Below are 144,179 nucleotides of genomic sequence, written 5' to 3'. Positions count from 1 at the left end.
ATGTTTTCAATTGATCCCTATGCATGGCTACTTTCTGTGGCACAATGGTAGTGTCATTTACTAAGGTCCCCAAGTAGGAGTAAGGAGTAGTAGTCTGAATTTTGTCAGAAGCTATAATTAAGGCAGCATGAGAAATCAAATTTTGCAAGTGATCATAACATTGGAGTAATATTTCTCGAGTGGGGGCAGCACAAAGTATATCATCCATATAATGGGTAATGTAACACTGTGAAAATTTTTTACGAGTAAGTTCAATTGCTTGCCCTACATAAGTCTGGCAGATTGTTGGACTATTTAACATGCCTTTTGGCAACACTTTTCAATGAAAACGCTTAGCAGGCTGCAGGTTGTTTACCGCAGGAATTGTAAATGCAAACCATTCATAGTTTTGCAGCATAAATCCATTGCGGCACTACCAGCTGTGGTGGGGAACAGACATTGTACAGGGGTGAGGGAATGGCCTGAGCCAGAAATGCCCTGGTTTGGAATGGGGCCCCGGGATGGGTCCCTCATGGTATTTCCGGAAATCGGGTTCCCTTCTTTATCAAACTTAGAGTGACACTGATTAGCCCAGTGTTTTCCTTTTTTTACATTTTAGACATATTTCAGGCTCAGCAGTTTTCTTTTTTCCCCTATCTGGCAGTGTGACTCACTGATTTTTTTCTACATTCTTTTTTAGTACGACCATGCTTCCCACAGTTAAAATAAGCTCCAGGAAATGGAGTATTTCTTTTACCCACTCTCAGTCCTGCCATTGCCTAGGCTAGCAGAGTAGCCTTATGCAGATTACCTCTGATACCGTCATAGGCCATGATATAATCAACTAAATGTGCTTTCCCTCTAATAGGTCACAGAGCAGCCTGGCAATCGGGATTAGCATCGTGAAAAGCTAATAACCGCAACACTATATCCTGAGCAGCCAAATCTGCAATCACCTTTTCAAAAGACTCCTGTAACTGAGCTATAAAATCTGCATACAGTTCTGTTGGTCCCTGTTTTACAGCACCAAAGGAAGGATATTCTTCTCCACGTGAAGTGATTTTTTCCCAAGCTCTAATGCACACTCCTCTAAGCTGCTCTAGGCATCATCCTGCATGACCACTTGTGCATCTAAACCAGCCCAGCCACCAATCCCCAAAAGTCGGTCTGCAGTTATATTTATTTGAGGTTGGGCCTGGGCATTGCGAGCAGCCTGAATGGAAGCTTCATCTGCCCACCAAGTTTTAAATTGTAAGAAATGAGCAGCAGTTAGACAAACTCGAGTAAGAGAATCCCAGTCAGTAGGAATCATCTGACTGGAGACAGCAACCTTCTTTAATAGTCCCATTACAAAAGGAGAACTTGGTCCATATTGATTAATAGCTTGTTTAAATTATTTGAGTAATTTAAAAGCAAAAGGCTCAAATGTAGCTATAATATTTCCCTGTTGATCTCGGGGTAGGGGGGGTGTGTATTTCAACAGGGAACTGCCAAGCCTCTAAATCACCCCTCTTCTAGCTTGCTGAATTCCTGCCTGAATAGAACTGAGAGCGGTTGCTCAAGGCGCTGCTTGAACAGTCACTGGGGCAACCATTTTTCACCCAGTGTCCTCCAGAAAAGAAAGATCTGGAGAGTCAGGCCACTCATTTTCTTCAAAATAAGGATGGGATGCAGAAGGGTAGGGATGAACCTCTTCCTCCTTTGCTGCTTTAGCTTTAGCTGGCAAACAAACGTGCTCTGTTACCTCTTCTGTTACTTCATTATACTCTCCTTCCTCCTCCTTATCAGTGTGAAAAGGTTCCAAGGTGGAACGAACCAGAGCCCACACTTGTCCCACTGTTACTCTGATGTTTCCTAGCTCCCCTTCTTACTCACCACAGGGATTTCTTGAGAGTACTCGGGTGCCCTCCAGCTTAGTTCCACGTTCTCTAACCGTCACTCTGGCAACCCTCTGACCTGGGTTTGAGCCTCCACGTTGGGCGCCTCTTGCCGAGACCAGCTCAGTCGTGGAGACCCTAACCCAGTGGCACTAGAGGAGTTAAAGACACACACACACACACAGAAATATAGAGTGTGGAGTGGGAAATCAGGGGTATCACGGCCTTCGGAGCTGAGAGCCCCGAGCAGAGATTTTCCTAGGTATTTATTGACAGCAAGCCAGTGATAAGCATTGTTTCTATAGATTATAGATTAACTAAAAGTATTCCTTATGAGAAATAAAGGGATGGGCTGAAATAAAGGGATGGGTCTGGCTAGTTATCTGCAGCAGGAACGTGTCCTTAAGGCACAGATCTCTCATGCTATTGTTTGTGGTTCAGGAATGCCTGTAGCGGTTTTCTGCCCTGGGTGGGCCAGGTGTTGCTTGCCCTCATTCCGGTAAACCCACAACCCGCAGCGTGGGCACCATGGCCATCACAAACATGTCACTGTGCTGCAGAGATTTTGTTTATGGCCAGTTTTGGGGCCAGTTTATGGCCAGGTTTGGGGGCCTATCCCCAGCAGAGGAGAATTGAGTCCCAGCTGCCCACAGTGATCACCTGCTCATTAATGAATGGAACTTGTGTTGGCTTCTTTCCTTATCTGTCTCAATCCCCAGCTCTACTAGTGGTGCTTGCAGGGATCACCTCCCAAATAGATTAAATGCCCTCAAATCTTTATCCCCAACTCAGGAGGAATTCTGTCCAAGACAAATCACAAATTTAATATATGAGATGTTTCTTTTTTTTTTTTTTCAGTGTAGCAAACAAGATACACACAAATTGGAAATATTACCACTTCTAATATTGGTACTCAAACATAGGCTTATTACTGTTACACGGTTTTTATTTCTTTCTGGTAAATAACTTTACCTGCCTACACTCAGGAGTCAGATTGAAATGTCAGACTTATTACAGGTTAGGTGAAGATGGGATGATGGTTGACAACTGAGGACTGGGGACATGGGACCTGGACAAACTTTCAAAAGCCTCTTCCCAGTTGGACAGCCCCCTTTTAGTGTTACATCATTTGGCTCTTCACAGGAAGAGCTGTCTGAATGATCAGCTCCAACCAAATCAAATAAATGTTGATGATTTTATAATCCAGTACAAAAGACAGCACACACCAACCAAGTGCTGTTTAGATTATTTCACTGATATAAATATATGGATAAGTAAGTGCATGTTTATATATGTGACATATATCATATATAATATGTAAGAATATTTATTATGTATTCTGTTTATATATGTTATATATTATATATAGTTTTTTTCTCTTGCTAGGATGTTTTATATATTTAATCTATATTTATTAATTTTTAAAAAATTTTTTTGTTGAGACAAAGTCTTGCTTTGTCATCCAGGTTGGAGTGCAGTGCCATGATCTTGGCTCACCGCAGACTTGACCTCCCTGGACTCAGGTGATCCTCCCACCTCAGCCTCCCGAGTAGCTGGGATCACAGGCATGTGCCACCACGCCTGGATAGCTTTTGTATTTTTAGTAGAGACAGGGTTTTGCCATGTCGCCCAGGCTGATCTTGAACTCCTGAGCTCAAGCAATCACCCACCTTAGCATCTCAAAGTGCTGGGATTACAGGTGTGAGCCATGGTGCCCAGCCCATTGTATATTTATAACATTCCCCACAATCATCTTGGGTAGGCCCCAAGACCTTTAAAAACATAGAAATTAAAAATGAAAGGAAGGCTAGAAAACTATAAAAAACTCAACACCCTTAAAAAAATATTTTTAACTGTCATAGAAAGCAAATAATATAAAGTTTACCATCTTAACCATTTTAAGCATACAGTGCAGTGGTGTTAAGTATATTCACATTGTTGTGCAGCTGATCTTCAGAATATTTGTATCTGGCCAGGTGTGGTGGCTCACACCTGTAATCCCAGCACATTGGGAGGCTGAGGCAGGTGAATTACCTGAGGTCAGGAGTTCGAGACTAGCCTGGACAACATGGTGAAACCCTGTCTCTACTAAAAATACAAAAATTAGCTGAGCATTGTGGCAGGCACCTGTAGTCCTAGCTATTCAGGAGGCTGAGGCAGGAAAATCACTCGAAACCAGGAGGTGGAGGTTGCAGTGAGCCAAGATCATACCACTGCAATCCAGCCTGGGTGACAGAGTAAGACTCCATCTCAAAAGAAGAAAAAAAAAAAGAATATTTTCATCTTGCAAAACTGAAACTCTATACCTGTTAATCAATGGCCACCACCATTCCACTTTCTGTCTCTATGACTTTTGACTATTTTAGATACCTCATATGAATCATACAGTATTTGTCCTTTTGTGATTGGCTTATTTCCCTCAGCATAATATTCTCAAGGTTCATCTGTGTTGTAGCATGTGTCAGAAATTCCTTCCTGGCCAGGTGCAGTGGCTCACGCCTGTAATCCCAGCACTTTGGGAGGTCAAGGCAGGCGGATCACTTGAGGTCAGGAGCTCGAGACCAGCCTGGCCAATGTGGTGAAACCCCATCTCTACTAACAATAAAAAAATTATCTAGGTGTGGTGGTGGGTGCCTGTAGTCCCAGCCACTTGGGAGGCTGATGCAGGAGAATTGCTAGAACCTGGGAGGTGGAGGTTGCAATGAGTGGAGATTGCACCACTGCCTGGGTGACACAGCAAGACTCTATCTCAAAAAAAAAAAAAAAAAGAGAGAGAGAGAGAAATTCCTTCCTTTTTAACACTGAATCATATTACTTTTTTTTTTTTTTTTTAAAAAGCCTCTTAAAATGTTTATTCTTGTCAGAATAGCTGATGATTTTCTGATAAGTATTTTGGTTTATTATTATAGTAAGCCTTCCCTCCCTTGAAAAATCCATTCAAAATATCTCAATCCTTGAGATAAAGAAGTTTAACCAAAAAACCATCCTGATTTTTTTTTTTTTTTTTTTTGCAAGACGGAGTCTTGCTCTGTCTCCCAGGCTGGAGTGCGATGGTGCAATCTTGGCTCACTGCAACCTCTACCTCCTGGGTTCAAGTGATTCTCCTGCTTCTGCCTCCCAATAGGGATTACAGGTGTGCATCACCACATTCGGCTAATTTTTGTATTTTCTAGTAGAGATGGGGTTTCACCATGTTGGTCAGGCTGGTCTCGAACTCCTGCCCTCATGATCTGCCTGCCTCGGCCTCCCAAAGTGCTGAGATTACAGGCATGAGCCACTGCGCCCGGCCCTGATTTTTTAAAGAAAAAAATTATAAAATTCTTTTAGTTTGATAAATAGAAATCATCTCTTCTTGTTCTACTCTGGTGAACAATACATTTTATACAGTAAAGAATCCAGTCATTCATTGGCAAACCAAAGGTGAGAACTCTTCATTTACCTGTTCTACTCAAACACAGTGCAACACTGCCATGTTCATACATATTTAAAAAAATAATTACCAACCCTCTTCTGGCAGACAAAGTTTTGGAATAGCAAGAGCATTGCTTAATGTTCGAATCCAGTCACTTATTGGCAAACCAAAGGTGAGAACCCTTCCTTTTTTTTTTATTATACTTTAAGTTCTAGGGTACATGTGCACAACGTGCAGGTTTGTCACATATGTAAACATGTGCCATGTTGGTGTGCTGCACCCATTAACTCATCATTTACATTAGGTATATCTCCTAATGCTATCCCTTCCCCTTCCCCCCACCCCACAACAGGCCCCAGTGTGCGATGTTCCCCTTCCTGTGGGTGTGAGAATCCTTCCTTTACCTGCTCTACTCAAACACAGTGCAACACTGCCATGTTCATATATACTTTAAAAAAGTGATTACCAACCCTCTTCTGGCAGACAAAGTTTTGGAATAGCAAGAGCATTGCTTAGTGTTCGAACTGCATCTGTCTCCTGTTTCTTTTTCAGGAGAGACGCATGGGTATTGGTAGCCATGCCCAAAGCCAGCTTCTTCTCATTGTTTCTTCAGTCTGTTCTGGCACCTTTTGCCAGAAGCAACTGGACAATGTCTGCATAACCCTTCCAGGCAGCAGCATGCAAAGCTGTGTCTCCCAACTTGTTCTGTTGGCTCAGTTAAATACTCCGTTGAGTAAACAGCATTTCCACTAGATCTCTGAGATCCCCATGACAAGCCTAGTCTAAGGCAGTGCTTCCAGCCTTGTCTAAGCCATTAACACCCACTCGGTTGTCTAAACACTCTCGCAACCGGCTCAAGTTGCCTCTTTTTGCTACTTCATGCAATAGATTGTCAATGGATTCTGCCTGCTCAGCCACATAGTTGCTTGGAGTTAGTCCAGTCCTGCCTTTGGAGGTGCCTTTCCACCAATTTGCATCATTCTTGTCAGTAACGTAGATGATATCACCTTCCTCAGAGCATAGTTCATCTGGAGTTCTGGGTTCAAATGTATAGAGGACTCTGAAGACTTTATCTTACCCTGGTTTGACTGGTTTGGGTGGCAGCTTCGACATCTCACTTCCTTGAGCTGCAAATTCTAAAGACGACGCTGAAAAGCCCACCGCTTGCCTGCTACCTGGCACTCCAAGCACCTCAAGGTTACTTTCTGTCTGGTTTACAGTTGTGTGCCTTCAAGGACTGGTGCCCACCCTTGGCGCTCGATGTTATTTCATTGTATGGATATACTACATCTTGTTTATCCACTTACCCACTGGGGAACACATGGCCTCCTTCCACTTTTGGCTATTGTGAATAATGCTGCTATGCATATAAATGTATAAATACCTTTTCAAGTCCTGCTTTCAGTTCTTTTGGGCATATACCTAGAGTGGAACTACTGGATTCAACATCCTTCATTTTTAATTTTTACAAGCCTCTTCCCTCTGAGACCACCAGCTGGAGTTTGCCACAGAGAAAACGAGCAAGAATGAGCTGACCTTTGTTCTGGGGTTTCTGTTAAGGCCAGGTCTAAATGAACTTTGAGACCCTCTTGCAGGACTACCCAGGAACACTTTTTGCCATAACTTGTTCTCAGATTACAGAGTCTTCTCTTCCTCAACTGCTCCCAATTTACCACCATAGTTCCTCTGTTCTCAAAGTCAGCCACTAAGGCTGCTAGTCCTTCATTGGATCTTCATGGACATCTGGATAAAGTTCAAACTCTTTAGCAAGGCAAACAGGAGTACTCTATTTGTAATCCGGTTCTTGCCTACCTCTTTAGACTTATGCCTGAGTGTTCCTACAGATGCATAGCATTCTGAGATGGAATGGGGTGTCAGGAATGAGTGATGAGGCTCAGGAATGGGAAGACAGCAATGCATGTATACGTACATGTATACAATTATAAAACATTTGTGTGCGTGTGTCTGTGTGTGTATGTGTATGAGTGTATAGATAGATAAACTAATTTTTTTGCCACCATGGCAGGCTAATTTTTAAATTATTTTTATTTTTAGTAAAGATGGGGTCTCATTATGTTGCCCAGGCTTGTCTCTGACTCCTGGGCTCAAGTGATCCTCCTGCCTCAGCCTCCTAAAGGGCTGAGATTATGGGTGTGAGCTGCCATGGATAGCAGATAAATAGACTAATTTTATACAAATGGAGTCATTCTCTATATGTATATATATTTAAATTTATCTTTATTATTTATTTATTTATTTATTTATTTATTTATTTATTTTGAGACAGGATCTCACTCTGTGGCCCAGGCTGGAGTGCAGTGGCATGATCTTGGCTCACTGCAACCTTTGCCTCCTAGGTTCAAGCAGCTTTCCTGCCTCAGCCTCCTGAGTAGCTGGGATTACAGGCATGCACCACCATGCCTGGCTAAGTTTTCGTCTTTTTAGTAGAGAGGGAGTTTCACCATATTGGCCAGTCTGGTCTCAAACTCCTGAGCTCAATTAATTCACCTGCCTCTGCCTCCCAAATTGTTAGGATTGTAGGCATGAGCCATTGCACCTGGCCTCATTCTCCGCATAATTTTAAAACTTGTTACTATAAAATATTTCAAGCATAAGCAAAGATAAAGAAAATAGCTAAATAAATCCCCATTTATTCATCATCCACCTTACCAACTCATGGCCATCTTGTTTCATTGATACTTCCAGCCTCTCCTCCTTCAATTACTTTGAAGCAAATCCCACATGTCATATTATTTTTATGCTTAATATCTTAGTATATATCTCTAAAAGATAATAACTCATTTTTAAAATAAAGGCTTTAAGATCACTCTTGGTGTTGTACATTCTGTGGGGTTTGGACAAATGTGTAACAACATGTATTCACCTTATAGTATCATAATCAGAAGTTTTGCTGCCTTAAAAATCCTCTAGAACAGGGGTCCCCGGTCCCTGGGCCATGAACTGGTTCCCGTCCATGGCCTGTTAGAAAATGGGCCACACAGCAGAAGGTGAGCAGAGGGTGAGCAAACGAAGCTTCATCTGTATTTTCAGCTGCTCGCCATCACTCGCCTTACCGCCTGACTCTGCCTCTTGTCAGGTCAGTGGCTGCATTATATATATATATTTTTTGAGACGGAGTCTTGCTCTGTCACCCAGGCTGGAGTGCAGTGGTGCGATCTCGGCTCACTGCAATCTCCAACTCCCAGGTTCAAGCAATTCTCCTACCTTAGCCCCTTGAGTAGCTGGGATTACAGGTGTGCGCCACCATGCCCAGCTAATTTTTTGTGTTTAGTGGAGACAGGGTTTCACCATGTTGGCCAGGCTGGTCTCAAACTCCTGACCTCAGGTGATCTGCCCATCTCAGCCTCCCAAAGTGTTGGGATTATGGGCGTGAGCCACTGTGCCCAGCCTGCATTAGATTCTCATAGGAGCACAAATCATAGACAAGAGTCTATGTGAACTGTGCATGCAAAGGATATAGTTTGCGTGCTCCTTATGAGAATCTAATGCCTGATGATCTGTCACCGTCTCCCATCACCCATAGATGGAACCATCTAGTTGCTGGAAAACAAGCTCAGGGCTCTCATTGATTCTACATTATGGTGAGTTGTATAATTATTTCATTATATATTACAACATAATAATAATTGAAATAAAGTGCACAAGAAATGTAATGCGCTTGAATCATCCTGAAACCATATCCACCACCCCCACCACCCTGCCCTGTCCATTGAAAAATTGTCTTCTACAAAACCAGTTCCTGGTGCCAAAAGGTTGGGGACTGCTGCTCTAGAACTCATTTATTTATTTATTTTCTTCAATTAACCCAAAAGCTAGATAGAACTCTTAAAACATAACCACAGTGTCATTACCATAATAATTCCTTAACAACATCAAGTATCTAACCATTCTTAAATTTTCTTAAATGCAGCTGGGCACCGGGCTCACACCTGTAATCCCAGCCCTTTGGGAGGCTGAGGTGAGAGGATTGCTTGAGCCCGGGAGGCCGAAGCTGCATTGAGCTATGATTGTGCCACTGCACTCCAGGCTGGGCAGCAGAGCAACACCCTGTCTCAAGAAAAAAAAATTCTAAATGCTTTTTTATTTTTTAACAACCTGTTTGAATCAAGATCCAAATAAAAGTCAGATGTTGTTTTTGGTTAATATATCTCTCAAGACACTTTTGATCTATAGACTCTTGCTGTCTGTTTCTATAGCTCTGTATTTATCTATAGCTAGATACAGAGATGTAGACCTAAATAGAGATCTGATTGCATTTATTTGTATTTATTGTGTTATTTTCTTTTTGTCCTATAGAGTTTTCCCCAGTCTGGGCTTTCCTGACTGAAACTCTGTGCTATCATTTTGCCCCCACGTGTTTTATAAAACGATAGTTAAGTCTAGGGGCTTGATCAGATTCAGGTCCAATTTTTGTTTTTGTTTGCAAAACTACTTCACAGGTGGTGTCTGTTCTTCCATTAGAAGGTACATTACACCTGCTTGTGTATCTTTTATGATGTTAGTGGACACTGACGATCAGTGCCAAAACTCATTAGTTCATAGGGAGCAAAATGGTGATATTCTAATTGTACTATTGCATCTTCATTAATTGTGTAGAATACTTCTGTGAAGAGAAACTTCTGTTCATGTACTTTTTTTTTTTTTTTTTGAAAGAGAGAGCGTCTCGCTTGGTCACTGAGGCTGGATTGCAGTGGTGCCATCATGGCTTACTGCAGCCTCGAATTCCTAGGCTCAAGCAATCTCCTACCCCAGCCTCCCAAGTAGCTGGAACTCCAGGCATGTGCCACCACACCTCGCTAATTTTTGTATTTTTTGTACAGACAGTGATTTCACTGTGTAGCTCTGGCTTGTCATGAACATACACTGTTTTATCACCCTAAGATGTCGCTCTTACAGGAAAAGCAGGGTAAATGTTCAATTATTTTCCTTTATTTTCCAATTTTCAAAATAATGAGTTGGTTTCCTAGCATCCCCTAAAAGTAATTAGTGAATTCTTGAGTATCATTACGAACTATTGAATTCAAACATATTTGATGTATTTCAATGTGTTACCTTTATTTATGCTCAAATTCTTTCATTTTTAGCCAGTGAGAGCCTATCCTATCAGCTTCTGAGTCCTTTGTCCAGACCTCAGGAGTTTTTAACAGCTTCCCAGCCTTTTGGTATAAAAATATACCCCTTGCCCATCCATTTCCTTCCCCCGACTGGTAATCAGTCATTTAGCCAAGAAGCCTTGGTTCCTTTCAGTGTAAATTAGTATTTGGAGACCACAATCTGAGCATGATGGGCAATTTTTCAATATAAAACATAAAATATGTTTTATTTAATTAATTAAAGAAAAAGAATTAATTCCTTAGGAGAAAAAGAAAGAAAAGGGAAGAAATTTAGTACAACTTTCTTTACCACAAAAGATAGTCTTTTCTTTAAAAAATCTACATAAAGACAATAAGGTCATGAAAAATATTGAGTTCTTAGAGTCATGTTTAAAACAAACTTCAGGTTGGGTATAGTAGCCCACACCTGTAATCTCAGCACTGTGGGAGACCAAGGTGGGAGGATTACTTGAGGCTGGGGGTTTGAAACAAGGCTAGGCAACATAGAGACCCCCATCTCTATAAAAATAAAAATAAAAATAAAAAAAATTAGCCAGGGGTGGTGGCACATGCCTATAGTCCTAGCTCCTCAGGGGGCTGGGGCCAAAGGATGGCTTGAGCCAGGTGGTTGAGGCTGCAGTGAGCCATGTTTGCACCACTGCACTCCAGCCTGGGCAACAGATCAAGACCCTGTCTCTAAAATATAAATAAACAAGTAAATAAATAGGACGAATTGCAATATTTGACAGTTTGAATCCCCAAAAATATTAAGAAGTAAGTATTCTTTATTACTTCTCACTTTCCCTCCCTCCATCCTGACTTCTTAGTTATATTGTTTTATTTTGTCAATGTTCATAACATGAATATTTCTATTTTTGTAATCATGATTTTCATAGCTCTTCTTAAAGTTTTAATCAATACATACAAATTATATCTCTTTATGATGTGCAACATGATATTTTAAAATATGTATATATTGTGGATCAGGTTAATTATTAACATATGTGTTACCTCACATACTTATCATTTATTTGAGGTGAGAGCACTTATTATCTACTCTTAGCACAATTCTTTAATCTTAATTTTGTCTTTAAATGCGCGCAGCACTGAGGGTCAGTCCTTTTCTTTACACCTGAGTTCTTTGTTTTGACATGTTTGTCAAGATTTAGCCATCAATTTTTCATGGCATATATTCATTAATTTAATTATTCAAAGTTTTCCTATACAAACTATGCTGCAGTGAACCTTGACAGTGTGTGTGTATTTTTTGGTGGATATCTATGATCTAGATGTTGAATCTAAAGTGCAAAGTTGCTAGGTGAAACAAATGTATACATTTTTTGTAAATTCTCCCAAATTGCCCTCCAAATTTTCTTCTCTTTTTTTTTTGGAGACTGGGTCTCACTCTGTTGTCCAGGGTGGAGGGCAGTAGCAGGAGCTTAGCTCACTGCAGCCTCGACCTCCCAGGCTCAAGTGATCCTCCCTCCTCAGCCTCCTGTGTAGCTGTGACTGCAGGAACACACCACCATGCCTGGCTAATTTTTTTTTTTTTTGGTACTGTTTGTAGAGTTGGACCTTTACCATGTTGCCCAGGCTGGTCTTAAACTTCTGAGCTTGAAAGATCCACCCCCTGCTCAGCCTCCCAAAGTGCTGGTATTATAGGCATGAGCTACTGCCCCTGTCCTGCCCTGCACAAATTTCTATCACTTTGTACTCTCATCTGCATTTATGAAGGCCTGCCTCTCCATACCCCCATCAACCCTAGTTATCATCACTATTTTAAGTTTGCCAATCTGAGAGGTAGTCTAATCCTAGTTGACAGCATGGTGTCTGGAGGCAGATTCCCTGGGTTCAAATCCCAGCTCTGTCATGTATTGGATGTATCACCTTGTCCTCAGTTTTCTCACCAGTAAGTCAGGTATAATAGTAAAAGTCATATCATAGAGTTGCCGTATGGATTAAGTAAGTCCTTTTGTTCAGTGGAGAGTGCAGAGAACATACTCAATATAGTAATATAAAGAATTTAAGTGTTTGCTGTTAATATTGCAGGGCCCCAAATAGTATCACATCATTTTAATGGATGTTTTGTCATTGTTAGTGGGGATGAGTGTAATGTTTAATAATCTGAAACAAGGCCGGGCGCGGTGGCTCACGCTTGTAATCCCAGCACTTTGGGAGGCCGAGGCGGGCGGATCACGAGGTCAGGAGATCGAGACCACGGTGAAACCCCGTCTCTACTAAAAAATACAAAAAATTAGCCGGGCGCGGTGGCGGGCGCCTGTAGTCCCAGCTACTCGGAGGCTGAGGCAGGAGAATGGCGTGAACCCGGGAGGCGGAGCTTGCAGTGAGCCGAGATTGCGCCACTGCACTCCAGCCCGGGCGACAGAGCGAGACTCTGTCTCAAAAAAAAAAAAATAAATAAATAAAAAAATAATCTGAAACAGAGATGCTATCTTTGTGAAAGAATATCCAATCTTGAAAGAAAAAAATATAATGACTTATGAAAATATGCATTGCAAAATTAAAAAGAAAATATAGAAACCTAGAAGTGGTAGCATTCTAACGGTTGATATCTTTGGGTGGTGATACGGTTTGACTCTGTGTCCCCACCCAAATCTCATCTCAAATTGTAATCCCCATAATCCGCAAGTGTTAAGGGTGGGACCTAGTGGGAGGTGTTTGGATTATGGAGGTCGTTTCCCCCATGCTGTTCTCCTGATAGTGAGTGAGTTCTCAAGAGATCCGATGGCTTTATAAGGAGTTCTTCCCCACTTTGCTTGTTTGCTTTCTCCTTCCTGCCACCTTGTGAAGAAGGTGCCTGCTTCCCTTTCGCCTTCTGCCATGATCGTAAATTTCCTGGGGCCTCTCTAGCCATGCTGAACTGTGAGTCAATTAAGTCTCTTTCCTTTATAAATTACCCAGTTTCAGGCAGTTCCTTTTTTTTTTTGAGACAGTGCTGGTGTCTCAGCCTCCTGAGTAACTGGGATTACAGCCACCGTGCCTGGCTAATTTTTGTATTTTTAGCAGAGATAGAGTTTTGCCATGTTGGCCAGGCTGTTCTGGAACTCCTGGCCTCATGTGATCTGCCTACCTCGGCCTCCCAAAGTGCTGGGATTACAAGTGTGAGCTACCGGGCTCAGCCTCAGGCAGTTCTTTACAGCAGTGTGAAAACGGACTAACACAAGTGATGAGGGAAATGGTCTTTCTTCCTAATGCTAGAAGGGTGTATCTTAGCTTCAGACACCTAAAAGAAAGTTCAGAGTCAGCTAGTCTCCTTCCTTGCTTGGGGGTGAGAGCTGGGGAAAGAGGGGGTGACTGGTCAGCCTTGGGCATAGGAAGCTGTTTCAGCCTGTGGGTGATTCCCCACAACTAAAGAGCCAGTTGTTTCTAGGTTATAATTTTCCAGGTGCAAGAATTGGGGGTCAGGGCAGGAGAATTAGCTTGTGTGTCTCTGCCTGTTTTAGTGCCTGCATTGGGCAATTCTTCCTCCCTTAACGACCGCCCAAAGTCCGGGGTCTGTACTTGCACTTGGGGGGGCACCCCCACTTGTGTCGAAAAGTATGCCTCTGAAAATATGCTCTATAAAAGTGAGCTAATTGAAACTCACACGTCTCTCCACTAGCCCAGAGAGTTGTTCTTATCTGTCCATAGAGAGCAGGTGGGTGGCAGAGGCCACAAGACACTCCCTTCCTAGAATGTTCCAGAAGCTCTCTCATGCAGCTATGGAAATATGTCAAGACATCCCTCATGCTTATTTTCATTTAGGTGCTGTCTTTAACTTTTTAAAAATTTTAGTCACAAATCACTGAAAGTTCCAACAGGTGAGTGTGAGATCATGTTGCATTCACCTAACAGAGCACCTGGCAATGAATCTGGGCATGATAAATATTTGCCAAGTGTCACTGAATTGGAACTGGGATTTAAAGAGACAACCAAACAGCAATTTCTGTTAACCCTCCAGGTTATCCAAATCCAAATCTTCCTTTATGATTCAAATTCTAGTTTTAGTTGTTGGTTTTTTTTTTTTTTTTTTTTTGCCGTATGACTTCCAGTAGGTGGCTTAACTTTTCTGAATGCAGTTTATTGTTTATTTTTTTGAGAGACAGGGTCTTGCTCTATCGCCCAGGCTGGAATGCACTGGTATGATCATGGCTCACTGCAGCCTCGACTTCCTGGGCTCAAGTGATCCTTCCACCTCAGCCTCCCAATTTTTAATTTTGTTTTTGTAGAGATGGGGGTCTCACTTTGTTGCTGAGGCTGGTCTTAAATGCCTGGGTTCAAGCAATCCTCCCACCTTGGCCTCCCACAGTGCTGAGATTATAGGTATAAGCCACTGCACCCAGCCTGAATGCAGTTTCTTCTTGCAGAATGGATATAAGTGTGTTCACCTCACAGAGTTGCTGCGAGAATTAATTGAAAAAATATATGTAAAGTTCCTGGCAGGGTTCTTGGCACACATCAGACACTGGAAAAATGATATTAACCATGAATGTGCCATGTAATTTACACACATTATTTTAATTAATTCTTCCAACAGCCCTTTTTGGTAGCTATTTTACTTTTTAGCTCCATTATGAAAAGGAGAAAATAAAGACTCAAATAGGGGAAACAACTTGTTCAGATCACACAGTGAGCCAGGGAAAGCCAGGATGAGAAAATAAACCTTTATGCATCTTAAAGTTTTAGCAAACAGTGCGCCACTTCCTTTCCCATTCTCCACCCCAGGTACCTTCTTTGCCCAACATCTGTTCTTTGACCTCAGTAGGATAGTTGCTGGTCAATTAGAAACCAACCTCTTACTGAAACTTGCTTTTAAAAGCCCAACCGCCCTGCCCTGTCAGCAAGTGGTCCTCCTAAGTAGCAAGTGCTGTACAATGAACTCACACAGAAGTTGCTATATGATTTTTTTTAACAAGGTGTGGAGTATACTGCTAGCCAAACTCTACAATTGGCTAGGGGTTGGTTACTGCCACATAAAACCAAGTTGTGACACTCTTACAGCTACTGGTATTTCCTTTCTTGAAGTTTTGCAGTGGGAACTCACCAGTTGAGCAGAGAGGGAGGTTTGAGAGAGGAAGGCAGGGCAGTGACCAGTCCAGGGGACACTGAGCCAAATGGTCACAGCAAATCAGGACACCCGGTTTTCCTGAGTTTTAAGACACTTCGCTCCCTGTTTATAGACTTATCTATCAATTCCTCCCAATAAATAATCTGATTAGGTTGAACCATATGAAATGTTTGACATCTGAATGCTTTTAAGCTACAAAAGCGGCAAGTTTATGTATAGCTCAATCTAATACACACTAGGTTTGCTGATAGAAAAAAAAAGAGAGGGCTTCTTTCTCCAATCTACTTCTAATACCAGTTATCAGGAGCTTATAAGTATGGCTGGTGCTGTGCTAAGTGTGCCACTTGCATCAGCTTGTGTAGTGGGTGACATGATCATCTCAGTGGTCCATAGGGGTTATGCATTATTAATAAGTCCACTTTTCTGAGGTTCAGAGAGGTTGAGCTTCTCACCTAAAGTAAGAGAGCTGTCCGACCTTAAAGACATCGTTTACAAACATCAAGCTACATTCGCTTTCCGCTCCATGTTGATCCTGTCTTTGTAGCAAATTTGACTTTGAATCTGTCAGGTTCACTACTTGTCTGTAAGCTATTTGGGAGCACAGGTCATTCCTTACTTATCTATGAATTTCCATGAAGCACCTAACACTTTAGTGGATGTTCCGTTGGTATCTGCGTGATAGTTCAGTGAGGGTGTACTGAGAGTATACAGGGTTCTCCAGAGAAACAGAACTAATATGATATAGATAGATATATAACAGGGGATTTACCATGTGATTATGGAGGCCGAGAAATCACACAACTTGCTGTCTGCAAGCTGGAGAACCAGGAAAGCTGGTGGTGAAATTCAGTCCAAGTCCCAAGGCTGGGGAGCTGATGGCATAACCCCCCACTCTAACGCTGAAGACCTGAGAACAAGGTGGAGGGCAGAGGGCTTTGCTGGTGTAAGTCCCAGAGTCTGAAGGCCCAAGAACCAAGAGTTCCCATGTCTGAGGGCAGGAGAAGATAGATGTCCCAGCTCAAACAGAGAAAGAAAATTCGCCCTTCCTCCACCTTTCTGTTCTATTCACGCCCTCAACAAATTGGAGGGTGCATGATTGATGGGTGAATCTTTTTTACTCAGTTCAACAATTCAAATACCGGTCTTTTTCAGAAACACCCTCACCACACACATCCAGGCATAATGTTTGAGCAGGTGTCTGGGCTCAATATATATTCTGCCTGTATACACACACACACACACACACACACACACACACACATCTACAACAATTCCTGCCCTTGGGAGCCAATGGTGAAACCCGTCCAAATTTAGGCAAATTGCAAACTCTTAACAGTTGTAGTGAGCCAAGATCGCACCACTGTATTCCAGCCTGGGCAATAGGCAAGACTCCGTCTCAAAAAAATAAAAAATAAAAATAAAAGGGAGGCAGGCATCTCTAAGCTCTTGAATACTTATTAATTTCTTTCAAGTGTGCCTTTCAGGGCATTTGGAGGAAGGAAAAACAGGGAGGTGAAGGACCAAGAGGAAAGTCCAGACAGAGCTGGCACATGCAGGGGAAGAGGGTGATAACTCAGAGGTACCAAAAGAAAGAAATTAGAGCAGAAATCTTATCTTGGGGAAAAAATGATCTGTCTTCCTCACAACACTACGCTTAAACCATAATTTATGTTCTAACCGGCAGTCATAATGGCTGTAAGAAATGTGTAGGCATGAGGTGTTATGAAGTGCATATTAATTGTGTTGACCTCTGAGACACCATTCCTTTTCTATCTGAGTCCTGGTGTTTGCACAATCAAATGCTGAATCCTCATTCATAGACTTTGGAGAGCTTAAATGCTTGGGAGAGGAACTTGAGAAGAACCAAGGCACATAAACACTTAATAGTTTTCTTTTTCTTGCTTATAATTTGCTCTGCAGTCATCTCAAGTGATTAAGAAGAAGCCCGGGCTTCATTTCCATGAGAGGAATATGTCTTTATATTTCCCTATCCAAAATAAACAGCAGGCTTTTCTCTTACTGGAAAGTCAAGACATGAAATGTATTCCTGGCTTTTACAATTCACCATTTTGAGGCTGGGTGCAGTGGCGCACTCCTGTAATTTCGGCACTTTGGGAGGCTGAAGCAGGAGGATGGCTTGAGCCCAGGAGTTTGAGACCAGCCTGAGCAACTTTGCAAAATCCTGTTGCTACAGAAAAATACAAAAATTAACCAGGCATGGTGGTGCATGCCTGTAGTCTCAGCTACTCGAGAAGCTGAGGTGGGAGGATCGCTTGCACCCTGGGGTCGAGGGTATAGTGAGCCATGACTGTGCCGCTGCACTCCAGCCTGGGCGACAGAGTAAGACTCTGTCTCAAAAAAAAAACTGATAAAAAATATTTTACGTGACTTTTTTTTTGAGGAACAGCATTTGGGGAATTGAGGGAAAATACAGACAATAAAATGAAAAGAGAAGGAAAACTGAAGATAAGTTATCCTAACAGAGATAACTAAATATGTTTTTTTCTCCTAAGTTCAAAAGACTGGGAACTCTTTAATTCTCCCCCAGGAATAAATTCTCTCTCTCTCAATCTTGTTCTCTCTTGTTTCTGTCCAAGTTTAGATAAAATTATGCCTTTGAGGGTCAGGGGATTTACTTCACTGTTAAATGGAAACAGCTATATAAATTTTAATGTAGAGATTATATTTATCTATATCATAACCAGGGTCTTAGAATTTTGCAATCTAATTGTTATATTCAATGGTTCTCAAACAATTCTTTGGAGCCAAGGAAGCCTTTCTTTAAATGAAATCTCTCAAGCAAGACCAATATATGTAGCAGTTAAAATAAGAGCTGCTGGAATACTACTCAGCAATAAAAAGGAAAAATAAAGCACTGATACACAAGACAATTTGCAAGAATTTCAAGGGAACTTAACTGAGTGGAAAAACAAATCTCAAAAGGTCATGTACTGCATGATCCCATTTATATAATCTTGAAATGACAAAATTCTAGAGATGGAGAACAGAATAGGGGTTGTCAGGGATTAGGGAGGCGAGGACACTGGGAAATAGGTGTGGCTTTACTAGGGTAGCACAAAGGTATATTTGTAATGATTGTTCTATATCTTTACTGTGATGGTCCCACGTATCTGCATGTGATAAAATTGCATAGAACTGAACATACACATGCATACAAATGAGCACACAGGAAATTGGTGAAATCTGAAGGTCAGTGGATTGCATCAATGTCAATTTCTTGGTCGTGATGTTGTACAAGATATGCAAAACTGGGTGAGGGGTATATATGGGATCTCTCTGTATTATTTTATACAACTGCATGTGAATCAATGCTGTTCTCAAAGTTGAAAGTTTTTTAAAAAATCAGAATTGTCTTAGAAGTTGTTTGGGACTCACTCCCTCCTTGTTTTCTTCTCTTTGAAGTGAGTACCTTAGAGCACCATGAAGAAACCTCAGGTCAACTCCAAGACCTGCATTTGGCAATGAGGAGCTCCCACCCAGAGATAGAGGGTGGCCTGTGCTCACTATCCAGTGAAGGGGTAACAGGGCTGGAGACTCAGCCTCATCTCGACACCTCCAGATTTTCAGCTGGAGCCTCTTTCTTCTAAATCTAAATTATTGTTTTTGAGACAGGCTCTCACTCTGTCACCCAGGCTAGAGTGCAGTGATGTGATCTCAGATCACTGCAACCTCTGCCTACGAGCCTCAAGAGATCCTCCCACCTCAGTCTCCCAAGTAGCTGGGACTACAGGCAGGTGCCACCACACCCAGCTAATTTTGTAGTTTTTGTAGAGGCAGGGTCTCACTATGTTGTTCAGGCTGATCTCCAACTGCTGGACTCAAGTGATCCACTTGCCTCCGCCTCCCAAAGTGCTGAGATGACAGGTGTGAGCCACCATGTCCAGTAAGTCCCAATTATTTTGTCCTTGCTGAATATTTGCTGTAATGACCAAATTAACTAAATGTATGAAGCAACTTAAAATCATTAATACTGGAAGCTAATGAGGCCTTGTAAAACCCTGTGGAGAGGGTACTAATCTTAACCCTGTTTTACAAGTGAGGAAATTAGAGCACAGAGAGTTTAAGTAATTTGCCCAGGGGTAAACCCTAGCAGGTGGCTCTGCTGGGATTAGAACCCACATGGTCTGGCTCATGAGAATTCCTTAGTGCTGGGCTGAGCATATACTAATCACACAAGATGACGTGTGTGTGTGTGTGTGTGTGTGCGTATACACAGATGTGTGTCTTTCAAAAGTCAAGTCTGCATGTCTGCTAAGGCCATCATAGAAATGAGATTTGGGTTTAAAACTCAGCAACTTTCCTCTAATGCTGTGTTTGCCCTACCCTCCTCCACTGGAGAAATTTAATTTGCTCAGGAATCTCCCATTTTGCCACCAGGGAACCAAAAAGTGACAGAACTTTGGCAGCTCCAACTGAAAGCTACAGTGCCTGCAGCCCAACTCAGCTTGACACTGCAAAGGGAGGGGATGTCCCTCCCAAATGTCAGGTAGCACAGACATCCAGAGTTGACCTTAAGCCAAACCCCTATGACAATGCACAGGCCTTGTCATTTACTCCTGTTTCTGCTTACATCATCCAAAGATGCTTCATTAGCTCCTCATTCCATCTTTGTTTAGCTATCCATCGATGTCTCTGTCACTTTTATTTTTTGTTTATTTATATATTTTTTGAGATGGAGTCTCGCTGTCTTGCCCAGGCTGGAGTGCAATGGTAGTGAGTGAGATCTCAGCTCACTGCAACCTCCACCTCCTGGGTTCAAGGGATTCTCTTGCCTCGGCCTCCCAATTAGCTGGGATTACAGGCATGCGTCATGATTCCCAGCTAATTTTTGTATTTTTACTAGAAACGAGGTTTCGTCATGTTGGCCAGGCTGGTCTCAAACTCCGGACCTCAGGTGATCCACTTGCCTTGGCCTCTCAGAATGCTGGGATTACAGGCATGAGCCACCATGTGTGGCCTGTCTGTGTCACTTTTATTGCCTCTTCTTGATTTTAAAATTTTTACTTTGCTGTCTATTCTGAATATATCCACGACTTCCCCATCAGAATCAATTATTTCATAGTATATAATTCATTTGTATTAAAGGACTTCCTATAGTTTTATTGGGGGGTGGTTGAAACAGAGTTGTGCTCTCGTTACCTAGGCTGGAGTGCAATGGCAGGATCTCGGCTCACTGCAAACCTCCGCCTCTGAGGGTCAAGTGATTCTCCCGCCTCAGCCTCCAGAGAAGCTGCGATTATAGTCACCCACCACCACATCCAGCTAATTTTTTGTATTTTTAGTAGAGACAGGGATTCAGCATGTTGGCCTATAGTTTTTAATGTGGTTGCTTTCTTGGGACTATCAGAAGACGCTGAATTTTCTATTGTCTCATGAAGGATGTCATTGAGTTCGGATGATAAGGATCAGGGATTGGGAGAACACAGCGACTAAGATGCTGCTCACACAAGCAACTTTTTTCTTTCTACACAAATAAAATGATATCATGTTGTAGTGCGCTTTTTTCACTTAATAAATTGTGGACTTTTTTTGCAACATCATTTTGATGATTACTGTACTGGGTTAAATGGTGTCTCCTCCAAATTTGTGTCCACCCAGAACCTGTGACTGTGACCTTATTTGCACATGGAGTCTTTACAGATGTAATCACGCTAAGATGGGGTCTCCCTGGATTAGAGTGAACCCTACATCCAGTGACTGGCGTTCCTATGAGAAGAAAATTTGGGCACAGAGACATAGGAGAAAGAAGACCCCGTGAGGACAGAGGTGGAAGTTGGAGCGATACAGCTACAAGCCAAGTGTCTCGGTCCATTTGTGTTGCTATAAGGGAACACCTGAGGCTGGGTAATTTATAAAGGAAACAAGTTTATTCGGCTCACAATTCTGCAGGCTGTGTAGGAGGCATGGCACCAACACTTGCTTCTGATGAGGGCCTCAGGAAGCTTCCACTCATGGTGGAAGGTGAAGGGGAACTGAACTGTGTGAAGATCACATGGCAAAAGAGGAAGAAAGAGACAGAGGAGGGAGGTCCCAGGCTCTTTTGAACAACCAGCTCTGGATCAAGCAAGAACCCAGTCATTACTGCAAGGACAGTACCAAAGCATTCGTGAGGGGATCCGTCCCCATGACGGACGGTCATGGGTGTTTAGAAATCAGGGTTGTTTTAGAAACCTCCCATTCTGTCCTACCTCTAACACTGGGGATCAGATTTTCACGTGAGATTCAGAGGAGATGCACAAACCAAACTACAGCATGAAGGAATGCCAAGGATTGCCAGTGACCACCTAAAGCTGTGAGAGAGGCATGGAACAAGTCCTACCTCAAGGCTTTCAGAAGGAACTTGGCCATGCCAACATCTGCATTTCAGACTCTGGCCTCCAGAACTGGGAGAGAAGAAATCTTCATTGTTTTGAGTGATCCAGTTTGTGGTCATTTGTTATGGAAGCCCTCAGAGAATAATATAGCTACTTAGTACTGCATCACATGGATCTATTAAACATATTTAACCAATTCCCTAATGAATACTGGTTTGTTTCTCTCTTTTTTGAAATGTAGTCTCGCTCTGTCACCCAGGCTGGAGTGCAGAGGTGCGATCTCGGCTCACTGCAACCTCCGCCTCCTCGTTTGAAGCAATTCTCGTGCCTCAGCCTCAGAGTAGCAGGGATTACAGGCACGTGCCACCATGCCCGGCTAATTTTTGTATTTTTAGTAGAGTCGGAGTTTCACCATGTTGTCCAGGCTGGTCTTGGACTCCTGAGCTCAGGCAATCTGCCCACCTCGGCCTCCCAAAGTGCTGGGATTATAGGCGTGAGTCGCCACACCTGGCCAACACTGGTTTGTTTCTGTCAAGAATATTTTTTGAACTCTTTGATTGTTCATTTCTGTACCCTTATGCCATTTTCTGATAAGTTGTCTCCAAGTGGTCAGTGGTATAGTGCTGAGCATAGCTGACTTTCTAGTAATTGATTTCCAAAAGCAATTTTGTTAAAGCAAAAAGTTCACTCTTCTAAGGATTTTTATTTATACCACAAAGTTAATTTGCCCATCCACCTGCAATTTCGTCAGAGGACCAGTTATTCTATCCCCTATCATGAGATGGCATCATTTAATATTATGAAATCCTTGCTTCTAGAATGCTTCTAGAATATCCTTCTTATTTTTCACCACCTACCCTGTGACCTTCTGTTAGGCAGATACCACACTGTCTTATCAACCATGGTATTCCCAGAGCCTGACACATGGTAGGTGCTCAATAAATATTTGCTAAATGACTAAATAAACGGATGCCCATTAAAATCGTAGCAGTAATATCCTTCCCTCCCCCAAACTAATTGTTCCATATGCAATTTGGCAGCAAGGGTTAACTTATTAGGTATCATTTTGGTCCAGATCATTGCTAAATACTTACAATCGTGTAAGTCCCTGTGTACTCAGCAATGTGCTAGGTACTAGGCAGATAGATAACAGGCTAGACAGGTACATATAAAGCATTTTTTACAATTGCCTTGCTTTTGCAGAATTTACATTGGATTGGGAATTTATTTTTAGAAAGCTGTTCTTGGGATTATTCTTTTCCTATATCCAGCTAATTTTCCTTTTTTAATAACAACTTTACTAAGATATAACTTACATACTGCAATATTGACTCTTTTAAAGTTTATAATTTAGGCCGGGTGTGGTGGCTCACACCTGTATCCCAGCACTTTTGGAGGCTGAGGCAGGTGGATCGCTTGAGGCCAGGAGTTCGAGACAAGGTTGGCCAACATGGTGAAACCCCTCTCTACTAAAAATACAAAAATTAGGCTGGTGTGGGGGCACACGCCTATAATCCGAGCTACTCAGAGGCTGGGGCATGAGAATCACTTGAACCCGGGAGGCAGAGGTTGTAGTGAGCCAAAATCGCGCCACTGCACTCCAGCCTTGGCGACAAAGTGAGACCCTGTCTGAAAAAAAAAAAAAGTGAAAATAAATAACGTATATAATTCAATCATTTCTAATGCATTTAAGAGTTGTGCAGCTGTCACCACTGTCTAATTTAGATCCTCTCTTCCAAAAATTCCATATTTGTTAATGGCCACTCTCCATTCCTTTCTCCTCCTAGGCACTGGCCACTACTAATCTTCTTTCTATCTCTATAAATTTGCCTATTCACATTCAGGCAACCTTGTACCACTGCTGGACAAGGTTTATGCCTGTGTTTCATAATTCCATAATGCTTTGCATCTTTAGGAATTTGACAGATGCCTAAATGGCTAATAGCAAACACCCAGAAGCTCTGCAGAATTCTAAAACATCATTCAGGTTTAGTAAATGAAAGCAGAAAAGTCCATCATATTTTAAGAAAATCTTCAGTCCGTGGGGTCAAAAAAGATTTCCGTTTAATTAAACCCTCAGTTTTGTTGTACATGTTCACTTTTTGTGCATTTTTGCTGGTATTTCTTGCTCAAGGAAACAGTTCTGTCAATATACTTGCTGCCTAGTGAACTTCATCAATTCACTGCAATGCTGGGTCTTCTCATTTGTGATGACACTTCATCTGTCTTATGTTATCAGGAAGTGAAGGCTTCCATAGAAGTACATTTTCCAGATAACTAAAGTTAGCTCTTTCAAAGGCCACTCCAAAATTTCAATTATGTTTTCTAATGAACATCATTCTAAAATGCATACATATGCTGGCTGTGTGGACAGAATTCTAAGACGATTCCCTAAGACACCCCTGCCCAGGTGTACACGTCCTATTTAGTCATCAGACCTTTGAACATAATAGATCTCACTCCTATGATTAGGTCACGTCACATGGCACAGTTGCCTAAACAAAGAGAGCTTAGCCAATGAGCGTGCTATAAGTCCTTTAAATCTGGGAGTAGAGGTCAGAGACATCAGGGATTAGGAGCTTAAGAAAGATTCAGACTGGGAATAGTGGGACTTACCTGTAGTCCCAGCACTTTGGGAAGCAGGCAGATTGCTTGAGCCCAGGAGTTTGAGACCCATCTGGACAATATGGTGAAACCCCATCTCTACAAAATATGCAAAATTTAGCTGGATGTGGTGTCATGTGTCAGTGGTCCCAGATATTGAGCTCGACAGGTTGAGGCTGCAGTGAGCTGTGATAGCACCACTACACTGCAGCCTGGGTAGCAGAGTGAGACACTGTCTCACAAAAGAAAAAGAAGGTTTCAGGGCACCATGTTGGGTTGAGCATGGAGGGGGCATCTGGCAAGAATGGGGACATCCTCTAGGAACTGACGGCAGCCCCAGCCGATGGCCAGCAAGGAAACAAACACCTCAGATCTACAGCCACAAGAAGCTGAATGCCACTACCATAGCAACGAATGTGGAAGAAGATTTTCCTCCCAGATCCTCTAGGCAAGAACATAGCTCAACTGACACAAGAAGCTGAATGCCACCACCCATAGCAATGAATGTGAAAGAAGACTTTTCCCCCAGATACTCTAGGCAAGAACATAGCTCAACTGACACTTTGATTTCAGCCTCATGATACCCTAAGTACAGAACCCAGTCATTTTGTATTAGACTTCTAACCTACAAAACTCTGAGTTCATAAATGGATGGCATTGGAAGCCACTCACTAAGTGTGTGGTAATTTGCTAGGCAGAAATAGCAACAACAGGAAACTAACAGAAACACCTGTCTTTTAAATAACTGTTTATTTTACTATAAAACAACTTAAAAAAAATCTCTCTCCTTTTCTCTTAAAGAAAGTCTCTATTTCTTGATGCCTTGACTAGCCCAGAGAAGAAGGTAAGAAAAGTGGTCTTGGTGCAAGGGTGGAAGTATGGGTTGCCACTTCAAGTCATGTCATTAGATGGGGGGTTAGCAGAGGCAAATCAAGACAGTCATGATTGCCTTGCAAATGTTTGAACTGATTCAGACAAATGTTAAAATCTGCCACATCTATTCCAGTAAAAATGATAGAAAAAAAAAACCTGCCACAGCATCCAATAAGCGTGGGAAAAGATGCTGAACATCATTAGCATTAGGGAAATGCAAATCAAAACCACAGTGAGATACTGCTGCACACCCACTGCGATGACCGTAGTCCAAAAGTCAGATAATAACAAGTGTTGACAAAAATGTGGAGAAATGGAAACCCTCATACAGTTGTCCCCTCCTATCCTTGGGGCTTGGTTACAGGACCCCCTGAGGATACCAGAATCTGCAGATGCTCAAGTCCTGTATATAAAATGGCACATCATTCGCATACAACTTATACACTTCATCCTGTAAACCTTTAATCATCTCTAGATTACTTACAATATCTAATACAATGTAAATGCTATGTAAATAATTGTCATACTTTCCTTTTTATCTTTTTTTAGTGTGTTGTTATTTTTATTGGTTTTATTGGTTTATGTTTCAATCTGCATTTGGCTGAATCCTTGGATCCAGAACTCAATGATATGGAGGCTAATCGTACACTGTTGGTGGAATGTAAAATGGTGCAGCTGCTTTGGAAGAGACTGAACGTCCCTCTGATGGTTAAAAATGGAGTAACCATGTGACCCAGAAATTCCACCCTTAGGTATTTACCTAAGTGACATGAAACACAAGTCCACACCAAAATTTGGAGTAGAATGTTCATAGCAGCATTATTCATAACAGCCAAAAAGTAGCAACAACCCAAATGCCTATCAACTGACTAATGGATATATAATATGTGCTATATCCATACAATGGAATATCATTTGGCAATAAATAGAGAAGAAGAAAATGGATTGCTTGAGCCCAGGAGTTTGAGACAAGCCTGGAAACAAAGTGAGCACCCATCTCTACAAGAAATTAAAAAAATTAGCCAGGTAAGGTGGCATGCACCTGTAGTCTCTGCTATTTGGGAGGCTGAGGTGGGAGGATCACTTGAGCCCAGGAGGTTGAGGCTATGGTGAGCCAAGGTCATGCCACTGCGCTCTAGCCTGGGCAACAGGGAGAGATCCTATCTCAAATAAATAGGAAGAAAAGCAGGTGTTAAATGAATAACTACATAAGCAGAATATTGGTGTGGAATAAAATTGGGATTGGGGTGAGCAGAGAAGTCAGGGAAATGGTATTTCAGCCATCACTTGAAGGATAGGAACCATAGGTGCACACCATGTTGACCTCTTTACGTAGTTTGGCATAATAATTATGTATCTATATCTATATCTATATAGTCTCTGCCCCTACTTCCTGACGGAGTGCCTAAAACTCTTGTAATGTCCTGAGTGATGGGGGGTGCTAGGTGCATCATTTGTTCTAGTATTTGATCTTTGACCCAAGTTCTTGACACAGAGTTCCTAATTTCTTGGAAATTTCTGGGTGGTACGCATATCTTTATTCTAGTATTTGGTCTTTGACCCCAGTTCCTGACATAGAGCTCCTAATCCCTTGGAATTTCCTGGGTGATAAGCACATCTTTTTTCCTAGTGTTTGGTCTTTGACCCCAGTTCCTGACGCAGAGCTCCTAAATCCCTTGGAATTTCCTGGGTGATGGGAGCATCTTTTATTCTAATGAGGTGACTCTTCTGAATGGGGGCTGGTCACCAGAAAGACCAAGCCATGACTAGAAGCTTGAACCTTTCAGCCCCACCTCCCGTCCTTTAGGAAAGGAAAGGGGCTGGAGATTGAGTTAATAATCCATCATGCATATGTGATGAAGCCTCCATAAAAGTCCCTGTACTGGGGGGGTGCAGAGAGCTCCCTGGTTGGTAAATACATCTGTGTGCTGAGAGGATGGTATACCCCAGCTCCCTGGGAACAGAAACTCTTCCACTTGGGACCTTTCCAGACCTCACCCTGTGTATCTTTTTATCCAGCTGATCTTCTGTACCCTTTTTCATATCCTTTATTATGAAATAAACCAGTAAACATAAGTAAATGTTATCCCGAGTTCTGTGAGTCATCCTTGAAAATTACTGGACCAGAGGAGGAGGGAACTCTGATTTATAGCCAGTCGGTCAAAAGCACAGATGACAACCTCCTGGAACTTGCAATTGGCATCTAAGGTATGGGACTAGGGGTCAGGTGCAGTGGCTCATGCCTGTAATCCCACACGTTGGGAGGTCAGGGCGGGAGGATCACTTGAGACCAAGAGTTCGAGTCTGCAGTGAGCTATGATCATGCCACTGCACTCAGCCTGGGTGACAGAGTGAGACTGCACCTCAAAAAATAAAATAAAATAGAAATAAATGAAAATGAATAAGTAAAGTGGGGGAACTAAGCCCTTAACCTATAGGGTCTGCACTAACTCCAGTTAGTGTCAGAAGTGAGTTGAATTATAGGACATCCACCTGGGGTTGGAGAAGTGCTTGGTATGGGAAAACCTCACACATTTTAGTGACCAGAAGTATTGTGGGAGTACAGAAGAGGAGAAACAGTTTGTTTTTTCTATATGCACACAAGACTTCATTCAAGTATCACAACGAGACTTTTCAGAGAGTTACATATATTATCCCCATTTTACAGATGTGGAAAGCTGGGAGTAAGGAGGAATAAGTACATTTCTTAAGATCACAGAGCCAGAAAAGGGACAGATGTGAAGTTTGAAAGTGAGTAAACTTACTCCAGAACCTGCAAAAAAAAATATATATATATACATGTATATATATATACATATGTATACATGTATATATATACACACATATACATGTATATATATACACACATATATACATGTATATATATACACACATATATACATGTATATATATACACACATATATACATGTGTATATATACACATATATATACATGTGTATATATACACATATATACACATGTGTATATATACACATATATACACATGTATATATATACACATATATACATGTATATATACACATATATATATAACAGTTTTTAATTGTGCCTTATTCAAGTTAGTTCATTAAAAATGTATAATACTTGTTTTAAAGGTCTTACAAATGAAGTGATCACCCATGAATGTGGGATGTAGGTCACTATATTTCACCTCAGAATGTTATTTTTTTTAAAGCAGTATTTCTTATAGGAATCTTACTTATCACACAGTAGTTACAATAATGTATATATATACACAATGTGTATATATAAAATGTATATATATAAAATGTGTATATATACAATGTATATATATAAAATGTGTATATCTAAAATGTGTATATATACAATGTATATATATACACACACATACATAATACACACACACACATATTAAAAGTTAGCCAAGTGGATTGATGTATGCAGCAGCTGCACTCCTGCCTGGGTAACAGTGAGACTCCATCTAAATATATATATATATATAGTGTATATATATAATGTGTTTGTATATAATGTATATATACACACACACATACATAATACATACACACACACACATATGAAAACTTAGCCAAGTGGACTGATGTATGCAGCAGGGAGAGCAGGTGACAGGAGCTCCTTTAATGCTCAGCAGAGGACCCAGAGGCAAGGAATCTGGTTTTCGCCTCCATTACAGTAAACAGCTTTCACTAATATATACAGGTATTCCACACACATCTAAACACACAAGGGTAAGTTGTGACCTGCTACACATAGTCTAAAGTGGTGCAACCGTGGTCTTCCTGTGATTCTCCCAAGAAAATGGGAAATAGTCAACCCCATGCAGGTGGTGGGTAGCACTGGTCTTTTATCATAGGTTGAACTGGAAGATGTTGAACTCTTGACATGAGTATCTGTAAAGAGTATATGTCTGCTTTTGCTATGCTTCCTCTGTAATTGACATGCCCTTAGAGTGGGAGTATTCTCATGGCTGTTTGACCTAACAGTGATATCTGTTAAAAATGTGGGGCTGGGCACAGTGGCTCACGCCTGTAATCCCAGCACTTTGGGAGGCCAAGGCAGGTGGATCACAAGGTCAGGAGATCGAAACCATCCTGGCTAACATGGTGAAACCCCGTCTCTACTAAAAATACAAAAATTTAGCTGGGTGTGGTGGCGGGTGCCTGTAGTCCCAGCTACTCAGGAGGCTAAGACGGGAGAATCGCTTGAACTCGGGAGGTGGAGGTTGAAGTGAGCTGAGGTCACGCCACTGCAGTCCAGACTGGGAGACAGAGCAAGACTTCATCTCAAAAAAAAAAAAAAAAAATGTGGAAATCTTTCAATAACACCTAGTTATACATTTAACATTAAAATAAAAAAGCATGGATCATCCATAGCTTTAAGCCAAAAGGTAGAAGGGAGTGTGTCTGAATTTTTTTTTTTTTTTTTTTTTTGAGACGGAGTCTCGCTCTGTTGCCCAGGCTGGAGTGCAGTGGCGCGATCTCGGCTCACTGCAAGCTCCGCCTCCTGGGTTCACACCATTCTCCTGCCTCAGCCTCTCCGAGTAGCTGGGACTACAGGTGCCCACCACCATGCCCGGCTAATTTTTTTGTATTTTTAGTAGAGACGGGGTTTCACCGTGGTCTCGATCTCCTGACCTCGTGATCCGCCCGCCTCGGCCTCCCAAAGTGCTGGAATTACAAGCGTGAGCCACAGTGCCCGGCCTGTGTCTGAATTTTAATGCTTTTAGTTATACTATTCTGTGGTTTCTTCCACTGTCCTGAAGAATGACACTGGTACACTGCTTGTTTCTGTACCAACGCAGGCACGACTTTGAACTCTTAGATCAAACAACACCTGAAACAAGGAATGCCATTCTTTCTCTGTGGTCTTTTAAGAAGCTAAGCCAAAATTATAAATTATTCAAGTTTCCTATTGAATGGTGTTTTTTGTTTGTTTGTTTGTTTGTTTGTTTGTTTTTGGACAGGAGTCTCTGTCTATCGGCCAGGCTGGAGTGCAGTGGCACTATCTCTGCTCACAGCAACCCCTGCCTCCCGGGCTCAAGCAATTCTCCTGCCTCAGCCTCCCAGGTAGCTGGGCTTACAGGCACCCACCATCATGCCTGGCTAATTTTTTTTTTGTATTTTTAGTAAAGACAGGGTTTTACCATGTTGGCCAGGCTGGTCTCAAACTCCAGACTCAAGTGATCCACCCACCTTGGCCTCCCAAAGTGCCAGGATTACAGGCGTGAGCCACCGTGCCTGGCCTGGCCTGAATGGTGTTTTTATGTGTGTGACTATCTAGAGAACAAACCAAATAAGTGTCTACCACTGCAAGAGTGTGGACTTTGGGCATAGTTCTGTTAGGAATCAGAAACCTTGAGCACCAGTTGACAGTCAGGGTAGTTTTCCTACACACCCCCATTTACCCTGCATTTGTGCCAACTATTATGGCAAGTGTGTTTTGGGGGGTGGTTATGCTTCACAACTTAGGCTTATGCCTCTGGGTTCAAGTGATTCCCCTGCTTCAGCATCCCAGGTAGCTGGGATTATAGGTGTGCACCCCCATACCCAGCTAATTTTATTTTATTTTTCTTTAGTAGAGATGGGGCTTCTCCATGTTGGCCAGGCTGGTCTCAAACTCCTGACCTCAGGTGATCCACCCACCTCCGTCTTCCAAAGTGCTGGGATTACAAGCGTGAGCCACTGTGCCCGGACTATTTGTTCACTTTTTGTAGAGAAGGGATCTCACTGTGATGCTGAGTCTAGTCTCTAACTCCTGGGCTCAAGTGATCCTCCCACCTTGGGCTCAGAATGTGCTGAGATTACAGGTGTGAGCCACCTCGCTCTACCCCTGCCTTTATCTTTTACAGGTATTACCCCCAATAACTCCCTCCTGCGCTCCTAACTCTGTCTCTGTCTGCCTCTCAGGGGAACCAAACTGACCCCAAATGCCAGCTAACTAGAACAAAAATAAAATAAAATAAAATAATTAGTGTGACGAATTGCAATCCTTCTTTACATGTGGATGGCAACTTTCTTTCAGCTTTAACCTTTTTTAATCTGTGAGATTACTATGCATAGATTAAACCAGTAAATTTGAAAACATAGATGAAAATAATAATTTTCTAGAAAAATATAAATGACCCAAATGGATTTGTTTGTTTGTTTTACATAGAGGCCCTCCCCACCTTAACGATTTGTCAAGGATATTTTTCATGTCAGATCTTAAATGTGTACTTCCTTCTCTTATTTATTTTGTATTTATTTATTTTTTTTTTCCCCAGACAGAATCTCGCTCTCTCACTCAGCCTGGAATGCAGTGGTGTGATCAGGGTTCATTACAGCCTCTACCTCCTGGACTTAATTAATCCTCCCACCGAAGCCTCTCGAGTAGCAGGGACTATAGGCATGAACCACTATGCCTGGCTAATTTACTTTTTATTTTTTGTAGAGGTGGAGCCTCATTATGTTGTCTAGGCTTGTTTTTAACTCTGAAGCTCAAGCAATCCACCTGCCTGGGCCTGCCAAAGCGCTGAGATTACTGGCATGAGCCACCACGCCCGGACTTTGGGTCTTATGTTTGTTACCTTTAAATTCGAAATGAGACTGGTTCCTACCTGCCTACCTGTGGGGCTGCTATGAGAATTAGATGCACAAGGTAAGTGCTTCGCACATAGTGAGGGCTCCAGAAGTGATTCTTCTTTACCTGCTTCTCTACCTTCTTCACTTTCAAAGGGCTAAATGTTTTGGCAGATGACCAAGGTGTATTTGGATATTGATACGGTTTGGCTGTGTCCCCGCCTAAATATCATCGTAAATTGTAGTTCCCATAATCCCCACATGTCAGGACAGACTGGGTGGGAGGTGATTGAATCATGGGGGCGGTTGCCTCCATGCTGTTCTTAAGATAGGAGTTCTCACAAGATCTGATGGTTTTATAAGTGGCTTGCCCCTTTGCTCGATTCTCACTGCTGCCATGTGAAGAAGGATGTGTGGGCTTCCCTTTCCTCCATAACTGTAAGTTTCCTGAGGCCTCCTCAGTCATGCTAAACTGAGAGTCAATAAAACCTCTTTCTTTTATAAATTACCCAGTCTCGGGTATGTCTTTATTAGCAGTGTGAGAACGGACTAATACAGATATCTTTTATCCAATAGATTTTATTATTTTTCAAAATATGTAATCAAAATAAATGCATTCAGATACAAGTTCGAATCATATGAAATTGCCTGTCTTCAACCATTTTGCACCTATGAAAATGGCAGTTTCATATGGTTCAATTTAATAGTTTAAAAAATAATATAGCACCCAAAAATCTCAAAATAAAACACAGCTCTCTCCTCCCCTATCTGTCTCCATATGGCCCCTTCTCAGAGGCAGCCACATTAAATACCTTTAGCTGATCCACTAGGCAGCGACTTCTACATGTCTAAATGAGATGCTTCCACTCCTATTGCACAATTTACCAACATTAACTGTTATGTATTGATTTCTGGTTGGGATAGAGGCAGATTTAGCTCCCTTTATACTCCACCTCCTCTTTTCTCATTTTCTCATCATTGTTACACTTTTAGTCAAACCATTAATCAGTCTTGACATCACTCTGACTACAGAAATGGCCCGATGAGATTTTAACCAAGGTGAACCTTGTCAGTAAAGCCCTGAATGGGGATTTCTGAGCAGCTGCCGCTGCAAGAATTCTACTCCTCAGCTCTTGGCTTTGCTGCTCCCTGGTTACCTTTTACATCATGTATGCAGATAGTGCCAAGTTTCCCTGAGAAGATGCTGAAGGGCCTGGCCAGCTCGTGGGCCCCTCTCTGTACACACCAGGTGGTTTTTGAGTGGCCCTGTAATATACTGTGCATATTTTTTAAAAAAATCAGTTATATTGAGATATACTTCGTAGGCTGTACAATTCATCTATTTAAAGTGTACAACTCAATTACTTTTGGTATAGTCACAGTGTTGTGCATCCATCAATATGATCAATTTTAGAACATTTTCACAGCCCCTAAAAGAAATCCTACCCCTCATAGCCCTCATTCCTAAATCTCCACTGCTTCCCCTAGCCCCAGGCACCGCTAATCTTCTTTCTCTTTCTATAGCTTTGCCTATTCTGGACATTTCTTATAAACAAAATCTTACACTGGGTCCTCCTGGCTTGTTTCACCTAGCATAATGTTTTCAAGGTTCATAAATACTGTAGTATATATCAGTACTTAATCTCTATTTATTGCCAAATGATATTCCATTGTGTGGATATAGCACACATATTATATATCCATTAGTCAGTTGATAGGCATTTGGGTTGTTGCTACTTTTTGGCCGTTATGAATAATGCTGCTATGAACATTCTAGTCCAAATTTTGGTGTGGACTTGTGTTTCATGTCACTTAGGTAAATACCTAAGAGTGGAATTTCTGGGTCACGTGGTTACTCCATTTTTAACCATCAGAGGGACGTTCAGTCTCTTCCAAAGCAGCTGCACCATTTTACATTCCACCAACAGTGTACGGTTAGCCTCCATATCACTAGGTTCTGCATCCAAGGATTCAGCCAAATGCAGATTGAAACATAAACCAATAAAACCAATAAGAATAACAATACACTAAAAGTGATAAAAAGGAAAGTATGACAATTATTTACATAGCATTTACATTGTATTAGACGTTGTAAGTAATCTAGAGATGATTTAACATATACAGGATGAAGTATGTAAGTTATATGCGAATGTTGTGCCACTTTATATAGGGGACTTGAGCATCTGCAGATTCCGGTATCCTCAGGGGGTCCTGGAATCAATCCCCTAAGGATAGGGAGGGAAAACTGTATAAGGGTTTCCATTTCTCCACATTTTTGTCAACACTTGTTATTATCTGACTTTTGGACTACAGTCATCGCAGTGGGTGTGAAGCAGTATCTCATTGTGGTTTTGATTTGCATTTCCCTGATGCTAATGATGTTCAGCATCTTTTCCCACGCTGATTGGATGCTGTGGCAGGTTTTTTTTTTTCCACCGTTTTTACTGGAATAGATGTGGTAGATTTTAACATTTGTCTGAATCAGTTCAAACATTTGCAAGGTAATCATGACTGTCTTGATTTGCCTCTGCTAACTCCCCATCTAATGACATGACTTGAAGTGGCAACCCATACTTCCACCCTTGCACCAAGACCACTTTTCTTACCTTCTTCTCTGGGCTAGTCAAGGCATCATGAAATAGAGACTTCTTTAAAAAAAAGAGAGAGAGATTTTTTTTAAGTTGTTTTATAGTAAAATAAACAGTTATTTAAAAGACAGGTGTTTGTGTTAGTTTCCTGCTGTTGCTATTTCTGTCTAGCAAATTACCACACACTTAGTGAGTGGCTTCCAATGCCATCCATTTATGAACTCAGAGTTTTGTAGGTTAGAAGTCTGATACAAAATGACTGGGTTCTGTACTTAGGGTATCATAAAGCTGAAATCAAAGTGTCAGTTGGGCTATGTTCTTGCCTAGAGGATCTGGGGGGAAAATCTTCTTCCACATTCATTGCTATGGTAGTGGCATTCAGCTTCTTGTGGCTATAGATCTGAGGTGTTTGTTTCCTTGCTGGCCATCAGCTGGGGCTGCCGTCAGTTCCTAGAGGATGTCCCCATTCCTTGCCAGATGCCTCCTCCATGCTCAACCCAACATGGTGCCCTGAAACCTTCTTTTTCTTTTGTGAGACAGTGTCTCACTCTGCTACCCAGGCTGCTGTGCAGTAGTGCTATCACAACTCACTGCAGCCTCAGCCTCCCAAGCTCAAAAGATCCTCCCACCTTAGCCTCCTCAGTAGCCGGGACCACTGATGCATGCCACCACATCCAGCTAATTTTTGTACTTTTTGCAGAGATGTCATTTCATCATATTGTCCAGGCTGGTCTCAAACTCCTGGGGTCAAGCAATTTGCCTGCCTCCGCCTCCCAAAGTGCTGGGACTTCAGGTACATGCCACCGTGCCCGGTCTGAATCTTTCTTAAGCTCCTAATCCCTGATGTCTCTGTCTCTGACCTCTGGACCCAGCTTTAAAGGACTTACCGCATGCCCATTGGCTAAGCTCTCTTTGTTAAAGTCAATTGTGCCATGTGACGTGACCTACTCATAGGAGTGAGATCTATTATGTTCAAAGGTCTGATGACTAAATAGGATGTGTACACCTGGGCAGGGGTGTCTTGGGGAATCATCTTAGAATTCTGTCCACACAGCCAGCATATGTATGCATTTTAGAATGATGTTCATTAGAAAATATAACTGAAATTTTGGAGTGGCCTTTGAAAGAGCTAACTTTAGTTATCTGGAAAATGTACTTCTATGGAAGCCTTCACTTCCTGGTAACATAAGACAGATGAAGTGTCATCACAAATGAGAAGACCCAGCATTGCAGTGAATTGATGAAGTTCATTAGGCAGCAAGTATATTGACAGAGCTGCTTCCTTTAGCAAGAAATACCAGCAAAAATGCACAAAAAGTGAACATGTACAACAAAACTGAGGGTTTAATTAAACAAATTTTTTTTTGACCCCATGGACAGGATTTTTCTAAAATATGATGGACTTTTCTGCTTTCATTTACTAAGCCTGAATGATATTTTAGAATTTTGCAGAGCTTCTGGGTGTTTGCCATTGGCAATTTAGGCATCTGTAAAATTCCTAAAGATGCAAAGCATTATGGAATTACAAAACACAGACGTAAACCCTGTCCAGCAGGGGTGCAAGGTTGCCTGGATGTGAATAGGCAAATTTATAGAGATAGAAAGAAGATTAGTAGTGGCCAGTGCCTAGGAAGAGAAAGGAACGGGAGTGGCTGTTAATAAATACGGATTTTTTTCAGAGAGAGGATCTAAATTAGACAGTGCTGATGGCTGCACAACTTTTTTTTTTTTTTTTTTGAGACGGAGTCTCACTCTGTTGGCCAGGCTAGAGTGCAGTGACGCGATCTCGGCTCACTGCAACCTCTGTCTCCTGGGTTCAAGCAATTCCTGTGCCCCAGCCTCCCTAGAAGTTCTGATTACAGGTGGGTGCCCCCAAGCCCTGCTAATTTTTGTTTGTTTTTTAGTAGAGAGGTGTTTCACCATGTTAGCCTGGCTGATCTCGAACTCCTGGCCCCATCAATCCAACTGCCTTGGCCTCCCAAGCTGCTGGGATTACAGGGGTGAGCCACCATACCCGTCCTGAATTATAACTTTAAAAGGGTGAATATAATACTATATAGGTTATATTTTAGTAAAGTTGTTATTAAAAAAGAAAAATTAGCTGCATATAGGAAAAGAATAAACCCAAGAACAGCTTTTAAAAAATAAATTCCTGGCCGGGCGCTGCGGCTCACTCCTGTAATCCCAGCACTTCAGGAGGCCGAGGCAGGCGGATCACGAGGTCAGGAGATCGAGACCATCCTGGCTAACACAGTGAAATCCCATCTCTACTAAAAATACAAAAAAAAAAAAAAAAATTAGCTGGGTGTGGTGGTGGGTGCCTGTAGTCCCAGCTACTCGGAAGGCTGAGGCAGGAGAATGGCGTGAACCCGGGAGGCCGAGCTGGCAGTGAGCCGAGATCGAGCCATTGCACTCCAGCTTGGGCGACAGAGCGAGACTCTGTCTCAAAAAAAAAATAATGTAAATTCCACAAAGGCAAGGCAATTTTTAAAAATGCTTTATATCTACCTGTCTAGCCTGTTATCTATCTGTCTAGTGACTAGCACATTGCTGAGTACAGAGGGACTTACTTGATTATAAATATTTATCAATGATCTGGACTAAAATGATACCGAATAAGTTAACCCTTGTTGCCAAATTGCATATGGAACAATTCGTTTGGGGGAAGGAAGGATATCACTGCTATGATTTTAATGGGCATCCATTTATTTATTTAGTCACTTATCAAATATTTATTGAGCACCTACTATATGTCAGGCTCTGGGGATACTATGGTTGATAAGACAGTATGGTATCTGCCTAGCAGGAGGTCGCAGTGTAGGTGGTGAAAAATAAGAAGGATATTCTAGAAGCGTTCTAGAAGCAAGTATTTCATAATATTTTATGATGCCATCTCATGATGGGAGATAGAATAACTGGTCCTCTGATGAACTGCAGGCAGATGGACAAATGAACTGTGTGGTATAAATAAAAATTGTTAAAAAGAGTGCATCCCTTTGCTTTAACAAAATTACTTTTGAAAATAAATTACTAGAAAGGCACCTATGCTCAGCACTATACCACCGGCCACTTGGAAACAAGTTATTAGAAAATGGCATAAGGGTACAGAAACTAACAATCTGGGTTCAAAAAATGTTCTTTATAGAAACAAACCAGTGTTGGCCAGGCACAGTGGCTCACGCATATAATCCCAGCACTTTGAAAGTCCGAGAAGGGAGGATTGCCTGAGCTCAGGAGTTCGCGACCAGCCTGGGCAACATGGTAACACCCCGTCTCTACTAAAAATACAAAAATTGGCAGGGTGTGGTGGCACACACCTTAATCCCAGCTACTCAGGAGGCTGAGGCACAAGAATTGCTTGAACCCGGGAAGCAGATGTAGCAGTGAGCCAAGATCGCACCAGTGCACTCCAGCCTGGGTGACAGAGTGAGACTCCATCTCAAAAAAAAAAAAAGAGAAAGAAAAGAAAACCAAACCAGTGTTTGTTAGGGAATTGGTTAAATATGTCCATGCGATGCAGTACTAAGTAGCTATATTATTCTCTGAGGGCTTCCATAACAAATGACCACAAACTGGATCACTCAAAACAATGAAGATTTCTTCTCTCCCAGTTCTGGAGGCCAGAGTCTGAAATGCAGATGTTGGCATGGCCAAGTTCCTTCTGAAAGCCTTGAGGTAGGACTTGTTCCATGCCTCTCTCACAGCTTTAGGTGGTCACTGGCAATCCTTGGCATTCCTTCATGCTGTAGTTTGGTTTGTGTGTCTCCTCTGAATCTCACGTGAAAATCTGATCCCCAGTGTTGGAGGTAGGACAGAATGGGAGGTTTCTAAAGCAACCCTGATTTCTAAACACCCATGACCATCGGTCATGGGGATGGATCCCCTCACGAATGCCTTGGTGCTGTCCTTGCAGTAATGACTGGCTTCTTGCTTGATCAGTTCCAAAGAGAGCTGGTTGTTCAAAAAAGCCTGGAACCTCCTTCCTCTGTCTCTTTCTTCCTCTCTTGCCATGCGATCTTCACACATTTCAGCTCCCCTTCACCTTCCACCATGAGTGGAAGCTTCCTGAGGCCCTCATCAGAAGCAGGTGTTGGTGTCATGCCTCCTCCACAGCCTGCAGAATTGTGAGCCGAATAAACTTGTTTCCTTTATAAATTACCCAGCCTCAGGTGTTCCCTTATAGCAACACAAATGGACCGAGACACTTGACTTGTAGCTGTATCACTCCAACTTCTGCCTCTGTCCTCACGGGGTCTTCTTTCTCCTATGTCTCTGTGCCCAAATTTTCTTCTCGTAGGAACGCCAGTCACTGGATGTGGGGTCCACTCTAATCCAGGGAGACCCCATCTTAGCGTGATTACATCTGCAAAGACTCCATGTGCAAATAAGGTCACAGTCACAGGTTCTGGGTGGACATAAATTTTTGAGAGACACCATTCAACCCAGCACAGTAACCATCAAATTAATTTTGAAAAAAGTCCACAATTTATCAAGTGAAAAAAAAGCATACTACAACATAATATAATTTTATTTTTGTAAAAACAATAAAAGTTGCTTGTGTGAACAGCATGTTACTTGCTGTGTTCTCCCAATCCCTGATCCTCATCATCCGAGCTCCAGGACACCCTTCATGAGATAATAGAAAACTCAAGGTCTTCTGATAGTCCTGAAAAAGTGACCACATTAAAAACTATAGGCAAACACGATGAAAACTCATCTCTACTAAAAATACAAAAAATTAGCTCGGTGTGGTGGCAGGCGCCTGTAATCCCAGCTTCTCTGGAGGCTGAGGTAGGAGAATCACTAGAACCCCAGAAGTAGAGGTTTGCAGTGAGCCAAGATCATGCCATCGCACTCCAGCTTGGGCAACAAGAGGGCAACTCCGTTTCAGAAAAAAAAAAAAGCAACAACAAAAATAACTATAGGAATTTATTTGATACAAACGAATTATGTAATTATGAAATAATTGATTCTGATGAGGAAGGCATGGGTAAATTCAGAATAGACAGCTAAGTTCAAATTTTAATATCAAGAAGAGGCAATAAAAGTGACAGAGACATTGATGGACAACTAAATAAAGATGGAATGAGGAGCTAATGAAGCATCTTTGGATGGTGTAAGCAGAAACAGCAGTAAATGACAAGGACTGGGCATTGTTGTAGAGGTCTGGGCATGAGGCCAGCTCTGCATGTCTATGCCACGTAATGTTTGGGAGGAACTTCCCCTCCCTTTGCAATGTCAAGTTGAGCTGGGCCACAAGTACTGGAGCCCTCAGTTAAAGCTGCCAAAGTTCTGTCACTTTGTGGTTCCCTGGTGGCAAAACGGGAGATTCCTGAGCAAATTAAATTTCTCCAGTGGAGGAGGGTAGGAGAAACACAGCATTAGGAAAGTTGCTGAGTTTTAAACCCAAATCTCCTTTCTATGATGGCCTTGGCAGACATGCAGACTTGACTTTTGAAAGACACACACCTGTGCATATGCGTGTACACATACGCACACATGTCATCTTGTGTGATTAGTATGTGCTCAGCCCAGCACTAGGGAACCCTCATGGGCCAGACCATGTGGGTTCTAATCCCAGCAGAGCCACCTGCCAGGGTTTACCCCTGGGCAAATTACTTAACCTCTCTGTGCTCTAATTTCCTCACTTGTAAAACAGGGTTAAGATTATTACCCTCTCCACAGGGTTTTACAAGACCTCATTAGCTCCCAGTATTAATGATTTTAAGTTGCTTCATACATTTAGTTAATTTGGTCTTTATAGCAAATATTCAGCAAGGACAAAATAATTGGGACTTACTGTACTTGGTGGCTCACGCCTGTCATTTCAGCACTTTGGGAGGAGGAGGCAAGTGGATCACTTGAGTCCAGCAGTTGGAGATCAGCCTGAACAACATAGTGAGACCCTGCCTCTACAAAAACTACAAAATTAGCTGGGTGTGGTGGCACCTGCTTGTAGTCCCAGCTACTCGGGAGGCTGAAATGGGAGTATCTCTTGAAGCTGGGAGGCAGAGGTTGCAGTGATCTGAGATCACATCACTGCACTCTAGCCTGGGTGAGAGTGACAACCTGTCTCAAAAACAACAACAATAATTTAGATTTAGAAGAAAGAGTCTTAGGCTGAAAATCTCGAGGTGTTGAGATGAGGTTGAATCTTCAGCCCTGTTACCCCCTCACTGGGTAATGAGCACAGGTCACCCTCCATCTCTGGGTGGGAGCTCCTCTTTGCCAAATGCAGGTCTTGGAGTTGACCTGAGGTTTCTTCGGTTTCTTCATGGTGCTCTAAGTTACTCACTTCAGGGAGAAGAAAGTGAGGAGGAAGTGAGTCCCACGCAAATTCCAAAGCAACTCTGATTTTTTTTTTAAAAATTCAACTTTGAGATCAGCATTGATTCATATGCAGTTGTATGAAATAATACAGAGAGATCCCATATATACCCCTCACCCAGTTTTGCATATCTTGTACAACATCACAACCAAGAAATTGACATTGATGCAATCCACTGACCTTCAGATTTCACCAGTTTTCCATGTGCTCATTTGTATGCACGTGTGTGTTCAGTTCCACGCAATTTTATCACATGTAGATACGCGGGACCATCACAGTGAAGACACAGAACAGTCATTAGAAGTATACCTTTGTGCTACCCTAGTAAAGCCACACCTGTTTCCCTGTGTCCTCGCCTCCCTAATCCCTGACAATCCCTATTCTGTTCTCCATCTCTCTAATTTTGTCATTTCAAGATTATATAAATGGGATCGTGCAGTACATGATCTTTTGAGATTGATTTTTCCACTCAGTTAAGTTCCCTTGAAATTCCTGCAAACTGTGTTATTCATCAGTGCTTTATTTTTCCTGTTCTTTTTTTTTTTTTTTTTTTTTTTTTTTTTTTTTTTTTTTTTTTTTTTGGAGATGGAGTTTCGCTCTTGTTGCCCAGGCTGGAGTGTGCAATGGTACAATCTTGGCTCACTGCAACCTCTGCCTCGCCGGTTCAAGTGATTCTCCTGCCTCAGCCTCCTGAGTAGCTGGGATTACAGGTGCCCGCCACCACGCCTGGCTAATTTTGTATTTTTAGTAGAGATGGGGTTTCTCCATGTTGGTCAGGCTGGTCTCAAATTCCTGACCTCAGGTGATCCACCCACCTCGGCCTCCCAAAGTGCTGGGATTACAGGCATGAGCCACCATGCCTGGCCCTATTTTTCCTTTTTATTGCTGAGTAGTATTCCAGCAGCTCTTATTTTAACTGCTACACATATTGGTCTTGCCTGAGAGATTTCATTTAAAGAAAGGCTTCCTTGGCTCCAAAAGAATAGTTTGAGAACTATTGAATATAACAACTAGATTGCAAAATTCTAAGACCCTGGTTATGACAAAGACAAATATAATCTCTACATTAAAATTTATATAGCTGTTTCCATTTAACAGTGAAATAAATCCCCTGACCCTCATAGGTATAATTTTATCTAACCTTGGACAGAAACAAGAGAGAACAGGATTGAGAGACAGAAAATTTATTCCTGGCGGAGAATTTAAGAGTTCCCAGTCTTTTAAACTTAGGAGAAAAAAAATCTTTGGTTATCTCTGTTAGTATAACTTCTCTTTGCTTTTCCTTCTCTTTTCATTCCATTGCCTGGTGGTATTTTCCCTCAATTCCCCAAATGCTATTCCAAAAAAAAAAAAAAAAAGTGACTTTAAAAAAACTTTTGTTAAAAAAAAAAAGGGTTGTTTTTGTTTTTAGACAGTCTCACTCTTTCACCCGGGCTGGAGTGCAGTGGTGCAATCATGGCTCAGTACACCCTCGACCCCCAGGTGCCAGTGATCCTCCCACCTCAGCTTCCTGAGTAGCTGGGACTACAGGCATGTACTACCATGCCTGGTTAATTTTTGTATTTTTCTGTAGAGGCAGAGTTTTGACATATTGCTCAGGCTGGTCTCAAACTCCTGGGCTCAAGCCTTCCTCCCACTTCAGCCTTCCAAAATGCTGAGATTACAGGCGTGAGCCACTGCACCTGGCCTCAAAAAGGTGAAATTTAAAAGCCAGTAGAATCTAGGGTGGCACCCAAGCCTGTGTATTTGGAGGAGCCACTTGAGTGGCATCGTTGACTAAGGTGAACCATGTTCAGGTTTCAGAGACACGAGTGAGGACGATCTGAACGGCCTGCATCTGTTCACATTCCAGCGCCCTTCCTGCAACCATGCCTGAAGGGGTCACAAGTCCTTCTTTATGCATCATTTTCATCTATCATATCATATCATTTAAGACACTCTGCCTCGATGTCTGGGCCCTCTTTGATCAAGGGGCCACCCGGAGGGAAAGATTTGGGATTTGGCCAACATTTGATGATGTGAGGGTGAATGAAGATAATGGGATTAGTTAGGCGTGGTGTTACACACCTGTAGTCCCAGCTACTCAGGAGGCTGAGGCAAGAGAATCACTTGAACCCGGGAGGCAGAGGTTGCAGTGAGCTGACGTCATGCCACTACACTTCAGCCTGGGTGACAGAGTGAGACTCCATCTCAAAAAAAGGGGGGGGGACGGGATTTAGTGAACCTGAGTTTATGTCTAGGGGACCATCAGAAGAAAAAAACCGATGTCTGTAAACAAAGGTATTGGCATAAAGGTGTAGAAGAATAGGATAAGAGCTTGAGTGCAGTAGCTCACACCTACAATCCCAGCACTTTGGGAAGCCGAGGTGGGAGGAATACTTGTGGGCAGGAGTTTGAGACCAGCCTGGGCAACATAGTGTGATTCCCACCTCTATTTTTTTAATTATTAAAAAAGAGTAGGATAAAAGTACTTTTATTTGTCCAGAAAAATAATATAAATTCAACCGGGCATGAACTTAGTTTCTCTCCACTTTCCCCAAGAGGTGAAGGGAGATTTTCAATCTCTCTGGAGTATGAAAGTGCTATCAAAATCCCATAAAATCAGTGATGTTCATCATAAAACATGTCATCTGTATTAGTTATTGATTGCTGCACAAAACATTACCCCAAAACTTAGCAGCTCAAAATAACACACATTTATTACCACACTGTTTCTGTGGGTCAGGCATTTGGACACAGCTTCACTGGGTCCTTTTCTCTGGGATATTTTCCTGGAGGCACTCAGGGTGCTGGCCAGAGCCTGAGTTTCATTTGAAGGCTGAGCTGGGAAAGGACCCACTTCCCAACTCACTCCGTGGCTGTTGGCAGGCAGGATTTGGATTCTCGCTGACTGTTGGCCAGAAGCCACCCTCATTGTCTTCCTTTTTTTTTTTTTTTTTTTGAGACAGTTTTCACTGTTGCCCAGACTAGAGTGCAGTGACAAATTCGTGGCTCAGCTGCAGCCTCAAACTCCTGGGCTCAAGCAATCCTCCTGCCTCAGGCTCTCAAGTAGCTGGGATTATAGGCACGCACCACCATGACCAGCTAATTTTTTATTTTTATTTTTATTTTTTGTAGAGACGGTGTCTCACTATCTTACCCAGGCTGGTCTTGAACTCCTGAGCTCAAGCAATTCTCCCGCCTCAGCCTCCCAAAGTGCTGAGATTACAGGTGTGAGCCACTGCACCTGGCCTCCACCCTCATTTTTTTGTCATGTGGGCTTCTCCAACACAGATTCTTGCTTCATCAAATCATGCCAGCTCAGAAGGCAATAGAGAGATTCTGCTAGCAAGGCAGAAGTCACAGTCCCTTATAACCTAGTTACAGAAGAGACACCCCATAACTTGTGCCATCTTCTATCATTTTGAAACAGGTAATAAGTGCAGCCCATATTCAAGAGGTGGGGGTTAAACAAAGGTGTGAATACCAGCAGGAAGGGATCATTGAAAGGTGGACCACCTTCATACCACCCTTGTGTTTGTTTATAAAAGAGAAAAATGGCAACTCTTTCACCGTGATAGAAAATAAAATCGTGGGCAAACTAAGAGACCTTAGTTTAATCACCTAGCCGATGGTATGCTAATCTTGCCATCTCATGAACCATCTCATCCAGCCCTGGGGCCTGTTTGTTCAAGCTGCCTCTTGCACTGACTTCCTTCATTGGGTAAACATCTTTAACTTTCTTTCAGTCCTTCAGAATTTTGACAATGATCAACTAAATTTTATTTCTTTCCCATTACGATCATCTGAAATCACGTCAAAACAAAAATGTCTCATTTTCCCACCCACTGGGAAACTATTCAAAAGCCCATGCTTTTGAATAGTTCTGATAATCTTTGTCCAATTGTACACCTCCCTCTGCCTATTTCCTTTTCTCCTGATTCAGAATTTGGAGAAGTAATAAACACAGAAGAAGAAAATCAGCCTCACTAACATTTGTGGACATGCAAATTCTAGCCACAAAAAGTTTGCGATTCATATACCAAATTGGCAAAGAGGAAGCATGTGAGTTACACTTATTGTTGTTAAGGATGTGAGGAATGCAAAACTGGAGAGCAATTTGGCAGATCTGATAAATGCAAAAGACTCATAGTTTATGACACTCATAGCAATTTCCAGGAATTTCTCTTACAGCAGTTCTCATAGAAATGTGTAAAGATGCAATTATTAGGATGTTCACTACAGCATTGTTTGTGTAATACAAAGTATGGGAGAAGCTGAACAGGTGTCACTATTGTCCCATGGGTAGGAGAAAGAATGATACCCTATTGAACTCTATTTAAAGAGATGACGATGGACAAATGACACACATCTGCCCCTTCCCTCCCCTCTATTACACTCCCTGGATATTTTCACTGTCTTAAGCCTAAGGGTAGCATTGCCAATTCTTCAAACAACGGCAACTTGTTTTACTTTTAGGGGATTTGAATGCAATTTCTCCTTTTTAAAAACTGGTTTTTTAAAATTTATTTTTGAGACAGGGTCTTGCTGTGTCACCCAGGCTAGAGTGCAGTGGCAATCATGGTTCACTGCAGCCTCAACCTCCTGTGCTCAATCAGTCCTCCCAGATCAGCCTCCCGAGTAGCTGAGAGTACAGATGCTCATCACCATGCCTAGATAATTTTTAAATTTTTTATTAAGATGGGATCTCACTCTGTTGCCCAGGCTGATCTCCAAAATATTGCATGATCTCATTTATATGTGGAATCTAAATAAGTCAAATACATAGAAACAGAGAATGGAACAGTGGTTACCAGCTCAAGCTCCTCCCACCTTCACCTCCCAAAGTGCTGGGATTATGGGCGTGAGCAACTGTGCTTGACCTGGATGCAATTTCTCCATATGCATTCGTTCCTTCATTCGGAGTGGATCTAGTTGTATCCCCAGGAACCTTTCTGAGCCATAGGGTGTCTCAGCTTGAATTTTTTTTTTTACAGAAGCAGACTCAATAAAAGGTTGTCAGTGAAAGTAATTCGGAAGGTGGATGACAATGAGACAGGGCAAGATAACAACAAATAGGGTGTTTGAAAGCATGTTGTTGGTGTGGGCAGCTGGCATTTGACACCACTGCAGACCTCGGAAAGATTGCATAAAACATTTCTCAGAAAAATGTCTCAGAGTCAGCCCAGCTGAGAGGCAAGAAAAGCTGAAATATTTATTCACTAGCTTCCACCTCTCATGAATCAAGGAGTACTCCCAGGGGATGACTGTCTGACCTACCAGCCTGTCCAGTACGTGAACCTGGCACTCCTGCAGGCAACAAAATCCCCCAGGGCAGAGTCATGATGCTTGCAGTAAGAAGCCACTGGCATGTATGGAAATAGTGAATGCTAAGGGAATCTAGGTGGGGCCCACACACTGTCTGCCACAGAGAAGTAGGACAGGGGATAAGACAGGCTTGGCCCTTACCCTCATGGGTTTACATTTTCCTGGGGCACCGATAATAAGCAAACAAAATAAAATAAATGGTGCATTGAAGAAAATAAAAGTGTTACATAACAGAGAATGAAGGAGGCAGAGGCTCCCACTCCAAATAGAGAAATTCTAGAAAAACCTGTAACCAAAAGTGTTTAACATACAGCGAAGCTCAAATGTAAGAAGGGGAACTCTTCGGGTGGCAAAAATATAAAAGGGTTTGCAAGTGATAACAGGAAATGGGAGTTAAAATCAATGAGCAAATTGGGAACTCTCGTACCCTATTGGTGGGAAGGTACATTGGTACAGCCTTTACAGAAAACAATATAGAGGTTCCTCAAAAAATTAAAACTTGAACTACAATATGACCCAGCAATCCCTCTGCTGGGTATATACCCAAAGGAAATGAAATTAGTACCCTGAAGAGATATCTGCAGTCCCATATTCACGTAGCATTATCCACAATAACCAAGACATGAAGACAACCTAAGTTGATGACTGGATAAAGAAAATGTTATACACATACACACACACACACACACACACGCACACACACCATGGAATATGATGGAGCCTTAAAGAAGATGACTTTGCCATTTGCAACAATATGGATGAATGTGTAGGATATTATGCTAAGTGAAAGAAGTCAGACACAGAAGAAAAAAATATTGCATGATCTCATTTATATGTGGAATCTAAGTAAGTCAAATACATAGAAACAGAGAATGGAACAGTGGTTACCAGGAGTTGAGGGCTGGGAAAAAATGGGGAGATATTGATCAAAGGACACAAACTTGCAGTTACAAGATGAATAAATTTTGCAGACCAATGTACAGCATGGTGTCTATAGTTAATAACATATTGCATACCTAAAATTTGCTAAGAGTAGATTTTAGGGGTTCTTACCACACACGTACAAAGGTTAAGTATACGAGGAGATGGAAATGTTAATTTGCTTATGTTTGTACTAATCATTTCACTATGTATATCAAAATATCATGTTGGACAACTTAAATTTATGCATTTTTCATTTTAAAAATAAAGCAAATTGAGTGAAGATATAAGTAAAGGAAGGGAGGGAGGGAAAGAGGGAAGGAAGGAGAGAAGGGAAGGGAAGGGAAGGGAAGGGAAAGACAATAATCAATTGGCATAAAGGGGCTAGGCTTAATGCCCAATAAGAAATGAGACTCAAGGTCAAGGTCATGGACATTGATAACAGGAAGCTGGAAGTGAGCTCTCTAAATAAATCTAGGAGTCAGGAAGGGGCTATGCTGTCCATGACTGTGTATCAGAAAGACTAAACCCACTGGCCAGAGTACACAACCCATACCAGGATGTTTCTCTTAAGCTGTGGTATGAAACAGAATTCGTTGTGAAAAATTAGAATCTCAAGTCTTTGCCATGTGTGTAATGTCGGAACTTGCACAACCTGCTCTTGTGGAAACACTCAACCAAAAAGCCAACAACAACAATGACAATACAGCTGTGTGGAGCCTGAGAAGAATTCACACCCAAAGAATTAGAGCTAAGACAGGAATTTGAATCTGGAAAAGACTTTTAAATAAATATGTTTAAAATGCCTAAAAAGTAAGGAAATGAATCAAATGCATGAAAAGAAGATAGCCCCTTGAAAAACAAACATAATAGATAGATCTTAGGATGAACCCAGGGAAAAATCTTACAAATGGATGTAAATGTGGATGTGGTCAGCAGATAGATGGCATCTGAAGACATAAGATTGAATGACAACTCCAAGGGAGTGAGTGTAGACAGAGTGTAGACAGAGACAGAGTGAGGGTAGACAGAGAAGATGACCGAGGGCAGAGTTGGGGATCCAACATAAAGAGGGAGGGGACTGGAGGAGGAATCAGTGAAGGAGGCTGAAAAGGAGCACACAGTGAGGTAGAAAGAGAACCACAAAGTGTGTTTGGTATCTGCTAAGCCAAGTGATAAGAATTTTCCATAGAAGAGAAAGTGATAATGTGTTATAACTGCTGCTGCTGATTAAGTAAGAGGATGAGAAATAGAACACTGGACTTAGCAATGTGGGAAAAAAATGGTAACCTTGACAAAAGAAGTTTGGTCAAGTGGTCAGGGCAAAAGGTGGGTCTAGGAAAGAATGGAAGGAGAAGAATTGGATAAAGTGGGTACAGATGATATTTCAAGGTGTTTCATTTCAAAAATAAGTAAAGAAATAGGAATGTAGATGGTGAGGGATGTGAGGTCAAAGGAAGGCTTTTTTTTCCTAAAATTGAAGACTTAGTGGGAAGTTTGCATACTCATGGAAATGACCCAAGTGGGAGGGAAAAATGATGTCATGGCAGGGAAGAGGCAGAACTGTTGGACTGCTGTTCTTCAATAGTTGAGAAGGAATGGTGTCTAGGTACCCAAGTGAGCAGGCACTTAGGAGTTGAACCTGAGATGTTTCTCTGTAAAATCAGGAGAGAGCAAAGAGTAGGTAGATAGACCCTATGTGGGAGTCCAGAGAAGTTCTCCTCTGACTGCTTCTATTTTCCCAAAACAGTAAAAAGCAAGGTTGTCAACTGGGAGTGAAGGAGGAGAAGGAGGCATCAGGGGTTTCAGGTGTAAAGATGAGATGTACAATAGTCTTCTAGGACTGAGAACATCAATGTCGTAGGGGAATAGAAAATTATTGCTTGGCAGCTTTAAGGGGTTTGTAGCTTAGGGTTTGTAGTTATGATTATTGCAGTTGTATGATTTTTCCCTCAGTTATATTCAACTGCATGGGTATGAGGCAAAAAAAAAAAGGTAGAGTTGAATAAACAAGTTTTTGATTTTGCCAAGTGACTTCTACGAAGTGAATGAAGGAAGGAAGTTGTCATTATAACGATTAATCCTGAAAATTAAGCTGAGTAAGGAGGAGAGAGAAACATCAGGGAATACAGAAAAAGCAATGAAAAAACATTGAAATGTATAAAAGAGGAAACCAGTAAAATAATGAGATGGCGGTGTTAATTTATAAACAATGGATACAGAAAGCCTCTATGAGGAGACAACATTTCAAAAAAGATCTGAAGTTTAAGAATGAACTATCCAGGCAAAGAGACAGGGAAAAAAGGGACTTGATTATTCTAGGAAATGTAAAAAGTCTACAAAGACAGGGAGGTTGGCTTGAGAAGGCTTGGAAAAGTAGGCAGAGGCTAGGTCATGCAGAGTTCTGTTGACCAAGGTAGAGAGTTGGGATTTTATTCCAAGTGCTATGGGAAGTAACTGAAGAGTTTTAAAAAGGGGTGTAACAAGGTCTATGTTTTTAAAAGTTCATTCAGCACTTACAAAATAATACTGGTAGACATTTGATAAGTGTGGTGGAGTAATTTAAAAAATACAAAGATAGTTAAACAAATAGAAAAAAAGAGGCAATTGTCAACTCCAGGAAAAAATGAAAAGTTAACTAAGACAGTAACATGATTAGAAGGTATTATTTAGCTCAGCTTTTAAGAAAATTAGTACAGTCATAACAATGTAAACACTGAATATTTAACCAAAAATTTACAGGACAGGGAGAAAATAAAGAGGAGAGGTAGTTATAAGGGAGCTAAATCCTTATCTACCATAAGAGGAGTTAACAGACTAAAATTGATAAATAAAAATGACAGTATGTGTATATTATTTAGTTTTATGCAGATAAATCCTAGAAGCAATTAGTTGCCCATGGGTAGTGGGATTGAAGTTAGGATGGAGAGGAACAGAATTGACCAATTTTACATATAAAGTTTTTAGTACTTTTTGAGTTTTAAAATATCATGCACATTGTTCACACTGTCACTGTCTGAGATTTTCTCAATGAATGTTTTTAAGGGGTGGATATGTGATTTTCTGGATGGTTCAATTTACTCTTTTGTCTTGTTTTGATTAGAAAGTGGCTACCTCCAAGCACTAAGGGGTTTTTATCGGCATTTCGCATTTTTGCTTGTGAGCAAATAACCGAAGAACAGAAATACTCTCCTGGTTGCCTTTCAGAGACAGAATTCTTTTTAGTTTACAAAACCATTTATAAATTCTCAATATTAACTCAAAAAATTTACGCACATGCCTTTTTTGATTAAAAAAAATTTCTGAAAAGTAACATTCTGGCTTCTGTGTGGAGTGTGCAGTTAGAAGGTATGCAGGAAGGCAATTAGGTTCCCACTGTCTTCCTCCAGGCTAAGGGTGATGGTGGTGTGATAGGTACTGTGGTAGTGTAACAAAGATGGACAAAATTAAAGACATTTAAGATATTTGAAAGTAGAGCTTATGTGATTTGAATTGATTCAGTCATTGTTTTCTGTACCATTCTGGGCTCAATGATTTATTTTCTCGTCTTTATTAGAGTTTATTCACAGTAGCCACACATCCAAAGGAACAACCCCGACAGAAGCTGAATCTGTGTTGGTTTTATTGTTTCGCTTTCAAGCTTAATGGTTGGATGTTTCTACCACTGTGTAATATTGGGGTGGGATTGAAGTTGAGAGGTTCTGATTCCTCTCCTATAACATGGTGGTATGGTTTGGCTGTGTCCCTACCCAAATCTCATCTTGAATTGCAGTTCCCATAATCCCCACACGTCGTGGGAGGAACCCGGTGAGAGGTAATTGAATCATGGAGGCGGTTACCTCCATGCTGTTCTCGTGATGGTGAGTGAGTTCTGACAAGATCTGATGGTTTTATAAGGGACTTTCCACCAGCTTCGCTCTGCACTTCTTGCTGCTGCCATGTGAAGAAGGATGTGTTTGCTTCCCCTTCCACCATGATTGTAAGTTTCCTGAGGCCTCCCCAGCCCAGTGGAACTGTGAATCAATTAAACCTCTTTCTCTTATAAATTACTCAGTATTGGGTATGTCTTTATTAGAAGCGTGAGAACAGACTAATAAAAGTGGGCTCTTGATAATTCATCAGAGGGTTAACTGCTTTATGAATTAATTATTGGAATTCATATGAGCAAGAAGCAGCCTCTGTTGCATAAAACCACTGAATTGGTGGCTTTATATTTACATGTGATATGGATTCATAGCTACATGTAACCAGAACTATTCACATTTTGCTTTGAACAATTCTTTGTTGTGGGAACTGCCCTGTGTGTTTTAAGATGTTGAGCAGCATCCCTGGCCACTACCCACTAGACCCCAGAACCACTTCTGTTTCCCTTCAATTGTGACAACCAAAAATATTTCTAGATATTGCTGAATATACCATGGGGAGCAAAATCACTCTTGTTTGAGACCTGTTACTCTACAGCATTTATCACAACGGAAATTATATACATAGATATTATAATGTAATATAATATATAACAACAATGTAATACACACACACACACACACACACACATATATATGTCTTTTTGTTTAATGTCCATTTCTCTTACCAGAATATAAACTCTCTGATAGTCAGAACTAATTTTTTTCTGAAGGGCAACGTGGGTGGAATCACCAGTAAATGATTCAGTATTGCTAAGCTTAACCTCAACTAGAAGCCTCTAATGTCTTTTTTCTCTCTCATGTACCCTGTGACATTCTTCCCATCCAGTCTTTATTCAGTTAGTTTGTAGGATGGAAGAGTACTTGATATTCAGTCTCATCATTTTATCTCATCAATGTCCACGCAGTCCAGATCATTCTCTATCTTGTCTGCAATCTTCACACATTTTTTTCTAAAACATACCACAAACTGCCAGTTATGGTTATTTTAGGGAGTGGATTGGGGAAGACAGGAGATTTTAAGACAGTCATGATTTCCTCTACATGATATATTTCCATATGTGTTTAACTTTTTCCATTAAGTACATAACAATTTTTAATCAGGAAATAATCATAGGTATATGTTTTTAAAATAAAAATAACCTCATTTTGATATAGATCTAAACACTTAACGAGGAATGTTAAATGAATAAACCATGGAGCTAGGAAAGTAAAACATTTTTATAAGCAGATTACACTTAAGGCAAATGTTGACAGCACCATTTGTGTGCACATGTGCATGAGCATGAATGTTTATTACTCATGAGGTTCTAACCTCCATCTTCGGCTTCCCATCCAAGACATTCCCACCAAGTGTCCTTTCAGCTTCCCAGACAGACTAAACAAGATGTGTAAAGAATGATCAGCAGCAATTTCAGACTACGCAGGCAAAAGCTGGAATGAAATAAAATTAAATGTTTCACTTTAAGGAATTTTTTTTTAAAAACTTTTATTTTGGCTGGGCGTGGTGGCTCACGCCTGTAATCCCAGCACTTTGGGAGACCGAGGCAGGCAGATCACGAGGTCAGGAGTTCAAGATCAGCCTAACCAACATAGTGAAACCCCATCTCTACTAAAAATACAAAAAAATTAGCCGGGCGTGGTGGCGGGCGCCTGTAATCCCAGCTCCGCGGGAGGCTGTGGCAGGAGAATGGCTTGAACCTGGGAGGCAGAGATTGCAGTGAGCTGAGATTGTGCCATTGCACTCCAGTCTGGGCAACAGAGGGAGACTCTCCCTCAAAAAAAAAAAAAATTTAACTTCAGAGAGTACAAATGCAGGTTTGTTATATAGGTAAACATGTGTCATGGGGGTTCATAGTACAGATTATTTCATCACCCAGGTATTAAGCATAGTACTCTTTGGTTTTTTTTCCTGATCCTCTCCCTTCTCCCACCCTCCACCCTCCAAAAGGCCCCAGAGTATATTGTTCCTCTCTAAGTGCCCATGTGTTCTCACCATTTAGCTCCCACTTATAAGTGAGAACATGTGGTATTTGGCTTTCTGCTCCTGTGTTAGTTTGCTAAGGAGAATGGCCTCCACCTTCTTCATCCATGTCCCTGCCAAAGACAGGATCTTATTCTTCTTTATGGCTGCATAGTATTCCTTGGTATGTATGTACCACATTATCTTTATCTAGTCTACCACTGATGGGCATTTAGGTTGATTTCATGTCTTTGCTATTGTGAGTGGTGCTGTAATGAACATAAGGGTGCATGTGTCTTTATAATTTCTGAAACAAACTACTGTAGCAATTTGTTAACTGAAATAAGTATCTATGTGCCTAGAAGCTGAGAGATATAAATTGTCATCATCATCATCTTTGTTTGATGACTTACCACGTAACAGACACTGTGCTAAGTGGCTTCAATTTCCATCTCCCACTCTTTTTTTTTTTTTTTGAGACAGAGTCTCACTCTGTCGCCCAGCCTGGAGTGCAGTGGTGTGATCTTGGCTCACTGCAACCTCCACCTCCTGGGTTCAAGTGAGTCTCCTGCCTCAGCCTCCTCAGTAGCTGGGATTACAAGCATGTGCCATCATGCCCGGCTAATTTTGGTATTTTTAGTAGAGATGGGGTTTCACCATGTTAGCCAGGCTGGTCTTGAACTCCTGACCTCAGGTGATCGCCTGCCTCAGCCTCCCAAAGTGCTGGGATTATAGGTGTGAGCCGCCTCAGCCTCCCAAAGTGCTGGGATTGTAGGTGTGAGCCACTGTGCCTGGCCCATCCTCCACTCTTTAAATACTGGTAACACCTTTAAAGGTAGGTACCAGTATCCTCCCATTTTTCAGATTCAGAGAGGTTGATAAGGCCATACAGCAAAAAGTTGACATTCAAAGTCAGGTCTGGGACTTGGGGAATAGCCTTAAAGGTTTTGCTCTACTAATCTACTCCCTTGGTGTTGTAAGGGTGGGCTTGGAAATCTGATAGAGGTGTATTCCCATTACTGTGTGAGCTTGTGCAAGTTACTCAACCTCTCTGAGCCTTATTTTTTCACCTGTATAATGGGAATCAAAATGTCCACTCGAAATAATGCCTTCAAATCTACCTTGATAATTGCCTCACTGGGTTCAATAAAAGGATTAAATGAGGTGATATATGCAATTTGCCAAGCACAGTGCCTGATGCAGAGTAAACACTTAATGAATAAATCTTGTGATAATAATGATAGCAATACGATTACTACTATTAATAATAATTACTATGTTTTGGGCAGTTACTATCTATTAGACATTTTGTAAGTGCTTTACTTCCATTAACTCAATCTTCACAATAACTCTGAGAGGTGAGTATTATTAATATCTCCATTCAACAGATAAGGGAAAATGTTCAGACAAGTTAAGACACTTTCTCAAGATCATACTGCCAGGAAGAGGCAGCAGTTATATAAAGTGCTTGGCTCAATGTCTGGCACAGGGGTGCTCAGCTGATGACCTCTTCCCTCCCCTTTAATGATGAAAGCTTGGAGGTGACCTTGGTGTTTACTGGGGAATGAGAAAGCAAAGAGAACTGCAAGAAGGATGGGTGAGTTAGACCTTACATAGTTTGCTGTGAAGCAATAGTGGTTTCTTCAGCCAGTAAAATGTTGCTACCAGCAGATGAGGTCTTGTTTTCTTGGTTTTTGTTTGTTTGTTTGTCTGTTTTTGAGTTGTATTTTTGCTTTTGTTGCCCAAGCTGGAGTGCAATGGTGCAATCTTGGCTCACTGCAACCTCTGCCTCCTGGCTATCAGCAGATGAGTTCTAAGGGAAACAGGTGACAATACTTGGTTACTGCAGAATTCCAGACACCTTGCAATATAGAATAAGGAACATGAATCCATAGATCAGTTCCATCTAGGGTACTGAAAGTTCTTTAAAATACAGCTAATGTGATCTCAGGTTCCCCGGGTATGCTGTATTGATTGAGCAGGTGCACAGTGCTGGTACCTGCAGCTCTCAATCCCAGAGTCACTTCCTTTTCTGCTGGACAGGCTCTGCCAAGACAGAGTTGGGGAAGGTTTTTGATCCCCAACCTCCAAGAAATTAAAGAGTAGAGCTGCAGTATCTATATGTGCAGCTTCAAGCAATTAGAATTGTGGGGATTTATCCAATGCTATTGCAGGGTAAGCGTGCAAGACTCCTACTCTTTGAATCATCTCTTAAAATTATTATTTATTTTAAATTTACACTGAATAAAATTCAATTGCTTTGGTATATAGGTCTATGTGTCTTGACAAATGATTACTATACTCAAGAAACTGAGCAGTTCTATCATCCTCCAAATTTTCCTAGGGCTGCATCTTTATTGTCAACCATATTCTCCGACCATCAGGCTCTTCAACTACTAATCTGTTTCCATCCCTATAGAATGTCATATAAATGGAGCCATAGAGTATGTAGCCTCTGAGTCTGGCTTCATTTTTTAAGCAAAATACTCTTGAGATTCATTCATGTTGTTGTGTCAAAGCTTTTTTTTGTGACAGCAGAACACTTGGCAACATCCATCAGAAATGAAAAATATGTACATATGCTGTCAAAATTGTCTTCCAGAGTTCCTTATTTTTTGCAACAAGCATTTTTTTGCTTTTAAAATTAAAAAGGTGTCCATTTCTAAAAGGAAACAAATTCATGAGTCACTCTTCTGACCAATGTAATCCATACAAATATATTTATTTGTGTATTTTTATACTTTTATACAGTTAATATCCATATCCATTTTTGGGAAAAATACACAAATTACAGACTGTAATGATAAATACATTACCCATGATTTCGCATCACCAAGGATCTTGTTAACATTTTGTGAAATATTCTAATGCACATTTAAATATTATATCCTTTCATAATTAAAAATGGGTCACATGAGAAATTTCCTCCCTCAACAATATCTAGTAAAAATATTTGTATTTCTTGGCTGGGTGCAGTAGCTTACACCTGTAATCCCAGCACTTTGGAAGGCTGAGGTGGGTGGATCACTTGAGGTCAGGCGTTTGAGACCAGCCTGGCCAACATAGTGAAACCTCTTCTCTACTGAAAATACAAAAATTAGCCAGGTGTAGTGGCACCTGCCTGTAGTCCCATCTACTGGGAAGGCTGAGGCAGGAGAATGAGAATCACTTGAACCTGGGAAGCGGAGGTTGTAATGAGCTGAGATTGTGCCACTGCACTCCAGCCAGGTGACAGAGTGAGACTCTGTCTCAAAAAAGAAAAAAAGTGTATTTCCATATAACTCTGCTGTAAGGCATTTACTGGAAGTGAAATCCCTGGGTGTGTTATTAGAAATTATTTTTATAAGTAAGGTTGAAATGAACAGGTGTGTGTACAGATCTTGGCATACTTGACTGATAAATTCCCTAAGACCAACTTCCAGAAGGAAATTCCTGGATCAATCCACATGCATTTTTATGAGACATTAAATTCACTTTGCCAAACTGCTCTCCAGAAATGATGTATCAATTCATCCTACCAGGAATTCTATGAAAGGATGAATTGGGAGAATGGTATGAGAATGCCTGTTTCTCCACATCTTTGCTAACATTGGGTTTTATATTTTTTTCATATAAAGTTTTAAAATTCCTCTTGACGGAGTGAAGCCCCTGGAAGTGAGGGTCTATGTGATGGTATCTAGAAATACTCCTTGCTTTAACTCTTTTCTTTTGGCCCAGCCCTTGGTATTCTTTCTGGGGAGAGGATGGAAAGAAATTTTGTACAAATACCTGGAACGGGGATCATCAGGTTTAAATATGGTTAGGATTAAGTGAGGAAGGGTTTCAAGAGGCACATGGAAAAACAAGCCCTTGATCTTGTTCTTTGGGAGGCGTTGCTGGCACGCACTTGGAATATAGAACTTCTGGAAATGCCCATGAGTTCTGACTGTGCTCAGCGTAGTCTTCTCTTCTGAGAGATGCTGAAGGACCCTCCAACGGCATATGGGAAAGATCAAGAGGGCAGGGACTCTGCTTCCCCAGAGTATCCTCTATCTCTGTTTCATAAATAGGGCATCAACAATATTTTATTTATGAGGACGTCAGCTCCATTATTAATTTAAACAACACTGTCTTAGACCAACCACCTATTTTACCCACTACAAAATCAAAGCCCAGAGAGGGAAGCCAACTTGCCCAAAGTGACACAGCCTATCCATTGCAGAGCTGACTTCCGCCTGACACTCAGGTCAAGGCTTTCTCCTTGCTACAGTGACAAGTGCAGTGACATTACAAGTTAAGTCATTCACATGCGGCCCTGGCAACATCTGCTAAAATTAAAAAGACAGAAAATACACTTTGCTTTTATCCACTCAGAAATCTCACTCTGGGACTCTAACCTGAAGAAATAAAAACATCAGAATATGTACAAGGATGCTAAAAAGATGAAATAGGGCATTATCGAATAACTTAAAACATTAACTCATGTTTTAAGGAAGAAAAGTAAGATGCCAGAAAAAAAAGCAAACATATTATGATCCAACTTTTTTTTTTGTAAATAGTAGCAACCTTGCCCATGGCTGTTATGCATGTATATGTGTATATGTATAACTATACAGATATGCAAATATATGCATAGGGCTATAAAATATGGAGAAAAATACAGAGGTATACATACTAGATGAAAGGCAGGGAGGAGAAAAGGAGGAAGAATAAGTAAAAAAGGAAAAGAAAACAAAAGACTGCACACACATGTAAGGCATGTAGGTGATCCCACCATGGATTCATATAAAATTGTGTATGTGGTAAGTGTATACTTTTGGAAACTGCATATTTAAAATATGTTTTAAAACGGTCATTCAGGTCTGTGGGTCTAAAGAAGATTAAAAAAGCTTTTATACCTTTAGAAGTGCTTTAACACATTGGTTCATTGAATCCTATAAATTCAGTGTGGGATAGAAGTTTCTGCATTTTACAGACCCAGCGAGGCTGAGTGACTTAGCCAAGCTCCTGAAACCAGTCAGCCGCAGGGCTGGGGTGGTCTCCACCTGTTTTACTCTGAACCTTGTGTTCTTTCCATTCCCTGGTGGACGAAGGGTAACACCCTAGGGTGAAAGGTTTGGGAAGGACAAAGAGAAGCCACGTAGCTTATAAAATCAGTTTCTTTCACACAGCTGGGAGCAGGCTTGGCATGTGGCTTCTTTTTCTTTCTTTTCCTTTTTTAAAATTTTATATTGGCAATAATTATATGTATTTGTTGGGTACACTGTGATTATTTTGATATTTGTATACATGGTGGAATGGTTAATTGAGATAATTAACTTATCCATCATCTCGAATGCTTACCATTTTTTTCTGATGAGAACATCTGAATTTTACTTTCTTAGCAATTTTTTATTTTTTTGAGACGGATTCTCACTCTGTTGGCCAGGCTAGAGTGCAGTGGCGTGAACTTGGCTCACTGCCAGCCTGCCTCCCAGGTTCACGCCATTCTCCCACCTCAGCCTCCCGAGTAGCTGGGACTACAGGCGCCAGCCACCACTCCTGGCTAATTTTTTGTATTTTTAGTAGAGAGGGGTTTCACCGTGTTAGCCAGGTTGGTCTCGATCTGCTGACCTCATGATCCGCCCGCCTCAGCCTCCCAAAGTGCTGGGATTACAGGTGTGAGCCAACGCACCCAGCCGAGCAATTTTGAAATATACAATACGGTATTATTAACATTTGTCACCATGCTGTGCAATAGATCTCAAAAATTTATTTCTTCTATCTGACACTTTGTACCCTTTTTAATTTTTTTATATTTTATAATTTTAAATATATATTTTATACTCATTTTTCACTTATATTTCAAACACCAACTCGAACCAGAGGTTTGTTTTCTTTGGCCCACATTTCCCCATTCTCTCCCCACCCCCAGACTCTGGTACCTACTATTCTAATCTCTACTTCTGAGTTCAACTTCTGCAGATTCCACATGTAAGTGAGATCATATAGTATTTGTCTTCCTGTGTCTGGCTTATTTCACTTAGCACAATGTTCTCCAGATTCATCCATGTTGTCAAAAATGGCAAGATTTCCTTTCATTTAAGGTCAGAATAATATTCCATTGTGTATATATGCCGCATTTTCTTTATCCATCCATCTGTCAATGAACATTTAGGTTGATTCTATCTATATCTTGGCTATTGTGAATCATATTGCAATGAGTATGGGAATGCCGACGTCTCTCTGACATACTGATTTCATTTCCTTTGGACACATATCAGGAGTGGAATTGCTGGATCTTATGATATTTCCATTTTCAGTTTTTTGAGGAACCTCCATTCTGTTTTCCATAATGGCTGCACTAATTTGCATTCCCACCAACAGTGTACAAAGGTTCCCTTTTCTCCACATACTTGCCAACACTTTTTATCTTTCCTTTTTAAATTTTAGGATATTTTTAGATTTACGTGAAAGTTGTAAAGATAATACAGAGAGTTCCTATGTAACTCACTCCCTATCTTCGCTGCTGTTAACATCTTACACTACTCTGGTACATTTGTCATAGCTAACGAACCAATATTGATATATCATCACTAAATAAAGTCCCTACTTTTTCCAGATTCCCTTAACTTTTGCCTAATCTCCTTTTTCTGTCCCAGGATCCCATCTAAGATCCCACATCACATTTAGTCCTCAATTCTCCTCAGGATTCTATTGGCTGTGAGTTTCTCAGACTCTTCTTGGCTTCGATGACCTTGACAGCTTTGAGAAATGCTGGTCAATTATGGTGCAGAATGTGCCCCAGTTGGAATTTTTCTGATATTTTTCGCATGATTAGGATTTGGGAGGAACACTGCAGAGTTAAAGTGCCACTTTCCTCATATTCTATCAAGGGTACATGTATGACGTCATCATGGATAATTTCCTTTGATGGGGTTCAGGACACGATAACCCAAAATGTGGCAACTTGGCATCACAGAAAACAGCAGCAGAAGATCATAAAACTTAAGAAGTCACTCTCTGACCATCTATCCACCTGCCCTTCTCCCCTGAAGCAGGTCATTTGAGAGATATCCTCGCTAGATAAAAGAACATCCTTAACCTTGAAGCCACAGAGATGCCAAGAATCTAATCAAACAGGCCTTGTGAAGTTCTCCCAGTTTATTACTATTAGATTATACCCTTTGTCCTTCAGTCATACTTCCCTGCAACCGTTCACTCATCATCAAACCTAAGCATACAAGTTTTTCTGTGTCCCTGGCTCTTCATTTCTGCAGGCTTTCACGTCCCATAAAATTTGTATTATATAATTGTGTGGGCCGGGCAAGGGGGCTCATGCCTGTAATCCCAGCACTTTAGGAGGCTGAGGCAGGCGGATCATGAGGTCAGGAGTTCAAGACCAGCCTGGCCAACATAGTGAAACCCCATCTCTACTAAAAATACAAAAAGTAGCCAGGCGTGGTGGTGCATGCCTGTAGTCCCAGCTACTCGGGACGCTGAGGCAGGAGAACTGCTTGGACTTGGGAGGCAGAGGTTGCAGTGAGCTGAGATCATGCCACTGCACTCCAGCCTGGGCAACAGAGTGAGACTCCATCTCGGAAAATAAAATAAATAAAATAAAATAAAAATAAAATTGTGTGTGCCTTTCTCTTGTTCACCTGTCTTTTGTAACAGGTGCCTTAGCCATGAACTTAGTGATGAGTGAGAAAACGAAATCATTTCTCCCCTACCACTTGATCACCTGGGGTACTGTTCGCCAGGGCTCTCCCTTGTAAAGTTATTCTTTGTTCCCCCTTTCTATATTGTAGTGGTTTGAAGGAAGTCACTACACTCAGATCACCCCAGAGGTGTTGGAGTTAGGCTCCCCTGCCATGACTGCAGAGAATCTACATCAATTATTTGGGATTCTTCTGTATAGGAGACTTGTCTCTTCTTCCTGGAAGGAATGTGACCTTTCTTTTGTGTTCCCTGGCATCATGCACAGAGATCTGTTACACAGCTTGACACTTCCCATCCTGGTTAGAATATCCACTGGGGAGCGTCTCCCCAGAGCTTGAGAAACAGTCTCAGCCTCACATCGGAGCAGGCAGAAAGAACTCTGGCTGAGGGTTAGGTAAGCTGTATTCTAAGCCCTGGTCTTGCCACCTCCCAGGGAGGTCTTGGGGCAATCGCTTCCCATCTTTGAGTGTGTTCTAGTTACTACTGGTGAGTAACAAATTAACCCACCAGTTGGTGGCCTGAAACAGTCATTTTATTTTGCTCACAATTTTGTGTGTCAGGAATTCTGGAAGGGCTTGGCTGGGGAGCTCTTGCCCAGGGTCTCTCACAATAGTGCAGCCAAATGTTGGCAGATGCTAAAGGCATTTGACGGTGCAATTGGTCTGGGGATCTACAGCGGCTTACTTATAGTTGCCAGGTGACACCGGCTGTCAGCTGCTCAGCTGGGCGGTTGACCACAACATCCACAAGTGGCCTGACCATAGGGCAGTCTCAGGGAAGTTGGGAAGCTAGGCTTCTTATATGATGGCCCAGGGTACAAGCAAGAATGTTCTGGCAGATAAGGTGGGAGCTGGTTCACCTCCTAGGACTCAGCCTCAAAAACACCCAGCATTATTTCCACTATACCCCATTGATTTTAAGAGGGTCACTAAAGTCAGCCCAGATTCAAGAAGAAGTGACATAGAATTCATCACTTGAAGGGAGAGGTGTCAAAGAATTGACAGCCGTTAAACACACACATGCACACACACACACACAATTAATATATTTTATATATTTTGTACATATTTTACATAATATATATATAGGCGTGGAGTCTTGCTCCATCACACAGGCTGGAGTGCAATGGCATGACCATAGCTCACTGCAACCTCAAACTTCTGGGCTCAAGCGATCCTCCTGCCTCAGCCTCCCAAGTAGCTAGTACTACAGGTATGTATCACCACACCTAGCTAATTTTTAATTTTTCTTGTAGAGATGAAGTCTCACTATGTTGTCCAGGCTGGTCTCAAACTCCTGAGCTCAAACAATCCTCTCACCTCAGCCTCCCAAGTAGCTGGGACCACAGGAGCGTGCCACCACACCTGGCTAATTTTTTGTATTTTTGATAGAGATGGGATTTCACCATGTTGCCCAGGCTGGTCTCAAAGTCCTGAGCTCAAGCCATACACCCTCCTCAGCCTCCCAAAGTGCTGGGATTACAGGTGTGAGCCACCATGCCCGGCCTAAAAATATTAGCTTTTATCAAAGGGTTTGAGCCCCACTGGTTCTGTCTCCCTTTTATGAAGGGGGAAGTAGGCACTGTGGTGAACAAGTGCAAACCTGAGATCACACAGCAAGCTAAGAGTCAGAGCCAGGACTCAAAAGCAGGTCTCCAGGCACCAGGGCCTGTGTCTCTTCCTTAAAGTCTCATGATCCTGCAGAAGGAAGTAGAGAAGGTGGCCAGACAAACCCCCAAATGACCCGGCTCTCCTTTGACACTGCATCAGGGCTTTCTGCATCCCATTCATTAACTCAAGAATGCAATTATTCAGCAATATGCTTCCTGGTGACAATGCTTGGACATGAAGATCTTTAGTTTAAGAGGTGGTCAAATTGGAGCTCTTGCCCTCTGAACTCATGTGGGTGAAGGTCTCAAGAGCACCATCTGCTGAGAGAAACCGACAAATGATATGGAAATGGCAATTTCTCAAGCATCTTGGCTCCTCTTCAGGTTGGGAAGCCACATCCTAAAGGTAGAAACCTACACACCCAGCTTGCTGCAAAGACTGGGAGTCTCCATTCAAGGCTCTCTGGTTGGCCAGGCTCAACGTATTCACTGGGAATTAATATTATATTAATATGTTTGAGCATTTAATCTAGCGATGTGCTTTTTTTTTTTTTTTTTTTTTGAGATAGAATCTCACAGTCGCCCAGGCTGGAGTGCAGTGGCACGATCTCGGCTCACTGCAACCTTCACCTTCACCTCCCGGGTTCAAGTGATTCTTGCGCCTCAGCCTCCCGAGTAGCTGGGATTACAGGCACGCACCACCATGCTCAGTTAATTTTTGTATTTTTCATAGAGAATTTGCCATATTTCCCAGGCTGGTCTCAAACTCCTGAGCTCAGGCAATCCGCCCGCTTCAGCCTCCCAAAGTGCTGGGACTACAGGAGTGAGCCACCACGCTTGGCCTGCAATGTGCATTTTCTTATGCATATTCTGGCAGTGTGCATTTTCTTTCTTTTTTAATTTAAAAAAAATTAATTTTTTTATTATTTTAAAAAAGGTTTTGTGGGTACATAGTAGGTGTATATATTTATGGGGTACATGAGATAGTTTGATACAGGCATACAATACATAATAATCACCTCAGGATAAATGGGATATAAATCATCTCAAGCATTTATCCTTTCCTTGTGTTACAAACAGTCCAATTATGCTCTTTTAGTTGTTGTTGTTGTTTTGCCAGTCAGATGGTTTAAATGTGTTCTTTATTTTTCTTCATCTTTTAAGTTCCGGGGTACAGGTGCAGGATATGCAGGTTTGTTACATAGGTAAACGTGTGCCGTGGTGGTTTTCTGCACAGATCAACCCATCACCTAGGTATTAAGTCCGGAAGCCATTAGCTATTTCTCTTGATGCTTTTCCTCCCCTGGCCCCATCTTTTAGTTATTTTGAAATGTACAATAAATTATTGCTGACTGTGGTCACCGTGTTGTGCTGTCAGATACTAGACCTTATTCATTCTATCTAACTCTATGTTCACATCCATTAACCATCCCCACTGTCCATCCACTCCCCCACTGCCTTTCCCACCCTCTGGCAACCATCATTCTACTCACTATCTTCACGACTACAGTTGTTTTCATCTTAAAATCACACTAATAAGTGAGAACACACAAAGTTTGTCTTTCTGTGCCTGGCTCATTTCACTTAATATAATGATCTCCAGTTCCATCCATGTTGGTGTAAATGACAGGATCTTATTCTTTTTTGTGGCTGAGTAGTACTCCATCATGTATGTGTACATTTTCTTTATCCATTTGTCTGTTAGCGGATGCTTAAGTTGCTTCAAATTTTGGCTGTTGTGAGTAGTGCTGCAATAAACATGGAAGTACAATGTGCATTTTCTTATACATATTCTAACAATGTGCATTCAATATTTACAATAGTAAGTGTCAATATTATTCTCATTTTGTAGATAGAGAAATCGAGCCATAGAGATTTAAGATCACATGTTCATACAGATTTATATCCAAATTAGTCTGACACAATATCTCCTTACTATAAACTATGCATCTTGACACTTGATTTTATTCCTTAGAGCATTATAATGCTTATACTGTACACTGAATTCACTTGCCTTATGTTGCTCTCTATTTTTTTTTTTTCAAGGATGTCAAACTTCCTCCCAGCCATACTGGGGTACCTTGAGGTCTGGGACTAAGCTGCTTTTCTCTCTTGTCTCTGGTGGAGAGAAACAAATGAATACTTATTAAATGTAACTCAGAATTAACTATTTATCTCTTTGCTTCTGACATGGAAATGTAGAGAAGTTATAAACTACCTCATACATTTAGACAAATTGTTTTTCTACAAATATTCTATAGGGTTTAAAAATAACAGCAAAAGATACGACCATTCCTCACAACTGTAATGGCAATAAGGAAATATGCATTCATGAAATTTATTAGTAATTTCCTATCTCCAGAGAGTCAAGAATTTTAACTGTATTGTTTTTCCAGATCTGCTGACAAGTTGCAAACTTCAGTTGAGTGGGGCTTCACATTCTCTTCCACTTCACCACTGACAAGGCCATTTGCAAACAAATCCAGTCCACCAATGGGATGTTCTATATGCAAAATTTTTTTATTATACTTTAAGTTCTGGGATACATGTACAGAACGTGCAGGTTTGTTACTTAGGTATACACGTGCCATGGTGGTTTACTGCACCCATCAACTCGTCGTCTACATTAGGTATTTCTTAAATGCAATTATAAAATCTAGTTCCCAGAGACCATAATTCCATCTTTTCTCTTTTGTACATTCGTTTCTCCAAGGAGTAGACTAGTGTGGGAAACAGAGTGCTAAATTAAGGATTAGAATACCTGATTTCTTTGATTTTTTTAAAAAAAATCTTCTTTTAAACTATAAAAAATATTCTTTAAAAATTATAAATACGTATATTCAGAAAACGTGTAGCTCAATGACCTACTGCAAAATCAACACCCACATAACCACCACTGAGGTTTTGTGTGAGACACTGGGAAAGTCACTTGAGTGACCAGTGTCCCCAGCTGTTTGAAAAGGATCTTCTCAACCACAGTATGTTTTATTTATTTATCTAATTTTATTTTTTAAGTTCTGGGGTACATGTTCAGGATGTGCGGGTTTGTTACATAGGCAAATGTGTGCCACGGTGGTTTGCTGCACCTGTCAACCCATCACTTAGGTATTAAGCCCTGCATGCATTAGCTCTTTTTCCTAATGCTCTCACCCCACCCCATCCTCCTCCAGCAGTCCCCAGCATGTATTGTTCCCTTCCCTGTGTCCATGTGTTCTCATTGTTCAGCTCCCACTTATAAGTGAGAATGTGGTGTTTGATTTTCTGTTCCTGTGTTAGTTTGCTGAGGATAATGGCTTTCAGCTTCATCTATGTCCCTGCAAAGGACATGATCTCATTCCCCTTTATGGCTGTATAGTATTCCGTGGTATATATGTACCACATTTCTTTCTCCAGTCTATCATTGATGGCCATTTGGGGTGCTTCTGTGTCTTTGCTATCGTGAATAGTGCTGCAATGAACACGCGTGTGCATGTGTATTTATAAGAGAATGATTTATATTCCTTTGGATAGATACCCAGTAATGGGATTGCTGGGTCAAATGGTATTTCCGGTTCTAATCATAATATGTTGTTTTTAGTTACTACCTCCTACTCCATGAGTTGGATGAACTATAATTTATCAATGTCTGTATTGTTGGCCCGTTAGGTGGTTTGTTTTCTTCTTTATTATGAATAACCTTTTAAGAAGTAGCTTGTTCCTCAATCTTGTTCATATTCATAATGATTCCTTAGGAAAAACTCCTAGAAAAGGAATTTCTAGGTCAAAACGGAATGATTTTAGAGCCTTCGCAAGGCACACAATTAGTATGAAGAAGAAAACAATTTTCTATTACCCGAGTCTATTTTACCAAATAAATTTGAGTAATAGAAAACATTTACTCATTGAATGAAGATGCTGTTTTCGGGAATAGACAATCAAGACGGAAGCATGCAGGCAAAGAATGGTCTACATTGGAGGCAAAAATATTTCAAGTTGCCATTTTCATAAATTGTAGTTTAGTTCAAACTCTCTTGCTTCCACAAGAGGCTTTGAAACAGTTTAACATGAAAGCACCAGCATCATGAAGTCTAAAGCCATTACAAGCAGAGCACAGTGGCCACAGCCAAGTTGCAAAATTGCTTTTTAAAAGGACTCAACACCCAGCTCATGGTGAAAAATCTCTTTTAACGTCCCGCCAAGACTCGGCCGCTAGAGGGCACTAACAATACATATTTCCAGCCAGTACCAACACCGCAGAACCGAGGTTGGTTTTCTGTCCTTTTCCATCCCATTAGCCAGAAACACAAAAGGACAATGGCCCTGCAGGCTGCCCCAAACCAGTGCAAATCTTCTAGCAAATAGGCCAGAACCTTTGCTGCCATGGGTCTTCTGTCTTCCAAAGTCTGATAACTTTAATGTTCTGTGAAAAAACTTGTAGCTTTAACCATGAGAGGAAATCTATCAGCATATGGGGGGAAACAGACTTTGCTCAAAATAACCTGTGGCTTTTGGAACAAAGTTTTTGATGACTTTTTTCACTTCTGATGAATCAGATTCCCTACTGAGTGACATAACCCTCATCAATTTCCTCTCTCTGCACCATTTGGCTTCCAAGGAGGTACTCTTGGCTTTTATTTCCTGCATGTTAAAGGAAATTTAGTAAGATTGATGGCTTAATGTGTAGCCAAATATCATACAGCTTATAACCAGAGTGTTTTGTAACTATTAATAATTAATATGAAATGGGTACCCTAGTGGGTGATGTGCTTATTCTTGGCATCCCTAAAAGCAACTCCAAATCTCCAGGCTCTTTGAGCTGAGAGATGGGTGATAAACGGCAATGAATTACAAGAATTGAATGCTTTCTAAGTCCCACAGTGCTGGGGTTGCTAACATTGTGTTTGTACAATGTTAGCATCTGTATCTGTTTGCTGTTTCTCTCAACAAAACACACACCTGGCTTCACTGAGGAGGACAGAAATGCTCTTAGACATTTATCCTATACCTCAAACCAAAGTAGGCTCTCTCTGAGCAGTCTAAGCTTTCTTATTGACCAGGCTTCAGATTCCAATCCTGGCTTCAAAGAGAATTCGGCTCCTCCGTGAGCAGAGGGGAGAGGAAGAAATCAGTCATTGACTTTAAATTGCCCTGTAGCCTTTATTCTTAATTGAAAAGGTGCCTGGAATGCTAATGTTCCCCCCCACCAACATTAGGCCTAAAGAAGAGGTACAAGTAAAGGAATTTGAGTCCAGTTTTGAAAATGGAGGTGCATAATCATTCATGAGCCCCCATTTTAGCAAATGAAGTTGCCCCACATTCAGAAAATATCTTCTTGGTTGCCTCCTTGGCTACAAAGACGTATGTCTTCTTTTTAATGTTCTCTTCATTTATCCTCAATGAGTTTCTGCACCTCTGAGCCTGAGTCTTTTTGGTTATCAGCAAACCACAGGAGCCTGATAATTTTGGAAGGGGCACATTCTGATGAGAAAGAACCTATCTCCATAACTTTCCACCGCAGAAGAAGAAGAAAATGCCTTGGCAAAGATAAATGACTCTGGTTTTCATTCAGATCCAACATCCATCTTGGCAAAAACTAAAACCAGTTTGCAGGGATTAAAAACGTGGCACGGAGGTTAGACAGTCATTCCAGCAGACGAAGGTCTGTGAAAAGATAAGCCTAATTCTTTGGAAAATGTGACACTTTGACTGCTAATATCTTGACTTTCTTCACATCCTTTTTTTTTTCTTAAGAGAAATTTCTCCTCTATGCTTTCCTTTTCTTGCTTGAATGTTTATCCATGGAAATGCATGGGTATTTAAACCAATAACAAATCTCTAATATTGCTCTTGGCCAAAAACTTCTGAGAGAGGATGTGACAGAGACTTTCTTCAGAAAACAAGCACGTGAACTTCCAAGTTGCCAGGCAGTACCTTAGACCCCATTAGAGCACAAAGAGAAAGAAACACATTTAATCAAAGAGCCTTTTCCCACACCCTCTCCTTTCCCCTGCTCAGTGTTTTGAATCCGCTGAGTGTTGTGTCAATGTTGGTTCCTAAGTTTGTGGTTTGTCAGAAGGGTTCAAAGGCAGCGTCTGATATTTGGATGTAGTATAACTCAATGGAATGTCTTGATCCTGTCTCAGAAATGCACTCTGCCATGAGGCAACAGGTCAATGATGGAGGCCAGAAAAATAAAAGACTGCCCAGATTATTTGGGGGAAGTTTACTCTCAACACGGGGCGTCACAACCACCAGGCTGAGGAAGTCCTCTCTGTATTGCTGGCTTTTCTCCTGCTCTTTCTTGGATGCATTTGTGTGTTTAAATCTTCTAAGGTCTCTGGTCTTACAGATCCAGAACTTGACAGTAAAAACTTACTTTGGATCAGAGAAGTTCCCAATATACGGACTACAGAGAATTTTAACATAAATTTAAAATGTAGTGCATTCTCACCTAGTGTGGACACTTAAAACTGAATGCCAGTACGTCTCCTGGGATCTGGGTAAAAATGATAGAAGAAAGGGCTATTGAAACTTTGTGTAGGGTCAGGTAGATGTTTAGCACTGAATTAAAAATGGGTAAACAAAAGCCTGAGATGCACACATAGAATCTAGAGAGAGCAAGTGGCTTGCCCAGGGGCACTTTATAACTGGTAGTGATGATGGTGGTGATGGTGATGGTGGTGGTGATTATGGTGGTAATTATGGTGCTGATGATGATAGTGGTGCTGATGACAGTAATAATGATAGTAGTGATGGCTGGTATTAGTGCTGATGATGGTGGTGATGGTGATGATTGTGTTGGTGAGGTGGTGGTGAGGTTATGGTGAAGGTAGGGATGATGGAAGTAGTGTTGGCGATGATAATTGTGTTGTGGTGGTAGTGGTAGTGGATAGGATGATGGTCTGGGGGAGATAGTTATGGTGGCAGTGGTGGTTGTGATGACAGAGGTGGAGGTGATGATAAAGACTGGATTTCCAAATCTGAAGGTTCCTACTATCTAACTCTCTTAAACCTTTAACCTGTTATGTTTAATCAAAGGATGCTGGAGCCAACCTCTGCTACCCCATTGATCACCAGAGTTGATTTGGCTGATCTGGCTGGCTATGTGGGTGTCCCCTTCCTCCCTCACCACTCAATGTGCATTCCTCCCAAAGCTGCCCACACAGTCAAAGAAGACAACTTTTACCGCTAGTAGACTTGTAGGCGAGCACACAGAATGTTGTAAGGGTGTTGTCAAGTTTTAATGTTTAATGTGTCAAGTTTATTGTATTTTTTCATGATAAAAATAATAAAACTCACTGAAGTATATGTGAAAAATATATAAAAGTTAAAGGATAAATAGCAGGTATATCTGAGAGGCACAATTTCAGGGCATGTTTGCTTCTGGTTTTCAATATGTATGTTTTGAAGGACAATTTTTTTTTTTTTTTTTTACCACATATTGGTTTTGCTTTTGTAATCCGGAAAAAGAAAGAATTTAGAGTGTCAGTAAGAGCCCTTATTGTAATGCTTCCTTGACACAATAGTGTCTATATAATTACTCCGATATTGTAAATGAGAAAACTGAGAGTCTAATTTGCCCCGGTATCCTACCAAGAAGAAATGACAGGGCCAGAATTTAAACCCAGGTCTCCCCAACTCCAAAGTCATGCTCAGATCCAATGTATGTCACTGTCTCCTAAGGGTGACATTTAGGTGGCCCTTTAGGTCATCACAGAAACACTGTCCCCAAGGATGACAACTCAAGGATGTGAGGGCGACTTGGCTGCAACATCTGCCACCCCATTGATCACCAGGGTTGATTTGGCTGATCTGGCTGGCTAGGTGGGTGTCCCCTTCCTCCCTCACCACTCAATGTGCATTCTTCCCAAAGCTGCCCACACAGTCAAAGAAGATGACTTTTACCGATAGAAGAGGGCTGTTCTTCAGCCAAGGGTGTAGGAGTAGCAGCTCTCCCCTCCTAGAACTTCCGGACGAGCCCTCCAGAAGCCTTATAACGTGGTCTTCTGATAGTTTTTACAATTCAAGCTTCCCAGACCAACTTATCCTGAGTTTTGTTCCAAAGCAAATGTTGCTTTAGCAAGGTTCTAGTGAACTTGGGGTCTAGTCTTCCTGGAATCATAGTCTTTTAAGAATTGGACATGTACTTGGCAGGCTGCTATTCCAAACTCTATCCTTAGTGCAGAAATGCTTTCTTAACATTCCAGGTAGACTGTCCTCACTTTGTTCATGAATGCTGCCTTGACAGGGAAATCTTTCTTCCCAACAAAGACACACACACATGACACACAGACACGAAGAACTCTCCCTTTTAAAATCTCAACCACATGTTGAGCTGAAATTGACTTCCTAAGTAAACTTCGTCAATTACTCAGAATAAGGCTGTTTTCTCTTCAACAGCACAATTCTCTACATATTTGTGGGCAGCAGCTTCTGTCCCCAGGATTCGCAGTCACAGACCGCTTCATCTGTTTGTCTAAACTTCTGGGATCCCTTCCTCTTGGTATTTCCTGTCGTTCACAAACACTGGAACCCCAGACCTGAATCCTAGTGCTGTTCCCATCAAACAGAACCTTGGTTCAGATGCTATTCTGTGACTGCAGCCCAACATGCCTGTGAGTCATTATTTTATTTATTTATTGAGATGGAGTCTCACTCTGTCACCCAGGCTGGAGTGCAGTGGCGTGATCTTGGCTCACAGCAACCTCCGCCTCCTGGGTTCAAGTGATTCTCCCGCCTCAGCCTCCTGAATAGCTGGAATAACAGGTGCACACCACCATGCCTGGCTAATTTTTGTATTTTTGTCTAGTAGAGATGGGATTTCACCATGTTGGCCAGGCTGGTCTCAAACTCCTGACCCGAAGTGATCCACCTGCCTTGGCCTCCCAAAGTGCTGGGATTACAGGCATGAGCGACCATGCCTGGCCAACTCTGAGTTATTTCTTTAAACAAACTTATTGAGATCTAAATCACAAACATCATACAATTCACTCCTTGAAAGTATACAACTTAATGATTTTCAGTATTTTTACAGATACAGACAACTATCACCACGGTCCATTTTTGAACATTCAAAAAGAAACACTGTGCCCTTTAGCTGATTCCCCTAACCCCTGTCCCCCCCGGCCCTGGCAATTAGGGATCTGCTTTCTCTCTATATAAATTTTCCTGTTCTAGACATTTTATATGAATGAATCGTGCAATATGTGGTCTTTTATAACTGGCTTCTGTATTAGTTCGTTCTCACTCTGCTATAAAGATACTGCCAGAGACCAGGTGATTTATAAAGAAAGGAGGTTTAATTTACTCAAGTTTCACATGGCTGGGGAGGCCTTAGGGAACTTACGATCATGGCAGAAGGCGAAGGGGAAGCAAAGCACATCTTACATGGTGGCAGGAGAGAGAGAGCCAGAGGGGAAAGTGCCAGACGCTTAACAAACAACCAGATCTCCTGAGAGAACTCGCTCATTCTCACAAGAACAGCAAGGCGGGAATTCACCCCCATGATCCAATCACCTCCTACCAGGTCCCTCCCTCAAAAAGTGGGGATTACAATTCAAGATGAGATTTGGGTGGGGACACAGAGCCAAACCGTATCAGCTTCTTTCACTCAGCATCATGTTTTCAAGTTTCATTCAAGTGTGGCACATGTAGGTACTTCCTTCTTCTTATGGCTGAATAATATACCATTGTATGGATAAACCATTTCGCTTATTCATTCATCAATCAATGGACATTTAGGTTGTATTCCTTGCGTTACTTTGACCTTATTATTGGTGAGTTTCAGTAACCCAAATCTTCAAGTTCCAGTCACAGCAGCTGGGATGAAGCCACTTCTTCATCCTATGTTTTAGCATCACATTAAAAAATAAACATGAGCTTAAATTCGTTACTTAGCATGTTACCTAGCAATATTCCAAATTTTAAGTCCTTTTAAAATCATGCAAATCTGAGATATTCTTTTTATCATCTCTAAACAGGGCCACCTTCAGGGTCATTATTGGTGATAACAGGTGTGTTCAACGCCAAGTTTGACACTGAAAGAGTGTTTTCCCAAAGCAAGTTCTCTAATTCCATGAGATAGGAATAGATGTCATGAAAAAGGGAGCCATCACCAAGAGGGCATGGACCACTTCAGTCCCTTAGTCTGTTTCTATCCAGAGACCAAAGAAGTGTCATTTTTCTGAGGCAATGGGATCCTGTGGGTCCTGGGAGATGGGGGCACAGGGACCCAGTGGGTATCTTGCACTAGACCAAGTTTGAAGACTGATCACTAGTCTCCCTCTGCCACTGCAGTGAAGGTCTTGAGTAGACAGTAGCTTTCTGGAAAGAAGTTCCTCATTGTTCCTTTCTGGTTCTTGGCACACATCTTCCATCATCCCATAGGAATCAGTGCCAAGGCTTAAGATGACTTTGGCTCAATGAGAAGCTGCAATTGTTTTCCACCCAAATTCCATGTCACAAGAATTCTTGGCTAGCAGATGAAAGGTGGGTAAGCATGTATATGAGACTGGAATCTTCTGCTCCCCTGTAACACATTCACCCACCCCACTATTCTTTGCTCTGACAGGAAGAAAATTTACCCAGATATCAGAGAGGCCAACTTGGCCATGGTATTCTCCAGGAGGTTTATGTTTTAGTTAAAGTTTAAATCAGAAAGGATCACACAAACTCTAAGACCCCCTTACTGTGTTTAAAACATTTTTTTAAGAGAAAGATCAAAGATTCAGGACCTCAGGGGGAAAGGGTTGGAGGGAAGAATAATGGCAAGGCATGGATAGCAATGTTTGTGTGGCTTAAAAGACAGACCGGCTTAATACCTTCCTTCATTGTTACTGTTTTTCCTCAGGTAGACCCCAAATGTCTCCTCATAGTTATGTAATAATTGCAACATTTGGAAAGTGCTTTGCAGCAGTTTATAAATCGCTTGCACATATATTCTTCCTCTTCCTCCTCCTCCTCCTCCTTTCTCCTTTTTCTTTTCTCCTTTCTCCTTTTCCTGCTTCCCCTCCTCCACCTCCCCCTCCTCCTCCTTCCTATCTCTTTTTGTCTTTCTGTCTCTCTATCTCTTCCTCTGCATTTAGATCCTCACAATGACCCTTCAAAGGATATGAAGGACTTGTTACCGACGAGAAAACTGAGCCTTGGGCAAAGAAAGAGACTAGCCTTCCAGCTAGTAAGACGGCGGAGCTGGGCTTTGCTGACTCCCATGCTAACGTTTTCTCTCCACTCTACCAAGTTAACTCTCAGGAACAGAATTCTAGGACCCCCTGAGCAGTGGGTTGGGGATTGAGGGTCTGCTAGTTACTGAAACAAAGGCACTCACGGAAGCCTGGACGTCTCTCTGCCCTAGTAAATTCTTAATCAAGTGCATCGCCTCCTCCTCATCCAAAATCAGCTGCCTAGAGACGATTATATGATTTTATTTTGTTTTCCTTGTCTGTTTGTCTGACCTGCTTATCTCGCCTGCTTTAAAGTCAGCTTCTAAAGTGCACATTAAAGGTGATTAGAAGACTCAGGGCTGTCCTCAGTCATTAGTGAGTGCTTTGGAGAGAGTGCTGCTTCCAGCGCGCGCGTCCCGGTTCCTTCCATCATGCATCACTGACCGCCAGCAGGCCTGCCACGTCTCTCTGGCTTCCCTCACCAGTGTCTGCCCCTGATGGAGCTACAGATCGGAGGGGCCGGAGACGAGTTTAATTTAAAGACGAGCCCCCCTTGTGCTGCTAAAGGAAATGGCGTGTCAGCTACGTCAAAAATAGATACTGTTGCGCAGATATATGGACAGGGAGGTGGACGCCGCCCCTGCCATTCATTACCTGGATTGCCTTTAAATGTCAAAACAAATCCTTCTCCGGTCCTTCTCCAAAACTTAAATCATCAAGAGAGACAGGGTCAGCCTCTGCAGTTTGGAATGCTGGAGGAGAGGGGAATGGGGTGGACGATGGGGGTGGGGGGAGTGGAGAGGGCTGCCTGTGCATCTAGGGATCTGTGTGTGTCTTGAGCAAGGATTTTTCCCTGCTCCCTTCTGAAAGGTTGTTCAGATTGGAGCCTGCCCCTGCTGTCCTGAGATTGATTTCGCAATTCCAGGCAAGTGCCTCTAGATGTATAATATAAATATAGATGTGGATGTGTATAAAAGTAGTAATACATATTGTGTATGCATATTAACAGCTGATGTGAGCATGAGTAATAGCATGACACAAACGTGACAAAAGTTACACAGGTTTACGCTAGTCAATGCTTTCTATGTGCGAGGCATCTGATGTTCATCTTATTTAATGCTAGAGCAACTCTACGAGGTTTATAATTCCCATTTTTCAGGTGAGAGAACGGAGGCTTGTAGAGATTGAAGTACCTGTTTAGGGTTGCACAATGATACTAAGTGGCAGCACTTCAAAGCCTGTATAGTCTTAGGCTCAGCACTGGATACGTCATCAAAAAGTTCAGACTAGAATTCTAGCATGAGGAGAGAAATGTAATGACTAGCTTATACTGGCATGGATGTTTTAAAGCCAAAGAATAACCAGATTGTAATAAGTAAAGTAATTTATATTGATTGAAAAAAATCAGTGCATGCATAGGAGGCTGGGAGTGTGAGCCAGACTCCCTGGCTTCAAATCCTGCTATTTCCTAACCATGTGCCCTTGAACACATCATTAATCTTTTTGCTCCACAATTTCCTCATCTGTAAAATAAGGATAATAACAATACCTGCCTCTTAGAGTGGTCAAGGCAATAAAATGAATTGATACATGTCAAGCACTGCAATAGTTTCCAAGCATAAGATAAACTTTTAATAAATATTAGCTACAATTAAGCACACATGTATTTAGTTTATTCTGTTTTTTAAATCCTCTCTACTAAATAACCATATGGCTTCCAAGTTAAAGAATTCTAAACCATTGAGATTTTCCTGAAAATGTGGACAGGTCAGATAGATAGATAGGGAATCTGTTTTGCAGCATTTACATATTTGAAGAAATCATTATATTCTGGGTCACACATGCATATATAAAAATACTAGTGTTTTTCAAATATAATTAAAATTGCATAATTATAAATATATTTTTAAAAACAATCCAAATGTCCATCAGCTGGTCAATGGATTCATAAAGTGTGGTTGGTTTAGTATATCCAACCATGGAATACTGCTCAGCAAAAAAAAAAAACAAAAAAAAGATGCATACTACAACATGGATGAATCTCTAAAACCCTATGCTGAGTGAAAGAAGCTAATAGAAAATGACTTCATATTGTATGTTACCATTTATATGCAGTGCTCGGAAAAAGCAAATTCATGGAGACAGAAAGCAGATTAGTATTTGCTTGGGTCTGGAGGTCTAATTTTATCCTATGAGTAATCTTGGTATAGCACAGATGCTCCCATGCTGTGAACCGACCACATGCTCTGTCTTGGCCACCAGCCCTATCTGGAGCCAAGGACTCGACTCTGTAACATCTCAGAGTTTGTCCTACCTCTCTAACCCCATACTTGCTCAATCTTCTGTCCCAAAGTTCAGAGTGACCGTGCTCTGCAAGTTACTCGCATTGGACAAGCTCTGGATTAATGTTCAGTGCCCCAAGCTGGGTTCCTGTGAAGTGTGCTCATCTGTGCCTCTCCAGCCTGTCCCAAATTTGGGACGAGAGAAGGTGTCACAGACAGCCTCTGAAGGAGTGTTTCTCAGCTTCATCACTATTTACATTTGGGGCTGGATGATTCTTTACTGGGGGAGGTGGGGGTGTCCTATTCATTGTAGGATGCTTAGTAGTATCCTTGTCTTCTACCCACTAGATACTAATAGCATCCACTGCCTCCCCTAACCCCCAGTGGTGACAATCAAAGACATCACCAGCTATTGTCCAATGATCTTGGAGAGACAGGTCACTGCCGGTTGAGATCCACTGCTCTGGAGAAATCATCTGTTTGTTTTTTCCCACCCCTCATCTTGGTGCTCTCAAGGACTTTGGTCATGTCCTAAAGCTAGTGAAATATGGTTGGCTGAGGAAAAATCCTCCTAAGGAAATATTTGCATTTTTATTTAGGACAAAGTCACTTCTTGTTGACAGATCTATTAGCACCAGAACTTATTAAGTTTTGTAAAGAAAAACCAATCTATATTGTGTGATTAAAAGTCATTATTTTTTTTTTTGTTTAAACAATCAAACATTACAATTATATGTAATTTATACAGTGCAAGTTTCCTGGAAATTCCATACATTTAGAAAACCCCCATTAACATTTGACCTAAGGGCTTCCATACAAATGCACACATATACAAAATATATATTTAAATAAGAACTTACTATGCACACTCTTTAGCATCTTTTCTCTGCCATGGAAACAGGATGTTTTGCTATATTAGCTCTTGCCACAACAATGCTGCATAACAAAATTACTCCAAAGCTCAGTGGCTTAAAACTGTTATCCATTGTCATGCTCACAGGTCTGTGGGGCAGCTGCAGCTCAGCTCAGCTATGCAGGACTTCGGCCTCCACTTTGAGTCCAGGTCTGACTTCCCAGACCAGTGACCATCCAGGTCATGTGATCTGCTCCATGTGTCTCATCCTGGAGTCCAGGCTGAAGGAGCAGTGACAACCTAGGACTTATTTTTCTTTCACGATAGATAATCAGAGTGCCAGAGATCAAAACCAACCGCACAAGCACATTTTAAGCTTCTGCTCACATCATATCTACTAACATCCCTTTGGTCAAAACAAGTCATGTGGCCAAGCCCAGAGTCGAGTTGCAGGAAAACGTGCTTTCAGCCACAGTAAAGCTGTGGACATGTGATATGACCTCAGAGGAGTGGGTCATTGGGACCAATCATTTAACCTATCACATTTAGAAGAGAACTGGACATGAAATGGTATCCATGTCTTATAATCACTGGTTTCAGACCTTGCCTGACACAGTGCTCACATCATCCTTCCCTCTTCCCAACTCTCTATTTTATGTAGCTTAGTGGCCAACATTTGTACCGACAGCCATAGAATCTCTGAAGAAGCAAGTAATCTGACAGTGGGAAAGTTACTTAACATTGCTTTTCCTCAGTTTCCTTATTAAAAATGGTGACAAAGCCACCTAACCTGAGTTTCCACACATGTCCAGCAGCCACAATGGGACTATTGAGGAGAAGCTTGAGAGGGAAGAGGGTGGGAGGAAAAGGGGTCCACCCCTGCCTCTGTGTAACTACAGCCTCCATGAGTCCAGCTCCAAGTACCTGGTGGAGAGACTGGGTCTGCTCTTGGTCAGCAGGATCAACAGAGCTGCAGAGAACAGAGGAAAGTGAGGGCATGCTGAGACCTGCTGACACCTCTGCACTTGTCACCTCATCTAACCAGGGTGGCCCTCCAGGACTACTGGCTGCTGCTTCATCTACCCTTCCACCCTTGCAGAAATTCAGTTTTTGGCCAAGTCTAATTCGGATCTGAAGACCAAAAGAACTCTTGGAAACATATTTCCAGCTTAACCAAGTTGACACTCTACAAACCACCCCATAGCCCAGAAATAAATGTGTTGAGTCTGGAGCCCTACTGTGTTGAGTCACAGAGCCCTACTGTTGAGGAATAATGCTACTGTTGAGGAATAATGCTACTGTTGAGAAATAAATGTGTTGAGTCACAGAGCCCTACTGTGTGATGCTGAGCCTATTAAGAAGACATAAAGTACTGTTTGTGGTTGGGCACAGTGGCTTACACTTATAATCCCAGCACTTTGGGAGGCCAAGGCAGGAAGAGCACTTGAGCCCTGGAGTTCAAGACCAGCCTGGGCAACATAGTGAGACTCCTGTCTCTACAAAAATTTAAAAATTAACCAGGCATGATGGTTTGCACTTGTAATCCCAGGTACTCAGGAGGCTGAGGTGGGAGGATCACTTAAGCCCAGGAGTTCGAGACTACATTGAGCCATGATGGCACCACTGCACTCCAGCCAAGGTAACAGAGTGAGACTCTGTGTCTCTAAAACAAGCAAAAGTACTACTGTGTCTTTTGTCTGCAATTTTGCAGTAGAGACAAGACAAAGGCACATGAACCATTAAGAGACCTCATGGATATGCAGGACATGACCAAATACATATGGCTAAGGCCCTGTAATCTGAATGGAGGAACCTTTGATGTCTCTGAAGTGTTGTGATCTTTGACAAAGACAAGGAAAAGTGAAAGTTAGCCGTGGACAGATACTGGGTTTCCCACATGTGATAGATGGAGTCGTTATTGGCAGTATAAATTCCCTACACTTGATATACACATCCACACTCTTTGACATGTGACTTTGCAAGATTTCCCACTAGAATGGGTGGACTGTGCTCCACTTTCATTAGTTTTGGCATGTGACCTGCTACGGCCAATGAAATGTTAGGGAATGTGACACAAATAGAGGCTATAAATGCTTGGTTCTTATGCTTCTTCCATTCTTCATGTTAAGAACATGTCCTGAGTGGCCACTGGTCCAAGAAGGAATGAGAGAGATGATAGATCAGACCTTATCCCAGTCTGGAAATGGAGCCCTCCCAGCTGAGCCCAGCCATAAGCAGCTAAACTATAGTCAGCTCCTGGATTCTTGAGCAAGAAATAAATGCTTGATACTTTAAACCATTGAATTTGGTGGTGAGGGAGGGAATTGTTGAATGCTGAAAGCATTCTTGCAGCACCAGCTGGCTAATATACCATGTAACCCACTTAGTGATTGATTTGGAAAAAGTTGAGATCTACTAAAATGTCATGATCCCCATGTAAGGAAATTCAGGTGCAAAAAGTGATAGCTCAGTATAGCAGAAGGAAATACATGTGGGTAGGTCACCAACATCCACTTTTTATTAGGATGACTGACTGAGTAGTGGAGTGGGAGATTGAACCTTTAAAACAAACCACTCTGCTTTAAGGGACCTCTAGTTCTATACAGAGCTTGCATGTAAATATACCCTTCTCTCAAAATATTATAGCTCCTCACTCTAAGATGTCTTCATGATATTTATTGTTCAGTTGAGTTATGCTTCCCGTAGAAAACTGGGAAATAAAATAAAACAATGAAAAAAATTTAAAGAACCTAATTCTACCACCCAGAGATGGCTTCTGTAAGCTTATTAGCACACAGTCTTCTGTATGCATATTTTTTCTGATAAAAGTGGGATCATACAGTGTGTAGGGTTTTATAATCCACCAGTCTCCATTTACAAAGAGACTATGCATGTTTACTTTTTGTAGTAGTTTCCTAAAATATTAAACACATTGACATAATCTAATTGACCAGTTTCCGATTGCTGCACACCTACATTCTTTCTGGTTTCCGTCTATTGTAAATAACACTGCAACGAACATCTTATACCTAAATATTGGTGCAGAGTTCTGATTACTTCCTTAGGATAAATTCCTAGCAGTAGAATTACTAGGCATCAAGGCTTTTAAAAATATGTTTTAAATTTTCCCTCCGGAAAGGTTTATTGATGTGTACCCCTCTCCTTGGTGTTTAAGAATGGGTACTGAGGCTTAATGAAATCAGGGAATTTCAGAGTTAGTCGATATTTTCAGTTAGCAGTGCAGTTCATCAGAACCTTTCAGCCTGGGCTCCAGCAATGGTTCATGTATTCAATAAATATTTTTAGAGTGTATACTATGTGTCAGGCACTGGGGATATAGCAGTGAACACAGCAAATAGAAATTTTTACCTTGGATATTTAAGGTCCAAAGAAAAAGCCAACATTGAAAGATTGGCTACTTTTTGAGCTTGACATATACTCGCAGGGACCCATTTCTCCAAAATCATGGAGCAGTCACTTTGCTTTCTGAGCAGATCCACTTTCCTGCTATTTTCAAGATTCCATTGTTCTCATCCCAGACACCCCAGAAGAAAGTCAAGGAGGTAGGTAAATTCTCCTCAAGTGAAAAGGAGAAGTCCTGACAAACCCCTCCCCTAGAAAGTGAAAGGGAAAAAACTAAATGAATTAGGTCAAATAAATTTAGAGCTGCCCACCCCGTCCGCCCAGGAGACGCCGCCTGGTGTTGTGATTTCATAAACCATGGAGCACTGTGCGGGGAGTTTGGGATGATGTCACCTGAACACCGAGCTGTATTTATGGCTTCGTGCCTACAGCTACCTTTCACTTCTTCTCTTTGGGTAAATACATCATGGGCCCATCACGGTGAAGCCAGCGAGTGCTGGCTGAGTGGTTTATGGTTGTGCCTGTGCTGGGAGGTGTGTTTGCAGGACTGCTTGGCAGATCCCTAGGTGTGAGTTTCTAAGATGCTGGGCTCTGGATCCAAAAACCAGGATATCATGGAGGCTGTTTTTGTCTCTTTCAAGATGTTTCCCTCTCCCTTGCTTCCAGCCCCTGTCCTCAATGTCAGCAAAGCCCACTCCCCTTTCTCCCATCTTTTCTTTCTTGGGTGATAGCCAAAGAAAGAAGCAAACCTCCTCATCGACCTCCCTGAACCAAATTCAAAAGCACTTCAGCTGACACCTCTGCTATGTTGACCTTTTGGCTTTTGATTTGGGTGAAATTGAAGGTAAAAGAGACATGAATCCAGCAACTGAATTTGACCTCTTAGGCAGTTTGAGGAACAGGGGTGTCCCCAGGAGACAGGAGGGGACATGGTGGGGAGAGGATGAACAGAGGACTTGGGGGGTACCAGCTCCTCCGGGAAGACTTTGCTGCCTCCATTCCCAGGTGAGTTAGTTTTACGTTTTCTGGGCTCACCTCTGACATAGAATCTATCACACCTCAAAATAACACAGGATAGGCGTGCTCAAAGGTGGAGTCCATGGACCTTGCACACAGTCAGTATGCAACAAATGCTTATTTAAAAAGTGAGTGCCTGAATAAATGAATGAACGGATAAATAGAAGGTTCTCCGTCAGCATCTGGGCTTCTTCCACTTGCCATTTAACTTGGTGTTTTGCCCACCCATTCAACAAAATGTGGGAACCTCTGATCATTCATCAAGCTCTAGATTACATTGGTATCAGTTATTTACACAATAAAAATTTCCTGAGTGCCTACTGCGCATCAGGTCGTGGGTTTGATTCCAGTGCTAAAATGAGATTAGTAGTTACCAATTTCATGATGTTCAATTGAGACTGGAGAAAAAATTATCAGGCAATTTCAATTTCAATTGTTTCATGGATGGGGAAATTACACTATGACAGAAAGGGGAGTTCTGAATCAGACTGGGGGGATGTCATTAAAGTCTTTTGAAAAAGAAAAGATGGGGGTTCTTGCAGACTTGTTTTTGGAAAAGACTTCATATTAGCTGTCTGGCTCAGTTGTCAACACACAGAAGTCCTTGACCACCAAAGAGACCACATGGTATACCTAATAATAATGCCTCCCATTTAAAAACATTGCTGCCATTTGAAAAAAAACTGAGTTGTCAAGGATGTGAATGAATGAGACTTCCAGGCCACTGTTTAGAAAATGGGAGGATAAAATGGTGTAACTATGTTGGAGAGCAAACGAACAATAGCCAATAACTTCTATAAGATGCATGTACATTTCAACCAAGCAGTTTAACACCTGCTTTGGCTCCTAGAGAAACTCTTATATATATGCAAAGAGAGCTATATACAAGAATATCCACTGCAATATTGTTTGCGATGCTAAAATCCTGGAAACTACCAACATGGTCATTAACTGGAGAATGAATGAGTAAATTAAGGTGCGTATGTTCAGTGGAATGCGCCATAGTGGTTAAAAATAACCAACCAGAAGTGTATGTGTCAACATAGGTCAGTCTCAGAATTACAGTGTTAAGCAAAATTTCCACAAGAATATGGACAGAAGATTTTTAATGTATGAAACAACATCATATGTTACATAATATATGTTATTTAAGGATAAATATATGCATCCAGGGTAAGAATGTAAAGATATGCATATGAATGATAAACCTCAAAATCAGGGTGGTGGTTACCCTTGGAGAGGGGGGAGAAGATAGGCAATTACAAAGAGTTACGTAAGAGGATCCACCTGCATCCGTAAGTTTTTATTTTTTAAGCTTGATATTGAATATATGAGAGTTTATTATATTTATTCTCTACACTTTTATGTGCTTGCACTATTTCAAGATGCAAATTTTAAAATGCTGCTATATACATACTATTATGTTCTTTGCTTCTCATGGAACCTTGTGAAATAGAAAAGCAGGAAATGTTATTTTCCTGGCTGGGCTTTTTAAACCCATTGTGTGGATTATATAAGAATCATCACAGCAGCACCATGAGGCAGTTGTGATGATTGTCCCTATTTCACAGACGCAGCCATTGAGGCTCACAGAGGGAGCAGCTTGCCCAACTCATGCAGTTATGGCAATTTGGGGCAACAGGGTTTGAACTCATGACCCATAGCCTCTTTGCTCAGGAGGCATAGAGTGTAGGAGTTAAAAGGGTCACCTCTACCACGTTCCTAGGCTAAACTCCCAGTTCTACCTCTTCCTACCTGTATGACCTTAGGCAAACTTATCTCTGTGTCTCAGTTTCTTTACCTGTAAAATGGGGCTAATTATAGTAACTTCCTCATGAGGTTGTGTCATGAGGATTAAAAACATTCAGAAGAACTTATAACAGTGTCTGGCAAGTAGTAAATGCTACAAAAGTGTTTCTTGTTGTTGTTTCTAATTATGCCTGAACTCTACACACAGGTGACCTTCAAGCCATGCTACCATCAGGCACTGCTTGGAGCTGGGTGGTGGTCAAGTGCAGGCTTCCAGCTTAGGGAATGAGGGGACTTTCAAAGATACAGGGGCCCATAATTTGGCCAGCAGATGAAAAGAATCGGTGATAGATTCATGAACCAGGCACTTCTCCTCCCTCCATTTGTTTTTCAGCCTTTCCCCCTCACCATCACTCACTGGTTCTATAAACAGACTTCCCAGTAATCGTTTTCCTTCCCTTTGAAGTCTCCCATCCATTCTCTCCTCACTCTTAGCCCACTCCCCTTCCTCTCCAAGGAGGACCTCGTGTTGGCAACAGTTTCCAACTGGACTGGGCGGAGATGCCGTTCATAACACCATCTAGAAGGTTAGTTCAGTTCAATCCAGCACATTTCTCTGAACACCTACTGGGTGCCTTTGAAAAAACTTAGCTGAGGAGAGAGAGTCACAGGGAATGAAAGAGAAAGGCCCAATCAACGAGGTTGGAAACGAGGTTTTGTCAGAACATCTCCTGGAAAGCTTCCTCATCTTTCTGAGCCTCAGTTTTCCTATCTGTACAGTGGGGATAATAATACCAGCAACTTCACAGTTATGTGGGAGGTAAATTACACACTAAATGTGAAGCATTTGTTACCATGCCAGGAATGAAGCAACTCAGCTAATGACAGTTTTCTTATTTCTGTTGTTACAGGTGTGATGAAGAAGGAAGAAATTTGAATAATGTCCAGCTTCTGGTCTAGAAGATTCGGTAAGGCGAACAGCCATCTGCTTAAATCCAGAGCCCAAGAGAAATCCAGGTCTTGAGGGAAGAAGACCAGTTCCATTTGGAACATGTTGAGTTTGAGATAGCTGAGTATGGGCCACATGGAGATATCAAGGGTGCATCTGGCAATTCAGGTCTGGAGTTTGGGGGCTCAAGTCATGAAACAGTCATAATTCCTGGGATCCTGACTCCCACTTTTTGCAGTGACCACACAAACCCACTTCTGGAAGCTTGCATATGGTAGAAAAGGCTTTTTGCAGTCCCCTATCCCCCTATGCACACAAACATCTCTGAGCCAAGTCCCAGAGGTATGTCACTCAAAGGAAATAACCCAGTTTAGACAATGACCAACCATAATGCCCTCTTCAATGGAAAACAAAATCCAGGCTTCTCCTCCAACTAGAGAAGGAGACCCAGAAGAAGGGGCAGTGATGATGTTTCAGGGAGATTTTCATTTCCAAGAGCTCATAGCACACCTGAGATATAGATCCCACACATGTTCCACACGAACAGCCCAGTGTATGCACCTACACACTATTGAGTAGGTGCCAGCTACATGGCCCAGAAGAGGAGGGTGGTCTCTGAGAAGGCTGGTCCATTGGCCCAAGAGTCTCCTTGATCAATAGGAAGGATGCAGCTGGAAGTGAGATAGAGTGGGACCCGTGAAGACTGGCATTCAGGGAAGGCTCTTCTGGCCCAAGACTAGGACTAAAACTGGATATGTAATAAGCCTCCATCAGCTAAAAGGCATCATGTAGCTTGTACAGAGTTTCAAGAAACACTAAATTTATTTGAATTAAAAGAAGTCAAAACCTGCCCCCAATAAAAGTATTATCCATATAAAAATCAAAGAAATGTAAACTAAAACTCTAATCTCTCTTCCTCCCACCCCACTCTCTGCCCACTCCCCAGTCCCTAGAAGGGTCCCTAGTCATCAATTTGTGTCATTACTTCCTGGCACTTTCTCTAGGTGCACTATATAAGAAAGCTTCAATGCACGTATGCAATCAATACAAATGGTTTATCTTTATTTTCAAAAAAAATTATTAAAAACTTTTTTGAACCAGGCGCGGTGGCTCACACCTGTAATCCCAGCACTTTGGGAGGCTGAGGCAGGTGGATCACGAGGTCAGGAGTTTGAGACAGGCCTGGCCAACATAGCGAAACACTGTCTCTATTAAAAATAAAAAAAATTTAGCCGGGTGTGGTAGGCACCTGTAATCCCAGCTACCTGGGAGGCTGAGCTAGGATAATCGCATGAAACCGGGAGGAGGTTGCAGTGAGCTGAGATTGTGCCACTGCACTCCAGCCTGGGCAACTGAGTGAGACTGTCTCAAAAAACAAACAAACAAACAAAAAACACACAAAAAAACCATTTTTTAAAAGACAGGGTCTTGCTCTTTTGCCCAGGCTGGAGTCCAGTGGCACAATCATAGGTCACTGCAGCCTCCAACTCCTGGGCTAAAGCAATCCTCCAGCCTCAGCTTCCTGAGTAGCTGGGACCACAGATGCACACCACCAGGCCTGGCTAAGTTTTTCTGTTTTGTAGCGATGGGGGCCTATCTATATTAGCCAGGCTGGTCTTGAACTCCTGGCCTCAAGCAATCCTCCTGCCTTGGCCTCCTAAAGTGCTGGGATTACAGGCATGAAGTACTGTGCCTGGCCTAATATAAAAGATTTTTTAAAAGCTCTTGTTGGACCCATATTTGTGAGAGGAGAGAAATGATTGCCCATAAACATGTGTATTTGGAAAATTCGCAAATGAATATTGGTACTTTGATGCATTGCATAGGAATTCACTGAGCATCTGCTCCACACGAGGCAACATGTGTATTTATTTGTGTGCAAAGCAGCAAAGGGGGCTGATTTGGACTGCATTCCCTGTTGGCATCTGCACTCTTATGTGCACACGGCATATGTAATGTGGACATCCATTTTTTATCTCAATTGATTCCTTACCCCGGGTCTGCTGGTAGCTGCTTGGCTCATTGCAGAAAGTGCAACAGTGCACCCAAGCCGCCCCCACCCCCCAGCCTTTGTGGGACTCCTCGCTCTTTTTCCCTCCTTCTTTGGAGATTTTATTTATTATCTGTGGGGAAGTGTATTGTTTGGAGATTCTGGTTTCTATTTCTCCACTGGCTTTGACAGATACTCAAGGAAAGGGGGTACAGGGGGAGAAGAGAGCATTTGGTTTTGTTTTATGATACGCCGTGGAGGCTCTGTTAAATTCTCAGAGGCCTTTGGGCCCGGAGGACCATGTAAATGAAAAGGCAGTGGTGATGGTTTACGAGGGCTTGTGGAGAGAACCATAACGACACAGAATGAGTGTGGTCATTCTTTGTAATGTAAGCAGTGGAAATAGCAAAACTGGGTTTAATGTGGGCAGTAATTTTTACAGTGCTAATAATACAGCAGTCATCGTGGTATCAATTTATTTTATGCAAACATGAAGGGGGTGCTAAGATGCATTATGCCACAGAGACTCCTTGATCCCCTTCTGAGATCAGACTGCCTGGGTTTGCCTCTGGCCTCTGACACTGTATTCCTTTTCTGTGTAAACTTGGGTGAGTTACTTGGTCTTTCTGAGTTTCAGTTTCCTCCTCTGCAAAATGGACATCACAAGAACTATGCCTATCTTCTGAGGTTGCCGTGGGGATGGATATAATGCCTGAAGCACTGTGCCTGGATGGTGAAGACGGAATAAATCTTTTCTGTGGCTTTCAAGCACAATGCATCCTCTTTGTAACACTGCTATGAAGAAGTGATTTCATCTCTTTTTATGGATCAACTAACTTTTATTAAACTATGTTGTCTCCCAGAGAAAGGTTCAAATCCTTGTTATCATGAGCCCAACATGTCCAAAATCAAAATCACTTATCTCTTTCCTTGTTCTGCCCACATCAGCATTTTCTAAGGTCTCTGTGGAGTCTTTTGAAATGCATCATTTATCCCAGCAGTCTCCAACCTCAGTTGTGCATGAGAATCTGCAGGAGAGCTTTTTAAAAAATACCCATGCCTGGTGTCCAACCCAGAGATTTTGGTTTAGCTGCCTTGGGATGAGGCTCAAGCATTTCCAGATGATTTGAGTTCACAGCCAGAGCTGAGACCAACAAGGTACACAGCTGCCCAGGGGAGGAGCATTCGCCTTCCCCTGAATTCCTCCTCACTCTTGAAGAACCCTGTTGAACTCACTGCTGAGACACTTTCAACTCTTCCTCATTCTCTCTAACCTTGGTGTCAATTGCATGCTTGTCGCTTCTCCATTGGACTGCTGAATAAACCTCCCTCTTGGCTTCTAGACTTTCAGCGTATCCCTCGTCAGTGGTCAACCTGCGCACCATTCTAGCTCCCCAAGTGTTCTTTTCACAGCATGCATCTGATCACAGTGCTTAATCTCTCAATGGTTTGCCATTGCCTATGTGATTTAGTCCAACTCCCCAGCCTCTATTCAGAAGCCCTTCTAAATAGGCTCAGCCTGCCTTTTCAGCCTCATCTGCAACCTCCTCTTCTGCCTGAACAATCACTATTTGATCATGCTCTTCTTTCCACTACATCTGTCCTCGCCCAATGGTAAACCCTTACATATTCCCCAGCCCAAGCCCCTCATCCACCTCCTAGGCAATATGGATTGCTTCCTGGGGACTTTGTAGCCTAATATGATACATGCTGTAGAAGTATGTACAGTATGGTTTTTATTTACATATCCGTCTCCCCCATTTGCCTTGGGAATTCCTCAAGTTCAAGGACTGGGTCTTATTCATCCACATGCTTATTCATCACCCCTCAGAAGCATTTGTTGAGCAGAACAAGCTGTATCACTTTCAGGTTTTACTCTGTGGCAGATTCTATTTTCCAGAGTGCCACAGCGATATCTTCCATTCTACATCTTCTTCTTCAGCATGACCCTGTGTGTCATGTGGAAAGTCTAGCTTCCCTCTGCTTGGGCAGGTTTGTGAATGTTTCTACCAGTGGAATGGGGCATAAATGATGTTTTATGACTTCCAAGTTTGGGCCATAAAAGTCAATGCAGCATCAGCTTTGTACCCTAGAGCACCTCTGCTTGCATCCTTAAGCCTTCATGGAGAAAGTCTGACACCCCTGGGGCCACCATGTTGTGAAAAAGCCAAGCTGCATGGGAAGGCCAAATGTACATGCTCTGTAGACAGTCCCAGCTGAGCCCAGCCTCCAAGTGGTTCCAACACAGGCAATAGATACATGAGAAAAGAAACTTTCAGAAGATTCCAGCACTAGCCACCTAGTCACCTCCAGGCATTTGAATCTTTCCAGCTCAAATCTCAGACACTGTAGAGCAGCAGTAATCCACCTTTATGGTGCCCAGTCTAAGTTACTGACTCTTAGAACCCGTGAGCATAAAAGATTTGTTATTGGAAACTGCAAAGTCTTGGGGTAGATTCTTATGCAACAATAGCACCTAAAGGGCTCTGTTTTCTCCTTTGTTTGATATGCAGCCCTGCACTGGCTCTGCCTACCACCCCCTCCCATATCATCCTCCCTCACCAAGATGCACCTTTACTGGACTTTCTGCTCCTCTATCATCCCTACCCGGCTCCACCTCAGGGCCTTCACCATTGCTGTTCCCTCTACCTGGAACAGTGTTCCCTCTGCCTGAAACAGTCTTCCCTGCCTCTTCCTATCATGGTGCCTTCTTATCATTATTGAATTTTAATTAAAATATGTTTTATATGACATACATGTTGTAAAGTATAAACATGTAAATAATTTATAATTATATGTTGTAAACATAGCATGAAAGTTATATTTTATGTAATAGCCAATACGTTCACAAAAACATGCTCAATATCATCAGTCATCAGGGAAATGCACTATGTATATACTAAAATGGCTAAAATAAAAAAGGTTGACAATACTAATTATTGATAAGGAGGTGGACCTGGTGGGAATGCAAAATGGCAGAACCACTTTGGAAAATAGTTTGGCAGTTTCTAATAAAACTAAACATAGAGTCATGCACACATATAAGCCAGCAATTCCACTCCTACGTATTTACCCAAGAAAACAGCAAACCCATATCTACCTAAAGACACGTGCATAAGTGTCTACAGCAGCTTCATACATAAGAGCTAAAAACTGGAAACAGCTCAAGTGTCCATCAACTGAGGGATGGGCTAAGGAACTGTGGTTCATCATCCATACCACCCATACTATTCAGCCACAGAAAGGAATAGGCCAGTGATAATTGCGAGAACATGGATGGACCTCAGCCACAGTTGGCTAAGTGAAAAAAGCCTGGCACGGGAGGCTGCATACTGTATGATTCCCTTTCAACCACATTCCAGAAAAAGCGAAACTAAAGGACAGGAAACAGATCGGTGGTTTCAGGAGGCTGTGGGGGCTTGGTGGTGGGGGGCAAATGGACAGGCTGTAAAAAGATTCTAAGGGACTTCGGGGGCAGGAAAATGTTCTGTACTTTGATTCAGTGGTAGTTATACAATAAGACGCATTCATCAGAACTCCTTGAACTATATCATTATCAAGGGAGAATTTTAATGTATGTAAATTACCCCGATAAACCTGTCTTATGAAAAATCACTTCTTTAGGGAGGCTAAAGACTTCTCTGGCTTTGTTTTATTTAAAAGATATCCTCATCCATCATAATCCTCTCCCACATGACTTTTTCTTTGCATAGTACTTAATGATTTCTAAAATTATATATAAACCCACATACATTTAATTTATACTATATATTTATATAAATATATATAAATAAATAAATATATTTATATGTATATATAAATAAATATATTTATATGTATATATAAATAAATATATTTATATGTATATATAAATAAATATATTTATATGTATATATAAATAAATATATTTATGTATATACATATAAACATTTTTATATAAATATATATATTTATATAAATAAATATATATATTTCTATAAATAAGAAATATAAAATATATGTATATGAACAAGAAATATAGAATATATTTTCTATAAATTAATAAGAAATAGAATATTTTTATATAAATAAGACATATATAATATATTTATATAAATAAATAAGAAATATATAATATATATTTTATATAAATAAATAAGAAATATATTTTTATATAAATAAAATATATATTTATATATAAATAAGAAATGTATATTTTATATAAGTAAATAAGACATATATAATATATTTGCATAATATATATATTTTAACTTGCTTACTGTCTGTTTCTCTTCTAGAATGGCTAACTTCCGAGGCAGGGATTATATTCATCATGCTTACTTCTCTATCTCTAGTTCCAGCCCACCGAGTGGCAGACAATGAATGTTCAAAATAAATATTTATTGAGTTAATGGAAAACAAAGTGGCTTAGGCAAATACATGCAGTGACCTAAGCTGCTAAAAAAAATTTTTTTTAATCCTGAACTGAGTTACTTTCAAACTAGGCAACTTCTCAGCCAGAGCCCACTCTCTGCCAGAACCTCCAGCCTCTTCAGAAGGGGCAAACGTGGATGATGAGGATTCCCGAGTGGCCTGGGATTAGGGCACAAGACGAGCGCTTTCCCTGGACAGCTCAGGTCAGAAAAGAAATCTCCGTCTCCCAGGCATGGTTCACTTCCCCCATGCATGGCTGTGGCACGTTCCGTCAGATCAGGTAATAAAAGTACGGTCAGGAGGTCTGCAAACTTTGGGTTTTGTTTTGTTTTATTATTAAAAACTAAACATTCGGAACACAGATAATTCGGTTCCGCATGAGGCTTCCTTTGGCTCCTGCATCTGAGGAATTTAACAAGGGACAAAACAGGGAAATATATACATAGCTATTTGGTATAGAGATTGAAAGCAAAGTTTTAACTCCTGCATCTGAGGAATTTAACAAGGGACAAAACAGGGAAATATATACATAGCTATTTGGTATAGAGATTGAAAGCAAAGTTTTAACTCAAAGGATTATTAAAGTAACCTCTCTGGGCAAGTTGTGATCAGTAATGCTGCCCAGATCATCATATTGTGGGCTTTTTAAAGAATCTGGAGGCAGTGGGGGACTGTAAGACTTTTTGTTGTTTGGTTGTGTTTTGTTTTTTTTTTTTTTTTAATTAGCTTTAAAAGGAAGAGTAGAGTGATGGTAGAGCCAACTTTTAAATATCCTTCTTGGAATGGTTGGAATTGAGTTTCAAACCTTAATGTGCTCCCAGGGACAATAATACAGGCTGGAAAATAATTATTTTCCAAGTTCCAGAGCTGCTTTACCCCTCCATCTGTACTGTCCCTGGCCAAGTTAAGTTCCCACCCAGGGCACATTGCCCCATTAAATTCTTTTTTTTTTTTCTGCTCCTTCCTTCTTTAGCATTATAAAGGGGGCAGGTCCTTCATTATAAACTCTTGGGGATCATGCCAAGACCACCGCTAACGAAATAGTTTAGAGTTGAGCCCTCAGAAGCTTCAAAAGATGACACATAGTACAGTTCGAGTTGAAAAAATTCCTCAGGTGTAAAATCAGGCAGCAATATGAAGCTACTCTTGTATCGCACTTCTTTCACTCAATGTTATGCTTGTGGGATTCATCCACTTGTTTGCAAGAGATTGTAGTTCATTCATTTTTCACTGCAGTGTAGTACTCTTCTCAGTGAATTTGCCACAATGTATTTATCTATTTCACTGTGGATGATGGTTGCTTAGATTGCTTCAGTTGTAGGGCTATTAGCAACAGTGTTGCCATTAAGGTTCTTCTACATACCCTGGTGAATATGGGTACCATTTGTCCTCCAATATCCTTAACCTCCTGGCCCGGAAGTTCAGAACCCCTTTGGACTCATGGAGCTCTTGGATAACCTGATGGAAGCTGGGCCCCGTATCCAAAATACAGACACATACACACAGACAGACAGAGACAGAGAGACAGAGACAAAGAGACAGAGATAGACATACACAGATATAGAGAGGCAAAGGTGTAGACATATACAATATTGCACATCATTTTAGGGAGGTCGCAAGGAGCCTCAAGTGTATGCAAGGATCACCTCAACAACACCAGCTGTACTCTGGTCTGGGAAGGGAATCAGGGAGACCTTTTCTGGGGTGCCTGACAAGTCGTATCTTTGGGGGAAACCAGAGAACAATGAGGTGAGTTTCCCTCCAAATCTGCTTCTGAATACTTTTGTTTTTCCTCCTTGGTGCTGGGAGGTTTCCAGCCCCAGAGAGGGAGAAACAAGTGGTCAGTTTCCCCAGCATAACTCCAAACTCCATGGCACTCCTGCAAAGCCTGGTCTGCTCTGTGTGGATGTCTGTGTTTGCACCAAGGGTGAGGGCAAGGCTGGAGCCAAGAATAACCCATAATTCTGCACACAGCAGATTGAGTTTCTTGCAGAATTTGCTCCCAGAGGAAAAGGTAATGGCAGGAGCTGAGCATGGCCAAGGCCTCAGAGAGTGGATACACTATGTGTGTTGGAAAGCACCCACGGCAAAATTTGCAGACAGTGACGGGCTCTGGGGGGCATGCACATGGGTCCAGCCATGTTGGGCGGTGCCACTCTTAGTCCTGGTTAACAGGGTCCCTATGGTCTAAAGGGTTCTGCCTGACTCTCTTCTGACTGTGTCCCTCCCTTTAAGGTAGAAGAGTTGGCAGGAGCCACTTCGCCCCATCATTGGTACTCTCATGTTCAGGGCACACAGAAACTGAGATTTCTGTCACCTTACTGCAGCTTGGCCACCCGGGATCACCGGGCTGTGAGTGATGCACCCTCTAGTCCCAGGATGCTGCAATTCCCACCTGTGTCTCTCTCTGCATTGCTCTGTGTGTCTCTTGTCTATTGCTCTCCCGCTGCTTCTATCCGTGTCTGTTTCAATGTCTCACTGTGCTTTGTTTTCCTGTATGCATCTCTTCCTCAAGCTGTCTCTTTCCTTGATGCTCCTCTCTCTCTGTTTATCTCTCTGTACATCTCTCTCTAATGTTCCCTCCATCTTTCCTTAGCCCACAAGCCTCTCAGTGCCTTCCCCCCAGTAACTGGCCATTGGGGACAGCTGCCGGCAGTGACCTCAGAGCTCTTTTGTGCCCACTTTGCCTTCCTCCCTCTGCAGCGCCAGCCCTGAACCACTGCTGGAAAGGGAGCTGCAGAATGAGCTCAGCTGTCTTCGGAGAGACCTGCACCCACTTTCTCGCTCCAAGCCCCAGGGCTCCTTGCCCTCAGAGGGGCTTCAAAACAGCCTCTTAATAATTAGAACTAGATTTCCCATGAATCCTAAAAAATGTATTTCCATCCTCTTAGCACCAGGGCAGGAAAAAGACTGGAAGCTCCCTGAAATCAATCGAATCTGCATCTCCCGGGCTTCCTGAACAGGCAGCTCCCCGCACCAGTCGGGAATCTTCCCAGGTTGATGTCTTATCTCAAAGGGAAGGAGAGGGAGATAGTTTTGAACTCATCCCCCTTCCCCAGCTCTCCGCTGCAGGAGCCTCAGGTTCTGGAGTCTAGAAGGAAGAGGACTGGGGGACAGCGCCCCGAGTGTGAGGAGGTGCTCTCGCTGGAACCTGGCGCAGGCGGAGCTTCAGGAGCACCCAGGATTTCCTGCTCTGAGTCAGGGGTCGCATCGGAGACCCCCGGCTAATCAGCCTCGCCTGCCGGATCTTGCCTTCTCCAGAAGGTGAAGAAGGCATAAATTTTAAAATTCCTCTCCCCTCCCCGCCCAAATGGGTTGAGATTACTCCAGGCAAAACTGTCTCTTCAAAAATTAAAATTGGGAACGGTTCCATTCCAACTCAAATGGCTGAGCAGAGAATATTGCAAAAACTTTACCAAGTTGCGCAAAAAACGGTTCCCCTCCCGGCTCCCGCCAAGCATGTCCCTAAAGGGCATTTTTCCAGGCAGACGGTCCATAGCTCTCATCAGATTTTCAAAGAGCTACGAGGAGCCCACCACCGCCACCACCAAAAGGGTGAAAAGGTTAAGGACCCTTACAAAGGTACGCAGCGCCGCGATTACACTTGGAAAGAAAACCTCTGCCTGCCCACTCGCCTTATTTTTTTTTAATCTCCCTCCCCTTCCTCCTCCTCCTCCTCCTCACCCCACCCCCTTTTTTCTTTTGCAGCTTTTCGTTGACATTTCAAAGCCTCTCTCCTGGTTTCGATTTGAAGCTCCCGGATAAAATCGATCAATTAAAAAAAAAAAAAAATAGGCAAGGATTCCGGTTCTGGAATTCGAAGTCCTCCCCCTTCCGCGAGGGCGGAGCTGGAGCCAGAGGCAGGCCGGCATAAAAACTTCGCTTGCGCAGGCACCTCATTGCCCCCCTACTTCCCTCTTCCCCAGACATTTTTCCCCCCAAAAAAGAGCGGGATCAAAGAAAAAGGTTTAACGTTTTCGGCAAGCGAGCACCAGGCGCCCTGCGCACTTAAGGTCGGGGAAGCGGGATGTTGAACTTGCTCCGCCCATTTGGCAGCGAGAAGCCCCCACATCTGTTTACTACCTGAATCTGCGACCTCAGGTATTCCAGGAAGCCGGTCTGGCGACCTTAAAAGACTGTGAGGTGGCCAAAGTCATAAACTGGAAGACAGCGACTCTTAGATCTGAGACCTAATTCCTGTTTTATTGATTAAGGAGGGCAGGCTAGATGGAGTTAGAAACAAGATGAAACTTGAAAGATCCCGCACAAATCCTCTCTTCCGCTGGCCTTCGCCTTCCCAACAGCTGCTGTGCGTCTCACCCCAGCTCACCTCTGTGGGGAAGGGGACGCCCAGGTAGGGGAGGTGGAAATTTGCGAATGTGGCCGTTACAGGAAATTCAAAAGGAATAAGGCTAAGGGAGCAGAATTAAATCTCATTTCATTTAGTAACATTGTGGGCTGCAGGTAAGAGGGCGCTATCCTGGTTATTGATTTTTTCTTGATGTAAAATTTTCACATTTTGTTCATCGTGGGATTCTTTTTGTATTCATTTTTGGCGTTTTAAATATACTTCATTAAAATATTATTTGTCTTGATTACCGAGATATTTTCACCATCTTATTGGCCCATGCAAAGCCTCATTCTGGTCCCTGCCCTCTTAGCCAGGGCAGCTGAAAGGGGCCCTCAAAGTCCGAGTCTTGGCTGGGAAACATTTGGGGGTTTGGGTATCACTGAGAGGAACAGGCATTTAGGAAATGAAGAGAAGGAGACAGAGGAGATTTTAAGGGTGCTGAGCTTGTTTCCTGATTGGAATCCCCGGGTCAGATCAAGGCAAGAGAGAAATCTCATTTTCCTCCCCTAAAATGTGACTCCGTTCACTGTGACATTTCTGGCTGTGATTGAGAGCAGGGAGGCTCGGCCATCTGACGTGAGGTCAGGGGCCTGGATTTTGTTCCTGGGAGCCCAAATCAAACTTACTGTGTGGCCTGGGACAAGCTGTGCTGTGCTGAGACTGTAGCCTCCTTAGGTGATTTTTTTTTTTTTTTTTAATGGAAAAGACCAGCCAGAGACATCCAGAATATGTTAAATAAATCAGTTTTCCAAAATTCTTCTTGGTTTAAGAGTAGGTTTCCCCTACAAAGCCTCTATTTGATTAAAAGGCTTGTAATAATGGCTAAGCTTTAATGAGTGTTCACCCCAAGTCAAGACACTTTGCCGGTTGTTTTTAAAGCATTATCTCTTTTAATCTTCACAACAGACCTAGGAGGTAGAAAGTATCTTTCATTCCTATTTTACAAATGAAGAAACTGAGGCCAAGAGAGGGGAAGTAATTTGTATACAGCGGCTGAATGGTGGACTTCAGAGATCAGGCAAGTTTCCTCCAAAGATCCCCTTCTTACACAATACATGTCTGTGAAAAATTCACTGCATTTGCATTTAAGAACATTTGAGGACAGTGGAAGTGTGAATGGATTTGGAGAGGGAAGGCCACCTGCTCTAGAAGAAGCCGCCTCGGGATCTGCATATCTGTACCGTCTGCATTCGAATTGCCCTTCAGAGCAGCTTCTTCCTTGCCCGGCTCATATCCCCCAAAATGAACTACCCTGCCATCCAAAAACAGCTGTTTGCTAGCCAGTAACAACCCAGGCATGTACTCTGTGTACCAGAGCATTTTCAATAAGCCACAGATCCTCAGGCTGAGAAAGAAGCCACTGGAGGTTCAGAGCCAGGCACGGGGGATGAGGCAGACAGAAAACATAAGACGAGAAACTGGGAAACAGGGAATGTCCTGATGCTGCCTAAAATTCCAGGAAAAAAAAAGGCACACAGTGGTTAGAGGAATGGGTGCTGCAGCCTGAGAACCGTGGAGAGGAAACGATGCTGGTTGGTTCCCCATTCACAGCCTTTGGTGTCTCTAGGGTATTTGTTTTTGGAGAAGAAACATCTGTGAGGGTAAAACACTTCCTGAGTGAAGCAACTGTGTCCCACAGAAGTTGGGATACATCTGATTTTCTGTGATGCCTTCAATGCAGAAGTAAACATGATTAGACTTTAAGTTTTTCATACAAATACTTTTTTTTTTTTTTTTTTTTTTTTTTGAGACAGAATCTCGCTCTGTCGCTCAGGCTGGAGTGCAGTGGTGTGATCTCAGCTCACTGCAACCTTTGCCTCCTGAGATCAAGTGATTCTCCTGTCTCAGCCTGTTGAGTAGCTAGGATTACAGGCATGAATCACCATGCCCTGCTAATTTTTGTATTTTTTAGTAAAGACGGAGTTTCACCATGTTGGCTAGAATGGTCTCAAACTCCTGACCTCAAGTGATCCAACCTGCCTCAGCTTCCCAAAGTGCTGCGGTTACAGGCATGAACCACTGTGCCCGTCTACAAATACATTTTTAAATGTATTTATAAAGGTCTTTCAGATTTGGGGTTCAAACAAAAAGGTCATCAGAGATCAGACTGGCAGCTGGAAATGGATGACCTACTAAAAAATCTGAATTATCTTTCCCTGCTGTCAATGATTATAACTTTAATTCAGAGAGTGCTTTAAACACATTTCTCATTTTGTCTTCAGGCCATAGCTCTATGTGATAGATAGATTAACAAGTCATTCCTTTTCACCTGTGAAGAAACTAAAGCCCAGCAAGGTTAAGTTGCTCACCCAATGTCACACAGCAGTAAACAGAAAAAATAGGATTCAAACCAAGTTTTTGTGGAACCCTAGACCCATGTCCTTATCCCACTCCATGGCCAGGGGCTAAGCTCATGGAACATAGTCAACATTTTGCAAGGCTGTCTAGGGAGTGTCAGAGATTCAGCGTGTCAAAGAAATGCCAGATGTGATTTCTGAAGGCAGCCCCAGAACGTTCTCTCAATCCTTTCTCCTGGCCAGGAGGCAAGAAAGGAGCTGAGAATTGCTGTCCAGGATAGCCACAGTGCTCAAAAACATGGGGCAAGGGACATACGTGTTGAGAAATAGACTGCCACTGACTGAGCAACACGATCCCCAAGTGAGATTTCTCAGTGACTGTCACTTGGCTCAAAGAAACAGCATCATCCAATCCTTTTGAGCCAGAGCTTGACAGAGTAGTCAGCATTTGCTGAGAACCTGTGTGCCATTTTTTTTTTTTTTTACCAAGTGCTAAATCATTTCTCTTTCTAATACTCCAGTGAGGAATTCTCTTTCTAATATTCCAGTGAGGAATTGTCTGGGCAACCATGCACAGTTGTGCAGGTCATGCACTGCACAAAAGGGATGTCATTCACATCCTTCTGTCCTTGCCTTTGCACATTTATATATATAGCTGCCCCTCAGTATCCATGGTGTACTGGTTCCAGGACTCCTTGCAGATAACAAAATCTGAGGATTCTCAAGTCCCTGATATAAAATGGCATTGTATTTTCATATAGCCTACACATCGTTTTTAATGCTTTAAATCACCTCTAGAATACTTATAATACCTAATACAATGTAAATGCTATGTAAATAGTTGATATACCATATTGTTTAGGAAGTAATGACAGGAAGAAGAGCCTGTATGTGTTCAGTACAGACACTTTTTTTGTTGTTGTTTTGAGTATTTTCCATCTGCAGTTGGTTGAATCCCTGGATTCGGAACCCACAGACAGGGGGCTGACTGTATTTATTACAACCGTTTTCCAGAAGATGGCAGTAAGGTGTCTTGTTTTAATGACAGTACAGTATGACAAAATTCCAACGTGGAAGTAAGGTGACTTGAGGGAAGGGTGCCTTCTTCTAATTGCATAAAGACACAGTATGGGTAGTGACCCTGGCTATGATCATTTTTCGCATTCACAGCTGGGCACATTGAAAAGTGGAGTGCCTGACTTAGGTTCACAGAACTGGTTAGAAGGTAAGTCAGCCCTCAAACAAGCCCATAGTCTGGGCTTCCACCCACTATACTGGGGCTGCTAGGAGGTTGAGAAACAATTTGGAATCACCCAGATCTGGGTTTAACCTCTACCTCTCCTGTTTAAAGCTGTTGTAAAAAGTGATTCATACCCTCTGAGCCTTGGTCTCTGCATCTGTAAAATGGGTACAATAATAGTTCCTCCCACAAGCCTAAAATTTATATGGAACCACAAAGACCTTGAATAGGCAAAGCAATCCTAAGTAAAAGGAGCAAAACTGGAGGCATCATACTACCTGACTTTAAAATATACTACGAAGCTATAGTAACCAAATCAGCATGGTAGTGACATAAAAACAGACACATAGACTAATGGAACAAGATAGAGAACCCAGATATGAATCCAGACATTTATACCCAACTCATTGTCAACAAAGCTGCCAATTACATATAATGGGGCAAGGATAGCCTCTTCAATAAATGGTGCTGGAAAACCTGGATAAACATATGTAGAAAGAAGAAACTGGAGCCCTATCTCTCACCATATACAAACATCAAATCAAAATGGATTAACAACTTAAACATAAGACCTGAGACTTTTAAACTACTAGGAGAAAACATTGGGGAAATGCTCCAGGACGTTGGTCTGGGCAAACATTTCTTTGTTTAAGACCTCAAAAGCACAGGCAACCAAGGCAAAAATAGACAAATGGGATTACATCAAGCTGAAAGGCATCTGCACAGCAAGGTAAAGAATAAACAAACTGAAGAGACACTCCACAGAATGGGAGAAAATATTTGCAAGCTATATTTGACAAGGAATTAACAACCAGAGTATCCTGCAGGAGCTGGATTTAAAATAAAAATAACCAGAATACAAAGAAGTTCAAACAACTCAATAGAAAAGGGGAAAGGAAGGAAGGAAGGGAGGGAGGGAGGAAGGAAGGGAGGGAGGAAGGAAGGAAGGGAGGGAGGGAGGGAGGAAGGAAGGAAGGAGAGAGAAAGGAGAGAAAAAGAAAAAAACAGGTATATGAAAAACTATTCAATAACTCTAATCATCAGAGAAATGCCAGTCAAAACCACAATGAGATATCATCTCACCCCAGATAAAATGGCTTTTATCAAAAAGACAAGGAAGAACAGATGTTAAGGAGAAAAGTGAACCTTTATGCCCTGTTGGTGGGAATGTAAATTAGTACAGCCACTATGGAAAGCAGTATAGAGGCTATTCAGAAAACTAAAAATAGGCCAGGCATGGCAGTTCATGCCTGTAATTCCAGCACTTTGGGAGGCCGAGGTGGGTGGATCACCTGAGGTCAGGAGTTCAAGACCAGCCTGGCCAACATAGTGAATCCCCATCTCTATTGAAAATACAAAAATTAACTGGATATGGGCTGGGCACAGTGGCTCATGCCTGTAATCCCAGCACTTTGGGAGGCTGAGGCGGGTGAATCATGAGGTCAGGAGATCGAGACCATCCTGGCTAACACAGTGAAACCCCGTCTCTACTAAAAATATAAAAAATTAGTCGGGCATGGTGGCAGGCACCTGTAGTCCCAGCTACTTAGGAAGCTGAGGCGGGAGAATGGCATGAACCTGGGAGGCGGAGGTTGCAGTGAGCCAAGATCGCGCCACTGCACTCCAGCCTGGGTGACAGAGTGAGACTCTGTCTCGAAAAAAAAAAAAAAAAATTAGCCGGATATGGTGGCAGTTGCCTGTAATCCCAGCTACTCGGGAGGCTGAAGCAGGAGAATCACTTGAACCTAAGAGGCGGAGGTTGCAGTGAGCTGAGATCATGCTGCTGCACTCCAGCCTGGGCGACAGAGTGAGACTCTGTCTCAAAACAAACAAACAAACAAAAACAAACAAACGAAACCCATAAAAAAAGAATTACCATATGATCCAGCAATTCTACCTCTAGGTATATCTCCAAAAGAAAGGAAATCAATATATTGAAGAGGCATGTGCGCTCCCATGTTTATTGCAGCACTGTTCACAATAGCCAAAATATGGAAGCAACCCAAGTGTCCATCAGTGAATAAATGGATAAAGAAAATGTGAGCTGTAGGTATAGATATAGATCTCACATTGGAATACACACACACACACACACACACACACACACACACACACACACACAATGGAATATTATTCAGACATAAAAAAGAATGAAATTCTGTCATCTGCAGCAACGTGGATAGACTGGAGGTCAATATGTGTAGTGAAATAAGCCAAGCACAGAAGGACACTTATGCCACATGTTCTCACTCACATGTGGGAGCTAAAAAAGTGGATCTCATGAAGATAGAAGGTAGATTTGTGGTTACCAGAGGCTGGGAAGGGTGATGGGAAGAAGAGATAAAGAGAGGTTGATTAATGGTAAAAATATACAATTTGATAGGAGAAATAAGATGTAGCATTTGATAGATCAGTAAGATGACTACAGAGCACAATAATTTACTGTATATTTCAAAATATCTAGAGGAGAATATTTGAATGTTCATAGTATAAAGAAAAGATGAATGTTTAAGGTGATGGATAGCCCAGTTACACTGATTTGAGCTTTATAAGTTATACGAATGCATTAAATTATCACATGTAACCTGAAGTTATGTACATCATCTATTATGTATCAATTTATAAAACTTTAAAAATAGTCCTGACTGCAGGAAAAAAGAGATAATATAAGCAAAGTGTTTTGTTCAACACCTGGCATGTAAACACTGGCTAGCATTATTATGAATTGTGTCTGATTTGTACATGGTTGAATCTTTTTCTTTCATGTGTCTTGAATGGAAGGATTCCAGACCAAACCCTACCTCCCAGCACACAGGATTGGGAATGTTAACAGGCTTTCCAGTTATCATGGTTCCTGGAAGCGTCTCTTGTTTGGGGACATTCTGTCGTGTCTATTTTCAGTCCTATTTTTCTTCAGTTTGCAGCTGGATATGGAGGAATTATTGGGAGGGGGGAACTAGATGATTTGTCCAGCTGTGGCTGCCCTGAGTTCTCTGAGAGACAGAGAGAGAAAGGGGGAATGAAAGACAAAGAGAAGGTGGTAGAGGGAGATTGTCAACCCAGCAATATTCATGAAGCCCTAAATTTATTTTGCAAATGATGACTTTAATAATTCAAACCCAGCAAATGGCTGGGAAGGCCAAAGTACCACCTCATTCAGCACCTTAGTGACATTCAGAACTAAGAAACCTGTCCTCTCATTTCAGCCTGATGATGTCACCAGATGCAGATGATGGAATTTCCACAACCTCCCCGACAACAACAAAATTAAGTTATTAAGACCGCTGGGGAACTTACAATTCTTAACATTTATTATATAATTGTTATGATTATTACCACTCTAATTTATTTCCCTACTTAAAAATGTTCTGGCGACTGTAACTCATTTTAGGCTGATCCTCGCAAACCGAGAGACCTCAGATTATTTAGAGAGAGAGAGAGAGCGTTTAGCCAGGTGCGTGAGTCTCAGATTTCCTCAAAATTGCTGCAGGGCCTCACTCAATATAGAAATAAGCAAAAAACAGTGTGTGCATTATATCAATATTATGATAATGTGCACCGAATGCAGATCATAAGTGATTAATTCGGTCATTTTCCAAGTTTATCCCTGGGGGTTTAGATCCTAAAGGGCCCATGAATGAACACAAGCACACACGTAATCCCATCTTCCTAGGGCTCTGTGGAAAAACACTTTAATGCAAAATGAGGAATGAGAAATTAGGTATATATAGTAGGAAAAGCAGCTTTTTAATTGTAGGCTTAGTCTTGTCTCTAACCTGTGGGCAAAGCGAGGGGACTCAGAAGGTAGAAAGGAAATAAAAGTGGCTGAATCATATCATTATGTGGTATTTCACCAGTATGTTAATATTATAGAAATGAAACGCTCTTCTATGGAGAAGTTTGCATCTGAGGTTAAACTGAGTATTTGATCTGAAGGGCCTGTGAGTAGAAAAAGAAATTGGACTCCTACATGGACAGAGTTAAAATGCCAGTGGATTCATATTAATTGAGCCATTGAATGTTTTATGTTCAGTAAATGTGCTACCCTGTTATAATGATGATATTAATATTAAGGAGAGTTTATTGAGTATTTAATATCCTCCATTGTGCTAAGACAGTGATTCTCAGTGGGGAAGGTGATCGTGTCCCTCCTTCCCTCCCCCAGGGGACATTTGACAATGTCTGGAGACAGCTTAGGCTGTCATAGCTGGTGGGGGTGCTGCTGGCATCCAGTCAATGAAGGTCAGGGATGCTGCTACATATCCTTCAATGCACAGGACAGTCCCCACATCACAGAATATCCAGCCCCAGATGTCCATGTGCCAACAGGGAGAAACCCAGTGCTAAGGCTTTGCATGCATCAACTCATTTAATATTTGCAACAATTTTTCAAACTAGATATTACTAGTTCCCCCATTTTACAGATGAGGTAATGAGGCTTGGAGGAGTTAAAAGGACTGTCCAAGGTCATTCAAGGACTACTGGAGGCATTGAGAAAAAGACTTCCCTCTTGTCTCTGTTCACAGCTGGAAACAAGGCAGAGAAATGCTCCCAGATAATCCATTCGGCTCCCATCTCATGCTCCCATGCAAGCTCAGGTGTGTGGCCCATGGAAGGTTCTACCTCCAGCCACCTACCAAACCACCTGTGGGAAGACAGAACGTACTCCAAGCCTGGTAGGCAGGTACACAATACTACCTGCCTTGAGCAAATTCTGAAAGAATATAAACAAATCTATCAATGCTTATCTCTAGGGTCAGGTTTGGGAGACTTTATTTTTCACCTTATTCATGCATCGAGCATGTAACAATTTCATGATCAGAACAAAACAGTGATTTTAAAAATATGTAGAAAGCTTACATAGTAATGGGGGAAATAATTGCGGCAAGGGAAACAAGATAAATAGGTGCATCTTCTGTGGCTACTCTCAGTTTTACAAGAATGTAAACCGTAGTGTCAGGATGTCCACCTTGATGGAGGAAACCTGAAAGCCGGGAGCCCTCACTTTCTTACAAGGTAGGAAATGAACGCTTTCTTTCTTCTGTATACCTTGTCTATGAAATTGACTTACTGTATACTAATATATATTTTTACTATTTTTCATAAATTATGTTTACAATAATAATACAAAGTACCTCTGGACTCATTTTATTTTATTTATTTATTTTGAGGCAGAATCTCCCTCTGTCACCTAGGCTAGATTGGAGTGGCATGATCTCGGTTCACTGCAACCTCTGTCTCCTGGGTTCAAGAAATTCTCGTGCCTCAGCCTCCCGAGTAGCTGGGATTACAGGTGTGTGCCACCACACCTGGCTAATTTTTGTATTTTTAGTAGAGACAGGTTTCACCATGTTGGCCAGGCTGGTCTCTAATTCCTAACCTCACATGATCCGCCTGCCTCAGCCCCCTCAAAGTGCTGGGATTACAGACGTGAGCCACCGTGCCTGGCCCAACCTCTGGATTAATTTTAAAAACTTATTTATTTATTTATTTATTTATTTATTTAGAGGCAAGGTCTTGCTCTGTCACCCAGGCTGGAATGTACTGGCACGATCATAGCTCACTGCAGCTCAAACTCCTAGGCTCAAGAGATCCTCCCAACTCAGCCTCCCAAGAAGTTTGGACTACAGGTGTGAGCCACTGTGCCCAGGTTAATTGTTTTTTTTTTATGCGAAAGAATGTAAACATTTAATGTATATTTTTCTGAGACATCTTTCCATAGTTTTCTATAGATTCTCAAAGAGGTGCAGGGGAGTCCAAAAATAATAATTGCAACTAACATGCATTAAGCACTTAGTTTCAAGAATTATGCTAACCATTCCACATGCATCATCTCACTTACTATCCCAATAACCCTATGAGGTCAATAATATTTGTAACCTTATTTTACAGATAAAAGAGAGACTCAGAGAGGTTAAGACACTTGTCTAAAGACCCACAACAACAATGCCAGAATTTGAACCCAGATGCATCTAGCTTTTAACAGAGCTTTAATCGTCCACCACATAAAAAAGTTAAGCAGCACAGGATTCAGTTATTCTTTAGGGACCTTCTAAGTGTGCCATTTTATTATTTTCCAAGAGAGTTTCAGGGATGTGTGAAACAGAACCTTATGCACCTAACAAGAATTCTTCCACCTAAGAGCTAGGGGACAGCAGGTACGTGCACGGTGAGAAAAAGACTCACCTCTTATCTCTGTTCACTGCTGGAAACAAGGCAGAGAAATACTCCCAGATAATCCATGAGGCTCCCATCTGGGGATGGGGGTGGGAGAAGGTGACTTTCATCAAGTTAGAAGGGGGTGAAAGTGAGAACTTGAAGAGTACATGGTGGAGACAAGCATTTGGAATGGTCATGGTGGTTTTAAAGCGGTGTTAAAAACACTAACAAAACTGAAGGCAGGCTGGGAGTGTGGACCCATCAATCAAGGCAGGGATTGCAAATAGTGTGTTCCCCTTTGAGGAGACTCCTAATTAACCACAAGCCATCACGTCCTACATTTGAGATGTGTCTTTCTTTATGGCTCATTGGAGGGTGGAAGAGTGTGTTAAATATGTCCATGCGGTGAGAGTAGATGGTGAAGAAACCTACAGTGGGTTATTACCTGGAAAACTGTGGCTGGCTTTGGTTACCCAAGGTCAGGGTGAAAGAAGGCAACTTGGATTAGATACAGTGCCAGGAGCAGGTTAAGGAGAATGAGGCACTCTACTTCTAACACAGAATTTAAGGCAGCACTGAAAACCTCAGTAATCAAGATAAATAGTATTTTAATGGAATTTTTTTATTTTTATTTATTTTTTGAAACAGGGTCTTGCTCTGTCACCCAGGCTGGAGTGCAGCGATATGATCATGGGTCACTGCAACTTCTACCACCTGGGCACAAGCAATTATCCCACCTCAGCTTCCTGGATAGCTGGGACTAGGGGCGTGAGCCACCATGCCTGGCTAATGTTTTATGTTTTTAGTAGAGATAGGATTTTGCCATGTTGCCTAGGCTAATCTCAAACTCCTGGGCTCAAGTGATCTGCCCACCTAGGCCACCTGGGATTACAGGTGTGAGCCATTGAACCTGGCTCAACATTTTTAAAAATACAAAATTAATGCACAATAATCAGTGATTTTAAATATCATTTATATTTTAAATGTTAAATGAAAACAAGGTCTTATAGGTCGAGGTAGGGTGAATAAGATGAAGTAAGGCAGGATCAGATCCCGGTTTTATTTAAAATTATTGCTGAACAATTTTAAAAGAAATCCCAGCCATTGTGTTATTTCACCCCTACAACAGTTTAGTGGGCATCTCTAAATAACATAAGCACCCTTTTGCATAACCTCAATGCAGTGTCGCATGAACAACCTTAACTTATTATCATCTAATGTTGAGTTTAGAATCAAATTCTCCTGATTGTCTAAGAGAGTCTTTCATGACTGATTTGTTCTAACTGGGGTCTGAAGTGCACACAGTCACACTTGGTTGAGATACCCCCTTAGTTATCTTTCATCTAGAGCACACCTCCTTTTCTTTACACCATTGCCTTGTTGCAGAAACAAGTCATAGACAATGCTGTGTATTCTGAATTTGTTTGCTTCTTATGATGCCATTAAGTTTTATTTATTTTCACTATTGATTTCCTGTTTTCAGTTTCATTGATTTCTCTATTTCTTTTTTTCAATAGAGACAGCATCTTGCTATGTTGTTCAGACTGGTCTTGAACTCCTGGCCTCAAGCAATCCTCCTGTCTCAGCCTCCTAACGTGCTGGGATTACAGGCATGAGCCACCACCCAATCAGCCTATCCTTCACTTTTTATTATTTCTCTTCTTCTGCTTAATTTGAACATGTTTTATATTCTTTTCCTAGTTTCTTAAGCTTCCACCTTAGATCGTTCATTTTAGATCTTTCTTCTTTCATATCTGCATTCAATGCTACAAATTCCCTCTTAAGCACAGCTTTTGCTGCATCCCACAAATTTTGATAAGCTATATTTTTATTTTCATTTAGCTGAAATATTTTTAAGTTTCTCTTAAAATTTCTTCTTTGACCCATGTATGATTTAGAAGCATGTTGTTTAATCTGTAAGTATTTTGGAATTTTCCAGGTATCTTTCTGTTATTGATTTCCAGTTTAATTATCTTGTGGTCTGAGAGCATATATTCTATGGTTTCTATTCTTTTAAATGTGTTAAGATGTGTTTATTGCCCAGAATGTGATCTAGCTTGGTGAATGCTCCATGTGACCTTGAGAAAAAATGAGTATTCTGTTATTGTTGGGTGAAGTGATCCATAGATATCAATTGCATCCAGTTGATTGATGGTGTTGTTAAGTTCAACATGGCCTTACTAATTTTCTGACTGCTGGATCTGTTCATATTACTGAGAGAAAGCTGATATATATATATATGTATATACATATATATATATATATTTTTTAATTAGCCTGTGTGGGTTTAGAGATTACTGGGTTTTACCAATATGTGATTGGGCAGGAACTAGCCATTTTATTAGGGTAATTCTAAATGTCTTTTCAATTTTATTTTTATTTTGAGATCAAGTCTCACTCCATCAGCCAGGTGGAGTCCTGGCTACTTGGGAGGCTGAGGCGGGAGGATCACTTGAGCCTGGGAGGTCGAGGCTGTAGTGAGCAGTGATCGCACCATGGCACTCCAGAGCTGGGCAACAGAGTGATACTGTGTCTCAAACAACAACAACAACAACAATAACAACAACAACAATAACAAAAGTACGTATACATTTTGGAATGGCTAAATCAAGCTAATTAACACGTGCATTACATCATAGACTTATCATTTGTTTGTGGTGAGAACACTGAAAATCTACTCTCTTAGCAGTTTCCAAGAGTACAATGCATTGTTATTAACTGTAATCACCATGTTACACATTAGATCTTGAAGATTTTCCTCCTATCTACCTGATATTTTGTATCCTTTGACCAACGTCTTCCATACAGGCCCTAGAGTCTCTGTTTCTTAAACTAGAATACAGTTTATGATTTTTAAGAGTTTTTCTCATAGGCTTTTTAAAAATTATTCTTAGACAAAATTTATTTTTTCAATAATTTTACTTTAAAAATTATCAAAATACAAATGCAGTTGAGATAGCACTGTTAGGAAAACAGAAACATAAATTAACAGCTTTTATTTATAAAGCAATAAATAAATCTACAAGAAAAATACAAACATTTAAACATAATATGAATAGATATATGCATTTGTAATGTTTAAACACTCCATATTCTTTCATTCAACACTCTGCTTCTAAAATTCTATTCTTAAGAAATAATCATGGCTGTGTCCAAATGTTTCCCTATGCTCTGTCACCCAGGCTGGAGTGCAATGGTGCGATCTTGGCTCACTGCAACCTCTGCCTCCCAGGTTCAAGTGATTCTCATGCCTCAGCCTACTGAGTAGCTGGGATTACAGGTGCCCACCACCACACCTGGCTAATTTTTGTATTTTTAGTAGAGATGGGGTTTCACCATATTGGCCTGACTGGTCTCGAACTCCTGACCTTAAGTGACCTGCCTACCTTGGCCTCCCAAAGTGCTGAGATTACAGGCATGAGCCACCAAGCCTGGACACACGGGCTATTTTCAAAATACTTAACCACAGATACAGCAGGGACATTAATGAATCCAAAAAGATTCTGGCCATAATAACAGACACAATAGAATTGGTGGATGCCAGTTGAATACTCAGTCCTGGTTATCCCCCCTCTTCTATTTGGTACTTTTGAATCCTCAAATTGTATCTAAGGTACCTGCTTACATATGTGAAGCACCTGGAACATCTTCAAATGATTTTTAGTTTCTCCACTCTCCTACTAAGGCAAGCAGAGATGGGTGAGTTATCTCCCCATCATTTCTACTCTGTACAGATGCCACATCCACTTTATTAAATCAGCCTCAGACGCTGTACACGCAGGAAAGCTGGCAATGGTTCTGATTAAACAAAGCCTGAGGAGCTTGTCCAAGTCTCCTCTCTCCTCAATCCTCTGTGAGCTGAATATACATGAGCTTCTGTTTATGGAGGAAGATTACATATAACAGAGGAGAAGAGGAGACTTTGGTAGGTTTTAAGACTTCAATTTCAAACCAATTGGGAGCAGGTGGTGAGACACACCAACTTCAAAGAGAATGTTGCCTCCAAGCTGATGAAGAGCCAGGTGTGTGGAGGGGAGGCACCTGGGGTCGTGATGTGCTGTGGAGGACCCTAGATTCTGGGAAGCCCCAGGATGATGATGGTAATACACTGTGCTGCTCTGAGACCTTGCTTCTAGTGATCTCTGGAGCAGCCCACATTGAAAATCTGTTGTTCAGTGTAGCCACTTTTATCACTGATCTTAGCTAGATCTTCTGAATAACTTATTGCAGCTTTTTCATTAGCACTTGCTGCTTCACCTTGCATTTTTACGTTATGGAGATGGCTTCTTTTCTTAAACCTCATGAACCAAGATCTGCCAGCTGCCAACTTTTTTTCTGCGGCTTTCTCACCACTCTCAACCTTCACAGAATCATAGTTAGGGCTCGGCTCTGGATTAGGCTTTAGCTTAAGGGAATGTTGCAGCTGGTTTGGCCTTCTATCCAGACCTCTCAAACTTTCCCCATATCAGGAATAAGCCTATTTCACTTTCTTATCGTTCATTGGTTCACTGGAGTAGCACTTTAAATTTCTTTCAAGAAATTTTCCTTTGCGTTCACAACATGGCTAACTTTGGCGCAAGAGGCCTAGCTTTCTGCCTATCTCTGCTTTTCACATGCCTTCCTCATTAAGCTTAATCATTTCTAGCCTTTGATTTAAAGCAAGAGACATGTGATTCTCCTTTTCATTTGTACACTTAGGGGCCTTTGTAGGGTTACTAATTGGCCTAATTTCAATATTGTTGTGTCTCAGTTGTGTCTGCAGCTCCCACAGATAGTGATTTCTCTGATGGATTTAGGCCAAGTATATTGAAAATTTTATGGAAAGGATTCACTATTCTAGATACCATTAAGAACATTCATGATTTATGGGAGAAAGTTAAAATGTAAACATTAATAGTAGTTTGGAAGAAATGGATTTCAAGTCTTTTGGATGACTTTGAGAGATTCAAGATTTCAGAGGAGGCAGTCACTGCACATGTGGTGGAAATAGCAAGAGAAACAGAGTTAGAAGTGGAGCCTGAGGATGAGGCTGAATTGCTGTAATCTCATGATAAAACATGAATGGAGGAGGAGTTGCTTCTTATGAATGAGCAAAGAAAGTGGTTTCTTGAGATGGAATATACTCCTGGGGAAGATGCTGTGAGCATTGCTGAAATGACAACAAAGGATTTAGAATATTAAATAAATTTAGTTGATAAATTACAACAGGATTTCAGTGGACTGATTCCAATTTTGAAAGTTCTGCTATGGGTAAAATGCTTACAACACCATACTACAGAAAAATCTTTTGTGAAAAAAGAGAGTCGACCAGGCGCGGTGGCTCGTGCCTGTAATCCCAGCACTTTGGGAGGCCAAGGTGGGCTGATCACAAGGTCAGGAGATCAAGACCCATCCTGGCTAAGACGGTGAAAGCCCATCTCTACTAAAAATACAAAAAAAAAAAAAATTAGCCAGACGTAGTGGCAGGCGCTTATAGTCCCAGCTACTCCAGAGGCTGAGGCAGGAGAATGGCATGCTTGCAGTGAGCTGAGATCACACCACTGCACTCCAGCCTGGGCAACAGAGCAAGACTCTGTCAAAAAAAAAAATAAATAAATAAAGAGTCAACCAATGAAGTAATCTTTATTACTGTCTTACTTTAAAAAATTGTCACCCCAACCTTCAGCACTGCCACCCTGATCAGCCAGCAGCCATCAACATCAATGCAGGACCCTCCACCAGCAAAAAGATTACAACCTGCCGAAGGTTCAGGCGATTGTTAACATTTTTTAGCAATAGAATATTTTTAATTAGGGTATGCACCTTGGTTTTTGTAGACATAATGCTATTGCACACTTAATAGACTATATTATAGTATAAACATAACTTTTATATGCACTGAGAAACCAAAAAAATTATGTGACTCAATTTATTGCAGTGATCTGGAACTGAACCTGCAATATCTCTGAGGTATGCCTGTAGTTAGAAAGTCTTTGGCTCAAGTAACACAAAGACCAGATTCAACCTGGTGCTAACAGTGAAGACAAGATTTCACTCAACAAGAGGTCTAAAGTAAGGTAGGTTTCAAGGCTGGTTGATTCAGTAGTGCCACTGTGCCACCAAGATCTCAGGTTTTTTTCCATTTCTTTTGCTTTGCTACCCTCAACATGAGGACCTTGCCTTCAACTGGATTTCCTGTTCTCAAACTGGCTGCATCTAGACCTGACACATCCAGAGGAATCAAGTGGAGGGTGGGTGGTGTCATCTTTTCCCATATCTCTGTCTTAGAAACAAAGAAACTTTCCCTAGAAGTTTCTTTTTCATGTTTCTTTGGGTTGAGTGGGTTCAGCAGGACAGATGTCACTTGGAGTCTCTCATGAGACTGCACAGCTGGGACTGCAATCATTTGAATGGCAACTGAGCTTGGTGTGCAGGATGGCTTCTTGTCTAGTGCCTCAACTGGGATGTCTGGAATGGCTAGGGGATGGCCAGGCATCTCTCTGTGTCCATGCAATCTCTCCATGTGGCTAACTCGGGCTTCCTCACAATATGGCAGCCTCAGGGCAATCAGACTTCTCACATGATAACTGGCTTCCCCCAGAGCACATATGCCAAGAGATCTAGCTCGGAGCTGCAAGCCATCTTATGACCTAGCCTTGGAAATTCTACAACATCATCGTCATCATATTTTGTGAGTCAAAAGTAAGCACAGGGTTAGCCCAGATTGGAGACCAGGAGACAACACAAGGTCATGAGTACTGGGAGGCCCAATTCATTGGTGGAAGGGGTCTTTGGAAACTAGCTACCATAGCCCCCTTCCTCCCAGAAAACTTCCATATGTCATTGGCCAAGATTGGATTATAGGCCCTTTCCTAAATCAATGGCTGGCAAGGGGAATGGAGTCAGTATGATTCATCATCACATCGAGGAAGGCACCACTATGGGGGTCAACATCATGGTATTGAGAGAAGGAATCCAGGGAAGACCCAACTTGCTTCCCTCACACTGCTGTGAATTTATTATGGTTGGTCCTTACAATGATCTCTTTCCCCAAGGTCCAAAGATCACCTTCTCTCCCCCAAGACATACTGGAGAAGCAAGAGCTAAGGCCTTAGCCTTCTAACTAATCCCCTGCCATAAATTATACCAAGGATACAGCAAAGTTCTCTTAGACTTTTTTTTTAAGTTCAAACTGTCCTCTAAGTGACATGGACTAACTGTGTTCCATGCCACTTAGAGGGTCTTGTCCCATGGTATTGGAAAAACACCAATAATTTGTTTAGGTTCTGGACTCCTGGGAAGTTCTCCTGTGTCCACAGGTGTTTCTGTATGACCCATAAAATCGGCAAGTGAGACGGGGAGAGAGATAGCCTGAGGTTACAGAATGAGAACTGGACAAGAAGTCAAAAGGCCTCTTGTTAGCCAGGTGGTCTCAGACTAAATGGCTTTAACCTCAAAGACTCTTGGACTCTTCACTTGTAAATTATAATAATAGTAATAATATCCTCACAGAGTTTTTGTGAAGTTTGTATGAGACATTATGCAAAAAAGATATAAAATGATATATAGAAACCAGATATTCTTATGAAAGAAGCGGAAGGCAGAATAGTAGAATGGGCAGAGGGGAGGAGTGGAATGGGAAATCTTGGATTTGGGTTCTGCCCTTTCCTGGCTGTATGTGTTCTTGGGAGAAATGCCATCACCTCTCTGAACCTCAGTTTCCTTATATGTAAAAGGGGGGTGGTGGTAATGCCTACATATCTGCCCCACAGGATTAGGGGAAGCTGAATTGTGATAAGAGATGTGAATGAGATTTGAAACTCATTAAGTGCTCTATTGATGGGAGTTATCACCCAAGAAGAAGCAAACAAGAGTCACAGACTTTTTTCCCTCTCTCTTTTCCTTTGCTTTCTTTTTTCCTTTTTTTTTTTTTTTTTTTTTTTTTTTTGATACAGAGTCTTATTCTGTCACCCAGGCTGGAGTGCAGTAGTGGGATCTCTGCTCACTGCAATCTGCGCCTCCTGGGTTCAAGTGATTCTTGTGCCTCAGCCTCCTGAGGAGCTGGGATTACAAGTATGCGCCACCACGCCCAGCTAATTTTTGTATTTTCAGTAGAGATGGGGGTTTTACCATGTTGGGCAGGCTGGTCTCAAACTCCTGGCCTGAAGTGATCCACTGGCCATGGCCTCCCAAAGTACTGTGATCACAGGCATGAGCCACCACACTAGGCCAAGTCATAGACTTTTTAAAGAGGGCATAGGACAGGTTACAGTAGCTGCCTTGGGCTAGGTGCCCAGAAGCACATCCTAAGACAAGGTTTGTTTTGTTTTGTTTTGAAACAGGGTCTTGCTGTTTTGCCCAGGCTGGAGTGAAGGGGCACAAACATGGCTCACTGTAGTCTCGACTTTCTGGGCTCAGGCAATCCTCTCACCTCTGCCTCCTGAGTAGCTGGGACTACAGGTGCATACCACAACACTCATCTAATTTTTTTCTCTTGTCATAGAGATGGTGCTGAGGGGTGGGAGGGCAGTCTCACTATGTTGCTCCGGCTGGTCTTGAACTCCTGGCCTCAAGTATTCCTCCCACCTTGGGCTCCCAAAGTGCTAAGATTACAGGCATGAGTCACACACACCCAGCCAAGACAAAGTTTTAAGTAATTTATTTGGGAGGAGATGCCAGGAAATGTAGCAGGGGTGTGGGGAAGTGAGGCAGGATGGGAGCGACTCAATACAGGGTGAGTTGTCCAGAAAGTGAGCTCTGTAGGATATTGGAGCTTAATCCTACTGGCGAATTGTGAAAGTCAGTGTAGACCCACATCCCAGGGTTAACCCACCCAAAAGGCTGAAGTATTTACATACTATATTCCATTGGTCATCACTTGAGGGCTGTCCTGGGGGTGGAGATGAAACAGCAATTCCAGTTTGCCTATAAACAGGGAGAGTTTGCCCACTCCAGTGCCAGTCCTCGGGCAAAGAATTTCAGGTGCTGGCAGTTAGAAATTAGGCTAGCATGCTGGAAAAGAAAATGTGAACAGATACAGGCAGGCACTAACTGTACCTCTCTAATAGAGGGCCACAGTTATCTCTTAGATCTAACCTACTGACAAGACAGCAGGTAGAGTGTAGCCATGGTCAGCTGCAAGGTTGTCCACGGTGCAGGGGCCATTCTCCTTGTTCAATCCCCATAACAACCTGTGAGGTTAAACAAGATAATGCATACAGAATGGTTTGCCCAGTGCCCGGCATGGATTAGGTGCTTGGTTGCAATTAGATATTCTTCTTATTATTGCTGCAAACGAAGGGCATTCTCTAGGCAGAGAGACTTGGAATCTCCTCTCCCTGGTCCTCAGTGACCTTTGAGGGGTCAATGTCTGAGTTTGTTCATCCTTAAAAGGGAATCCCAATTGCTTCTCATCTCCCTGCCATTTTCCCACTGGGCAGTCATCATGAGTGTGGGGCATTTGGGATCCTTCAGCAGGGAGACCCAGGAGAGGGTGACCGTGAACCTCAGAAGCACGTCTCACTTCATCCTGGTGCAGGGCTTCTCTCCCTTTTCTAGAAGCTTGGCTTTTGTGCATCTGGAAGTCCTTCTCATCTCACTCAAATGCCCATAAACCTCTTTTTTATTAGTCTTTTCCTGACCTCCTACCACCCCCAGTCATTTTACAACGACTACTTCAGAGATATTGAATACACGTATAAAAGAATCCACACCACTGAGGGCAAAGAAGGGAAAGTCATTTTCTTCCTTCTTCCTTCTTCCTTTTTTTAAAAAAAAATCTACAAAAGAACTCTTTTTATGTTCATTTCAGAAATAGCAGAAAATGTGGACAAACAAAAGAGGAAAATTGTAATAGCATCCACAGACCAAGCCACCCAGAGATCACCAACTCCGTGTATGTCTTTTAAGATATTCTTCTATGCGTAAAGTTCATATTCTTTGACTACTTATAACTTCGCTTTTTTTTTTTTTTGAGGCGGAGTCTTGCTCTGTCACCCAGGCTGCAGTGCAGTGGTGTGAGCTTGGCTCACTGCAACCTCCGCCTCCCAGGTTCAAGTGATTCTCCTGCCTCAGCCTCCCTAGTAGCTGGGATTACAGGCATGCACCACCATGCTCAGCTAATTTTTGTATTTTGACTTATTTCTTTATTGTTCTTTGAGATGGAGTCTCACTCTGTCACCCAGGCTGGAGTACAGTAGTGCAATCTCAGCTCACTGCAACCTCTGCCGCCCAGGTTCAAGCGATTCTCCTGCCTCAGCCTTCTGAGTAGCTGGGATTACAGGCACCTGCCACCATGCCTGGATAATTTTTGTAGTTTTTAGTAGAGACAGGCTTTCACCATCTTGGCCAGGCTGGTCTTGAACTTCCCACCTCGTGATCCACCTGCCTCGGCCTCCCAAAGTGCTGGGATTACAGGCGTGAGACACCGTGCCTGGCCAATTATTGTATTATAGTAGAGACAGGGTTTCACCATGTTGGCCAGGTTGGTCTTGAACTCCTGACCTCTCAAGTGATCCACCTGTCTCAACCTCCCAAAGTACTGGAATTAACAGTTGTGAGCCACAGTGCCCAGGTAATTTCACTTATTTTTAACAAGAAGAATTCACGGGGTTCGTAGTTTAAAGGCTAAAATAGTATGAAGAGTGAGAAATCTGCCTCCCATCTTTGTCCCCAGCAGTGCATTTCCCCAGCCCAGAGCCACCATTGTCCTCATTCCTCAGGAATCTGTCTCCTTTTATATATGCACTGGCTCACACTAGACCCACTGTTAAAACATGGCTTGTTTCTTAATTTATCTCAGAAATGGTTCATCTTTTCCTTCTTTTAATGGCTGTATAACACTCCACTGTAGGGATTAATCCATGACTTCTTTTTGGTGTTTTGGAATCAGGGTCTTGTTCTGTCACCCAGGCTGGAGTGCAGTGGTGTGATCATGACTCAACTGCAGCCTCCACCTCCTGGGCTCAAGCAATCCTCCCACATCAGCCTCCTGAGTGGCTGGGACCATAGGCATGCACTACCACGACGTGCTAATTTTTTGTTTTTTTGTTTTTTGTTTTTTTTCTAGAAACAGGGTCTCATTATGTTGCCCAGGGAAGTCTTGAACTCCTGAGATTAATTGATCCTCCCACCTTGGCATCCCAAAGTGCTGGGATTACAGGTGTGAACCCCCACTTTCGGGAGTTCGAGATTTCTTTAATCAGGCTCCTACTGTTGGGCGTTTAAAATGTTTCCAATCTTATGTTATCCCAAAAGATGCTGTAATGTAGAAAGATCATTGTGCAATTTTGCAAGTATCTCTGGAAATGAAATTCCTGAGTCAGAAGGCATATGCATTTGTTATTTTAATAAAACATACAGACATTTTAAGACAATGTATTCAAACTAGTTTGTAACCTGTTTTTTGGTTTGCTTTTACTTAATGGAGAGAGAGAGAGAGATCAGAGATGTCAGAACATACTCCATTTTGTACATGCATAATACCTTTATTTAACCCATCCTAAATTACGAAATAGACTCCACTTTTGCAAAACTGTAAATCACTGCAGAATTGCGACTGCTCTGTGGCAAATGAGAAAGGTGTTTTCAACCATGAAATTGAATGTGAAATATTAGAACAGTGAATCAAAATCCCGTTCAATTAGGCATTAAGGAGTCTGAAAAGAATGAGAAAAATCCAGGTATCAAGAGTCAGTATTTTTTTTTTTTTTTTTGTAACGAGTAAAGGATAAGGGATCCTTTTAAGTGATTCTTTTCCCCAAATGAGGATTCAATGTTTCAACTCATCCCGTGCAAATAAATTATTTATAAATTACATTCCTCTCTTTTAAAATAAACACCATTCCCCCAGAAATTTAGATAAATAAAATGTCATCTATTTATCAAATTGACTCGTCGTGCTTAATAACCCACGGCCGAGCTAAAGGAATTGTTATCTAACAGCTAGGTCAAAAGTGCAAGACTCCAGACTTATTAATGCTAAGCCTAGCCTGGCCATTGATTAGCTCTGTGGAGCAAAGACTGGGAGGAGGGGGACTGCGGACACTTCAGTTCCCTGGGTCTTCTCTCCTCTTAGATGATACCATTTTCCCTGGCCTTGGCTTGCATGTTTAACAATGTTTGTGTAGCACTCAGATAAAAGGTGCAGGGTGAGACTTAAGTGGTTGTTAAAATTGTCAGCCCCAAAGTCATCAGAATTCCGATTGATAACCCGCACTTACAGTGAGAGGAGAATTTGTTTTCTTAGGGAGGCTGATTTTCCCTTTTTAATGACCCGGGAAAACTCTCCAAGTTCACTTGCACTTAGAAGGATTTTTATCCAAAATCTTAATTTTCTTTTTTCTCTAAGAACTGAACTTCTGAGCTAATGGAAAGAGCTCATAGTCTAAACTGGAAGGTCATGAAAAATGGGATTCAGGAACACAGAGATGAACTCAGAATCATCCTGCAGTTGTGGAAACTGAGGCCGAAAGAGGGACCAAATGGCCAAGACACATGATGACTTGGAGCCAGCTCTGGGATTGCGACCGAGGTTTCTTGACTCTTGGTCCCTTGCTCTTTTCCTTAATGGTTCCATGAATCACCTCCTATTTAACCCTTGCTGGACCACTCTCCAGAGCCCATCTCCACATTTAACAGGTGGACAAACTGAGTAAGGGATGAGCCCACACAAATTTAAGCCCAATGTCTAGAATGTCTTAATTTTTGTTCGACATCATCTCTGCTCCTCATAAACCTTGGAGCCCATTTCCATATTCTCCTAGAATAAAAGCCAGTCTAACTTTTAAAAATATCTGGCTTCACGGGTATGGTGGCATGCACCTGTAGTCCCAGCTACTTGGGAGGCTGAAGCACGAGAATGGCTTGAACCCCACGGGCAGAGCTTGCAGTGAGCCAAAATTGTACCACTGCACTCCAGCCTCAGTAATAGGGTGAGACTGTCTCAAAAAAAAAAAAAAAAAAAAAAAAGGCTGCATCAGAGAAAGACTACAGGGTTCTCAGCTATAGCCAGAAAACAGCCTCAGCCCTCATTATTTCCTGGGGTATTCAGAAGGTTTGGGGTCAAATCCTGCATCCCTGCTTCTGAACTCTGTAGACATGGAAAGTGAATCTCCCTAGGCTTCAGGTTCCTCATTTATAAAATGGGAATAATCATATACTGACCTAATACAGTTGTGAGAATGACACAACCAGTTTCCTTTATTAATACCCCATATTAACATAGATGGTACATTTGTAGAGACAGGGTTTCCCCATGTTGCCCAGGCTTGTTCATAATTAATAAAGCAATATTGGTACATTTTATTAAAAATAGCTGTGAGAATGAAATTTAAAAAGCCACATAAAAAGGCTGAGTGCAGTGGCTCATGCCTATAATCCCAGTATTTTGGGAGGCTAAAGTGGGCAAATTGCTTGAACCCAGGAGTTTGAGACTGGCCTGGCCAACATGGCAAAACCCTGTCTCTACTAAAAATACAATGGTGGTACACGCCTGCAGTCCCAGCTACTTGGGAGACTGAGGCATGAGAATCGCTTGAACCTGAGAGGTGGAGGTTGCAGTGAGCCAAGATCACACCACTACACTTCAGCCTGGGTGACAGAGTGAGAAACTCTGTCTGAAGAAAAAAAGAGAAAAAATCCATGTAAAGATAAATTACATGGATTAAATGTCAGTTTTAAAAAGTCCATATTTAGCACCGTGCTTGACTTCCAGGAAGCCCTTAATAAATGGTACCTGTTGTTGCTATTGTTGCTGTCATTGTTGTCACTGCTGTTGTTTTCATTGAAAGTTACATGGCTTTGCACAAGTCACTTCACCTATCTATGCAACAAGTCCCCTCCTGCAAAATGGGTATACTGTCTCCATGAAGGAGTTGTTTTGAGGATGCAATGGATAATGTACACACAATTCTCAGTACAGCGTCTGACACATAATACACCTGAAATAAATAGTAGGTATAATATTTACCTGTGATATTACAAAATGAGTGGTACAAATAATATTTATTTTTACATCACTTTGCACAACTTGTCTTCTCTGTGTCTCAGTATCTTTTAAAACTAAGTGTCGAGGCCGGGCATGGTGGCTCATACCTATAATCCCAGCACTTTAGGAGGCTGATGAGTGCAAATCACTTGAGTCCAGGTGTTCGAGACCAGCCTGGGCAACATGGGAGACCCTGTCTCTACAAAAAATACAAAAATTAGCCAGGGGTGGCAGTGTGTGTCTGCATCCCAGCTACTCAGGAGGCTGAGGTGAGAGGATCACTTGAGCCAGGGAGGTTGAGACTGCAGCGAGCCAAGATCACGCCACTGCACTCCAGCCTGGATGACAGAGCTCCAAAAAAAAATTATTAAAATTAAAATTAAATAAATAAGTGGCAAAGGTGTCTGTAGCAATACTGTCATTGTGGGGGGCATAAGAATGACCTGTGCTGACTGCTCACATTGTAGATGCTGCAGACCTGAGGTTCTGATTCACTGAGGGTGGAGTGGGGCCCAGGAATCAGTGTTTGTATCAAATAGGTCAGCTGACAGGGAAGCAGGTAGTTGTAGACCACTCTCTGGGAAATGCTGCAATAAAGGTGGGGCCATTTTGCACAAAGTCAACAAATATTAATTAATTCCTTAGTTCATAGACACCAAGGAGTCATGGATGCCTACTCTGTTGCAGGCACTGCAGAGCAGCTGACTACATAGACAGAGGCAGGCCCTTCTTCAGAAACTTACAGGCTGCTGTTCCATTGGCTAAGCCAACAGGCTTCATTTCTAGCTGTGAAAAATTTCCACCTCATCTCCCTTCTCTCTAAAGCCAGCATGCAGGTTTTCTGCAGGCCAGTGGGCAAGAACATCTGCTGGTGATTTCTTTAAAGGTTTTGGCAAGAGAGGCCAATAATTAACTTTCTCCAAAACGGCTCAGTGCCTAGAACCTCAGCCCCTTTGTAAGGGGACCTTCTGCTCCCACCCTCTCATTGCTCCGTGGCTTTGAGTGGCCCCACTATCAGAAGATGTCAAAGCATTTGGGATTACTTAGCCTCAGGGGCACTGGGCCTCTCTCCAGCCCACTGAGATGCTCAACATTGCCATTTATCCTGTTTCAGCTTTGCTGGGTTTGTTCATTCTTAATAGCAACCAAATGCCCCCCCGGGTCTAAAAGGTCCTTCTTCTAGTTCTCTTTGGTGACAAGACTTTCTATGTTAACTCCTGGCCTCTCAGAATAACCTCTTATTGCAAGCCCACCTAATTGACTTCTCCAGACTTTGCCCCTTGGTAGTCTTTGTTGGTCTTCCTGGACAGCTCATCATCAGACATGAAAGTTTGAGTGGGCGGCGCCCCCCTCCTCCCACTGTGGTCCTGCTCAGGTTAGCAGGGTGTCATCCGGGCTTAGGAATCCCTAGAATCTAGAATCATGGCTGCAAGCGTGAAGAAAACTTTGGGGGAAGCTCTTAAACAAGAGCCCCAAAGGGGAAGTGCACTTGAATGATGTTATCACTGAAGAAATGTGCATAATTATAAACATTGTAAATGTCTTATTATGGAAAAGTTTCAAACATATATAGAAGTAGAAAGGACACTATAATGAACCACACCATAATTTCATCACCCAGCTTCAAATGTAGAAATATGAGGGAAGGGATGCTATGCATGGTGGCTCATGCTTGTAATCCTAGCACTTTGCGAGGCTGAGGCAGGAGGATTGCTTGAGGCCAGGAGTTCCAGACCAGCCTGGGCAACACAGTGAGAACCAATCTCCATCCTTTTTAAAAATGTAAAAGAACCCATCTCTGCAAAAAATTTAAAAATTAGCCAGATGTGATGGTATGCATATATATGCATATATATGCAAAGGTGATATATCTATCACCTTTTAAATGTGTATGAATACACACATACGGATACACACTTATAAAAATGGAATAAAAAAATACATACAGGCTGGGCACGGTGGCTCACGCCTGTAATCCCAGCACTTTGGGAAGTCGAGGCCTGTGGATCACTTGAGCTCAGGAGTTCGAGACCAGCCTGGCTAATATGGTGAAATGCCGTCTCTACTAAAAATACAAAAATTAGCTGAATGTGGTGACAGGCGCCTGTAATCCCAGCTACTTGAGAGGCTGAGGCAGGAGAATCCCTTGAACCCAAGAGGCAGAGGTTGCAGTGAGCTGAGATTGCGCCATTGTACTCCAGCCTGGGCAATAAGAGCCCGTCTTAAAATAACAACAACAACAACAACAAAAACCATACATACAGGACTCCCATTAATTTGCTTTTCTTACATAAAATAGGATTTTTGGCTGGGCACAGTGGTTCATGCCTACAATCCCAGCACTTTGGGAGGCTGAGGTAGGCAGATTTTTTGAGCCCAGGAGTTTGACCAGCCTGGGCTACATGCTGAAACCCCATCTCTACTAAAACTACACACACACACAAACACACACACACACACACACACAAATTAGCTGAGTGTGGTGGTGGTCACCTGTAATCCCAGCTGCTTGGGAGGCTGAAGCAGGAGAATCACTGGAACCCAAGAGGTGGAGGTTGCAGCAAGCCAAGATAATGCCACTGCATTCCAGCCTGAGTGACAGAGTGAGACTCAGTCTCAAAAAAAAAAAAAAAAAAAAAAGATTTTTAATGATTGCATAGTATTTCATCTCTAGATAAAACATAATTTTACCATCCTCCTATTTTTGGACATCTAAGTTTTTAACTTTTTTTTATATATTTCCCTGCTATGAAAATTCTTACAGGTAAATATTTGCCCACATTTCTTTATGTGTTATTTCTGTAGAAAAGTTTTCTAGAAGTGAAACAGCCATAAATGAACCTGTAAACTAAACTGCAAACTGCCAAAGTGCCTCCAGGAAGGTTGTTACCATTTACATTCCCTCCAGTATTGTAAAACGGACCCTCTGTTTCAGTTAGCATCATGTTCCCCCAAACCCTTGATTGGGAAGGCCCCAGAGACTTGGCGAGCGTTTCTCATTATAATGTTTCCTCCCCAAATAAGAGAGCTCTGAGGAAAGAAAAGATGAAGGAATAAGAAAGGGGAATGATGTCTATAGTGGGAAGACAGAAGAGGTGGAAAAATGAAGGAATGGACGGAGGAAGCGAGGGAGAGAGGGAGGGAAGGAGGAAGGAAAGGGGAAAGGAAGGAAGAAAGGGAGAGAGGGAGGAAGGAAGGGAAGAAGGGAGGGACGGAGGGAAGAAAGGAGGGAGGGAGGAAGGAAAGGAAGGAGAAATGAAGGAAGGGAGGAAAGGAGAGAGGGAAAAAGGAAGGGAGAGAGAGATAGAGGGAGGGAGAAAAGAAGGGAGGAAGGAAAGAAGGAAGAAAGGAAGAAAGGAAGGAAAGAAGGAAGGAAGGAAGGAAGGCAGGCAGGCAGGCAGGCTGGCTCACATAAGGGCAGAGGAAGAGACAATAGGAGTTAGAGAAATTGAGAAAAGGGAGAGACCAGGCAAAAAGGTGAGGGAGGTGTCATTATCTTTTGCTAGAGAACAGGAAACTAGGGGACCAGGAGACAGAGAGAGGCAGACAACATCCTTGGCTATTATTCTTCTGAACAAAGGACATGGCAGTATGGATCTTCAGCAAGCTGCCACCCTTTGCCTCATGTCCTGGCTACTCCAACATCTCCAGTCGGGTGCCACAGGCCCTGGGGACAGCCATACTGGCCTCTCCCACCTGTCACTTGGGCGGCTGCCGGGAAGCCTTTACTCTGGTGCTTCATGGGTTTGTCAGGAAGAAACTGTGTTTAAAAACTATATGAAGGACAACACCAACGCCATTTGGGAAAAAAATATGTTGGTTTGAGTAATTCGAACCAAAATAAATAAAAGAGAAAATTTTTAAATGTTAAGTGGTGACAGTGTTGGGGATGGGAGTGGGAGTGAGGAGTGAAATGCACAAAATAATTCCTTAAACTTTACTCTGCCCTGGCAGGGACGACCCCGTGGAAAGCCAAAATAGGCCAGGCGCATCTCCCAGTTCCTGTTGTCCAGTGAGTCTGGCGTTGCTCAACCCTCTACCGAAAAGCATGCCTGCCCCTCTGCACAGAATGGAAAATGAACATGGCTCTGCCCTGTCTCTGAGAGACCATTTAAGGCTTTGAAAATCTCCTGCAAGTTGAGTGACACTCCCGTGCCAAGAGCGGATGAGCATGTTTTGTTCCTGGGACATCTGCTATCTCTGATTGGAATGTAAGAGATGTCTGAACTTCCCGATATCCTCTCTCTCTCTCTCTCTTTCCCTCTCCCTCCCTATTTCTCTCTCTCTCTCTCCCTCCCTCCTTCTCTCCCTGTCCCTCCCTCCCTTTGCTGCCCCACCCCTCCATTTCTGTCCTCAAGCCGCTACAATGACCCTAAGCAAAAAAAAAAACCTGACTCTTTACCAACCCCAGGGAACAAGCTCCACCAACAACCACTTCTTTTTGTTTGGCAAAATCTCCTTTTATGTACAAAGATTATCGATGAAAAGACCATACTTTGCAAATGTATCATCAAGTTAACCAAATAATAAAAATGCAAAATGCAGAGCAATTTGTATTGTGAACTCCATTTGCAATTTAAAAGACTTTTTTTTATAAACATATGCCTTTATACACATATATGAAGAATATAAACAGATACACAAAACACAAACTTTGATATTAGTGGTTGGGGGGAGGGGAAATGAAGGGAGTAGAGGGCGTAGGTCACTGCATACTCTTTCTGTCTGATATTTTTTATCATGTGCATAAGTGCACATGATAATTTTTTAGGATTTTTTTTTAATCCTATTATATTTAGAGACTGGTGGATTTGGTTCAAATCTTGCTCTCCCACCTACTAGCTCCAGGAGTGTGGGTACCTGACTTCACAACTTCAGCAGTCATTGGTTGTGAAATGGGGCAATTGTATTGTCTGCCTTCTAGGGTTGTTGCAAAGAGCAGATGAGTTAGCACATGTGAAGCACTTAGCACAGAACCTGACACGTGTGGTCAATAAATATGGGCCTCATCATCATCATCATCATCATCATCATCATCATCGTTAGTGTTACTATCTGTGGTTGTTATCCTGACCCAAAGAACTTGGTTGTTTGTTTGTTTGTTTCCTGAAAGCCAGGAAACCCTGCAATATCACTAACCAGGCTGTTCTTTGAAGTACGGCTGCCTGCTTCGCCCCGGGAAGGAGGGAGCCATGTGTTACAGTCCTGAGGCATATAGATCTTCCCTCAGCAGATCATTAGGCTCATGTTTGTCACATTTATTTTAAGGAAACTGGTAGGGAGAGGGTGGATGAGGTTAATTGCCCTATGGATGCTGGGCAGCCCTGTTCTCCAGATGGGGGGAGGTTCAACAAAGTCTGACGTGACCCCAGAGGCATGGCTAAGGCCCTGTCTTCTAGGCCTTACCAAACAGAGAAATAAGACTTGCAGAGAGGGAAGAGGAAAGGGGTCACTGGGGCCTGAGCTTTCATCCTGGGGACTCTAGGCTTGCAGAGAAACCCAAATGGATTGGTTGTGATTCTTACAGAAGTTTGAGAAATCCCTAGACTTCATCTTATCCAGAATGAATCCAGCAGAGTCTCACTCCCCGAGCAAGTTAAGAGTCATTCTTATGCACAAGTAATTCCTTAAACTTTACTCTGCCCTGGCAGGGAGGACCCCATGGAAAGCCAAACTAGGCCAGGCGCATCTTCCAATTCCTGTTGTCCAGTGAGTCTGGCGTTGCTTAACCCTGTACCAAAAAGCATGCCTGCCCACCCACAAACCTTTAGCACAGACCTACTGGGTGATGTCCCTACAGCCGTGTCACTCCGGGATGTCACTTCACCTTTTCAAGCCTCTGGTTATTCATCTGCAAAATGGGTAAAATAATAGTTCTGCCGCATTGACTTTTTGGAAGGATTAATACACTTAAGCATTCATCAAATGGTAGCTACGTATATGAAGATTATTATTATGTTTCAGTCTACCTGTGAACCAAGATTTGCTTTCTCCTACCCTGTAAGACCTTCATCTTCATAAAAAGAAAACACATCAGTGTCCGTTAAACTGTGTGTTTCAGCCCTTCCAGAAAATAATCAAGAACACACGGCAGTCCCGGCTAAATGAGTAGAAAATGAACTCCTGGTGGATGGGCGGGGGCGGGGGGGTGCGGGTGACACACCTAATTCAATGTTGATTTTTCTGGCCACCGAAAATATTCCTTTTTACGGACCTGCTGGAGCTCCTTAGATTAACAACCTCGGCCGGCACTCATCGCCCCCACCCTGGCAAAGCTTCCCAGCCAGGGAGAAGGTGTGACTTCAGACTTCGTGGTAAGGATGGGGGTTGGGGGGGCGGAATGCAGGCCGGTGTGTGAGGTGATTGTAACCAGAAACGCCTAGGCAGGCATCTCGCTTCTGTCCTGAGCGGCCGCTGGCAGGCAGCCGGACCGGGAGCCGGGAGCCGGTTCGAGGTGCCCTGACTCGCCGCTGACCGCCCCTCCTGGGCCGGGCCGATAGCTTATCGGGTCCACTCGGGGGGTGCCCAGTGCTACAACCGGAAACGCGGCTGGAGGCCAGTGGATGCCTGATGGAGCGGCTCGCGCCGTGGTGCGCGCGCGCCAGGGCTTAGGCTCCGAGTAAAGGCCTTCTTCATCCATCCACGCGCAACCAGGTAAGTCATTGCCTCCACCCTCGGATCAGTTCGCTATAGGCAGGTGAACGGCTGGTATTTTATGGACACTGCGGAGCAGGGAGGGAAGTGAAAGTGTGAGCCAACGCAGGGGTCCCGGGAGGTCAGTGCCACCTCAGTGCCCACGGGCCTCAGAGTGGGGACATGAGCGCCGTGCGAGGGGAAGGGATGCTGGGACCCCGGTTGTGTACCCCAAGTTGCCGGTAAGGGTGCACCTGACCTCCGATCCGCATTTTCTCTTTCCCACAGCTCGACCTGAGACCCCTGGACTCAGGCTTGGCGTGGGCTCCATTCCACCGCGATGCCAGCATGCGTGTTGGGGTGCCTTGTCTTGGGGTGGGAGAACCTGTTGTAAGAAGTTGTTTGTGGTATAGTCGAAAATGACAGAAATTTAGTGTGAAGCCTTGAGTTTAGGTCCAGGCTTTCCACTACTGTGCATTCCTGGGCCGCTTGCTTAACCACTCTGGACCCAGCCTCCTCATCTTGCAGAGAGAAGTTTTATGATGAACTGAGTGGGTTGTTGGAGTTTGGTAAGATGTAGAGTTGGAAGATCTTTATAAAGTAGAAGGAGCCTTATTTTGGGTGATCTATTGTTATTAGAACATTTTAGCACTGTCTAGGGAAAGTCAGCCGGCAGCTCAGCTGACTGGGGTGTATGTTCCCGCAGAAGGAGACCCGGGCGGGGTCAAACAGGTTGAACCATGGCCGTCTTCTGCTCAGAACAGGTGTCCCCAGCCTCGGGGAAAGACATTTGGAAGGAAAAGCAGGGGGCGTCAGTGACCCCCCGAGGGCTGCAGAGGTTAGCCACGTGCTCCTCTAAGGCCTGAATCCCGGTATCCCGAGCAAGCCGCTCAGCACTCGGTCCCTGGCAGATCGCCGCCCGAGCTCGGCCCCCAGTTCGTTTCTTCAGCGCTTGGCCTGGGCTCACCGCGCGCCCTCACCCCGGTCCAGCTGCGCCTAGAGTTCACTCAGGGCAGCAGAGGACCCGCGAGTAGGCGCTCAGACAGACAGACGCCGTGGTGCCGGGCGGTCTCCGGCTGCGCCCGGGTCTGCGAATCAAAGAAGAAGCGTCCTTCTCTCACCCTCTCACCCCGCTCCGCTGGCTAGCCAAGCACGGAGCCCGCCAGGCTCTGGCCAACCGGCTCACGTGGCCCGGAGCCCAGAGGCTCGCTGAGGCAGCTTCTCTTTACTTTAAACAGGGGGCCTCATAAGACTTGTTTAGGGGCCCTGCAACACTGTATACAGAATCACCTATTTAAGTAAGTGCTTTTCTCTCTCTGTTTCTCTCTCTCTTTGGTTCATCTTTCTAAAATCAGCTTCTCAGTGAGATCCACATTCCCTCTGAGGTTAAGAACCATCCTTCCCCACCAGAAGCTCAGGGAGCTGTCGGTGCAGGATGGAACATTACAAGATTACAGGCCCCAGGTGGTGGTTTACACCTGTAATTCCAGCACTTTGGGAGGCTGAGGTGGGAGGATCACTTGAGGCCTGGAGTTCAAGACCAGCCTGGGCAACATGAGACTTCCATCTCAACAAAAAATTTAAAAATTAAAAATAATTAGCTAGGCTTGGTGGTATATGCCTGTAGTGCTAGCTACTGGGAAGGCTGAGGTGGGAAGATCACTGGAGCCCAGGAGGGTGAGGGTGCAGTGAGCTGTGAATGTGCCACTGTAATCCAACCTGGGCAACAGAGTGAGACCCTGTCTCAAAAACAAACAAACAACAACAAGAAACAAGATCACGTGTTATTTCCTTACATGTACCCCTAAGGCACTTGGCTGTGAAAGACAGCACACACACACATAAACACTTCAAAAACTGAGGCCCAGACAGGAGTTACCACTGGTTCAAGGTCAGACAGCCAGTTAGAGGCTAAAAGTAACACACGGGCCTGTTGGTTCTTGATCTGATGCTAAGTATCAGATCTAATCGATTATTAGCTCTAAACAAGCTAATCACCAGTCCACAATTCAGCCAGAAACTGGCTTCCACAATGCACTTGATTAAGACTCCTGGCTATGGTTACTCTTCAAGGGCACATGCTAAACTAGTTGAAGAACACAACCTGAGTTTGCAGGCTACCAGTGGCTTGGAAAGATGAAAGGTTCAGCTTAGCTCTATCCTTAATTAGTAGATGTTTAACCTTTAGGCAAAGTACCCATGGAGACACTGATGAAAACTATGGACTTTCTTCAGAAAAATACACCCAAAATACAATTTTGAGACCAGCATCCTGGCTCTGAAGACCTGTGACAGCCATCCATGGAGTCATGTTAAGAACCTCCACTCCAACTAACCCAAAGTTCACAGCCCTGGAGGAGAAGAAGCCTGTTTGGGGAATTCCACCTTGGCTCCATGTCTCTGAAGAGACTTGTCCCAGGGACTATATGGGATCCTCGCTCACACACAACCCAACAGCCGACCCACAATGGCACGCCTGCCAGTTATTGCCTTGGTCCGGCAAACCCCTGGCTAAGCATCCACAGCTGAGGGCAGTGAGAAAAGTTCAAGTCCCCCGGCCTTCTCAGCCTCGACTGTTTATCCATATGAAGGGCTCTCCTTCCTGGCCCACTTCCACCCCCACCTTTCTGAGATCGGCTATAAAAATAAACTATTTTTCCTTGTTAATAAATCTCCGCCGGGCGCCCTCTTTTAAAGAACTCAAAAAAAAAAAAAAAAAAATCACTGCGCCCAGCGCGAGCGAGCAGGGAGATTAATCTCGAAGCAGGATTTATGTGGCGCGGGGATCCTCAAACAATTGGAGTCATAAAGTGAAATGAGATTCGGAGGCGGGTGGGGGAGGGGGAAAGCCTCCGGAACCGCAAACACGTTTGTGTAGCTAAACAATGTGGAAACTTTTAAAGACCCATTTCTGCAGACATCTTGCAGCAACCGCGCGTCTCTGTCAGCCCGCGGGAAAGAGAGAGAGATATATTAACTGAAGACACAATTTAAAATTACTTAGGAGTTTTAAACATGCGGACAATGGGGGCGGGCGTGCTGATAAACTGTTGTCCATATTTCCTTCTCTCAGGGTATTATTTCCAAAATATTCCACCCCCTTCACAATGCCCCCTCCCTCCCCGCCCCTTCTTTTCTCTCTCCATTCATTACTCTGACGAGTGTGCAGCGACCGAAGTCGAAGCCGGGAGGTACCAGAAGCCAGCGCGCAGGATCCGGGTTTGCGCCCTAGTGCCCGGCGCACTGTGCGTAAAGACGCTGGTGCGGCGCAGAGCCCGAATGCTAGGGCTTAGGTACATCACATCTACTTCTGGGGTGGTCTTTCTTAGGACGTTAGATTCTTAGAGGCTTTAGGGATTCTACGCAGTCTTTTAATGCGTGGCCTCGGTCAGGATCACAGGCAAACCTTTTTCCCTGGCCTCAGGAGTAAGCGCGCGGGAACACATGCCCAGGCGGTTCCGGCTCCCAGCCCTGATCGGTACTCTTAGAGCTGGTGAGCTGGTTTGGACTCCTTGGCTCCAGATACACAACTAAGAGAGAAGCAGGAGCGAAGGCTGGCCCTCCTTGTTGTTGGGGGGACTTGTGTAGGAATTGTCATTAAGTCTGGAGAAATTGGAGCACGGGCTCAACATTCATCTTGCCCTGTAGCAACGCCCGCCTTCCGAGCACTGGATTCCCACAGTCGTCAACTCCCCGCAGGAACTAGGCGGCCTGGGTCAGCCTGTTTGACCTCCCGTTTGCTCCTCTGTAAAATGGGGATATAACGGTATCTACCCCGATGGTTGTTGGGAGATTAAATGACTACAAAGCTCGTAGAAAAGTGTAGGTGGTCAATTAGTGTCAGATGTTTCTGTGGTTATCACTTCTTATGACTGAGTTGTAAGAGCGTGGGCAGAACCAGAAAGACGGCCCTGTTACTCCACAGAGGAGACAGAGCCAGAGAGAGGCATTCCCTGTCTCCTAGTGAATGAGGAGAATGTTAGGGTTGAAAGCCTGATTTCTGGGTTCATTCATTGATTTGATAAATATCCCATTAGTTTCAGGCTTGGTGCTGAGCTCTGGAGGCCCAGCTGTGACCAGGATGGTCCTCTGCCCCGCGGAGCACGACGATCAGCGAGAGAGACCGATGCTGAAACCTACAGTACTTCCTTTAATGCCAAATTCTTGCCCGCGCCGCTCCTTAATGCTTCTCTGGTCACAGCTGGGGCGCTGCAGGCTGCAGACAGACCCCTGCCCCCAGGAGGCATACAAACGTGGGGGTTAGGGGAGAACAGGCAAAGGCAGAGGCATTCTCCACCTAGGACGCCTCTGTGGCCGCCGCCGCGCGCCAGCCTGTGACCAGCGGCGCAGCTTCACCCAGGCTGCCGGCTGCCGCTGTCGCCCCTGCGGGGCACACGTCCAGCAAAACATTTCTAAATGTGTCTGGGCCCAATTCCGGAGTGTGAAGCAATCCCTCCGGCCCACGCTGCCGGCGGACCCTTTATGTAGTCGCGTTTCAGCCGCGCAGCGCTCATCAGCGCCACTTATGTCATCGTTTCTGGGTGCGCGCGGGCAAATTTGCTCCGCGCGCGCTCCCAGCGACCCTCCCCTCCCAGTGGCCTCCACTCTAGCCCTGCAGGGCCCCCAGGGATTTGCTCTGGGGGCTTGGCCAAGAAAAGTGGCCACCGGGACGGGCTGTTGTCTGCCTCCGTGAGTGTGGCCCAGGTGGAAATTCCAGTGAAAACTGCGCATTCTGAGTTAAAACAAAACACAGCTAACCTAAACTAACCTAAACTCGTTTAGAGAGGTTTGAATTGGCTGCCTAATTACGGATTCCTCCATCATAAGTCTCTTGAATTACCTAGGCAAAACTGTCAATTATCCAAATGTTATACTGAATTTCCCAGAATTTCCTGGATTTGCCAGGTAGTCAACATCTGCTGTTATGGGGACAACCGTCCAGATTGTATTAGCACAATGTTCTGCTCTCCATCTGTGGCTGGATGCCTGCTCACTCTCCTGAATTTTTCTGATACAGTACTTCTGGATTTATTTTTCCCTGGCAAATTCCACGATGCTCCCAAGGCTGTGATGGAGAAGGGAGGGAGAGATGGGTGTGGTGATGAGAGTGGTGGTTACCTTGGCATCTTATCTGCGCTTCCTGGGCTTCTGAGTATGTTCATGGCTGGAAGAAGAGCTTCAGAGGCTGCCCCACCAGGTTTCCCAAATTAGAGAATTAAAGCAATCTCTCTGGTCATCCAGACACTAGATCTCTTAACTTTTCCCAAATTTCCAGATAATTAAGTGTATACAGGAAAGGAGAAGATGGGCCAAAATTTCCACATAATTTTCTAATTTTCTTTCATCTCCATTATGTCAAGAGAAGTGTAAATATACCCCTTTCACCTTGAAAGGAGAAAGAAAGAAAGAAAGAAAGAAAGAAAGAAAGAAAGAAAGAAAGAAAGAAAGAAAGAAAACGAAAGAAGGAAAGAAAGAAAGAGAAAGAAAGAAGGAAAGAAAGAAAGAAGGAAAGAGAAGAGAAAGAAAGGCAAACAAAACAAATCTGTATTTGTTTGAAACTCTCTTCCTGCATTTAGAGGCTGTGTGTTTGTGTTTGTGTTTGTGTGTGTTGAGCCAAGGTCACTGGGCAGCAGAGGAACAGGACTAGGGTTTGGGACAACTGTGTCAACGTTTTCTATTTAGGAAATGTCTGTTGGATCTCAATCCTAGTGGATCCCATTTTCCCCAGAAAGCACCAATTTCTAACACTTTTGTGTCTTCGGGCCCCTGTATCTTGTAACCTATGACAGAGCTCAAGGATAGAGGCTGGTTCTACACTAACAAAGTCCAGTGAATCTGTCCACAAATTCTCCCCAACAACTTTGGTATGGGGTGGTGTCGGTGGGAAATGTGTGGCTGCCTGGGGCAGGAGTCCACATAATCCAGCTGGACTGGATCTTGATTCCTTTCCCTTTCCTTAATTTCGCCAATGTAGATCTCTGCCTAGAGACAGGGAAATCTGAGAGAAGATCCAGAAGTCCCTGCTCTGGGAGCTCCTTAAGGGCTGTGGTTGGTTATGGTCTTCCAGTTGTTGGGGAAATTTTTGAGGACAGAGAGACCCCTGACTTTTGCAGCTGGAGAGAGGATTAAACACATGTCCAAGCGTGTGCACACTCTCTTCCTCCTCCAGCAGCACACAAAGAGGAGGAAAGGTTGGAGTATATGAAGGATGAATCCTCAGCCTGAAAATTATATATATATCAGGGAGGCAGCCTGCAGATCTCCAGCTAATTTACAATGAGGTCCTGGACCAAGATCCTGGTTCTAAAGACTTTAATTGGAGTTCAGGAACACCTCCCCACAGGAGGGAAGACCCAGAGATTCTATTGCATCCCAAGGATGTTCCCAACTCCCAAACATTAAGAATATCCTCATTAGAACCTGTTTCCCACTGGTGGTCCTCCATCAACTCTTCAACTCGAATTAAACTGGGGACACTTCGGAGCGGGTCTGGGTCTGGAAATGCAACTTTCAGAATCAAGGGCTCTGGAGTCTGAATGCCAAAGCTGAACCTCTTCCCTCACTTGCTAAGTGATGTTGGGAAAGCAATTTAACCTCTCTGAACCTGGCTCTCATCTGTGAACCGGTGATAACAGTACTCCCCTCTTAGGGTTGTTAGGAGGAGCCAATGAAGGAGGCAAGAGGAGGGAATGGCTAGATCAAGATTTATCTGGTCTGTAGTAGAACTGGAGGCCTGTCCATACTGGGTCCTCAGCCAACAGGTTGCAGCACGCAGGCTGGCAGCAGCTCCTCTCAGCCAGATGGTGAGAATGTAATAAAATAAATACATATTGTTGGGCTATTCCAAAACAGCAATGTGTGGTGTAGGAAAGCTTCGTATCGAGCTCTGTTGGTGGATGTCTGCTTTTCACTCCTAGGCCAGTCCTCAGGCTGTGGGTTCCAGTCCAAGCCCTGCCCGTTTCTTGCAGGGCGACTCTGTGTTAAGTGTCTTCCCCTCTCCGGGCCTGGAGTAGGCAGTGCTGGAAATGACTCCTACCTGCAGGGTCATTGTGCGAATGAAATAAACGAGTAGGTGCGTGACACGTTGTAGTGAGATTGAGAGATACAGTATAACAGCACGTCGTAACAAACACATAAGCACAGCCTAACACAATATACACATCCTAATGGAAGGTAAACGTGGTATAATATCCGATATTACGATGTGTTATATTGTATTATAATTCTAGGCACACGTGAGCGTGCTGGGAGAGACAGACTGCGTTAGCCAGGACGTGCTTCGCCATTTTAATGCCCATGGGGGACGCAAGGTCTTACCGACTCGGGTTTCGAAGCGCGGGTGAGCGCTTGGCAAAACGCAACATCTTTCTCCATGCAGCGCTGCTCAGGGCCCACTACTCCAGTCTTGGGAAGATTCTTGAAGGTACCCGGGCACTGGGAAACCCTGGTAGGATCCGGCCGCTCTGTGGCGGCAGCTAGGAGCCCACATGGCACCGAGGAAATCGGGCGTCTGTGGCAATTCCCGACTGAGCGCGGCACAGCGCTGTGCAAACTGATGCAGCAACCTGAACGCGCCGTACTTCACCGAGCACGAAGCTTGGAGGAGGCCAAACAGAGAACCCAGAACACCTACCCACCCTTCCGCCCTCTGCTTTCCGTGCGGCGCAGGGAGCAGGCGGTTTCCGCAGGGAGAAGGCATGGTTGGAAGCAAAGCACATTTTGCTTCTCCGAGCTGCTTCCCGGGATTTAGCCAGTGCCACAGATGCGCGCGCTGACCAACCATCGAGACACGATTCTTTGGAGCCCTTTCTTCTAAAGGCATCGACACATCTGCAGAATTGTTTTCAGCGGTGGAATCACTGACGCACACACCAAATCGCTTGCACTCGGAACAATTTGCCCGTAGAATTATATGCACATAGAAGTATTTGAGAATTGCACATCGTTGGCTCGTGGGCATGGAATTATCTGCACATAGATAATTGTTTGCATATGTTGTTTGCATATGTCTTTTGCATATGTTGTTTGCCACGGATAATTTACGCGTAATTATCTGTAGACAGAAACGTCTTTGCGCACACACATTATTTGCAGGCGCATTAGCGCGCACACACTTCATTATATACATGAAAATTAAGGGCACACCCGCGGCTATGCGCTCTGGCACAGCCCGTGGCCCCCACCCGCAGGCGCAGACCTAAGGGTGTAAAGATGAGCACTGAGTGTCTTATGTTTCGGGGAAAGTTCCGGAGTTGAAAGGAGAAAACTCTCTGGAGTCCACGTTCTCTCTTTGTTGTTGGGGTTTGGGTGTTTGTTCTTGTTTTTTGTTTTTATTTTTTGACAGAGGTTGAATTCCCGACAGTTTTCCGGCTAGGAAAGACAGCGGGGACAAAGGCCAGAGGGTCACCCTGCTTGGAATCGAGGTCCGGGAGCAGTCCTTTTAGGGTTAAGGGCAGCGCCATGGGAACAATGAGTACAGAGATCGTGGCGCGGCCTCCTCGCCTCCCCCAGGCCGGAGAAGAGCCAGGTGGGGCCTGGAGGGACCCGCGGCCTGCGCTCAGAGGGCCGGGGGAGCTGTGTTTATTTTCTAGTTATTCTTGGCCGCCTTCCACGCGATTATGTGTAGCAGCTTAGGGAAGTTCAGGGAGAGCTGGGGCCTTAAGGGGTGGGGTAGGGGTTCCTCTGCCAGACCCCATGGATTTTATGGCATCGGAGCTCCAAGGGCAAATTACAGGCGGAATCAAAATGTGTAAATTCCAGTATAATATATAATAATATAATTATATATAAAATATATAATATAATTTAATGTGTAAATTATAGGTTAGCATCGTAAAGAATCCTAAGTCTCGCCGCTCAAGAAAGGCGAGTTGTGGGTTTCCAAGCTGACTCTCAGCCGGGCGCGCGCCATTGCGCCATGGGCGTCTGCGGGGCTCCGTCCCCAGGCTTGGACAGCCGGCGCGCCGGAGCGCTAAGAGGGAGAGCTGAGACGCAGGCCTAGAGTTCTGTCCCAAAGCGGGTGGCCTCACCAGCAGGAAAGAAAGGGGGCCAGGTTGAGCACCCTGGCTTCGGAGGCTGCCGAAAGACCGACAACCTGGAGCTGGGAGCATGGGAATTGGGAACGCCGCTTTTTCTCCCTGGGCCCCGCCGCTGTGGCGGCCTGTTAGCTCGGGCTCGCTAATTAGACTTAATCGAAAGTGCCTTTATACGCCTAGCCAAGAGCTAAAGCTAGTTTAAGAGGTTAGGATGTATGTGCTGCCACAAAAGTGCGTCACAGAGGTTCCTTGGAAAGAATTTCAGTAGCCTTACAGTTCAGAACGCTCTCTTGACTTCATTTTTCATTATTTAGCGTTTTCTGGATCTCATTTGTTTTCTTCTTTTCCCTCCATAGGCTTTCTTGTTACGTCCTCTTTCCCCCTTTTTCATTTTTTTCTTTCCTGGGTTTCCTTTCCCTTCTTCCCTCCTCCGCCCTTTTTCCCTCCCTCCATCCCTCCCTCACAACTTTCTTTCTAATTTCTTTTCTTTTTTTTGTCTTCTTCCCCCTTTTCTCCTTGCCTCATCCTTTCTCACTTCATGACCAATTTTCTTGTTGTTCTCCCCACATTTGCAATATTTCAAAGTCCCTCCTTTCTGGTGTCTTTTTTTTCTCTTTGTTCACTCTATTTTGCAATCCCCCATCTATTTCCTCCTTTTCTTTCTTTTCTTTTTTTTTTAATCTTTCTTTTCCCATTCTATGATTAATTCTTCATGTCTTGGCCCACAATGTGGTGCAATTGAACTTAAATTTCCTTGATTATGGCAAATTTAACTAAAAACAGGTCACAGTGGCCTGGAGAGAATTAGAAAGGGGAGGAGAACATTTCGATAGCAGCATCAAGAAGTCCTGCATTCAGTTAGCACTAGCCTCTCCAGGGCTGGATACATTGGAGAGGTGAGGGGGCTGAAAGATTAGTAAGAACTCAAACTTTCCATGGCCAATGAGATTGTCCATTTGGAAGGGGTGAATTATCCAGTTATCAGCAGGACACCGGTGCGTTATCATGCATGTGAGCATACCAGGGTCTGTGCATATCAGCTGTCCATTTGATTTCCATCTTTGTTCTAGGAGCTCCTGAGAAAATCTTGCTAAGAGTTAGCATGAATTTCAAGAAGACAAATAAACCACCCATGATAAAAATCCTTTTGAGACCACCTAGCTCCCTTCCTGGATGACAGATTTCTATTTTTCCTCCCTAGGAGCCCAGGTCTCCCCTTCTCAACAGCTGTTCATCCATTGTTATATTTATTGGGTAAATATAAACCCATAAATACACCTGAATGAAAAGCTTCATGTTCCATAATATGCTGTTCAGAGCCAACAACATTCATCTTCCAACCATTTCACTTCTTTGGTTTGACAAAGAGTGTAGGAATTCTACACTCCTGCTCCTTTTCCCAAGTGATGAGAATATTAACATCTGACCACTCTGCCCCCAGGAGTAGCCTCCACCCCATCCACCATTCCAAAGCCTCTTTATTAATAAGAGGTCACTTCCTTCCAGGCCTTAAGCTCAGCCTGCAATTCAGACCAGACAGGGAGAATATGTTGACATACCTGAGCCAGTGGCAATACCAGGGTGATCCTATCCTCATGAAGGGAAGGGAAGAGGCTTCCTAGGGGCCCATGCTGGCGACCTGTGCTTCTAGAGACCGGAGAAACAGGCGCTCCTGTATGGAGATCAAGGGAGTGACTTCAGGAAAGAAATCCTGGCTCCATCACAGTTCATTTTCATAAGTGCATGCCCTTTAAGTCTGGCTTTCTGGAATGACCCAAGCAGCAAGCTGCTGAGCCCTTCTCCTAGCCATTGATTGCCTGGCTCTTTTAAAGCTTGGAATCCAGTAAGGTTGGTGTAGATGAAAAATATTCGATTAGCATATCGTGTTGTTGAGGGTGTGGGTAATAAGCACTCAAACGTGAGCACTTACAACTCCTATGGTGGGTGGCAATTTGGTATGCCATCAAAATGATGACAGCACAACCTTTTGACATAGCAATTTTTGTCCTAGGTGTTTATTCTACAGATGTGGTCATGCATTTGCAAAATGGCATTTGTATGAGGATGTTCAATGCAGCACTGCTGTAATAGCCAGTTTGAAAATGACTTGGTGGGCATGAATGGGAAGCTGGTTAAACTGATTATAATAAGGGGGCAGTGACATATTATGCAGCTATAGAACAGATCGAGGGCTTTCTGCATGTACAAATATGAAAGCATCTCTACGATATAAGCAAAGGACAATGAAACTAAAAGCAACAGGCAGAATGGTTTGTATAGTATGCAACTGTGTGTGTGTGTGTGTGTGTGTGTGTGTGTGTGTGTGTAGTGATTCCCCAGAGGGGCATAAAAGACACTGCCACCCTGTCACTGTGGTTACCTCCAGGGAGAGCCAACTAAATTGTTGAAGAAGGAAAATCTGCTTTTCACTGTATACTGTTTTATACTTTTTCAGTTTTTTTTTTTGCCTTTCACATGTCCTACTTATGGTATACATAATTTTTAAATAAATTGAAAAAATAATAGAAAACGGTTGCTGTCCTCATGGTCTTTTCTTTTTCTCTGCAGCCTTTTTATTGCTTTCTCTCATTCTCCTCTCCCTTTCAGAATAATAGTCACCACCTGATGAACACTCACCCCATGTAGAAGTTGTGGCAACTGCCTTAAAAATACCTCACTTCATTCTCACATCAGCTCTGCAAGAGAGGCATTCTTAGTCCTATTTTACAGGTGTATAAACTGAGGCTCTTAGCAACAAATCTCCTGCCCAAGCTCACATACCTGATAAGATGCTTTCCAACCCAGATAGTCTGTTTCCGAAAGCAAATGATTACAATCTAACTGACTCCTACTTCCATATCCTCTTTCTTTTCTCTATTTATTCTCCCAAGACTTCCAGCCACTCCTCCATCGCTTAATTTCCACCCCATCTCCCACCACTCACAATTGAATAAATGAAAATAAAATGCTGGAAGGAGAACAGCTAAGTCCAGACCAAAGCAGGCCAACTGGTTCTAATGCAAATTCAAAGACAATTTGCTGAACTACATGGTGGCAGATGGAATGGAAAGGTAGACTTGATGGAAACAGAAATCAGTCAGTCCCTCGGCTGTTCATAGGAAACCCACCCATGGACTCACAAGTCCTGTTTCTTTCTCCAGCAGTTCCCATAAATCCTAGCAGGTCTTCATTCTTGGAGTCAGCACTAAGCCCTGAAAGGTAATGGGGTGTGAGAATTTGGCTTTGGAAAAATTCTTGGTTAAGATCCGGATGTGGGGCCAAGATTCCTGCGGGGAGCCCTTAAACATAGGAGCTGGGGCTGTTAACTAAATTTCCTCTTATCTGAGGATTGGGCTTCTGCAGGTGAGGCCTCCAAACTTCAAATGCATTCTTCTGCTACCACAGCAAGGCCCCAGAAAGATACCAGGAATCACATTTTTTGGCACACGGAACTAACTCGTGGCCAAGTCAGCAAATAGCTCTGGAACACTTAGGATGTACAAGGCACTGCACAGCCAAGGTACCAAAATGTGTGTCAGTTTCATATATACTTGCATATTATAAAAATTAAATTCAAATTATTACAAAAATCAAATTCGAATTCTATTTTTTAGAAGTTATACAGTGAAAATACATTTCTATCTCAGCTCCTTTCCCCAGTCCTCTAGTTTGCTTTTCTGAGGCCATCCAACTGTGACCTCTTTCTTGTATATTTTCTGGATATAATCTAAGCATGGTTGATTTTTTTCTTATTTGAATCATTACCTTTTAGACCCAACATATAGCCATGGCCTAGTGTGTAAGAGCCTGGATCCACACACTGGTCCATGACTTTTTAGATCTATGTACTTGGCCTGGTTCCTCAAAGACCGTGCTTTGGTTTTCTCATCTGAAAAAGGGGATGATACCAATACCCGCCTGAAAGGTTTCCTATGCAGATTAAATATGACAAAGCAATGTCAAGCATCTAGAGTTGTGCCTAGCACAAACGCTCCTTTATTTATGAGAGGAGCCAAGACAATTAGTACTTTATTATCTTAATACATAGCTGTGTTCTATTCTGTGTGTGTGACTGTGCATTCTTCCCCACCAAATTTCTTCCTGATGCAGCGTAGGTGACAGTATCTTAGACCACAACTAGGAAAATAAGTGAAGAATTAAGATTCTACCATCAGTGAAAGTATCTTATAACTTTCAATGTCTAAAAAGGAGAAAGATGTTAAAATTTTCCAATACTGGCTTCTTCCAAATAGCAAGATGTTGTATTTGGTGGTTCTGTACAAAATAGAACTAGCATTTCTGTTACTACTCTGGGGGGGGTGTGTGTGTGTGTATGCATACACCTGTATATGTGTGTTACATAGGCAGTTGAGGCAAATGCCTGAACCCAGAACCTGGCCACATTGTATATGAATAGACCTCAATAAGAAATAAAATTTGCATTAAACTTGAAAATGTTTGTGGTCATATTAAAAAGTAGGGTGGCATTTACAAATTTAAGGTTATGCACAAACTACATCAACTTTTAAAATGAATGTGTCTGGATAAAACTTTATTCTCTTTAAGAAGTGTGTTCACGTATCGTTTATTTAAGTTGAATCCTCACTTTGTGTAAAATATCGGGGGACCCTAGAAGGTGATATTTCTCCTGCATTCTTTTCTGGTCCCCTTGGTGATAGAGTGGTCTCTGATGCTCAGGGCGTGGGTGAAGGTGTCTGTACTTTATAGGTACAAAGACAAATGCTGGACTCTCCCCTGTAGATGGGTTTTGAAAATGACTTCATAGTTCTTTGCAAAGATCATTGCACAGTTGGATAGTAAATGATGCGTTTTTTTTTTTTTTTTTTTTTTTTGGTCATTCACCAAGTACAATCTACCCCTTCTCCCTGCCAGGAATGAAGCCAATAAAACAGAAGGATAGCAAAATCTCAAATCTGTTGAATGTGAGCTTCTCATAGCAACATAAACATAAACTTTGTGGGTTTTTTCTTTATACTTAAAAAGCTGTTTAAATGCAGAAAAGTACATAGATTAATATGTCAAATACCTATGTACTCACACCTAGAAAAAACACATATTAACAAGTGGTCATATTCACTTCAAATCTTTTTTTTTAATAACAGAAGCAAAATACTATAAAGTTCAAGTGCTTTTTCCTTTTATAACTTTGTCCCCCTTCCTCTTCCTCTTCTTAGAGAAAACCACTGTCATAATTTCGGTAAATTATTTGCAGTCTAATTTCTTATACGTTTATAAAATATACACTTGTCTGTTAGCAATACAAAATTTTAGCTTGTGTTTTTTAATTTGCATAAATCTTATATATACAGGTCTACAATTTGCTTTTTCATTCAATATTATACTTCTGAGTTTAATACATATTGGTGGATAATATATAATTGTAAATATTAATATATTATATAAACATATTTCATTCATTTTAATTGCAACATAGTAACCTATGATTGAATAATAATTGTAGCTAATACTTGCATAATACTTTCTATGTACCAAGCACTGTCCTAACCATTTTATGTAATGAACTCACCTAATCCTCACACCTATGAAATAGTTGCTATTGCTGTCCTCATTTTCCAGATAAGAAACATACAATTAAGTAATTAGCCCAAGGTCACTTTCTCAGCTAGTGGATTTTTATATATTTTTTTCATAACCGTTACAGACAGGCCAGGCGCGGTGGCTTATGCCTATAATCCCAGCACTTTGGGAGGCTGAAGCGGGCAGATCACGAGGTCAGGAGATCGAGACCATCCTGGCTAACACGGTGAAACCCCGTCTCTACTAAAAATACAAAAAAATTAGCTGGGCGAGGTGGTGGGTGCCTGTAGTCACAGCTACTCGGGAGGCTGAGGCAGGAGAGTGGCGTGAACCTGGGAGGCAGAGCTTGCAGTGAGCTGAGATTGCACCACTGCACTCCAGCCTGGGCAACAGAGTGAGACTCCATCTCAGAAAATAATAATAATAAAATAAAATAAACCATTACAGACGACACAGCAAACATCTTTGTACTGCTTCTTCATATACGCCATTTATTTTTATATGTGAAAGGTTTATTTTGAGTAGAATTGCTGGGACTTTGAGTATGCACACTGCTAACTTTGCTAAATATTTTCAATGTCAATATCTGCATGTGTGGTTTGGGGCAGCCTTCACTTTACTGAGTCTCAGTTTCTTTCTTTGTAAAATGGGAACATGAGGGCTGGCTCATAAAGGTTGAGGTAGAGATTTAAAAAGCTGTATGTGGTAAACCTGCAATAATGAGTAGCTATTATACATCCTCATAAGAATATTACTGTTGCATTACACTGTGATAGCGCTGACCAGACTCTAATTAAGGATAAGTATTTCAAAGTTCAAAAATGATTGTTAGGACTGAATTGGACAGTTCTTCTTAGTTGCTGTCTCATTGTTATAGGCTTGAAAATAAGCAAAAGGAATTTCTGATAAAACTTTATACTAAACCATACCAAAAAACCCAGAGGAGGGAATATGAAGCCAAGACTTAAACTACACAACTGAACCATTCTGGACTAATTGATGACTGTGGAGCCTGGGCAGGTCCCTCAGACTTTCTGCGTGTCTTGTTCTCCAGGTCTTAAGGAAAAACAATGATACTTTCTTGCCTTGCAAGATAAGGTTGTTATAAAGAAACAGATGAAAGAACTGAGTGAATCCCTTTTTTTTTTTTTGAACTATGGAAAATCAAAGATCTGAAGTAGATTTAAAGATATTATTTTCTGGCTGGATACCAGAAAGTATTTTATTATTGCATACATACTCAAAACATTTCAGAAAATTTTATCTTAACTTTGGAAATTAGTTTGTCTTAGAAGAGGAAAGGAACATACCATATTGGTGTGTTCATGGAATTTTTTTCATTGCTGTGCCAGCTTCAGATTCACGAAAATATTAAGGCTTTGTTTTCCTACATAAACTGATTTAGGTAGTAGAAAGATGGGAGAGAGAGGAAAATACACAGATGCAACTCAATCAAACAGTTGTTTTGATTTGATTTGATTTGATTTGATTAATTGTTTTCAAAAATAACTTGCCCGAACAAATTTGGTATCTTTCCTTTGTCTATCTGCCACGACTGCCAAGATATTAAAACCCAAACTAGCTGTGTTTAAAATTTCTTTAATCAGTTATCAGCTAAGTTCAGCATCTTTTATGTCAAAAATAGCTCACTGGTAGCTTGGGTAAAGCCAATTGGCTCCTCTTCAAACTGGTTTGTCTGAGGCTGGGGCCACAGGAAATGCTCTGGTCCTGTTCCTAGCTGAGACCCCATTGATGTCAGCTGGAGTTGGGCCATTTTCATTTGCTAATAAAGCCCCAGCATCCATGGTGAATAACTGATGAAAGATGCTGGCTGCTGTTGGTGGCAGGGAAAGAATGCAGCACATCCAGGGGGAAGGGAAGAAATTAGAAGGAAAACTTAACCAGTGGTTCAAACCTGTTCTTTCAGCCAAGTCCTAATGGTGTAATGGCTGGCTTATTTTTCCAAAGCCTAGGGGTATGGGAATAAAAGGGCTGAAGAGAGGGAAGGATAGAAACACACACACACACACACACACACACACACGTATACACACACAGAGAGAGAAGGCAAGGTGCATGATGAAATAGATGTTTTATAATTGTTTAAATCAGCTAGAAGAAGAATAGGCACTACTCAAAGACAGTTTATTTTCTCTTGTGGAGAAAGGGTCAGCACAGTTTCAGTTGTATGTGGGATAGTTATATCATGATAGGCAGAAGTACGACTTCATGGTCGTCTTTAGTTAGAGGTTAAATACCGTTGAAAGAGATGAGTCTGGGTGTTAAGCTGACAAAGGGCAAAATGATGACTTTGTAATGTGGTTGTATGGTACAGAAATCACTGTTTTCTGAATTTAGTTACTGTTAAATTCACTTAATGACTTTTGCCGTATTCAAGCACCGTCTATTCTATTTTCTCTTCTATTTACTTTTCTAAAGCTAAATGTCTATTTTGGCTTCATCTGAAACCATTATGGGTTTGTTGGGTTTGTCTTTTTAAATAGCATCCATTACAATAAAGAGATACATATTAACATTTCTTCTAAAGTTCATCTGGTCACATACTTAGAATCATCTTGTGGATGGCCAAGGGTGTGGGACACTTTAGGGTGATTTTTAAGAGTGTAGGGTTTGGTATCAGTCAGACTTCAGTTTCAGCACTAATATTTGGCAGCTGTATAACTACATTCAAGTTACTTAATCCCTTTGAGTCTCAGTTTACCCACCAGTAAAATGGGGATGATACTGCCATCCTCATGGGGTTGTTGTGAGCATTGAATAAGATCAAGCATGTAAAGTGTCTGTGCCTGGCACCTATGCTATTGGGTGCGTTGTGTCCCTCCAAAATTCGTATTATCAAGTTCTAATCCCTAGTACCTCAGAATGTGGCTGTAATTAGAGGCAATGCCTTTAAAGAGATAATGAAAATAAAATGAGGTCATTAGGGTGGGCCCTCATCCATATGACTGGTGTCCTTTTAAGAAGAGGAGATCAGGACACAAAAATGCAGACAGAGGCAAGACAATGTAAAGATAGGGGAAAGGCAGCCATATGCACGCCAAGGAAGGAGACCTCAGTACTTAATCAACCCCACCAACACCTTGCTGTTGGACTTCCAGTCTCCAGAATCATGAGAAAATATGTTTCTATTGTTTAATCTACCCAGTCTGTGTTATTTAGTTATGGCAGTCCTAGCAAACTGATACCATGCATATAGAGTGTATATCCAGAGAGACTCTTGTCTACATCCTTGGTGGTTAGCCATATGCAGACATGGGCTCAGACTCTACTTAGATCCAAGTTTCAGATGATGGCACAAACCACAAAATAGTGGATCCTGCATTGAAGCAGGGCCTCCTTATTGCCTTCTTGGCAAATTCACAGCAATGTTGTCATCTAAGAAATATGGTTATTACGTGGGGAGAGTGACTAATCCCCAATGACTCTGACCCAATTTAATTTTTAGGTAAGAATTCTAGGATTCTGTGAAACACAGCTATTTTTTGTTGAAAAAAAAACTTCTGATCCAGAAGTTTTATATTTTACCAAATGAAATTTAAGCCCGAAATTTCATTTTAGGTGGAAAGAAAATATAAGTCTTTGAAATAAAGTTGTACATTTACATGCTTTTACAACTCAAAGGCAATTTTGATTTTAATATCAAACTTTCAGATTTTGGCACATCATAAGAACAAGTGCCTCAGGACATTTGTTTTATTCTTTTTTTTCTTTTTCAGTTTTATTTATTTTTATTTTTTGTTTTGTTTTGTTTTTGAGACAGTCACGCTTTGTCACCCAGGTTGGAGTGCAGTGGCATGATTCTGGCTCGCTGCAACCTCCATCTCCCAAGTTCAAGTGATTCTCCTGCCTCAGCCTCCCGAGTAGCTAGGATTATAGGTGCCTGCTACCATATCCAGCTATTTTTTTTGTATCTTTAGTAGAGATGGGGTTTTGCCATGTTGGCCAGGTTGGTCTCGAACTCCTGACCTCAGGAGATCCACCCGCCTCGACCTCCCAAAGTGCTGAGATTACAGGCTTGAGCCACCACGCCTGGCCTTATTTTATTTTTAAACTTTTTTATTTTTTAAATTGTTTTCCCAAGTTTTTATTTTAGACTCAGGAGGTACCTGTGCAGGTTTGCAATATGGGTAAATTCCGTGCTGCTAGGGTTTGGTGTGCAAATGATTTCCTCAACCAGGTAGTGAGTATAGTCCCCAATAGGCAGTTTTTCAATCCTCACTCTCCTCTGACCCTCCACCCTCAAGTAAGCCCTGGTGTCTATTTTTCCCTTTTTTGTGTCCATATGTACTCAATTCAACTTTTATTTTAGATTCAGGGGTTACATACGTAAGCTTGTTACCTGGGTATATTGCATGAGGCTAAGGTTTGGGGTACGAATGGTTCTGTCACTTGGGTACTGAGCAATGAATTCTGCAGAGCTTCTGACCCAGATTCATGCTTCAAGATGCAGTTAATGTTGTGTGATGTTTCAAATGGCTTATCAGGCTTGAGAAAACGTTCATCTCAGAATCTGTTTTCAGCTTCTCTCTCTTGGAAATTGTCATTAACCTTCCCACCTCACTACCTCATACCCCTTCACACCTTTCATCCAGCTACCAACTAGATTATTTATAAGGTTTTGTGAATTTCAAAAATATTTTATAATTATTGTTTTATACCCATCTCTATATACTTTATTCCCAATGAGCTAGGCATGCAGTTGACATGGTAGGGCATGTGGTGTTATTTACCATTTTTCACAAAAAGTGATGCTTGATGGTTTAATCACTATGAAAACAGTGGTTCGTAGGCTCGAGAAGGAGGGTTAACTTGGGCTGCCTCCTAAAGGATGATAATTTGGATAGGTAGAAAAAAGAGGACCGGGTGTGGTGGCTCACACCTGTAATTCTAGCACTTTGGGAGGCTGAGGCAGGCAAATCACTTGAGGTCAGGAGTTTAAGACCAGCCTGGCCAACATGGTGAAACCCTCTCTCTACTGAAAATGCAAAAATTAGCCAAGTGTGGTGGTGCATGACTGTA

At 42.4% G+C, this 144,179-nt stretch overlaps 2 long non-coding RNA genes and 1 pseudogene across 4 annotated transcripts; 1 reads left to right on the top strand and 2 right to left on the bottom strand.

Annotated features, from left to right (window-relative positions):
• Positions 1 to 5,730: 5,730 nt before the first annotated feature.
• LOC134732089 (osteoclast-stimulating factor 1-like) lies at positions 5,731 to 6,447 on the bottom strand (annotated as a pseudogene).
• Positions 6,448 to 64,167: 57,720 nt separating this feature from the next.
• Positions 64,168 to 124,410, bottom strand: LOC129459992 (uncharacterized). Of its 3 annotated transcripts, none has more exons than XR_008650119.2 (4): positions 124,076 to 124,410; positions 123,691 to 123,763; positions 120,406 to 120,527; positions 115,256 to 115,582 (listed from the first exon to the last, which is right to left on the bottom strand). It is a non-coding gene; the product is annotated as an uncharacterized lncRNA (long non-coding RNA). The 3 variants fall into 3 exon arrangements; XR_008650120.2 differs by lacking the exon at positions 115,256 to 115,582 and adding an exon at positions 117,665 to 117,865; XR_008650118.2 differs by lacking the exons at positions 115,256 to 115,582; positions 120,406 to 120,527 and adding an exon at positions 64,168 to 64,241.
• LOC134732160 (uncharacterized) lies at positions 73,947 to 89,826 on the top strand. Its single transcript, XR_010115045.1, has 3 exons — positions 73,947 to 74,012; positions 83,459 to 83,664; positions 89,764 to 89,826. It is a non-coding gene; the product is annotated as an uncharacterized lncRNA (long non-coding RNA).
• Positions 124,411 to 144,179: the final 19,769 nt, after the last annotated feature.

This window comes from Symphalangus syndactylus, chromosome 13 (genome assembly GCF_028878055.3).
Source record: "Symphalangus syndactylus isolate Jambi chromosome 13, NHGRI_mSymSyn1-v2.1_pri, whole genome shotgun sequence".
NCBI lineage: Eukaryota > Metazoa > Chordata > Mammalia > Primates > Hylobatidae > Symphalangus > Symphalangus syndactylus.
This window is presented reverse-complemented; position numbering and strand designations above follow the sequence as displayed.